Consider the following 121,807-nt stretch of genomic DNA (forward strand, 5'->3'; position numbering starts at 1 on the left):
TAGTATAGAAGTGTTAGAATGGGCCAGGACAAATTGTTGATAGTAGTATAGAAGTGTTAGAATGAGCCAGGACAAATTGCTGATAGTAGTATAGAAGTGTTAGAATGTAGCCAGGACAAATTGCTGATAGTAGTATAGAAGTGTTAGAATGAGCCAGGACAAATTGCTGATAGTAGTATAGAAGTGTTAGAATGAGCCAGGACAAATTGCTGATAGTAGTATAGAAGTGTTAGAATGAGCCAGGACAAATTGCTGATAGTAGTATAGAAGTGTTAGAATGAGCCAGGACAAATTGCTGATAGTAGTATAGAAGTGTTAGAATGAGCCAGGACAAATTGCTGATAGTAGTATAGAAATGTTAGAATGAGCCAGGACAAATTGCTGATAGTAGTATAGAAGTGTTAGAATGAGCCAGGACAAATTGCTGATAGTAGTATAGAAGTGCTATTGTAGGCCAGGACAAGCTGCCAATGGTTCAGAACAGTAGTATAGAAGTGTTAGAATGAGCCAGGACAAATTGCTGATAGTAGTATAGAAGTGTTAGAATGAGCCAGGACAGATTGCTGATAGTAGTATAGAAGTGTTAGAATGGGCCAGGACAAATTGCTGATAGTAGTATAGAAGTGTTAGAATGAGCCAGGACAAATTGCTGATAGTAATATAGAAGTGTTAGAATGAGCCAGGACAAATTGCTGATAGTAGTATAGAAGTGTTAGAATGAGCCAGGACAAATTGCTGATAGTAGTATAGAAGTGTTAGAATGAGCCAGGACAGATTGCTGATAGTAGTACAGAAGTGTTAGAATGGGCCAGGACAAATTGCTGATAGTAGTATAGAAGTGTTAGAATGGGCCAGGACAAATTGCTGATAGTAATATAGAAGTGTTAGAATGAGCCAGGACAAATTGCTGATAGTAGTATAGAAGTGTTAGAATGAGCCAGGACAGATTGCTGATAGTAGTATAGAAGTGTTAGAATGGGCCAGGACAAATTGCTGATAGTAGTATAGAAGTGCTACTGTAGGCCAGGACAAGCTGCCAATGGTTCAGAACAGCTATTCAGTATCAACTGCCAATGATATAGAAATGCTACTGTAGGCCAGACCAAGTTGCCAATGTTACAGAACAGCTACCCTGAGTCAGGACAAACTGCCAATAGTATAGAAATGCCACTGTCAGCCAGGACAAATTGTTTTTAGGCTAGCTACACCACGCCAGATCAAGCTGCCAATGGTATAGAGCAGTTGCTCTATGCCAGGACAATCTGCTGATAGTATGGAAATGCTACTGTAGGCCAGGACAAGCTGTTCTTTAGACCAGCTATTCAAGGCCAGACCAAGCTGCCAATCGTATAGAACAGCTACTCTATGTCAAGACAAGCCTTCAGTGCAGGTATACACCTTCATCTCTAGGCAAGGACAATCTGTTCTCCAGCCTAGATACTCGGGACCTGAACAAACTACCCATTGTATACACCTGTGACAAGTTATTCCAGGTAGCGATCTGTTCAGCATTTGCATAAAATTCTAATCATGAAGAAGGTAAACATTTGGCAAATATTATTAACACAAGTGACTTAAAAAAATCCTGACCATTAATAAAAGCTCCAAAATAGACTAGCATCATTATGCTTCACCAGAAGTATATATAGACCAGGCAGTGAAGTGGAAGTGTCACCTAGGTTGACCTTTGTTGGGAGTTTTATGATCCCAATACCTGCCATAGTAAGGTGCCTGGTATTGTGTGGCACTGGACATCAATAAAACAGTGATCAATCACCTTCGGACACATTGTGATATACAGTAGGAAAGCCAACTGCACACATGCAATACACAGTGGTTTTTTTCCCATGATTCATACCTGCATGACTATTCTGGACAAGGACTGATCGTCAGCTATTTCAATTTCCAAGAATATTTCATAGACTTTGAACAACTTCATTACAAACATTCAAATGAAATATCTAGTAACTTCAAAGCTTAATTTATCTCATAATCAATTACAAAATCAATGACAATATCAGTGATTATAAATGATTGTGACATTGTTCTAATAAATCTAGAGATATATACTAAATGTATGGATATGTCCACTTTAGTAGGAAAAAAAGTCTGGAATGAAATCTGCTCATAAATTTTATAGCATCTGGTGCAAGTCAGGCAGTAGGGTATCATGAGCTCTACAGTCTCCACTATGTAATGGAACCTATAATCAATATACCACCACAAAATAACGACTGTCACCATCATTATTGATAATATACATGGACTGATAGTGTCAAGCTAAAATTTACACTACCTTTGCAAGTCAGAACAAGTAATGTTAAGGATTTATGTTAGAGATAAAGTTATTCAGCTACTGTTCTTTGGTAGGTCTTCAAAAATAGGCTCCTGATTATTAACTCGTTTTAAAATATTTTATAAGTGTACAAAGATGTCAGCAATCATCTTTTCAACACTGTACTCAAGTTTATACCAGTCTTTAACAGTTGAAATTCTGGGAACACATTTCAATATTTTGGCATATATACAATGTAAAAATGTCCAAATGTCAATGAATTTACCCAATGCATCATATATACAACAGGATGCTGGTCAGAAAGAATACAAGGACTTCAAGATTTAAGGTTGGGTGCTCAAAGATTGTACAAAAGAAGTGAATAATACCTTTTAATACAAAATAAAAATAACAATGACATCACAAAAGGATAGGCTCAATAATAAGCTTCACAAAACAAGAAGGTATTAAACTTTTATTATATGCATAACAGTTTCGTCTGTTACAGCTCATCAGGGCAAAGTAACTAACATTTTCAGCCCCTAAAGTGCCCTAAAAGTGGTACCCTTATTACGTGACGGATGTTGTTATAGGGGTGGTAACTTTAAATTTATTATGTACAGCAGAGTATAAAATGTTGCATAAATTATCGTTATCATTGAATTAAAAATGATAAAATTACTGAATGTGTTTGTTATTGTTGTTTTCTAAAAGTCAGATTTCCTCTCATCTTGGAAGAATGTTCCTTCACTCTGGTAGCCCAGTTCCTTATAATCAACATGTTCTACTTCCAATAGATTAGGCATTTGTCATCAACTGTTATCACTTATCTCCAGTTTAGATAAGATACAGTAGAGTCAAACAATGAATCAAACTGCATCATACAGCTGTTTTGTCCTTCTAGGACTCCGCAGTGATGTTACATCAAACGGCTGTTTCTTCCTTCTAGGACTCAGCAGTGATGCTACATCATACAGCTGTTTTGTCCTTCTAGGACTCCGCAGTGATGTTACATCAAACGGCTGTTTCGTCCTTCTATGACTCGGCAGTGATGCTACATCATACAGCTGTTTTGTAATTCTAGGACTTGGCAGTGATGCTACATCAAACGGCTATTTCGTCCTTCTAGGACTCGGCAGTGATGCTACATCATACAGCTGTTTTGTCCTTGAAGGACGAAACAGCAGTGATGCTACATCATACAGCTGTTTCGTCCTTCAAGGACTCGGCAGTGATGCTACATCATACAGCTGTTTTGTCCTTTTAGGACTTGGCAGTGATGAGAACTCGGCAGTGATGCTACATCATACAGCTGTTTCGTCCTTCTAGGACTCGGCAGTGATGAGGACCCGGGAGTGATGCTACATCAAACAGCTGTTTTGTCCTTCTAGGACTCGGCAGTGATGCTACATCATACAGCTGTTTTGTCCTTCTAGGACCTGGCAGTGATGCTACATCATACAACTGTTTTGTCCTTCTAGGACTCAGCAGTGATGCTACATCATACAGCTGTTTTGTCCTAGGACTCGGCAGTGATGAGGACTCGGCAGTGATGCTACATCAAACAGCTGTTTTGTCCTTCTAGGACTCGGCAGTGATGCTACATCATACAGCGCTTCGTCCTTCTAGGACTCGGCAGTGGTGCTACATCATACAGCTGTTTCGTCCTTTTAGGATTCGGCAGTGATGCTACATCATACAGCTGTTTTGTCCTTCTACGTCTCGGCAGTGATGCTAAGGACCTATTTTTAAACCTAGCAGGCAACGGAGGAAAATCTAAAGTGATCGAAAGAAAAGGCAGAATCTAAAGAGGAGGTGAACTTGTCCCTTAATGAAGTAAATTTCGTATATTCAATTAGTTTTAGAATAACGTCAAGTAACTGTGTATATTCTGAACCATGCCACCAATTGTATGAATTAAAACGTGGTGTGTAGGAAACAATAACCTCAGGGACTAATAGTTTACCAACAGTGTCTACCACTTGTAAGAGGGCAGGGCACAATTTAGTTTTTGAAAGTTCTTCCTAGAACACTAGAGATGTATGCTGATCCAAAGGTTCAAGACTTTAATTACCTGTTGTAATTGTACCCGAGTTTTATACAAATACAACTGCACGGTATTAACAGTAACACCATGCATCGATATATTAAATCTTAACACAATACTAAAAAGATATCTCAGAGGATTCTTGGCACCCATCCTTTTTTTCCCTGCAAGTGAAATAGAACTTATATCATCACTACTTGGTTTTTGTAGTTTTGACCAACAAGAGCAGTGATTAAATTTCTCTATGATTATATAGATAACCATTCACCTATCTATACATCTTTACACTTCCTAAAACTTTATTATGCAGGAAAAAGATAGTTTTATCATATTTTTGCGAGTGAAATATTTATATCAATTTGATGAAAAAAAAAAAAAAAAACACTTTGTAGTTTTGACCAATAGTCGTTACATTAAAATTCGACAATTTTCCAGTTCAAATGCAAATATCAAACCAGGGTTACATCAGTGAGTTTTCCATCAAATCTTTCCAATGTACATTTACAGTAATTCTATTTGGGTTTCGCAATTGATTCTTTCCAGATAATAGCATATGTTAGAATATAGAGTAGTCTATTCAAAATGGTGTATTCTTGTTGTCAAGAATAATGTCAAAGTATCTGACATAAAAAAATATGCTAATATTTCCCAAACTATTTTTAACACTGGCTTCACTCAAGTTTGGATCAGCTTTCTTCCATTTGTTTTTCATTTAAAAACATTATTAAAAGAAAATTTAACGATTTCCTGTTAAATATGATACATTTTATCATTATGAAAGAATCAATATTTTTTACTCATAAAAGAAAAGATATTCTGTAATACATCGGATAATTGATTTTAAACAGGAAACCATTAAAAACAGTATCCTCTATACAAATGTATATATATATATATCATTAAATATATGATGTAAATGAGGAATATTTATTTATCAGATAAAAACATAAACAGCTTTTGATTGGTTTTAGGTAGAAAATGAAAAATGCACTAAGATCTCTCTCTAATAAGTTGTCTTACTTCTCCATGGCATTCTATGACCTTGTCATTTACAAAGGTGGCTAGCATATGCTCAACATGTATTGATGGCTCTTGGACAAAAAAGTTTTTTTTGTATCCTGCATTTTTTATAATCATAAATGAAACATGGATATAACATGGATTATTACTGATAGTAAACGAACTTTCTGTCCTAATTTGTCCACTCTTATACACATGACATTTACAAAGAAAGCTAATAAATTTCTTAACTGTTGACATTTGTGAAATTACCCATAATCTTAAAATATTGATTTCTGAAGATATTACCTGTTAATGTAGAAGAGCGTAATCTTGCAGTGATGCACCTAATACAACAAACCAGGAACCTCATGGCAGGAATTAGCATCATTATTAAGGTGATGGAAAGAGACATAGATGATCAAGAAAATGTCAACTGTAAAGGTTGTTTATAATTATTCAGTTTAGTTAGTTTTAAATTTTGCTGTTGTACCAAAAGGTTGCAGCAAAGAGATTGCATTTTTCAGTCAAAAAATTGTTCATTTGCATTCTATGTGACATTTTTTTCCCCACAAAACATATATATTGCTATTTTGTTCCAACCTCAAAACAGAGATCCCAGAGGGATCTTGGCACCCACCATTGTTTGATCTTTATTTGCAATTTGAAAGTTGGATTCTTTCCCCTTCTTTTCTCTTCTCTGTTTTTGCTCTTAAATTTCTCTGCAGAAATAGTAATGATAATCTTTAACTGCCAAATCCAAAATGGTCACCTGGAGGCCGTTTTGTTTCTTCTGACCAATTCCAAAATCAAACAGGCAAAAATAGAGACCAAAGGCAACAAATGTATGAAATTTGAGAGAGATCCATTTGGTGCTTATTAAGAAATGTGGATAACAATCTTTACTCTGCAAAATCCAAGATGGCTGCCTGTTGACCATTTGGTTCATCTGATCAGTACCAAACTCAAACAAGCACAACTAGGGACCAAGATAAACCTATACATGCAGCTTAAGAAAGATCAATCCTGTACTCATGTTCTCATGAATTAACAATAACAACTTGCAAAGTCAAAATCCAAGCTGGCCATTTTGTTTTTCTAACCAGATCCAAAATCAAATGGGCACAACCAGGGACAAAACGAAACCAACAAAGAAATTTGACAGAGATCCATCAAGCACTTCTTTAGAAAAAGCAATAACAAACTGGCAGAGTCAAAATCCAATATGGTCGCATGTCAGCCATTTTGTTTTTCTGATCAGTCCCAAAATTAAATGGCCACAACAAGGGACAAAGGGGGAACCTATATCTGAAATCTGAGAGAGATCCATCCAGTACTTTTCAAGAAATAGTGATAACAAAGTTCAATGAAAAAATCCAAGATGGCCATCTGTCATCCAATTTTTTATCACTCCCAAAACACGGGGCACAACTACGTATCAATGGGAACCATTCATATGAAATTTGAGAAAGATCCATACTGTAATTCTCAAGAAATAGCAATAACAAAAATTGTTTAAAGACAGAGGAACGGATGGACCTCGAATGGTGAATAGCCAACCAACTGATGATGGTTGGCTAAAACACAAGAAATAGAATTTCATGAATGAAACAAGAGACCCAATGGACCTGCATTGTGTACTTGGCATTTAATGTTTTTTTGAAAATCAATTCAGGTTATAATGGATCCTTTTCTGTAGAACTTCATTTTATGAGGTCGTCACACTTTAATGTTGAAAGATATTATAAAAGGTTAAACAATGTTAGGCCTTTTGATTAATCAGAAGTCAATCATTTTATTGTTTCAACACCAGTGAATGCCATTTCTTTTTGTTACATTCAAGTCTTTCAAAGGAATTACATCCTCTGATCTTTGTTACAGAAAGTCATTTCTTAAAATCATTTCACAACTTAGCTACACTCCATCCCTACTACCCATACATGCATGTATAGCATGATTCTTAGCCTAAATAATCAAATGAAATTGTCTGCATGTTTTAACAAATTTGTCCAAAGTGACACTGAATAGAGGTCAAGGTCATTTCTTTTCCCAAATGTAGTACGGGTTTATGCAAGGAATCCTCCAACCAAACATAACTATTCTAGACATTTTGTTTAATCAGCGAAGTTGTTTACATATTTTGACAAATTTGACCCATGTGACTTAGATATGGATCAAGGTCATTTTTTTCACAAACTTCATTGGAAGTCATCCCAGAAACCTACCAATAAAATTTCATTACCATGCCTTAAAGATAAACCGCTATCCTGATTTTACTTAACAATACTGAGGAACTATAGCAATTATCTTCTGCTATTATACCATTATCAAATATTACTGACCTATTATAACAATCATCCTCTGCTACTATAACATTATCTAACATTGCTTATTTACTGTAACAATCCTCCTCTGTTACTATATCATCATCCTTATATTACCTAATTACTAAAACAACCATGCTCTGTTACTATATCATCATCCTTATATTACCTAATTACTAAAACAACCATGCTCTGTTACTACATCATGACACTGTCACTATTTACTAAAACAATCAGTCTCTGTTACTACATCATGACACTGTCACTATTTACTAAAACAACCATGCTCTGTTACTATATCATCATCCTTATATTACCTAATTACTAAAACAACCATGCTCTGTTACTACATCATCATCCTTATATTACCTAATTACTAAAACAACCATGCTCTGTTACTACATCATGACACTGTCACTATTTACTAAAACAATCAGGCTCTGTTACTACATCATGACACTGTCACTATTTACTAAAACAATCAGGCTCTGTTTCTACATCATGACACTGTCACTATTTACTAAAACAATCAGGCTCTGTTACTACATCATGACACTGTCACTATTTACTAAAACAATCAGGCTCTGTTACTACATCATGACACTGTCACTATTTACTAAAACAATCAGGCTCTGTTACTACATCATGACACTGTCACTATTTACTAAAACAATCAGGCTCTGTTTCTACATCATGACACTGTCACTATTTACTAAAACAATCAGGCTCTGTTTCTAGGTCATTGTCCTTTTTCCAGTTTTAAGTCTCTTTTTTTTTTTTTTTGAAAAGGGGGAGGGGATGGGTTGATGAGTTAGGGGTTGGGTTGAATTGCGGGAATTGTTGATGATGTGACCTGTGCAAAAGAAATTACAAAAAAAGTTGGTAAAATGGACCATTTACATTATCATCACTGATTTCCAATTTGACAATACTATATGTTGTATACTTGTCCATGATAATTTATCTAATTCTGTGGTATGTACATATTGTGAACTACCAAACCATCAGCAAACCATGTCTTGTATAATCACAAAACCCATCAATTTCTTCACATTGAGTTAGTACAAACAAAAGAACATATTTTTATGATGTTTAAGCCTATATACCCAGCAGTATTTCACAAATTTTCAACGGGTTTCCCCCACGCATGGCCTTTCCTGGTGTCAACAGATTCATGGTTTTTCATTGGCTTCCTACACAGTAAAGTAAGCGTGATGGCCCCAGTGGGTGACTACTAAACCCTTGTTCACCTTATGTTGGGTCATTTGTAAGGGGGCGACACAGAAGCCTGTATCCAACAGGGAAAACAAGCGTGACATTGTCATGCAAGTAAACTGTCAAAAGTCAACATTAAGTAGATTATATTGTCCCTGCCCTCATACAATACCATCTGATCCACTGTTAACACATGGTTATCTCTACAGTGTTACTGACAATACATGCACCCACCTGTTATTCATTATCACAGCTCAACAATAATGTCTAGTTCATGTTCTCTAAGACAATACTGACCGCTCTTTGTAGTCAATTTACGAGGTTGTCTGTTACATCATTACTACATTAGAAAAGATGTTTTTTAAGTTTCTCATTACACAGAAAACTAAGATTTATTCGAAAATGATAATTTCACAACAACATCACAGTAATATTGACAATAACAACATGACAAAATGTTGAAATTCAAACTTTTGAAAATGCATTTAAAATCATTGTAAAAATGACCTGCACAAGCTCCTGATGATTATAATGTTTTCTTTTTCTTCCTTATTTTAACACGGAAAGTATTATTTGTAGAAGAGATCACACATAGATCTAAGAGCTAAATATATTATTATCTATAATTATTGGCTCTCTTAACTAGGACCTTTTTCTTCTGTGTTCTTTCCTTTCATTTGCTCCATAATACTGTAATTACCTGTAATGATGTTAATGAAAATATTGATTGCTCATGCAATGCTGTAATAACCTCTCAAGAGTTACTGCCCATTACTTTAAAACAACTCTTTGGTTAAAAACAAAACAATATAAATAGACAGAAGTAGTGAATCCTGCTGCCCCAAAATATAAATAGACAGAAGTAGTGAATCCTGCTACCCCAAAATATAAATAGACAGAAGTAGTGTATCCTGCTACCCCAAAATATAAATAGACAGAAGTAGTGTATCCTGCTACCCCAAAATATAAATAGACAGAAGTAGTGTATCCTGCTACCCCAAAATATAAATAGACAGAAGTAGTGTATCCTGCTACCCCAAAATATAAATAGACAGAAGTAGTGAATCCTGCTGCCCCAAAATATAAATAGACAGAAGTAGTGTATCCTGCTACCCCAAAATATAAATAGACAGAAGTAGTGAATCCTGCTGCCCCAAAATATAAATAGACAGAAGTATTGTATCATGTCACCCTAAAAAATCATTAGATAGAAGTAGCAAATATTGCTACCCAACAATGTAACTGGATTATCAGGATAGAAGTAGTGTATCCTTCTACCTCTCAATGTAAATAAACAGAAGTAGTGTATCCTTCTACCTATCAATGTAAATAAACAGAAGTAGTGTATCCTGCTACCTATCAATGTAAATAAACAGAAGAGTAAATAAACAGAAGAGGTGTATCCTGCTACCTCTCTATGTAAATAAACAGAAGTAGTGTATCCTGCTACCTCTCTATGTAAATAAATAGAAGTAGTGTATCCTGCTACCTCTCAATGTAAATAAACAGAAGAGGTGTATCCTGCTACCTCTCTATGTAAATAAACAGAAGTGGTGTATCCTGCTACCTCTCAATGTAAATAAACAGAAGTGGTGTATCCTGCTACCTCTCAATGTAAATAAACAGAAGTAGTGTATCCTTCTACCTCTCAATGTAAATAAACAGAAGTAGTGTATCCTTCTACCTATCAATGTAAATAAACAGAAGTAGTGTATCCTTCTACCTATCAATGTAAATAAACAGAAGTGGTGTATCCTGCTACCACACAGTATGAATTGATAGAACGGGTGTATCCTGATTTGATTCCCCACCATGTAAACAGATGGATATGTGAGGTTACAATGTAAACAGATAGATATGAGGTTACAATGTAAATAGATAGATGTAAGTGTGGTCACAATGTAAACAGATAGATGTAAGTGTGGTTACAATGTAAACAGATAGATGTATATGTGGTTACAATATAAACAGATAGATGTATATGTGGTTACAATGTAAACAGATAGATGTATATGTGGTTACAATGTAAACAGATAGATGTATATGTGGTTATAATGTAAACAGATAGATGTAAGTGTGGTTACAATATAAATAGATAGATGTAAGTGTGGTCACAATGTAAACAGATAGATGTATATGTGGTTACAATATAAACAGACAGATGTATATGTGGTTACAATATAAACAGATAGATGTATATGTGGTTACAATGTAAACAGATAGATGTATATGTGGTTACAATGTAAACAGATAGATGTATATGTGGTTATAATGTAAACAGATAGATGTAAGTGTGGTTACAATATAAATAGATAGATGTAAGTGTGGTCACAATGTAAACAGATAGATGTAAGTGTGGTTACAATGTAAACAGATAGATGTATATGTGGTTACAATATAAACAGACAGATGTATATGTGGTTACAATGTAAACAGATAGATGTATATGTGGTTACAATGTAAACAGATAGATGTAAGTGTGGTTACAATGTAAACAGATATGTAAGTGTGGTTACAATATAAATAGATAGATGTAAGTGTGGTCACAATGTAAACAGATAGATGTAAGTGTGGTTACAATGTAAACAGATAGATGTAAGTGTGGTTACAATGTAAACAGACAGATGTAAGTGTGGTTACAATGTAAATAGATAGATGTAAGTGTGGTCACAATGTAAACAGATAGATGTAAGTGTGGTTACAATGTAAACAGACAGATGTAAGTGTGGTTACAATGTAAATAGATAGATGTAAGTGTGGTTACAATGTAAATAGATAGATGTAAGTGTGGTCACAATGTAAACAGATAGATGTAAGTGTGGTTACAATGTAAACAGACAGATGTAAGTGTGGTTACAATGTAAACAGATAGATGTATATGTGGTCACAATGTAAACAGACAGATGTAAGTGTGGTTACAATGTAAACAGATAGATGTAAGTGTGGTTACAATGTAAACAGATAGATGTATATGTGGTTACAATGTAAACAGACAGATGTAAGTGTGGTTACAATGTAAACAGATTGATGTAAGTGTAGTAACAGTATAAACAGATAGATGTAAGTGTGGTCACAATGTAAACAGATAGATGTATATGTGGTTACAATATAAACAGATAGATGTATATGTGGTTACAATGTAAACAGATAGATGTATATGTGGTTACAATATAAACAGATAGATGTAAACAGATAGATGTATATGTGGTTACAATGTAAACAGATAGATGTATATGTGGTTACAATGTAAACAGATAGATGTAAGTGTGGTTACAATGTAAACAGATAGATGTAAGTGTGGTTACAATGTAAACAGATAGATGTATATGTGGTTACAATGTAAATAGATAGATGTAAGTGTAGTAACAGTATAAACAGATAGATGTAAGTGTGGTCACAATGTAAACAGATAGATGTATATGTGGTTACAATATAAACAGATAGATGTATATGTGGTTACAATGTAAACAGACAGATGTAAGTGTGGTTACAATGTAAACAGATAGATGTAAGTGTGGTTACAATGTAAACAGATAGATGTATATGTGGTTACAATGTAAATAGATAGATGTAAGTGTGGTTACAATGTAAACAGACAGATGTAAGTGTGGTTACAATGTAAATAGATAGATGTAAGTGTGGTTACAATGTAAACAGATAGATGTATATGTGGTTACAATGTAAACAGACAGATGTAAGTGTGGTTACAATGTAAACAGATTGATGTAAGTGTAGTAACAGTATAAACAGATAGATGTAAGTGTGGTCACAATGTAAACAGATAGATGTATATGTGGTTACAATATAAACAGATAGATGTATATGTGGTTACAATGTAAACAGATAGATGTATATGTGGTTACAATATAAACAGATAGATGTATATGTGGTTACAATGTAAACAGATAGATGTATATGTGGTTACAATGTAAACAGATAGATGTAAGTGTGGTTACAATGTAAACAGATAGATGTAAGTGTGGTTACAATGTAAACAGATAGATGTATATGTGGTTACAATGTAAATAGATAGATGTAAGTGTAGTAACAGTATAAACAGATAGATGTAAGTGTGGTCACAATGTAAACAGATAGATGTATATGTGGTTACAATATAAACAGATAGATGTATATGTGGTTACAATGTAAACAGACAGATGTAAGTGTGGTTACAATGTAAACAGATAGATGTAAGTGTGGTTACAATGTAAACAGATAGATGTATATGTGGTTACAATGTAAATAGATAGATGTAAGTGTGGTTACAATGTAAACAGACAGATGTAAGTGTGGTTACAATGTAAATAGATAGATGTAAGTGTGGTTACAATGTAAACAGATAGATGTATATGTGGTTACAATGTAAACAGACAGATGTAAGTGTGGTTACAATGTAAACAGATTGATGTAAGTGTAGTAACAGTATAAACAGATAGATGTATATGTGGTCACAATGTAAACAGACAGATGTAAGTGTGGTTACAATGTAAACAGACAGATGTAAGTGTGGTTACAATGTAAACAGATAGATGTATATGTGGTTACAATGTAAACAGATAGATGTATATGTGGTTACAATGTAAACAGATAGATGTATATGTGGTTACAATGTAAACAGATAGATGTAAGTGTGGTTACAATGTAAACAGATAGATGTAAGTGTGGTTACAATGTAAACAGATAGATGTATATGTGGTTACAATGTAAATAGATAGATGTAAGTGTAGTAACAGTATAAACAGATAGATGTAAGTGTGGTCACAATGTAAACAGATAGATGTATATGTGGTTACAATATAAACAGATAGATGTATATGTGGTTACAATGTAAACAGACAGATGTAAGTGTGGTTACAATGTAAACAGATAGATGTAAGTGTGGTTACAATGTAAACAGATAGATGTAAGTGTGGTTACAATGTAAACAGATAGATGTAAGTGTGGTTACAATGTAAACAGATTGATGTAAGTGTAGTAACAGTATAAACAGATAGATGTAAGTGTGGTTACAATGAAAACAGATAGATGCCATTTTTTCGTGCGACGCCATTATAAAGTTCCTGTCCACTCTAGATACTAGTCTATACTGGATGTCGTTTAGACATGGCATCGAGTGTTTGATCAAAAACGCAGGCAGATTAAGAATGAATACTTTATGTTTACGTTTTCTTGGTCGTAAATGTAATATATTCAAACAAATATTAACAATTATTAGGAATAATTTTGCATTAACAAACCAAACCATGAAGAAAATGTTTTGACTTGAATCACATGCGAAATTACAGGTAGAACATTACGGTTGTTCAATTAAGAATTTTTCAATAGCTTCATTAAAACTTGTACATGCCTTCCTTTCAATTTTGTTCTTTTGTATTTATAGTTGTGTCATAAAATAAAGATTGGTCTGTATTCAAATTACTTGCTAACAAGATAATAAATGATAACAGATGATGTTTTATATCTTATTATTAAACTGCATTCAAATGTCAATGTGAAAATTGCTGCAACTTGGGTTCTAAAATAAGGAACCTCAATTAAGAGGCCACCTCTCTATAAAGGCCACTTTCATAATTTTCCAACAGTGGCCGGCAAATACAGGTTAGACTGTACATGGTCACAATGTAATCAGATACTTTACATTTAGATAAGATATACGTGTGGTATATCATTGATATATGGAATACTGTGTTGTCTGCCTGACTTATTAACATCACTTTCTTTTCAACCATGCCAGCATAAATTGTCACCCTTATAATCAATGTTTGTAATAATAAGCCAACTAAGCAAATCAATTTGAAGAGAGACATTTGATATAGATTTCATTGTTATTTAGTTGTTCAGGGAAGAGGTATAGAATTTCATACCTATACCTAGTAGTACTAGCTGACCATCAGACACAATGCCAAAATAAAACTTCACAGTAACTACATAACAGTGGTTTTTAACTTTAATGGGAAGCTAGTAGATTATTGATTACAGGTTTTAGAAAGACCATGTATAGACTTCAGAGCAGGTATCAGTTAATTCAGCTGGAAACATTCATTTTTGAAACTAAAAAATAATTCATTAGATTTACTGGTTAAAACTTATGCCACAAACAATTCAAGAAATAAATTGAGACTTTCTGAAACAGAAAAAGTCAAGTGCTTGTACTGACTACTGTATCTGATATACATATATGTGAAACACATCACATGTATGCAAGAGTAATAATCAGTAACAAGAATATTTTTAATGTCTGTTCTAAGCTTTTGGCATAGTCAGTCTCAAAATTACCTCAGCAGTCACATTCTTTCAATCAGTATCTTGTGAAATCTATTCCACATCCTCAAAATATGAGAAAAGAAAACCAATTTCTGTCATCAATTTTTAACTGACAGAATAAATGGCATTACTGGTCACTAAGGTCAGGAAATCAGCAGCTTTCATTAGTAAGGGAAACAACTCCAAATTATATCATTTATCAGGCAATATTGAAAATCATGACATATCAAACTCAGTATGAATTCAATAGCACACACAAATTAATACTGTGTGCTACATAGGAACCATGCTGATATGACAATGTACATTTCTGAAAATAACATGGGCTATCTTCATATGAACTTGTGACTCATCAAGTACACCACTATTGTGCATCAATTATAAACTTTTAAACATTCAAAATCCAAAATGGCCACCTATTACTACCAATATTCAATACAATTTTGAATTTACAGAAATCACAAAAATCCAACCATCACAACAAATATTTGCCTGAATCACTCACCCATTCTGCAGCTTGATTATACAAAAGACTTAAAATGAAGAAATTCAAATAACTTCCTAACACATTCTTTTAAACAAAATTGGTAGTCCTTCATCCCAGCATAGTACAGGCCCATTATCATTACCATGGACCTTTTGGTTATTGAGAAGGAGTTGTCTAATGGGAGAAGATGATGACAGATGGAAGCTGGATGGACACCGGACATCCAATGACAGACACTATACCATGCCCTTGAGGTAGGTGAGCTTAAACCCCAAGGGAACCTTGGTATGGAATTGATGAAAGATTTCAAGAAACCATGGCAGCAAATGTAAAAAAACTGGTTGTCGCTGTTCAACAATCTCATCATTTCTTTTGTCTATATATTCATAAAAGGACATTTAAGCCAATCTTCCACCATTATCAGATTTTGAAAACCCACAACATGTTTAAGTAATGGTACTCATGAGAATTTTGAAAACGGTATGAACATCACTGCTTAGAAAAAAAGAGTTTTAGTCTTTCATATATATATTCCACTGTGAAATTATGCCATTTACTTTCGAAATTTAACAGTATATCATATTTACTGTGGCATACAAGATTCAAAGATGAGAACTAACTCATCTACAATCACAACCAAATGTAAATAAATTTGGATATTCCATTCATCCAAGTATATCACTAGAGTTCAATACTTAAGAATTGTTTCTCAACAAACACATGTAACCTATTATTGTATCTAAAAAAAAGTACTCGTCCAACGGACGACTGACAAAGATAAATTTGGTTGTCCAAGACATTTTTACTCGTCCATGACGACCGGACAAGTGCTTTTCCGGACCCCTGACAATTACATAGATTTTTATCTATGAAACTTCTTTGAGGTATTGGTTCAAACACTTACAAAAAAGAGACAGAAAATTCAACAATAAATATCCTTAAGCAATTATATTGTTTAAAACTGATTTTCAAATTCATTGAACAATAATGAGCCAATGTTGTTTATTTCATGTGTCAGTGGGTGTCCAATATCATTCAATTGCTATGAACCAAGGGAGCTAATTCATTATAAGTTTGCTGTAAAGTTGATAATAATATCTTAACTATTTTTCATGTATTTCAGTGGTCAGATAGAAAGTAGATTTCCAAAAGGATATCATATTACTGAAAGGTGAAATAGACCAAAGTGTTAAGAGTACATTATTCAGTATTAGTTATTGGCCAATTCTTCTTGCCAATATATACATTTCACCAGTAGATCATGATAATTCTGCACATAGATTTTCAAAGAAAGTACTTAACTTTAGCCATTTCTGGAAAAAAAAGTTTATAAAACTTCTTGTGATTGTCAACAAATTCATCTCTTGCTTTGGCGAGAACACATTGGCAATAACAGGTCAGTGACCAGCTATGTTTCTTGACATTTTACATTAGGCATTATACAGTACAACATGTCAGAGGTAAACTTTAATCTTTTCTCATGTTAGTACATAAAAGCAAGTACTCTCTACCACATTTCTGTATCCCTCTCTTTCCCATCCCTTCATACTTTTTTTCTCTCTACTCACTTTCCTATCTTTTCTTGTCCTCTGAAAGGCCAAAATAGTGGACATAAAACCTGTTAAATAAATATTTAAATAAAGTTTAAATCGAGAAAAACATAGTTGTTAAAGTCTTCATCAAAATTGGAGAGTGGTTTATGTCACCGAGTCGTTTTGCCCATTAGTCTTTACGTATGATAAAATTATTATTAAAATAGTTTGGTAGGTAACAATACCACTGAGTTAAAATGTCAACATTCTCTTATTGATTCAGTAACAAAAAATCCGCCTGAATACTGAGACAAGCATCTGACAACAGACTACTGAACACAACCGAATACACGTACGTTGTGTATTCAAAACGCGTGTTAAAGAGCCAGTGACATGTGCAAGACCTAATTACATTTCAACGCAAACATCTATATTTAAACATGTTCATACAATTCTACAACCCTCTAAAGTTGCAACCATCGTTCACTCGAGTACTTAAAAGATGAACTGTGACCTGCCCATTCGCCAGTGACGGACGAGGAATCGTACCGCACCGAACGAGCCGGTGCCCTATATTTTTGTGATGGAGAGATCATATAGTAAGCCTAAGTCTTACGCTCCGGCTTTAGACGAAAGGGTTTTACCTTTTCTGGGCACTTGGGGACGAAATAAACAAACTGATTGGTCCCTTCATGCATGTATCTACGACAGAATGACACAAATTTAAGGTAATTAAGTACCAATTATAAGAATTACAAAGGTGATAGTAAAATTTACCTTGCTGAATGAAAAGAAAATGGCAGCCTCTTTCCATAAGTGTGACGTCACAGGATATCTACCTTGGGGTGACATCATTCTAGTTCCGGTTGCAAAAGTGAGGGGGCGGTGAAAAAAGCAAAGTTCATCGCATCGACTTGACAATCTCGGCTGTGTAATAAAACGAGAGACATTACAATCGCGTGAGAAATGATCACGATAGCGGGGGATTTTATAGGCTGTTCTACATTTACCACCTACTATTGAGCCTACCAGTTAACATACTGGTGTTGTTGATGCCGGAACGAAGTATGCTTCTTGGTGCAAAAACAACGGTTGATGTCACATCTATTATTATTTAATTATTTTATCATTATTTTCATTTTCCAGCAGTGATCTACATATTCAAATTTAATTTTTCCAAAAAGGCATTCAAAATCAACAACAACCATGTGTATGTTAAAACAATGATGTCACAATCTTGGCCTAACATTTATACTGTATTGATACGTGTAATACATTTGGAAAGCTTGTAACACCAACGGACTGAGATAGATTTTATAACTAAGTCCGTGACAGTATTACATGGCATTTGTTTTGTCATGTTACAAAAATACTCACCCTTCATATTTACTCTTGTCACATTTTCAACTGCTGAAGATCTGCAATATGGTTCGCATGGAGACTTCGAATTACTGGTACAGGACGCATATGGCCATTTGTCCGTCCATCGTAGTTCTTTGTCTGTCCATCATAGTCATTTGTCCGTCCATCGTAGTTCTTTGTCCGTCCATCATAGTCATTTGTCCATCCATCGTAGTTCTTTGTCCGTCCATCGTAGTCCTTTGTCCGTCCATCATAGTCATTTGTCCATCCATCGTAGTCCTTTGTCCGTCCATCGCAGTTCTTTGTCCGTCCGTCATAGTCCTTTGTCCGTCCATCGTACTTCTTTGTCCGTCCATCGTAGTCCTTTGTCCGGGCATCTTAGTCCCTCTCAGTTCTTTATTTGCACGTTTTATTATCTTAACATACTTTCATTAACTTTCAGAGCGAAATTTCGATTTGAAAGAAAATCGGATTGAGCATTTCATTCACTTTAGTTAAATTATTACTTTAATACACGAACGTATAATACAAAGGGATAAGAAACTACCTGTCTACCATTATGTTAGTTTTATTCAACTCCCATCAATCCAACTGTTATAAATATTATACCACATGTCCTGTAACATATTAACATTTTCATGCTTTCTTGGAAGTTAAAACAGGCGTAATATGCAGTTTGCGATTTTATTTTTGTTTGTTTGCCTTTTGTTTTTAATGATTTGATTTTCATTTGGATTTCTTTTACTTTGAAGATAAAACCAACTGTGATAAGTTACAGGTATGTCTGAAATTTTCAGTATTGCAGCGACATTCAAACAAAAGATCCCTCTAGCTTTTTGAAAAAGAGCAGGCGTGCCAACGCCGGCCCAGAGGTTTAGGGATAGTGTAACACTTTTTATAGGCATTAGACGGACCTCAAAATTACCCTTACCTAAACCAAATCTTTGTAGACTCTTAATCCCTCATCCACTTCTTTATATGTTTCAGACTGCTAGAGTTAGGATAAGACATTAACAGGTCCTAGAGTCATCTCCTAAAACTAGCATAATCAAACGCACACCGCTACAGACGGTTCCACCCCTCAGAGGGGTTGCATGTCGCCCCCTCACGACGCCAGAACACTGATGTTCGTCCATGAGACGAGTACCCGGCAACGGAAGGAATTACGGAGACAGAAAACCTATAACTAAACATGGTTTGAATTGTTTTAGATGAAAATTTAACAATTGTGTCCAAATTCGTATTTTCTTATATAAATCAAAGTAAACTTTACCCTTTCCTCGGGAGAATCGCGAGATCCTGGGGTCACGAAATGCCCAATTTGATAGAGCATGATTTGATTCCAACATAGCTGGATCTCAAGAAGAAAATTTGTTAAATTTCAATCAATATTTTGTAAAAACCTCAAGACCTCTTCATCTATGAAGAATATTTGTTTCGGCTTAAGTTAGTAGGGAGAAGAAAAGTGTTGAATTTTAAGTCAATATGACACCATAATCTGTGGGGGAAAGACAAGGGTCAAAATTATCATAGTACCAAAATGTCATCTCATGGTTACAATACCAGTCAACTCTGAATGACATCAAATTGAAAATGAACAAAATATACCCAAAAGTATCAGTTTCCGATATAACCTGCAGCAAAATTCACAGGGTCAAACGTGGAGCCCGGGAGCCCGGGAAAAATTAACTTGTTTGATACATATCTTAGGACCGTTCCAGCATTTACGAAAATTGTTGGTTTCCAGCATAATTAATTAATTCTTAATTCTTAATTAAAAGAACATTAATGAAATTCAAGCAAGTTTGAGCCGTTTTGTTACGCCTCTCACAGAACCATATAACTAAATGTTTTGATGCGTCTTTGACCAATGAAGTAAGGGTTCCATCCAAAATTCTATTGGTTCGCGTGAGAAGAAGTCTTTGTTTTAATTGTTTACGGACGCATGACGACAGACAAAAGGCGATTATAATTGGTCTCTTGAGACCGCGACCTTAAAACTAACAGCAGGCAATACTTCATAAAATGTTATACGGTGTTGTGCGTACATTGGGGAATCATCGTCTGTTCTGCGGGCTAAATGTTTGTTTGGTGCTTGCTTTCACCAGGATTTCACATCTTGTGTGGTTCTATGTGTTCATACTTAACCGGTTCTTTTGAATGACTTTAAGACTTTCCTCACCTGGTGGCTCAACTAGCGTTAGAGTCCTTTATTAACCTAACTTGTCACATGCGGTGACTTAACTTGTCTGGCGAAAATCGGCGACACTGATGTCCAGGCCTTTGGTAGACTTTTTGTCTGTTTCACCATAAACCATAGCGAACTGGACCAAATCCTTGAAACATTTACCCAGCGCTTGTGTCTACAACAAGATAGGTCTGTGTTACACTCTTTCCGAACCAATTTGTAGTTTTGGGTATGTTTCTTACATTCATTTAGCAAGATTTGTGTCGGCATATATGTATATCTATGAACGGTAGGGCCGATAGTTTCATCAGATAAGAAGGGCCTAGTGAAACTAGCTTATGACAAGGTGTGGCTGCCGTCGTCCGTTCGGGGGCAACTATTTCCTTAAGGGATAGACAACTTCTTCTCAGTAACCAAAATGCCAAGAATCATTATGTTTGGATGGAAACTTTCTAGAATGAAACCAAACGACATTTGCGAAAGGAAATTATTATGACCTTTATTAATGCCTTAGGGGTCAAATTTGTACAAAAACGTCAACGACTTTGGTTTAACTAGTAGATTTCTTTTACGAAGCACAACAAGCCTAGGAATGACCTTGGTTCACATGTAAAGGTAACGTGGGCCAATTTATCAGTGCACTCAAGCAACTTCTTGTGATTAACAAAAAGGTCTAGAATCACTTGTAAGTTAATGTGGGATGAATCCGACAGAGGAAAAACGTAGAAAGAAATGACACTTAATTTGGTCCATTTTGAGGCTTACATGGTCAAATATGTTAAAACATTCAAACGACTTATTATTCCTAATAACCAAAAGCCAGAGAACCATGATACTCTGCAGAGAGGGTTCATTGGATGACGCCAGACAAAAGTTACCGCTGAAATGACCTTGACCCATATAAAAGGTAAGTATTTTCTTTCTTTCATTATTTTACTCAGATTAATAATATCTAACGCTGGATGGTGAGCTTGATTGTTTTTGAAGTTGGTTTAAAATAGTTCCTACTTTGAAAGTCAACGGTATGAGATGTAAATGTATTTGTGATTTTTTTTCACTATGCTGACAATGCAGTCCCATAGGACGATTCATTGTTCTCTAGTTATCGGCATATGTACAAGTTAATTTCGTTTTCTTTTAAGTCATGTTATGAACAGGCAACTTCAGCTCAGTAAAGCGATTCTTATAACCATTAACATCAATACTATACTAAACACATCATAATGAGATCATACATCACAGAGAGCTGGATAAACAGTAAAATATCACTTTTTGTAAGGCCATGCAAACTTAGTGCCCATGCAATATATACATTATACATGAAAGACATTTGCCTCAGGTACATGAATGCCAATACGTCAAAACATGCTAATATAGCTTATGTCTGTAGCCAGGGACGTATTATATGTCCTTGCTGTAGCTTACAATGTGTCAATAGTCAATATTACATGTTTCGTTAACGAAATACAGAAGTAGTTATATTAATTAATGGATGATCACATTGCTAATACACTCGAGTGCTGATTAACATAAGTGGGTTTCACAGTTGTTGTAAACTAAATAAAGTTTGATTGAATATGTATGGCATACCACGATTCACAATAATTAATATTTTGAGAACGTCAGGCAGTTTATATATCTGCTGCCTGTCAGATTTTTAATTTTTTCCTAGATTATCTGAGGTGATGTATTAAGCCTGGTGGAATGTTTATCTTTTTGTAAGAACATTTCTGTTGTCCACTTCTGAATTTAGGCCTCCCCCACATCGACCAATCAAATTCAACGTTCCAAAACAACTTCCGGTTTACGTGTAACCTGCCATTTTACTTCCACGGTGGAGATATTTAGCCGGCGTGCAAGTATCTCATTATTCTGTGTCAAAAACATATGGAAACATGCTAACGAAATTTGAAACGAAGTCTGCCAGGGTAAAAGGTAAACTAGAATGGTTAAAATAAATAGAGTTATTCTATTCTAAATGCTCTTAGATATATTTGACATTAAAGAGGGGAAATCATCAGAAGTTCCAGAACGTCAAATGTGCTGTCTGTAATTCAGAAGAAAAATAACAGTCAGTCCAGGTCATTATTTGACCTGTTGGAATTCTAAAAAGTATGCTCTTGACTAAGATTAACATCATCTAGGTTGAGCAGATGTTATGGATTTCCAGTATAAATTGCTCTCGTGTAGGAGGCTAAACACATGCAAAATGTTCGTTTTGATTAATAACATAAGATGAATATCTGGAGCAACGGTATATTTGGCTATATAGCTAGATTTGCCGATGCTCCTGTACCTGTAGAAAAATTTCGTATTTGTTTCGAAACTTTACCGTAGATCTCTATGTGAAGAATATTTTGATTGATGGATATCAAATGATTGTCACAGAGATCTCAAATTTTGGATTTTACTGCATTTTTGTTCCAGTTTTGATTCTGTCGTTATACATTTTTTCATCTTGGAAAGGTTGAAAACTCACTTGAAACAGCAAGAAAAAGTCTGTACCTCCAAACTCACATACCATTTATTTAGAACAGATTTTACCACACTTAAATACGCCTGTTGTTATACCAAATTGCTACGTGCAAATGTTCCTTTATTAGTCCCCTATAACACTACCACCTAATTTACCTGTGATGTGGTTATCAACTTTGCCAGGTTGTGCACTCCTGTGTATGCTTAACGGTCCTACATTTGAGTGACAATTACTTTTTCAAGTTGTCAATTTGTTACTCAAATGTGGGATTGTTTGGACTAGAAACACTTAAGTTCTTTTTCACATATACAGCTTAATAGGTGTCATAATTTTGGCATAGCCCAATACACATATGAGAAAGGCATTTTCTCTTACACAAAGTTCCTGATTTGGCATTAAACTTTACCCATTTCTTGACCGCATTACATATATATTTGTTTGGATTTAATTATATTAAAATGCTATGAAACGTCTTTAAATACTTGTAATAAATCATAGCCTGATGAATCAGCTACTGGAGAAAGCTGTACCTGGTAATAGGTCTGTTCACATTTGGTTTTTTTGCAATATCAGAAATTCATTTGATGATTTAACTCTCCATAATATTGTTTCAATTTATTTACTTACAGGTTTATCCTTTCACCCTAAAAGGCCATGGGTCCTAGCAAGCTTGTTCAATGGGGTCATCCAGTTATGGGACTATCGAATGTGTACACTCATAGACAAATTTGATGAGCACGATGGTATGTGTGTACATGTATTCAGTAAAACTTTGAAATCTTACATACCTAAAATATTAACATCATTATTTTTTTATCAATACTTAAAATATTAAGGGAAAAATGATACAAATAAACTACACAATCATTGAAAAAAAACCCAATTGATGTGTTTTGTGCAAAATGGCTTTCATTTTTTAATAGGCCATGGAACCTTGAAAAATTGTTGATCATGTATATGTTGGTAAATGCTGGAGAATATATGACTAGTAATATAAAGTACACTGGAAATTGGATAAATGGAATGATCATTATCAGTTACAATAAACTTCACTTGCCTATTCTTAACTGAAGGGAAAATTATGAAACAAAATGTATACGATGGAACAATTAGATATTTGATGTTTTGAATATAAAGTAAGTTAGAATCTACAGATTTTAGCTGATATTTGAGTTTTGTGATATCAGGACCTGTGAGAGGGATCTGTTTCCACCAACAACAACCTCTGTTTGTGTCAGGTGGTGATGACTATAAGATTAAGGTTTGTACAGATTTACCATCTAGTTATGATAGATATGATAGATGATAATATTTAGTGTACCTATTGATTAATTGTCTCAGTATTTTGTCTTTAAATGTGGTACTACCACTATTTTAAAGGGATAGTAATTTGGATTTTATTTTACCTTATTTCTTAGTTCTTTATAAAAAAGAAGTTTGACACTTCTTAAGACTGAATCATTCTGATATAAAGGAAGCCCCAACAATTTTCTTGGCAATTTAAACAAAATTAAAGGTAGATATAATTTTTAGATAAAGTAATGATAGATATTAGGAGTTGAGACTTTTTCGTCTGTTATCTGTTGCTGTAGTGAAGTATTTGAAATATGTTATTAGGTATGGAACTACAAACAGAGACGATGCCTATTTACACTTCTTGGCCACCAGGACTACATCAGAACTACATACTTCCATCATGTAAGTTTTTATGTTGGTATATTCTAGCTATTTTAGCGCAACTACTCCAGACTTGTGTACTTGTGTTTTGTTGAGTTACCTGCCTTACACTTCTTGCCTTTACATTATTACTGAACAAATTCCTTTCAAATTAAGAGAATTTAGATAATTCTTGGATTGAAATACAATATAATACTTCCACTTAATTTTGGCTTTGAAATCAAATAATCTCACTGTTAGTCCCAGACATTCTCTTTCGTCCAACTGTCAAATTCTGCATAATTTGTTTTTTTTTTTTTATTAGATTGAACAACAAAAATTTAACTGGGAATATTTTTATCATACAGAGTTCCATTATATACTTGTAGTGTTATTTACTTTTCTTTATGATATGCAAATTTAAATATGACATGGCTGAATTTAGATGTTTTGGTTTTGACTAAAAATGGTGAAATTTGTGTGTGATAAAATAAACCTGTTTTACACTTAAATACAATTTTAAAGCCTTGGTTGCTTAACTTCCTTCAAAGCAGGTTCTTTTTACTGTACTGACATCAGTTTTCCATTTGAAACTTATGTAACTTTGATGTAACTTAAAACAACAATAAATGTATCCAGTATGAAGAAATAACATGATCTCAGAAATTTAGGAAATTCAGTGTTTTGAGGAAAGTTATCCAAATCATACATGATTAATAGAATCTTCCCCTACCCTGAGGGTGTGATAGAGAAATCTCCAACCCGAGGGATGATTTTTGTGGTTGTCTAACCCGAGGCTCTGCCGAGGGTTAGACTATAAAAAAATCACCCCGAGGGTTGGAGATTTCTCTGTCACATCCTATGAGGGTAGGGGTTGATTATTTTTCTCCCACCCCATTATTTCCGCCATGACGTAAAAAAAAAAAAAATCCCACAGTACAAGTGTCTGAATGTCGCATGAATATCACCATTCACGTTTCCAAAATTCTACATTCTTCCGCGAGAGCAAAATGACAGACTACAAACGCAATATGAATAACCATTAGAAATATTTATTTTATGGAAATTAAATATTTTAATTAGCGATAGATACATGGAAATACTTGTATTGAACAACATTTAACGCTGTACATTTATTAAGTTAGGGTAGGCTTGCCGCGATGTCATGGACAAAAAGGGGATTTCCCAGTTTATAATGACGTCAATTGTTTATGCGCGCGAAAAATTGCAATGGTGTAAGTGTCAAGCGTGTATTCATTCAGAATCAGAGTCATAGATGATCCTCCGACGTTTATTTGTGTTCACTGGACAAGGATTGTTAACTGTGATGTTACAGTCGCACATTACGGAACCTGCAAACGGATAGATTTATCCTCCATGGGTGTTCCACATGGGACATGTCTATCCTACATGGGTAGAGGTGGGAGAAACAGGATGTCTGCAATTGGATAAGTGTTCTGTCAACCTGGATTCAGATGATATAACAAGGGATTAAATTGTTTTCTGGTTAAATATTAAGAACATGTCCTCATCAGGAAGTCTGGTTATCAGGAAATTATCAAGAACATTTGATAATTATGAAATTAAGAACATCATCTCAGAATAGCAATGTAACAATTTGTTTCCTCTAGGAATATCCCTGGATTCTGAGTGCCTCAGATGACCAAACTATCCGGATATGGAACTGGCAGTCACGCAGCTGTGTATGGTATGTATTGTTACAGACACTGGCTTCACTTGTAATTCTTCTGAAACAGTTTCTTCAAGTTGTCAAGTGTTTGTCAATATAGGTTCATGATGTTACAGCACAACTAGTGAAAAATTTGTATGTCGTTTCAATGTCTAGTTAATTATCAAAGCTTGAAGTTTGGTATGAATAATTGAACAGTAAAAGAATGCTATATTTTAATATCTGGGCTGTTTATTTTATTGTTTTTTTTTATACTATATTGCTGTTGAATAGATAACATGTAACAATGCATTTTGTTTATATGACTGGATTTCTTCTCCATCTACATTATTTCTTTGATGTGATAAAATGGCTTTAGCAGTTATTGTGAAATTTTCATTGGATTAATTTTTTTTGCTGTTTTCAAGGATGTAATAAAGTTTAGAAAAATTTATGGTGTAAATATGCATGTATAATATTAAACACAAGTGTTCACAATGGCCGAATATCTACAGTACCTTGATATCAAAGATACAGTGTCATACATAAAATGAAGGTCCATTTCATTACTTTCATGTATTTCCCTCTTATTTCAAGGTTTTAGTAATATCACAGAAATTTGAACCAACTGATACAACAACCTTTAAAATAGAAGTACCTGATAGAAGACATGAGACTTTTACAGCACCAGGGTGTAGAACCTAATAGAAGACATGAGAGCACAATTTTCAGTTACGCTATAAAATGTCTGATTAGATCTTTATGTATAATAATTATCTACTGTGCACAGGGTAGAACTGTACAGACTTACTTTGTTGGTGTTAATGTTATATATCAGTCAAAAATCTTGAAGGCTCATCAGTGTTTTGCTTTTTAATCTGTTGTAGCATCCTGGCCGGTCATAGCCACTTTGTAATGTGTGCAATGTTTCATGCTTCGGAGGATCTGATTGTGTCAGCATCCCTCGACCAGACCGTCCGTGTTTGGGATATTTCTGGTAAATATAGTTTTATTTGTGTCTTCATTTGAAATTCAGATTTAGTCAAAATATATGTTGTGGAAAAATCTGTTTGAGAAAAGGTTCATCTAATAAAAGAAACAGTTGTAACAAATGACAGTTTGTAATAAAATCACTGAACCGTAACAAATTTAGGTCTGACACATGGTTCCAGCCAGCATAGAATAGGTTTTGTCATGTACACTCTCTTATCTCCATTGTTATAGTCCATACTTTGATTTAAATTAAAAATTTTTGAGAGTAACTGAAAGAACGAAATGGCCGCAAGGCAATCATTTAACAATTGAACTTTATTATTACTATTTTACAGAAGAACGGGAGAGTTTTTCTCAAATTCAAATTGCACATTTTCGTTAAGGTTGTTTGGAAATATCATAGATGATGTACTAGTGATGGGAAAACTGTTTTAAATGTAGTATTTAACTCTGGTAAGTTAAACGTAAATGTTAAATTTTGAGACTGACCATCAGATCAGTGACTCAATTCACGAAGCATACCTCAACTTCTTGTTTTTTCTCTTTGAAAGGACATTTTCCAACACAGAAGTACAATTAAGTATGATATAAAAAATTATTTTCTGTCATGACATTACTCAATCCTAGAATGCAGCAGATCCAAATTACACAGAATCAATGTAGGTTTTATCATGATGGATGCCATAATTTATCTGGAATCTCCTGTAGTGGAAACGGGTCTGATGGTTAAAATTACGTCGTGGTTCAACGATTAGCTAGGTTTGAGCCCTAACTTGACAAACCATTGTTTCTCTTGTACAGGATTGAGAAAAAAGAATGTTGCCCCGGGTCCGGGAGGCATAAATGAACGCTCTAGGAGTCCAGGACAGACTGACCTGTTTGGTATGTCAGATGCAGTGGTGAAGCATGTGCTAGAAGGGCATGACCGTGGAGTGAATTGGGCTGCTTTCCATTCTACACTTCCCCTCATTGTATCAGCCGCTGATGACAGACAAGTGAAACTCTGGAGAATGAATGGTACCTGTTGCACATTAATTATTTAACTTAAAAAGTAAAGATTCATTATTTTAAAAAATGTTCCCATTGGAAGTGTTTTTTTAACCTTCATTTCAATTTCCTGTCAATGACAGTATCAGGGGTAGCATTCAACATTGTTTGGTGATAAAACAAGTCACCATGAAAAAGAAACTTCATGGTAGCTGTTAGCAGCAGTTTAATTTCGTGTCTATTTAATTTTTTTTTTATTTTCAGAGTCAAAAGCATGGGAAGTGGACACATGTCGTGGTCATTACAACAATGTGTCAAGCTGTCTGTTTCATCCCCGCCAGGAACTTATCTTAAGTAACTCTGAGGATAAGAGTATCCGTGTATGGGATATGAGTAAAAGGTAGGAAAATGCAAGAAATGTAGTATATCTAATCACTGATACAAAATAAAAATCAAACCAAACCCCCAAACTAGCTTCTTATCATGGCGCCAACTCGCACGTACAGTGTTCTGTACTCTTACGTCATGTCAAGAATTCCGTAAAATATGTTGTTTCAAATTTATCAATAGTTCAACCAGACTGTGCTTCTGTTTTTAAATATATAGTAATTGTATTGTTATTTAGAAACAAAACTAATTTTGGATGCTTTTAAAATAGCGATTTGAAAAATCGCGGCATTATTTACGCAGAAAATTGATGCTAGAGGGCTCTAACTCTTTTCGATATTTCAGCCAATGAGAGGGCCAGGATCAGTAAATTTTGTCTAAAAGGCCGTCGCAATAGGCTATGCGTATTGAGTATGTTTAGCCTAATAAGTATTAGGTGCCTTTTCATTTCTAGTCAGTTTTAAAAAGGTTACTTTCTCTGAGCTAATTACAGCTGTTAGTGAAATAGTGATTTCTAGAAAAACCATGTAAATTGAGCACCATGAAAACATTATTTTACAATATCCTTTACTTGTTCAGACTATTACAAATTAATAATTGTAACACTTGTAACATGGTCATATTCCTAACTGTTTCTAGAACCGGTGTTCAGACCTTCCGACGTGAACATGACCGATTCTGGATTATGGCTGCCCACCCAAACCTCAACATCTTCGCTGCAGGCCATGACAGCGGCATGCTTATCTTCAAACTAGAGCGTGAACGCCCAGCATATGCAGTCCATAACAACATTCTTTACTATGTCAAGGAACGTTATTTGCGTCGCCTTGACTTCACCACAAACAAAGATAACCCAGTGATGCAGCTCCGTGGGTAAGTAATGACTGTCGTATCTCCCATAAGTGGCAAAATGTATGTTTATGTTCTTACATACCACAAAACTTGAAGCCTGTTTTCATCTTGTTGCAAGCATGTTTCACTCATTCTCAGACTGTTTGTTGCTGAAAGCTTTGACAAGATGTTCTAAATTGTGTGATGTTGTTGGTGATTTAGTCACATTTTACATGTTTATTCCTGTCGCTGCACATGTTAGTGTTCATTCATCTCCACAACAAATTGTACCCAGGTTTAGATGGTTTTCATACCTGTTTTTTATGAACAGCAGTTTCATTTCATCTGAGCACAGATTCCATCTCAGAAGATCAAGTTGTGTGTTAGCTAGTAAATGGAATAATCGCCATCTGTCACTTGTCAAAATCTTTAATTTATTGACATAAAATGTTGAAGGAAACGTTTTCTGTTCCAGATTTGATCAAAATCAAAATATTAATTAATCGAACACCTTTGTTCCTGTAAATCAAATAAACATATGGGGTGGGGGAGGGTGGGGGGGAGGAACCTAAAATTGCTTAGAATGATAATGTTGTTGGCGGTGCATTTTTTGGTGACTTTCATATGAAAAGGACAAGAAATTCATTTTTTTTTTCATGTCAAATTTTGGGCTCTCTCAATTATACAAAAAGCTTACAAAAAAACAAGAGATTAACATTAAAATTACTGTAGGTTTTAAAGAAAATTACAGTCACAGTTAGGAGTGTGTTCATTTGGTTGCTTCATGTAGACAAAATTATGTTTTCAAAAGTGTAATAAAAAGTTGCAACATGTTACCTCGAAATTAAAGGGACCACTGAAAACATTTTTACATTGATTACTAGTGAATGAAACACCGACTATCATACATGTCACTCCATTATTTGTCTAAATAACAAAATATGTGGTAACAATAGCAATCAACTACTCATTTGGTGCCATTTCACACATGTACAGTTTTTCCTTATTGACAAAGCACATATAGGGTTTATGTTTAAGGAATGTCAGCAAAACTAAAATTTTGCTTGTGACACACTACTAAAAACAAGTTTCTAGCTAAAAAATCATGTTTATATTTGGATAAACATGTGAAATAAAGAGCATTGAAATATTTTACCTGTTACAGAAGACCTTATAAAGACCTGAGTGACATTATACATACACATTTTACCCATCTTCTCGAGAATTAAGTTATTGCTAGTTATTTATGTTGAAAGCATCGCAACTCCAAGTGTCAACCAATATATGTTACTTTTGTTTTTATCGCTCCTAAAGATGTGCACAATTAAGCTAACCTCACATGATTCTGCTCTCGTGCTGAGCAGCTTTTATGCCATGTGTAATCACTCTACTTGTTTAATGTACAGGTAGGTCACTGCTACAATACAGTGACACTATTTAAGAAGGCGGCTTATTTTGGGTAATTTTACTGGTAATTAATTCCCAGAGATCAACTTTTGTGTGTGCTATGGATTGATACACTGTAATTAGTCATATGTTACGTACAGGTGACTTTTGATTCTGTTTGTATTTATCTATATATTTAGATGTGTCAATGATTTAACAAAAATTAATTTCGAGCCGACAAATGGCTTTTCTCATGCTTGAGGAGATTGAAAAATCATTTCCCCTCAAACAGAAATTTGCCACAAACAAAATTTTACCTCAAGGAAATTTGAGTCATCCGTACGAAGATTACAAAGATTAAGAAGGAAAAAAACTTGATAGCTGGTTATTATTTTGACTTAAACAAAATTTTAACTTAAGCCATTTCGAGACAGTGAATTTCAACCTAATACTGATATTCTGAAGAAATAACAATGATGTGTATTCCATTTTGATAAAAGATTGAAATAATTCAAAAGAGATTGGAGAGAGTAAGAGAGAAATTTGTTGTGTAGTAGACTGATGTTGTCTTTGTTTATCTTCAGTGCTGGCAGGGTTACCAAGTGAGTAGTGTTAACATGACTTTATAGAAGTGTTTAAACAAAGTATATAGGAAAGTGTGTTGCTGTAATACTGCACTTTCAGGAGGCATTCCATACGTGTACAGAATAGGTTTTCGACAACATTTTAGCTGATAGATAGATTTTTGTATCTCTTAATGACCATCATCTTTCATCAGAAATATGCCATGAAATCATTATGTACAGGTGACTTGGAAACACAATGGAGGATTGACTCTCACGAACTCCGGACAGATAATTCAGAAACGCTTCAGACAGGTGACTGTCACAAACACTTCAGACAGGTGACTGTCACAAACACTTCAGACAGATGACTCTCATAAAACCCTAGACAGATAACCCAGAAACATTAAAAACAGGTGACTGACAGAAACTCCACAGAAGGATGACTGACAGAAACACTATAGAAGGGTGACTGACAGAAACTCTACAGAAGGGTGACTGTCACAAACACTTAAGACAGGTGACTGTCACAAACACTTCAGACAGATGACTCTCATAAACCCTAGACAGATAACCCAGAAACATTAAAAACAGGTGACTGACAGAAACACTACAGAAGGGTGACTGACAGAAACTCCACAGAAGGATGACTGACAGAAACACTACAGAAGGGTGACTGACAGAAACTCTACAGAAGGGTGACCGACAGAAACACTACAGAAGGGTGACTGACAGAAACACTACAGAAGGGTGACTGTCAGTGACAGAAACACTACAAATGGATTACTATCGTAAATGCAATGGACAGGTGACTGTCTCAAACATATGCTGTCACTAGTGGAATGCTTTTTTAATTTTAACCTGTATCATCTCACCACCAGTCATGTGTTCCTTTCACATTTCAAAATATTAGACCCATTTAGCAAGCTTACTCATCTGCTATCGCTAAATTAATTTCAGTAATCCACTTGTAAACCAAGTGGATGTCCGAGCTGGAAGTCCTCAGTAATGAAACCTTTTATTTCCACTTGACCATATTTTTCCCTTTTGGTTGTCCTGTCCTCACCTTTCTATGTCACAAATTGTTCTTTACATGGCTTTCTCTGTCACACATTGTCCTGTCCTTTCCTTTATCTATATCACATTGTCTTGTCCTTGCCTTTCTCTGTCACACATTGTCCTGTCCTTGCCTTTCAATGTCACACATTGTCCTGTCCTTTCCTTTATCTATATCACATTGTCCTGTCCTTGCCTTTCTCTGTCACACATTGTCCTGTCCTTTCCTTTATCTATATCACATTGTCTTGTCCTTGCCTTTCTCTGTCACACATTGTCCTGTCCTTTCCTTTATCTATATCACATTGTCCTGTCCTTGCCTTTCTCTGTCGCACATTGTCCTGTCCTTTCCTTTATCTATATCACATTGTCTTGTCCTTGGCTTTCTATGTCACACATTGTCCTGTCCTTTCCTTTATCTATATCACATTGTCCTGTCCTTGCCTTTCTCTGTCACACATTGTCCTGTCCTTTCCTTTATCTATATCACATTGTCTTGTCCTTGCCTTTCTATGTCACACATTGTCCTGTCCTTGCCCATCTCTGTGTGATGTATAAGTCTGGTTTTATGTAACACAGTGTTTTATGTAACACAGTGTGAAGTTAACCTAAATAATGATGTATAATTGTCTATTATATGACATAAGTAAATGTAGTAACATTTTAGAAATAATTACATTTAAATTCTGAATGAAACTCTATCAACTTACCAATACAATACTTACTAATAGTGTAGTATCTGTCCTGTCCTCTGTGTCCCAAACGTTTTTATTGGGTTGGTTGATTAGCTCACCGTTCAAACATTTTGGTGATTTTATACATTGATATATCACTTTAATAATTTCACTTGTGACTGTAGACATGTACTTTATTTCTCCTTTTAGCAAAATTAGCAAAATTTCTGTTTTCACTTTGTTAAAGCGTTGTTGTGTCTCTTTATGTCATATAGTTTCGTGATACTAATTATTTACTTAGATCTTCAGATAAACAAACTCACTTTGGATTGTCAGACATGATAGGTCAGAAATGTCTCTTACATACATAGTTAAGGTAATGAGATACAGTCTAGATGTATCAAATTTTTTGTTTGGTCCCGAATTTTATTCCTTTATGTTACTGCTAACTTTTTATTAATCAAAGTTTTATAAATTGATATATTAAAGTGTTTTTCACGGACTGTAAGCAATAACACCATCATTGACAACTCATGATTCAAACAAATCATTTTACCTGTATTGTACAGGTATTTTCACCCCGTTGCAAAATTTTACACCTTTCAACAAAGATTGCTACCTGGCAATGGGATTATGATAGCTCGCTGTCATTAACTCTGTGTTATGAGGTTAATTAATGACTGGACTGGATTGAAATTTAATAGCTTACTTGCAAGCAATAATATTTTATTCAAAGATAATGGAACGTTGTGTGATGTTCATCGCCGCCATTGTGGTAATGGCATTTACTTAAGTCTAATTTACAGGAATTTTGAAACCAATCAGAGGGTATCCTATCACTTGTATGATGATTTCGCTCATTCCCAAAGTGTCACTTTTTAGTTTTAAGCATAAAAGCCTCAGTGATTTATTTGACAATAATGTGTTCTCCGATTGATGTTGAGATATCACTGATGTTGAGATATCACTGATGTTGAGATATCACTGGTGTTGAGATATCATTGATGTTGAGATATCACTGATGTTGTGATATCACTGATGTTGATGTTGAGATATCATTGATGTTGAGATATCACTGATGTTGAGATATCACTGATGTTGTGATATCACTGATGTTGAGATATCATTGATGTTGAGATATCACTGATGTTGAGATATCACTGATGTTGAGATATCATTGATGTTGAGATATCACTGATGTTGAGATATCACTGATGTTGAGATATCACTGATGTTGAGATATCACTGATGTAGATGTTGAGATATCACTGATGTTGAGATATCACTGATGTTGAGATATCACTGATGTTGAGATATCATTGATGTTGAGATATCACTGATGTTGAGATATCACTGATGTTGAGATATCATTGTTGTTGAGATATCACTGATGTCGAGATATCACTGATGTCGAGATATCACTGATGTCGAGATATCACTGATGTCATGATATCACTGATGTCGAGATATCACTGATGTTGAGATATCACTGATGTTGAGATATCACTGATGTTGAGATGTCACTGGTGTTGAGATATCACTGATGTTGAGATATCATTGGTGTTGAGATATCACTGATGTTGAGATATCACTGATGTTGAGATATCATTGATGTTGAGATATCACTGGTGTTGAGATATCATTTCTGGTGATAATTGATTTTATCTGTACTCATCTGGTTTCTTTCTACAGTGGCACAAGATGTCCTGTTTACAGTATGTCATACAACCCGGCTGAGAACAGTGTCCTTCACTGGGTAAGTATATCACTGATACAACCTGGTGGATATCTGAGATATCAGTGTTGAGATTCTGGTGTTGATATACTGGTTAAGATATATTAACACTATACAACCCGGCTGAGAACAGTGTCCTTCTCTGTACGGTAAGTATTAACACTATACAACCCGGCTGAGAACAGTGTCCTTCTCTGTACAGTAAGTATTAACACTATACAACCCGGCTGAGAACAGTGTCCTTCTCTGTACGGTAAGTATTAACACTATACAACCCGGCTGAGAACAGTGTCCTTCTCTGTACGGTAAGTATTAACACTATACAACCCGGCTGAGAACAGTGTCCTTCTCTGTACGGTAAGTATTAACACTATACAACCCGGCTGAGAACAGTGTCCTTCTCTGTACGGTAAGTATTAACACTATACAACCCGGCTGAGAACAGTGTCCTTCTCTGTACGGTAAGTATTAACACTATACAACCCGGCTGAGAACAGTGTCCTTCTCTGTACTCTAAGTATATTTAGTCTACAGAGAAAATATGGTGCATTTCTAATAAGTAAGCATTGAGGAAACTTTTACACAAGGATCCAGTCCAAGTTTTTAAGCTACATACTAAATTGTACTTATGACAACAGAAGCTGAGGAGTTCAACTTTCAGTGTTTGATAGAGATCCTTAAAGCTTATTTGAATGATTAATCCTGTTGAGTATCTGTGTGTCACCAGCCATAGAGATAATATAAATCTGTACAAATCAAAAGTTTGTATACCTAATGTTAGGATTGATAAAGAAAATCATACTTCATTCTATATTGTACATTTTTTTTCCACAGAGGACAAGTAACCTAGACAACTCTACTTATGACCTGTATGGTATTCCCAAGGACAGCGACTCTTCCAGCCCAGATGGTAGGCAGAATTACATAGTCCATACAAATATTAAAACTTAATTACTTAAATTAAAAATGTGAGCTGTTTCTCAAATCAGGAAAGCAGGGATTGGATATACATCATTATGTAGTCTTTATGTTCAATGTTGTCATGCTGTGCTAGAATTTTACAGAATTTGATGAATCAATAAAATCTCACGTCATGAATGAGAAACCTAATATTCTACTTGTAGTACAAAGAAAAATTGTTGATTGACATGATCCAGCATTTTTAGCTCACATCATCAAATCACCATTTGTCTGTGGTGTAAGGTTTATCTGTCTGTAAACAATTCTTGTAGTTAATATTTCGTGAGAAGTGCTGGATGGATCTTTCTCAAATTTTATATATGGGTTCCCCTTGGTCCCTAGTTGTTTTCTTTTCATATTGAGACTGATCAGAAAAACAAATGACTCACAAGTGGCCATCTTGGATTTTGACCATAATAGTTCTTAAAGCTATTTCCTGAATACTGGATAGATGTTTTATCATATTTCATATGTAGGTTCCATATGGTCACTATTTTAAATAGATTTTAATTTTTTTTTGTATAATTAAGAGCAAAAACAGAGAAAGAAATGGAAAATGGATGGGAAAAGATAGAACTTGTAAAGAACACACAAAGACCAAACAGTGGTGGGAACAAGATTCCTCTGGGATCTCTCATGTTAAGACTAAAAGTGTGACAGACTATCATTTCTTTAGGATTTCCTGAGTAATATTTGGATTCATGCTTCCACGTAAAGATTGCCTCATGTACCATGTTTATGTTGCTTTTCAGCCCCAGAAGGTAAACGGTCTTCTGGTTTGACTGCTGTTTGGGTGGCAAGGAACAGATTTGCTGTACTGGACAGAACTCACAATGTAAGTGCTATCAATGTAGGATGGTCTATATAATCTGTAGGTCTTTTCAGTATAAACATTAAGTGGGCTTGAAAAGGGCCTGTACATTGTGTGGATTTTAGTAGGATTCATACAATGTGCAGGCGTAAGGATGGTCCATACAACGTGTGGGCCTGTGGAGGGATCATACAATGTGTGGGCCTGTGGAGGGATCATACATTGTGTGGGCCTGTGGAGTGGAGGGATCATACAATGTGGATCTTAGTAGGATTCATACAATGTGCAAGCGTAAGGATGGTCCATACAATGTGTGGGCCTGTGGAGGGATCATACATTGTGTGGGCCTGTGGAGTGGAGGGATCATACAATGTGGATCTTAGTAGGATTCATACAATGTGCAGGCGTAAGGAAGGGCCATACAATGTGTGGGCCTGTGGAGGGATCATACAATGTAGATCTTAGTAGGATTCATACAATGTGCAGGCGTAAGGATGGTCCATACAACGTGTGGGCCTGTGGAGGGTTCATACAACTTGTGGGCCTGTGGAGGGATCATACATTGTGTGGGCATGTGGAGGGATCATACATTGTGTGGGCCTGTGGAGGGAATCATACAATGTTGGTTATAGTAGGATTTATACAATGTGCAGGCGTAAGGATGGGCCATACAACGTGTGGGCCTGTGGAGGGATCATACATTGTGTGGGCCTGTGGAGGGATCATACAACTTGTGGGCCTGTGGAGGGATTATACATTGTGTGGGCCTGTGGAGGGATCATACATTGTGTGGGCCTGTAGAGGGATCATACAATGTGTGGGCATACAATGTTCAGACATAAGGGGGTCCATACAATGTGGATCATACAACGTGTGGGCCTGTGGAGGGATCATACATTGTGTGGGCCTGTGGAGGGATCATACATTGTGTGGGCCTGTAGAGGGATCATACAATGTGGATTTTAGTAGGACTCATACAATGTTCAGACATAAGGAGGGTCCATACAACTTGTTGGCCTGTGGAGGGATCATACATTGTGTGGGCATGTGGAGGGATCATACAACGTGTGGGCCTGTGGAGGGATCATACATTGTGTGGGCATGTGGAGGAATTATACAATGTGGGTCTTAGGTAGGATGATATAGTTTAACATGTTAAAGTGGACAGGTTTTCTCTCTTTACAGGTGTTTTACTTGTCACTTGTGGTCAGTATATACACTCACTGTTAACCGACTCAGAGAGCAGTATATAAAATGTTTACCACTCATCTCTTTACTTTCAGATTGTGATCAAAAACTTAAAGAATGAGATCACAAAAAAACTACAGGCTCCCAACTGTGATGATGTCTTCTACGCTGGAACTGGTTGTCTTCTTCTCAAGGATGCTGATGGTGTCACACTTTTTGACGTACAACAAAAAAGGTATGGCTCTCGGTGATCTCTTCATGAGGTAATTTGAATTGTAACCTTGCATATAATATACAATACAAAGTGAAAATGGAATGTGTTGTGTGTGTTGTGAAGTTTGATTTCAACTTGTTACAACCTGTAACTACAATAGTCTAATATTCGGTTCTACAGAGCACTTGCCTCCGTGAAGATTTCCAAAGTGAAGTATGTGGTGTGGTCCTCAGACATGTCACATGTGGCCCTCCTCAGCAAACACAGTATGTATTGTTCTTTTACTATTATAGTATATGTTGACTGTTCCTAGGGATATATTTTACAAACTTAAATGAAATGTCATTACTGTATGCATTAAGCTGTTTTCCTTTCAGATCAAATATTGTTTGAAGTTTTTTAGTCTGACGCAGGGAACCTCTTTTAATGTTAAAGTAATGTACTTCTGACAAAATCTAAGTTTTTTTTTTTTTTTGGTTTTTAAAGTGTGATAGGATAATTCATACTCGGGGGTTGATATATATTTGTGTCATTCCCTGTGATAGGATAATTCATACTTGAGGGTTGATAGAATAATTCATACTCAGGGGTTGATAGAATAATTCATACTCGAAGGTTGACATGTCTTTGTGTCATTCCCTGTGATAGAATAATTCATACTTGAGGGTTGATATATACATGTATTTGTCTTGTTTCCAGTTATTTCCATCTGTAACAGAAAGTTGGAGAACCTATGTACCATCCATGAGAACATCCGTGTAAAAAGTGGAGCCTGGGATGAGAGTGGTGTGTTTGTATACACCACCAGCAACCACATCAAATATGCACTCACCAACGGGTAAGTGTTCTTAATCTCATGTAAAACTCACCAACGGGTAAGTGTTCTTAATCTCATGTAACACTCACCAACGGGTAAGTGTTCTTAATCTCATGTAACACTCACCAACGGGTAAGTGTTCTTAATCTCATGTAACACTCACCAACGGGTAAGTGTTCTTAATCTCATGTAATACTCACCAACAGGTAAGTGTTCTTAATATCATGTAATACTCACCAGATTTCATTTCATGAACCATTTCGTATCGTATCAGATTTCATTTCATGAACCATTTCGTATCGTACCAGATTTCATTTCATGAACCGTTTTGTATCGTAACATTAAGTTCTACACCTGATCAGTTTCTTGTTTACCTAGAAACAGGAGCATACATGTTTTAGACATTTTCTGATCTGTAAAGCTTTAAATTTTGATTTTGTCAGATAATGAAGATATCCTATTATGTTTTGCACCAGTGATCACTAAATATGTGGATTTTCTGTTTTCTTCAGTGACCATGGTATCATCCGAACTCTTGACCTACCAATCTACATCACTCGTATCAAGGGTAACAGTGTGTACTGTCTAAATAGGGAGTGTGTTCCAGGAAGGCTTGTCATTGACCCCACAGAATTCAAATTTAAACTCGCCCTTGTCAACCGCAAGTATGAGGAGGTAAATGCTTAAGAAATAGTATTTATGTTCAATAATATCCTGAAATTTTGAAATTCATTAAAGGAAATTGTTGTAGCTGATGATTGACACAATGGTTGATGAATCTTTAAAGGGATATCCTGCCCTAGTTGAAAAATTAATGGCTGTTCTGTATCTGTACCTTTTAAGAACTCTTTCTGATGACTTTTAAAACTATCGTTAGCATTATATATCTCTCCTATGGTCTGTTAGGAAAGATGAAATTGGTGGGAGTACTCACTGCCACACCGTCTAAATATAATGCATCGGGAAATCTGTAACTGAAAGGACACTATATCATAGATTCTATGCAGAGTATTGACTTAATACACAAATGTGTATGTTGTTTTCTGCTGTGGTTACAATTTTATCACTTCATTAGGCTTATTTACTGTCGGATTGTATGGTGATGTAGTGAAATAATTATGCCCAAAAAAAATTTAATTATGTTGTAGTGAGGCAATAGTGCCCTGTACAATTTCATTATTGTGTTGTAGTGAGGCAATAGTTCCCTGTACAATTACATTGTTATGTTGTAGTGAGGCAATAGTGCCCTGTACAATTTCATTATTGTGTTGTAGTGAGGCAATAGTACCCTGTACAATTACATTGTTATGTTGTAGTGAGGCAATAGTGCCCTGTACAATTTCATTATTGTGTTGTAGTGACTTGTACAATTTCAATGCTGTGTTTTAGGTTTTACACATGGTCAGAAATGCCAAACTGGTTGGTCAGTCCATTATCTCCTACCTGCAGAAGAAGGGCTACCCTGAAGTGGCTCTCCACTTTGTCAAGGACGAGAAGACACGCTTTGGACTTGCATTAGAGTGTGGTAATATTGAAGTAAGTAATCTTGTGAAATGTTGAAATGTTGATTTTTTCATTAAAAATGCTGTGATTATAGTTGCATTTTAGATGTTGTCTCACTGATCATTTGTCATTGTCTCTCTGACACATATTGTGCAGAATTCTCAGGATTATGTGTATGTACAGTCCATGTTGAATTTAGTAATTTATAAGATATATTACTATTTACACAAAATGGTATCTATATTCAGAAATCTTAAAGGCATTGTTTATTTTTCCAGATTGCATTAGAAGCAGCACGCTCCCTGGATGACCAAGCATGCTGGGAGAGGTTAGGTGAGGCTGCCCTGCTTCAGGGTAATCACCAAGTGGTAGAAATGGCATACCAGAGAACAAAGAACTTTGACAAGCTTTCCTTCCTCTACCTCATCACAGGAAACCTAGAGAAACTCCGAAAAATGATGAAAATCGGTACGTTCATCAGGACAGTTTTACTGAGAATCAGATTTCACACATTCATATTGGTGGTATTCAATCTTAGACAAAATGAATGGGTACTCATTTGACAGGAAGTAAATGGTATTCTAAGAATTATAATTAAACATTCTATGTCATGGCTGATTGTTTCTTTTTTTTCTCAGATTAAATTGAATTAAAATTATAAGAGGTATCAACATGAAACTTCATAGGTAGATATATCTCAACAAGAAGTGCAGTGCTCCAGAACCATCACTCTCTTTTACAAAATTTAGAAGTTAATTCCCTTTTGATACTAAAATTTTCATGGGTAGATAAATCTCAACAGGAAGGAGTTCAGTACACACCAATCTTAACTCTCTTATTTCTTAACCTTTTTGATACAGCTGAGATCAGGAAGGATACAAGTGGACATTTCCAGAATGCTCTGTTTCTGGGGGATGTCTCTGAGCGTGTTAGGATTCTCAAAAACTGCGGACAAAGTAAGTTGATGGAAGTTCAATTACATTGCTGTATTTGACATTTTTAGTTTGACTAAATATTTGATCTGTTGTAGAATCACTGGCCCACCTGTTACTTGACTAAATAGTTGATCTGTTGTAGAACCACTGGCCCACCTGTTACTTTACTAAATAGTTGATCCATTGTAGAACCACTGGCCTACCTGTTACTTTACTAAATAGTTGATCCATTGTAGAACCACTGGCCCACCTGTTACTTTACTAAATAGTTGATCTGTTGTGGAAACACTGGCCCACCTGTTACTTTACTAAATAGTTGATCTGTTGTGAAACCACTGGCCTACCTGTTACTTGACTAAATAGTTGATCCATTGTAGAACCACTGGCCCACCTGTTACTTTACTAAATAGTTGATCCATTGTAGAACCACTGGCCTACCTGTTACTTTACTAAATAATTGATCCATTGTAGAACCACTGGCCCACCTGTTACTTTACTAAATAGTTGATCTGTTGTGGAACCACTGGCCCACCTGTTACTTTACTAAATAGTTGATCTGTTGTGGAACCACTGGCCTACCTGTTACTTTACTAAATAGTTGATCTGTTGTAGAACTACTGACCTACCTGTTACTTTACTAAATAGTTGATCTGTTGTAGAACCACTGGCCTACCTGTTACTTTACTAAATATTTGATCTGTTATAGAATTACTTGCTACCTGTTACTTTACTAAATATTTGATCTGTTATAGAATCACTTGCTACCTGTTACTTTACTAAATATTTGATCTGTTGTAGAACTACTGACCTAAATTTTACTTTACTAAATAGTTGATCTGTTGTAGAATCACTGGCCCACCTGTTACTTTACTAAATAGTTGATCTGTTGTAGAACTACTGACCTACCTGTTACTTTACTAAATAGTTGATCTGTTGTAGAACCACTGGCCCACCTGTTACTTTACTAAATAGTTGATCTGTTGTAGAACCACTGGGCTACCCGTTACTTTACTAAATAGTTGATCTGTTGTAGAATCACTGGCCTACCTTACTGCTGCCACCCACGGTATAGAAGATGAGGCCGAACAGTTGAAGTCAACCTTTGGGGAGAAAGATCGTACCCCAGACCTTTACCCTGCTGCCAAGCTTCTTCACCCTCCGGTGCCCATCATGCAACAGGAGAGTAATTGGCCTCTCCTCACAGTGTCCAAGGGCTTCTTTGAGGGGGCCATGACTGCTGGAAGTGGTAGGTGTATTGCCTATTATAGTGAAAGGCCATTGTTACACTTGTATATGAAATTGACTGCATTTGGATACCAGTGTAAAGCCATTTGAGTAATAGAGCCGCTGTAAAAAGGCCCTCTGTCTATAAAGGCCACTTTTCTTAGCACTCTTTAATTGCTTCCATAGACAGGTTTGATTGTATTTGAATGAGTAGATATTGATGTCAGACATTTTGTCGTACAAGGTAATTGTTAGAAAGTATAAATATTCATGTGAAATTTTGTTGTGCAGGTAAAGCCAAGGGTCTTGCTAAGGCAGCTGTAGATATAGAAGATGGTGTTGAAGATGGCTGGGGAGCTGATGTGGACAACATTGACCTTGGTGATGGTACTTACATAATTTATTTGTCCACCTTGATGATATGACTGTTGATATTAGTTATTATGGCTTTGGGTTGGAGAATTAGCTCATTCATCATCATGACCATTGGGTCCTACATGGAGCTACAGAAAGTTTAATAACTAAACTAAACTGATCCATATATAAAACATTGTGAAATCATTAACATCACTTTAAGTATCTGGTGGGTTGTATCTGTTTGGAGATATATGGATCATGTGTTGATTCACTAGTATCTGAAAGCTGCTCAGTATGTGATTTTCTTGAGAAATTTTTTGTAATTATTATGATACTTACATTCCTAGCTGTTTAAAAGTAATGTTGGGACAGTGAGGAGCTATCAGTTTTTGTTCTATGTGAACCAAATCTATGTAAGAGGATTTTCTGTGTGTCACATGTGAACCAAATCTATGTAAGAAGATTTTTGTGAGTGTCAGATGTGAACCAAATCTATGTAAGAGGATTTTCTGTGTGTCAGATGTGAACCAAATCTATGTAAGATGATTTTCTCTGTGTGTCAGATGTGAACCAAATCTATGTAAGAGGATTTTTGTGAGTGTCAGATGTGAACCAAATCTATGTAAGAGGATTTTTGTGAGTGTCAGATGTGAACCAAATCAATGTAAGAGGATTTTTGTGAGTGTCAGATGTGAACCAAATCTAGGTAAGAGGATTTTCTCTGTGTGTCAGATGTGAACCAAATCTATGTAAGAGGATTTTTGTGAGTGTCAGATGTGAACCAAATCTATGTAAGAGGATTTTTGTGAGTGTCAGATGTGAACCAAATCTAGGTAAGAGGATTTTCTCTGTGTGTCAGATGTGAACCAAATCTATGTAAGAAGATTTTCTGTGTGTCAGATGTGAACCAAATCTAGGTAAGAGGATTTTCTCTGTGTGTCAGATGTGAACCAAATCTATGTAAGAGGATTTTCTGTGTGTCAGATGTGAACCAAATCTATGTAAGAAGATTTTTGTGAGTGTCAGATGTGAACCAAATCTATGTAAGAGGATGTTCTGTATGTCAGATGTGAACCAAATCTATGTAAGAAGTTTTTTGTGAGTGTCAGATGTGAACCAAATCTATGTAAGAGGATTTTCTGTGGGTCAGATGTGAACCAAATCTATGTAAGAGGATTTTTGTGAGTGTCAGATGTGAACCAAATCTAGGTAAGAGGATTTTCTCTGTGTGTCAGATGTGAACCAAATCTATGTAAGAGGATTTTTGTGAGTGTCAGATGTGAACCAAATCTATGTAAGAGGATTTTCTGTGTGTCAGATGTGAACCAAATCTATGTAAGAGGATTTTCTGTGTGTCAGATGTGAACCAAATCTATGTAAGAGGATTTTTGTGAGTGTCAGATGTGAACCAAATCTATGTAAGAGGATTTTTGTGTGTCAGATGTGAACCAAATCTATGTAAGAGGATTTTCTGTGTGTCAGATGTGAACCAAATCTATGTAAGAGGATTTTCTCTGTGTGTCAGATGTGAACCAAATCTATGTAAGAAGATTTTCTGTGTGTCAGATGTGAACCAAATCTATGTAAGAGGATTTTCTGTGTGTCAGATGTGAACCAAATCTATGTAAGAGGATTTTTGTGAGTGTCAGATGTGAACCAAATCTATGTAAGAGGATTTTCTGTGTGTCAGATGTGAACCAAATCTATGTAAGAGGATTTTCTGTGTGTCAGATGTGAACCAAATCTATGTAAGAAGATTTTTGTGAGTGTCAGATGTGAACCAAATCTATGTAAGAGGATTTTCTCTGTGTGTTAGATGTGAACCAAATCTATGTAAGAGGATTTTCTCTGTGTGTCAGATATGAACCAAATCTCAGATGTGAACCAAATCTATGTAAGAAGATTTTTGTGAGTGTCAGATGTGAACCAAATCTATGTAAGAGGATTTTCTCTGTGTGTCAGATGTGAACCAAATCTATGTAAGATGATTTTCTTTGTGTGTCAGATGTGAACCAAATCTATGTAAGAGGATTTTTGTGTGTCAGATGTGAACCAAATCTATGTAAGCGGATTTTTGTGTGTCAGATGTGAACCAAATCTATGTAAGATGATTTTCTCTGTGTCAGATGTGAACCAAATCTATGTAAGAGGATTTTTGTGTGTGTCAGATGTGAACCAAATCTATGTAAGAGGATTTTCTGTGTGTCACATGTGGACCAAACCTATGTAAGAGGATTTTTGTGTGTCAGATGTGAACCAAATCTATGTAAGAGGATTTTCTGTGTGTCACATGTGGACCAAATCTATGTAAGAGGATTTTGTGTGTGTTAGATGTGAACCAAATCTATGTAAGAGGATTTTCTCTGTGTGTCAGATGTGAACCAAATCTATGTAAGAGGATTTTTGTGTGTGTCAGATGTGAACCAAATCTATGTAAGAGGATTTTTGTGTGTCAGATGTGAACCAAATCTATGTAAGAAGATTTTTGTGTGTGTCAAATGTGAACCAAATATCTATGTAAGAGGATTTTTGTGTGTCAGATGTGAACCAAATCTATGTAAGAGGATTTTCTGTGTGTCACATGTGGACCAAATCTATGTAAGAGGATTTTGTGTGTGTTAGATGTGAACCAAATCTATGTAAGAGGATTTTCTCTGTGTGTCAGATGTGAACCAAATCTATGTAAGAGGATTTTTGTGTGTGTCAGATGTGAACCAAATCTATGTAAGAGGATTTTTGTGTGTCAGATGTGAACCAAATCTATGTAAGAAGATTTTTGTGTGTGTCAAATGTGAACCAAATATCTATGTAAGAGGATTTTTGTGTGTCAGATGTGAACCAAATCTATGTAAGAGGATTTTTGTGTGTCAGATGTGAACCAAATCTATGTAAGAGGATTTTCTGTGTGTCAGATGTGAACCAAATCTATGTAAGAAGATTTTTGTGTGTGTCAAATGTGAACCAAATCTATGTAAGAGGATTTTAGTGAGTGTCAGATGTGAACCAAATATCTATGTAAGAAGATTTCTCTGTGTGTGTCATATGTAAACCAAGTATATGTTAGAGGACTTTCTGTGTTTGGCAGATGGCTTTGGAGGTGACGATATGGATGAGGATGAGTTAGGAACTGGAGAAGATGGAGGAGGATGGGATGTGGATGATGTTGAGCTTCCTACCGACCTGGACATTGGTACAACACCAACAGCTGGGGAGGAGGGCTACTTTGTACCGCCAACTAAAGGACAGAGTCAGTCACAGGTACCAACACTTTGTAGCAAAATTTTATACATCAAAGATATCTGACAGTGTAATTAGTGGTAGTACAAGCTTACATCAGTCACACAGATACAGTTAAGTTCCTATAGCAATCCAGAAGCTAGGGAGACTTGTCTAGACAGACATCAGTAACCCACATATTAAAGAAGTCTGAATTCTTTATACCAACATATTCAGTTTTCTAATAGTTTTTTTATCATTTGCTAAAATAAATGTTAAATCACAAGTCAGTTTCAATACTAGTCTTTTCCTTTTTACTAGACTCAAGAATGAACAAAACTTAACTCAGGTACAGTTCTGAATTGTTATTTGTGGTCAAATTTAACTTATTATTGTAAGTGACATTCTGTTGTAGGTGTGGTGTAATAACTCCCAGCTGCCTGTCGACCATATTCTGGCAGGATCCTTCGAGACAGCAATGCGGGTAAGTGTGGACATTGTTGTAAGTGTGGTACAGACTGAGTAACATATTTGTAATAAAACCAGGTTTCTGTAGACAAAATCAGACTGGTAAATAGCTAATTTCTCTGGTATTGTTTGTAAAGTCTGTAGAAATCTTACACAGATATGAAAAAGTAAAATCTCGCCTTTCTTCATATATCTTTACATTAATTACATATAAAATTTTGAAAGTCATTTAGGGTTATTAGAGACAATGGTTACTAATTTCAATACATGTTAAAGTTTTCAGTTGAAATTTTCATCAAGGAAATTAGTTTTATACATATCTAACAATACATACAAAAAAGCAGGTGTTTTTTTATGAAGAACAATTGTTATTGATGAATTTTTAGAATGTTTTGCAATTTTTCTTAGAGCTTTGACATAGGCAGTTGCTGGAATAGTCTCAGGTTTTGATATTAATGAAGGTTTTATATGTTTGTAGTTACTACACGACCAGATCGGGGTGGTGAGTTTTGCTACGTATAAACAGCTATTTCTACAGACATACAGCAGAGCAAGGACGTGTTTTCAGGGCGTGCCTACACTGGCTCCAATGTTTGGCTTCCCACATCGTAACTGGTGAGTCCCACAATTCTAAAGCCTTGATATTGAAAGCATTATAACAGGAAGAGAGAACTGATTCCAGATAATGATCTCTAACATGACCTTGTCAGGATCTCATTGTTTCTTTGTTGTGAAGTTTCAATAGTATGAAGGTAGCTCCATCAGTGGAAGATGTAAGGGTTGAATTTATTGTATAACCTTCCTAATCAGCTGGGAGATATACTCAGGTCTTAGTAATGCTATTGTCATGTCATGAATAAAGAATGTCTGTATTTTAGAAAGGATTTTGGAGTTTTAATGTTTGTTATGTGATACTAAAGGACATAGAAATTGAAACAGTTTAAAGACATTGATATCCTATATTATAGGAAGGAATCTGGTGCCAGAAATGGCATGCCTGCTGTTGGACTGAAATTGAACACTCTGGTGCAGCAACTACAGGTAGCCTACCAACTGACCACCTCAGGAAAGTTCCCAGAAGCCATCATCAAGTTCAGAAATATTCTGTTGAGTGTTCCTCTTCTAGTGGTTGACAACAAACAGGAAGTAGCAGAGGTAGGCTTTACCTGTCATTGTGTGGTTGCGAGTCAGCTTTTACTTACTTTTTAATGATTTTTTCAGCACATGATCTCTACTGTTTAATGTGTTTTTATATGGTAATAAGTCCACCATACATGTTGTATACTCAAATTGCTAACAACTGCTACTTCATTGTCCTTTAAAAAAGCCCATTTTCTGATTTTAAATAATGTGTTGATCCTCTGGGCGCATTATGGGATACTTCAGATTTCGTTTATTGAATTCAAATTATTGATTTAAAACAACAGAATTTTTAATGGTAACTAATGTCTTTACATAATAAATTATAGTATTCATCATTTGGTTGTATGCAAGTGAGCTGTATACAACTTGAATATTATCAGATTGTTGGAAATTTTAAAAAAGTATTGCTTTAAATAAAAAAAAGTCAAGCATCAGTGTAGGAAATCAAAAAAAATCTGGCATTTTGTGGTGAATAAAAAAATCTGGTGAAATTGCAATATATAAAAAAAATCTTGCATTTTGTGGTGAATAAAAAAATCTGGTGAAATTGCAATATATAAAAAAAAACTGGCATGATTGCTTTGAGTGTAACAAGATGTCCTGATTGATGCATACAGGCCCAACAATTGATAGAGATTTGTCGGGAATATATAGTTGGACTGTCCATGGAACAGAAACGAAAGGAGCTCCCTAAAGCCACATTGGAGGACCAGAAACGACTTTGTGAGGTAAATCATTCCACTAGATACCAATAGTTTGTTCCTCAAAGATATTTGTTTGTGTTTACACATTTTTTTAACATTGTTAAATGCGATAAGAAATAAAATGATATGATATTTTAAGAAATATCTGGTTTACAGTCAGTAACCAACTTCATTCACTGTGATAAGCATTGTTGTGTTTGTTTTACAGATGGCGGCCTACTTCACTCATTGTAACCTACAGCCTGTCCACATGATCCTCACGCTGCGCACAGCACAAAATCTTTTCTTCAAATTAAAGAATTTTAAAACAGCTGCATCCTTTGCAAGACGACTTCTTGAATGTGGTCCTAAGCCTGAAATAGCTACACAGGTAGATATTGATTAATAAGGTCAAAAAATTGTAAGTAATCTATGTCAGCTATAAAGAGATTTTTGTGCTCCCCAAAGGCAGTGCATATAGTTGCCGCTTTGCTTGTCCATTTGTTTGTCCATCATAATTTTGTGCGGAGCATAACACAAAAACTGTATTAACACAAAACTTCATCTATAGATAGATCTCAGCAAGGAGAAGTACAATGCATAACCATCACTCTCTTTTGCATAAAGTAGGATTTATTACCCTTTGTTATTTTCGTACTTAAATTTTGTATGAAGTATTACACTAAAACTTTAAGTAGTGTAGACCTGAAACTTCATCGGTAGATAGATCTCAATAAGGAGAAGTGCAGTGCACTACAACCATCACACTCTTTTGTATTATGATGTTTTAAACAGCAATATTGGAAAATAATAATTTTGAAAAAAATTAGCCCTTTTGATACTAGCGTGTATTGGAGGAGCAACCATGTGTTCTACTGATTCTCTTGTCTTTTTATAAAGATTATATTTAATGGTGTTGTCCCTATGTTAAAATATGATAGAAAGCAGATTGATTGCACAATAGATTCTGATTAAATATGATACCAACAACAACAACAAAAAATAAATTTCGAATGTTTTAATCATCGGCCATTACCGCTAGTATTACGGTGAATCTTTTTTATTTTTTTCGTTTCCCGTCGGTCGAATAGTGACGGTCTTACTATTGGTCTGGGCTATAATAATGTCTGAATTTCTGCCTCATTTTGATGATGTATCTGTGGAATTCAATGAGTCTTTTTGGGCGATTGTCGTTCTGTTCATAAATCGGACAGCCCATCCCACCGATGCCCAATGTTGGTGACCCCATGACCTCTCTTGATCTGCATGGCCTGCACGTGCAGTTCTGTTGTACTGGCAGTGATGCTGGCATCTTGGCGATCGCATAGAGTTGAACAGCTCTCTCCCACCTGTGTGTTTCGCTGTCGCACCTATGTCAGCCCTTTAGACGGTCTTTTTTTTCTTCCATGCCTTGATATTTCACTCTGGAATGTCGAAGTGGCAATCGGCGGCACAAAACTCAAGTCTCTCGGCGTAGTCAATGGCGTTCGCTGTTTCCCCATGTCGAAGTCGGTGTAAACAATCTATAATTGTACCTTCGGATACCGCGGTAGGTACAGATATGGGGACAAGGTAGGATTGAAACTTTTCAGACAGTTAAAACAACATCGTTTTCTGAGCAATAGTACGCATTCAGCCGAAGCCGGGTGTCCTCAATCTGCTCATACTCAATGTGTTTGTTACCTGTTAAGAACCGTTAATTATCCAATTAACCAAGTCTTTCATGCTTGTTAAGTCAGGCACCGATGTGAATTTGTTTACATACAGTAACCAGTAATCAATTAATCTTTCTGTAGAAAATCTTTTTTTTTTTTTAATCTGACCCCAAAAAAGTACCTGCGCACTATACCCGAGTGCGCACTATACCCGCAAATTTACGGTGTTTGTTGGTTCATTGAAATTAATATATGTAGTTCTCTGTTTAGTTCTGTTTTTTACAATCTATGTGAAATGATGCAGATGGTCATACTTAGATATCTCACAGATTCATGTGAAGGTTAGATCAGTCAGATGACGAGTATTTTCAGTGCAAACCTATACAATTAGAGTTAGCAGGTAATTATCAATATTTGATAGATATAATTAATGATACCCAATTGATAATGAAAGATCAGCAGTTCCCTACACTTATACTCTGGTATTTTAGGTGTTAGATTAACAACATGTTCAGTTAGAGATATTTTATTTCTGCTTGCAGACAAGGAAAATGCTGGCTGCCTGTGAAAAGACCCCAACAGATGCACATGAGTTGAAGTATGACCAACACAATCCATTCGATATCTGTTCTGCAACATTTACGCCTATATACAGGTACGACACTGATAAGACAAGTAGGCATATATTGTATAGACACACTTACATATTACAGGGGTATGTCCATATTAAACCCTTGATTGACATGGAAGGCAACACATCAAAACCCCTGATAGACATGGGGGCTAATATCAAACCCCTGATAGACACAAGAGGCTGCACATCAAACCCCTGATTTTTACTTCTTGTTATCTGAAATGTTCAGTTTAGGCTTGTGCTTCACTCCATCTGGAATTTAAATGAAGCAGTGAAAATATCTGTATTGTTGTAGTTAACTGAAATGTTGTGTTTATTACAGAGGAAAACCTGTTGTGAAGTGTCCACTTAGTGGGGCTTGTTATCATCCGGACTACAAGGGACAGGTGTGTCGTGTAACACAGGTAAGTTTTACTTATCATCCAGACATTAAGGGACAGGTGTGTCGTGTAACACAGGTAAGTTTTACTTTTCATCCAGACATTAAGGGGTAGGTGTGTCGTGTAACAAAGGTAAGTTTTACTTATCATCCGGACATTAAGGGGCAGGTGTGTCGTGTAACACAGGTAAGTTTTACTTATCATCCGGACTACAAGGGACAGGTGTGTCATGTAACACAGGTAAGTTTTATTTATCATCCAGACATTAAGGGGCAGGTGTGTCGTGTAACATAGGTAAGTTTTACATATCATCCAGACATTAAGGGTCAGGTGTGTCGTGTAACACAGGTAAGTTTTACTTATCATCCAGACATTAAGGGGCAGGTGTGTCGTGTAACAAAGGTAAGTTTTACTTATCATCCAGACAATAAGGGGTAGGTGTGTCGTGTAACACAGGTAAGTTTTACATATCATCCAGACAATAAGGGGCAGGTGTGTCGTGTAACATAGGTAAATTTTACATATCATCCAGACATTAAGGGACAGGTGTTTTGGGTAACACAGGTAAGTTTTACATATCATCCAGACAATAAGGGACAGGTGTTTTGGGTAACACAGGTAAGTTTTACATATCATCCAGACAATAAGGGACAGGTGTTTTGGGTAACACAGGTAAGTTTTACATATTATCCAGACATTAAGGGACAGGTGTGTCGTGTAACACAGGTAAGTTTTACATATCATCCGGACAATAAGGGACAGGTGTTTTGGGTAACACAGGTAAGTTTATGTAGAACATTTTGTGAATTTCCTCCTTTTGTGTAAAAGAGCAAAGTGAACAGAACAGAAATAGGGGTAAGGGGTGAGGAAGGAGAGAAATAACAAAAATTGCTGTTGCTAGGATAAACAAGTAGTTCTTCATATATATCTGGATTGTAATTTTGATTGCTATCTACAGTTATGCAGTCATTGGCCTGTTAAATCTACTAATGTTATGTGATCTTAAAATCTGTTATCATTGACGAAAGGTAAGAAAATGTCATTGATTAAATCTTTCTCTGTTAATTCTAGATATTTCATTATAATGTTATACTTTTTCAGGTCACAGAGATTGGAAAGGACTGTATAGGGTTAAGAATTAGTCCGATACAGTTCCGGTAACTGAGTGATTGTTTTACTATTCCATTATACTGATGACAGCAGAACAAGGATACAGACGTAGTGGAAACAGATGTTTTTCTTGAAGGAAGATTTGATTTAATGGAGGAAGGAGGTGAAAGACATGCATCTGCAAACTTAGTTATGATATGAACTAGTAGATATTGAACTGGACATTGAACGGTTAGGACAAATATGATGAGTGAAGACTAAAGGTGGTAAAAAGAGATGTTAAAAGTTATTATATGTTGTGACTGTGATAATAGAGAGGTGATGTGTGGCGACAGATCACAGTGCTGGAAGACAAAAATTTCAGTGTGGCTAATATTCCTATATAATTGAAGTAGTGTTAAAATTAGTACTGTGGGGGAAAAGCCAAAATGTTTCTATCTTTTAAATATACCTGTGTTGATTTAAAGACAGTCTCCTGGATAATTTACATTACAAATGTAGATATATTCTAAATGTTTCCATCTATAGTGAAATCATAAAGAAAAACTGTCATATGTTGTTTTGATTTTCACTACCATATACAGAAGTTAAAATGTGTGTAATATCATTTATAAACACCCAATCATGTGACCTTATAACATTGGAATTATTGCATGACCTTGAATAAAATGTGAATATTCAGTTAGTGATTTAGTTCTCCTTGTGACTTGTTGCAATATCATTACACCTCTTATCAACTTCATGAGGCATACGTTTAAGTGAAGACAAAGACTTCAGATTGTATTCAGTAATTAATTCAGTTATTCTGCTACTGGATAATTTAAACAATAATATAAAATGACTGACCTGTTTTTTACACACCTGATCAAAAGATGGGACGTATTATGTCTGTCGTCGTAACTTTTGTTTAACCAGAGATCATCTCCAATATATTCTAATCAATCACTTTCAAACTTGGTAGGCTTAAAATTATCCAGGCGTACGTCATATTGATGTTTGATATGATTCTATGTTGAAGAGTTACTGCCCCTTGTTTTCATTACATTCATCTTGTCTGGAGAGCTCTGTTGTCAGTCAATTTCTGTTGAAATTGGTAGACTTAATCATGATGACCTGAAGGCGTGATGTCCCGAACAGAAGTTTGATTTGACTGTGGTTGATTACAGCTCCCTGCTTTCTTAATATTGAACTTGTCTGGAGATTTCAGCCAATTTCTTTAAAGATTTTTTAGACTTTAGGATCGTTAAAGGAAATATCCAGCAGTTTTGAATAAGTTATTGCCCTTTGTTTTTTGGTGTTTTTTTTTTAATTTCCATTTGTCTCTTTTAAAACTTGGCATGCTGCAATTTATCTCAAAACATCAAGCAATGGTTTCTCTCTTGGCATTTTGACTCAATATTACAATTTTTGAGATTGTAAATCATGAATATTTCTTTGGCATAGGATGGTCATGTATTGTTCTGTTTCGCACTAAAAAATTGACTCCACACAAAAATTGTTAAAAATGATACAGTTTATTGATCTGTTGACATGTATTAAAAACATCAAAGGAGAATATTGCTCTGACATAACTTAAGGCAACTTTGATCACAGATAATTAGTACAAAAGTTGGATTTCATTTAATATAGACCACCACAATATTCAAAGTGATCCCAGAGAGAAGAATCTCTAGCACCGTTAAACAGTGCGGTATAATTTTTATACTTCTATACATTACATACTGGTAACCAGATAAAACAAAGTAGCACTCTAGTAAGGGAAGGAATTCTGTTCTTGGTGACGTGGATTGTGATACTCTCGGCCAGAGTGTAATGGTGGTCTTCTCCTGTATCCAAAATTATGTTTAGTATAATATTTGCATCATCATTAAAGGGTGTAGTAATGATTGAGTACATTGCACCAAACAAGAATCCATACTTTTCATATTCACAAATTATCTTAGATTTTTAAATCTAGGAATACACTACAGCCTCCATCAATTGTTTCCAGTTGAAGTCATATGTAAATAAAATCAAACGATTCAGTTAATTCCTAAACAAAGAATTGTGTATAATTTGACTGTTCATATTGCTGGATATATGTTACATCTACTGATGACTAACTGGTATCAGTGTGGACTCCATCAGGTTCCATCATCTACTGATGACTAACTGGCACCTGTGTGGAATCCATCAGGTTCCATCATCTACTGATGACTAACTGGCACCTGTGTGGACGCCATCAGGTTCCATCATCTACTGATGACTAACTGGCACCTGTGTGGACTCTGTGCTCCACTATAATTTTATCCACACCTAACAATGGAATCCTGTAGCCTTATTTCGGATGTTATATATAATAATACATAAATGCCATTTTCATGCTATGTGAGGAAGCTAAAAAAATTTAACTAAAAACAAATTGCTGAATAAATGATGAGATTTCTGGTTTTACCAGCTACGAGCCGATACCTTAACAAAAGAAATAGCAGCTGCCAATGGTGCTATCTTAGTATATATTTTGAATGTCTAAGATTATTTCATATTAAGTAGATTATATTCACAGGATCATGAATCAATCTGAAGTTCTTGCAGATGTTTCTTTTTCATGATATTATCCATGATTTGTTCCATCGAAATTAAAGACATTTACAGTACCTTAAAAGAATTTCAGGGACCACAAACGCACATATTAGGTAGAGAAAATTACCTGTAAACATCTCAAACAGAAATGATAATGATATAATAGTTAATGCTAAAGTGATAAGTTTAACACATTCATACAACTTCTGATGTTTACATCACTGCTTATAAATAATTATAACAGAATTAACAACAGTGCTACATCTACAGCAGCAGACAGATCTTATCTGTCCTCAGTAATCATGGTAGTCATTTTACTTACAGAACAAGACTGGTACACGGACAAATACCTTATTTCTCCTTTGTAATAACTACAAATTCATAACTCTGTTACTGAAATTGAAGAAGTTTTGAGGTGTCATTTTCTTTAGTCACTTCATGTCTCCCATCAAATGATTGAAAGACTTTCCTGTTTCCTCTGAACTTAACTTTGACAAGGGTTGTGTGTTCTTCTCTAGGATAAACACACTGCACTTTATATAATTCTTATATCTACATCTCGTATATAAATATCTCTAATCTTATAAATGTTAGACTTTTCTGTTTCCTCTGAACTTAACTTTGACAAGGGTTGTGTGTTCTTCTCTAGGATAAACACACTGCACTTTATATATATGTAATTCTTATATCTACATCTCGTATATAAATATCTCTAATCTTATAAATGTTAGACTTTTCTGTTACCCTCCTTTAAGATATGCTCCAATACAGATACTGAAGCACATCATAAAGAAATTACAAGGCAAAACCTTTGCTCTGCTGACTTAACTTAATAATACATGGTCTTGTCATGTTCCTTTATTTTGTATGGAGGTAGGATTGAAACTATTTAACAGCAACAACAGACTGACCAAAAAATTGTCATGTAAAGAATTATGGAAGTTTGATTCAAACATCGCTCACATCACTGTCAACAGTAAAAAAATACTCTAAAATTTGGTATAAATTGATGCACATTCAGAATGTTTCAAGTAAACATATTCACCTTATTCACTGTACATATTAGACATTCCTTGTTTTCAACCCTTGAAAAAACTTTCATTAAAGCATGCATAAGTATACATAATATGAAATATAGAACTTGATGGCTGGTATGGTACACAACTTATGGACATATTTACAAGTGGCAATGGAATGTTAGAGACAAATGATATGTTATTAACAGATCTATGAAGTTTCTACAGATTCAAATGGATTTAATCACATAGCAATGTGCATGTAGGTCTCTGCAGGCACACTTCTCAGCACTTATTTTTGTAGCAATAATGTCACTATGGCGATACACAGAATAGAAACAAATGATGAGGAATTGATGGATGCTGCAGCTCGGATGTCAGTCAGTGTTGGGTCAACATACACCATACCACCTGTAACAGGAAGAGCCATCAATTACTTCACTGGAAACAATAGATTTATACACCCTTAAAAATCTTACTGGTTAATAGACAATGAAAATATACTCAGGTAAGTTGCTGATTTTTGATGTACATTGAAGGTAAGTATCACATGCATCAATATTAAACTATGGACTATTAAAATACATGTATAGGTCATTAAAAGTATTAAAAGTCAACAAAATTTACCTCTGGCAATATTTATCAATATACATGTCTATAAAAATCAGGTCAATTGGTTGGCCTGGACACTAACAGCTGCATTATTATATGATCTTTAGCTCAAACAACATTTATAACTTCTGAATAATCCTAGACTTTTTGAGCAAACTATTAGCAGTCATTATCTTACTGGCTACCTTATCTTTTAATCATTGAAAGATTAGTATATAGAAATTGTTATACAATATCTTGGATCACGCTTTGTTAGACTATGCCATTTCTTGCATTTCTTTGCTATAATAGTATATATGTGTATTTGGCTAAAGCCATTTAATTGATCAATGTGTATGTATGACAACTTCGGCATTCTGTGATAATCTTAATCCTTGTTATAACTGATATAACTACAGTTTATTGTGTATATATATGTAACTTTTATCTAACACATGAAATTTTACTAACAAGAGGACCAGGTAGAAGATTAGTCTTTGTCTAAACTTGTAATCCTTAGAAAATAAAGATTACTATTCTCATTGGTCAAACCTGTCATATATAAAGACCACTAACAGAATTGGAGATAAGTGACTTTAGATAGACAGGAATTTGTTACATACACATGTGACCTTTATAGACAGATGTTTGTTATATATACATATGGCCTTTATAGACAGGTGTTTGCTATAAACAGGTGACTTTTATAGACAGGTAATTGTTATATATACAGATGGTCTTAATTGACAGATATTTTAAAACACAAATGACCTTTTTGGACAGATATTTGTTATGTACAGATGGGTTTTATAAACAGGTAGTTGTTATATATGGAGGTCTGTATTGACATGAATTTGTAAACAATTTACCTTAATGGACAGGTTAACTACAGATGGCCTTTATAGACAGGTATTTGTTAATGACAGATGACCTTTATCGACAGACATTTGTTAACTACAGATGGACTTTATAGGCGAAACAATATTCCTTACCTAAAGTGAAGTAAACAGTGGGTGATTTTTTCCCAGCACCTCCACCGCTGAAGCCAGCGATTCTCACAGCATACACAATGTTTTTCTTGAGTCCCTGGATGATATATTCTGTAGGTTTGCGGTCTACCTGCACTTCTGTAGCAGTCCTGAAGTTCTCATTGGCTTGCCAGAAGTACACCTATAAACGGTCAAGGAAAGAAGAAAACAATAATTCATTAGCTTCTCCAGTGTATATAATGTTAGTGAGCAGTAACTCCACTGATATATCAGGGTATGGTACACATCCAACAGTAATCTCTCCCATATATCAGGGTATGTTACACATCCAACAGTAATCTCTCCCATTTATCGGTATGGTACGCATCCAACAATAATCTCTCCCATATATCAGGGTATGTTACACATCCAACAGTAATCTCTCCCATATATCAGGGTATGGTACACATCCAACAATAATCTCTCCCATATATCAGGGTATGGTACACATCCAACAGTAATCTCTCCCATATATCAGGGTATGGTACACATCCAACAATAATCTCTCCCATAGCTTGTCACTGAGGTACTGATAACTTACCACATATCCCCTAAGTGTATATTCTGTCACTGAGGTACTGATAACTTACCACATATCTCCTGAGTGTATCTCAGGTCACTGAGGTACAGATAACTTACCACATATCTCCTGAGTGTATATTCTGTCACTGAGGTACTGATAACTTACCACATATCTCCTGAGTGTATATTCTGTCACTGAGGTACTGATAACTTACCACATATCTCTTGAGTGTATATTCTGTCACTGAGGCACTGATAACTTACCACATATCTCCTGAGTGTATATTCTGTCACTGAGGTACTGATAACTTACCACATATCCCCTGAGTGTATATTCTGTCACTGAGGTACAGATAACTTACCACATATCTCCTGAGTGTATATTCTGTCACTGAGGTACTGATAACTTACCACTTATCTCCTGAGTGTATATTCTGTCACTGAGGTACTGATAACTTACCACATATCTCTTGAGTGTATATTCTGTCACTGAGGCACTGATAACTTACCACATATCTCCTGAGTGTATATTCTGTCACTGAGGTACAGATAACTTACCACATATCCCCTGAGTGTATATTCTGTCACTGAGGTACAGATAACTTACCACATATCCCCTGAGTGTATATTTTGACACTGAGGTACTGATAACTTACCACATATCCCCTGAGTGTATATTCTGTCACTGAGGTACTGATAACTTACCACATATCTCCTGAGTGTATCTCAGGTCACTGAGGTACTGACAGGTTACCACATATCTCCTGAGTGTATCTCAGGTCACTGAGGTACAGATAACTTACCACATATCTCCTGAGTGTATATTCTGTCACTGAGGTACTAATAACTTACCACGTATCCCCTAAGAGTATCTTCTGCTACTGAGGTACTGATGCCCCTCCAGGTAATTTTGACTGAATCTGACCCTTGGGAATGGACATGGGTTTCCTGAGGGTAAAGGAATGGAGCTGTGGACAGAAAAGTTAGAGTTCAGATATGTTGATGACTAAACAAATGTTTGCTTCAATGATTTTTTTTTAAATTTAAAATGACAAATTGGTTTTTTTATAAGTTTCTCTACTTTATTCTAAAACCTACAGCAAATACACCAATGCATGAACACCAACGCATGAACACCAAACACATGTACACCAACACATAAACACCAACACATGAACACCAATGCATGAACACCAACGCATGAACACCAAACACATGTACACCAACACATGTACACCAACACATGAACACCAATGCATGAACACCAACACATATACACCAACACATGAGCATCAACACATGAACACCAACACATGAACACCAAGGCATGAACATTAATGCATGAACACCAACACATATACACCAATGCATGAACACCAACACATGAACACCAAGGCATGAACACTAACACATATACACCAACACATAAACACCAACACATATACACCAACACATGAACACCAACACATGAACACCAATGCATGAACACCAACACATGTACACCAACACATGAACACCAACACATGTACACCAACACATGAACACCAACACATATACACCAACACATGAACACCAACGCATGTACACCAAGGCATGAACACCAACGCATGAACACCAACGCATGAATACCAACACATATACACCAACAAATGAACACCAACACATGAACACCAACACATGAACACCAATGCATGAACATCAACGCATGAACACCAATGCATGAACACCAACACATGTACACCAACACATGAACACCAATGCATGAACATCAACACATGAACACCAACACATGTACACCAATGCATGAACACCAATGCATGAACACCAACACATGAACACCAACACATGGCAAGGCTTATTTAAGATTTCTTAAGAAGAAAAATCAAAGAGTAGGAACAAGGTAATGTAAGAAATACACTTGGGTCGATGAAGAGCTGCTTTGGAAATCACTTAAAGAGTAGACTATTTAAACAAAAGAAAAATTGACCTGGATTTTTAGTTTCCTGTGTGTATTTCTCACTGAGGGGGCCCAGGCCTGCGGTATTGTACACTTGTACATCAAACCAAAAGTAACTGTCTGCCTCCAGACCAATCACTAGGCCTGTGTCCCGTTGTCCCTGGTAACGAATGAATTGCTTCAATGGTGGATCTTCAGCATTATTTGGCCAGTAGTTGATCTGTAAATAGATGAAATAATCATCAGCCATGGACAGGAAACCATTTAGATTGAATTGTTGACTTTCTCTAATGGAGCAAGAAAATGGAATCGAGGTGAGACAAAGTCTGTCTAGTTTCTGAGAAAGATTCTACTGACTAACCTGATAACCTCTGACCAGGCCCTTCATTGCTGTCCTGGTGTTAGCTACTGGTGTCCAGAAAACTTCCATAGCTGTCGAGTTAAACCCATCAGCATTGACCTTCTCTGGGGCAGCAGCAGGCACTACAGTGTCAAGGTCACACATAGCGTATACATTTTATAACTTACTGTTTCAATTCATGCAATAAAGGAAATTTAATCAAACATTTTGTCTTTGTAACTTTTCCAAAAAATTCAGATAAAATCATAAATTTTTCTTCATAAAAGAAGGTACTTTTTCTGATGTGTTGAAGCTGCTTTTGGATCACAAACTTCTGATCTGACTATGAATTAGCAGAACAAAAGATGTCCCTTAGATACAATTTGTATTGTAAATAACATTGAATTGTGAAATGAAGTTTTGTTATCCTGTTGGTGGGACCTATTCCAGAGAATGTGCCAGTCTGTGTTATTGATATTTGGGATACCTTATTTCTGTGCTGAAAAATCAGAACAGTCCCCAACAAAAAAAAGAAAGATTGGGGACGTAGTGTGTTTCATCCTTTTCTTATCTGTTTCTTATTTTCACCAACATTTCGACCAGGTTTTTGTTTTTTAAAAATAAAGGTAGAATTCATGAAAATTTTGTATCAATACAAGACAAAATTCAAATGATATTTGTTTTTCATTGGTTGCTTAAGAAACAAAATGTGACCATGTGATGATAGGCACACACCAAATATCATTAAATTTCAATGAAATTTGGTATGTAACACACAATACAAGGGAAGATGGAGATGATGCCAGCTGATTGTCCAGGATATGTCAGTTCTGATTGGAATGACTTTAGGACTAACTTACATCCTTCTGCCGAGTAGATGATGACTTCAGTAGAGTTTGGACCCTTGCCATAATCATTGAAGGCCTGAACTTTCACCTCATACCTCATGTAAAAGTTGGTATCCCCAACTGTGTGTACATATTTGGTAGTATTGACGTTGGAAATCTCTTTCTAGAAAATGAAGAGAATGAAAACCAAACAGTTACAGAGGCTCATTGGCTGAAAGATGAATACATTCCTGCATTCTACATTATTTATACTTCATTGGGAGTCAACCTGTCCTTACTTGGAGGGGAAAATACTGTGTAGCATTCCTCACAAAACGATATCTTTATTGATTTTGAAGGAAAGTTGGTTCAGTTAAAGATAGGTGACAGTAATAGACAGGTGATTGTTATAGACAGGTGATAGTTATAGACAGGTGACAGTAATAGACAGGTGATAGTTATAGACAGGTGATAGTTATAGAAAGGTGATTGTTATAGACAGGTGATTGTTATAGACAGGTGATAGTTATAGACAGGTGATTGTTATAGACAGGTGATTGTTATAGACAGGTGATTGTTATAGACAGGTGATAGTTATAGACAGGTGATTGTTATAGACAGGTGATTGTTATAGACAGGTGATTGTTATAGACAGGTGATTGTTATAGACAGGTGATTGTTATAGACAGGTGATTGTTATAGACAGGTGATTGTTATAGACAGGTGATTGTTATAGACAGGTGATAGTTATAGACAGGTGATAGTTATAGACAGGTGATAGTTATAGACAGGTGATAGTTATAGGCAGGTGATTGTTATAGACAGGTGATAGTTATAGACAGGTGATATTTATAGGCAGGTGATTGTTATAGACAGGTGATAGTTATAGACAGATGATAGTTATAGACAGGTGATAGTTATAGATAGGTGACAGTAATAGACAGGTGATTGTTATAGGCAGGTGATTGTTATAGACAGGTGACAGTAATAGACAGGTGATATTTATAGGCAGGTGATTGTTATAGACAGGTGACAGTAATAGACAGGTGAAATTTATAGGCAGGTGATAGTTATAGACAGGTGACAGTAATAGACAGGTGATTGTTATAGGCAGGTGTATGAACATGGAATTACAGCTTCACTTCTTATTTACAAAATCATAAAATCTGAGAACATCAAATTAACAAACCATATATCATACAGGTAAGGAGATTACTTAAGTCTAATCACTTACCGTACTCCATTGGCGATTTGGATCATTGGAATATGCTCGCCAATATACAATGTATCTGACGTTTGGTCCTCCTCTGTAAACACGGGAGAGTACCTAGAGGGAGATAATTCACACAATTCCTTTAGTCAGAAGGTATATATATGGCACTATAGCTAACAATGACATGGTTAGAAGTTAAAGAAACACATTGGAAAAACTGCCCAAGGAAATACCTTGAGCTAAATACATTATAAAGCTGGATCTTCTTACTTGTCATAAGACCATAGTAAGATTTTTTTATCAATTTACTAAATTATGTTCCTCCATTTAAGATAAAACAAAAAATAACAAGGGGAGGGAAAGTTTTCAGGTTTTGAATTTTTACAGCAATACAAAATCTCATTTTTTATATTCTACATTTTTAAATACATGAGAAATCATATCTTTTAGCATATACTTATACTCTTATACATGTAACTAAAGCAAGGCAGATTCATGATTTCAAGAGTTGAAAAACGTGGTGCCTTGTACAGTTTCTAAAGAGAGAAAGAAAAAGACAGTTGTAGATAAGAAAAGATTGAAGGAAGGACAGAGGAAAGAAAAGGTGCCTGAAGAATAATGAAGGATTCCTTTTTCATAATTATATTTTTTATAAAAACTTTCATACCTGCATTAAATATGGGAAAAACCATCAGGAGCTAGGCAAGGCTAGTTATATGGTTTTTATCTATTAATATGTGGTTTCTAGTAATCTTTCCCAATTTTTTCTATTTTTCTTTCAAGTTCAAGAGATCGTTTTCACCTTTGTCAACAGCTATATAATTTTGAGTGGTTGGGAAATTTAGGGTGGGGCAGGTAGAGTGAAGCATTACACTATTTTCTTACTAATTATCTTTCTTCACAAAATTGTATTTCTGTATTATCCTGATTCATTCATATAAATACATAAAATATGGTTGGGAAGGGGAAATTTAGAGTGGGGCAGGGGTTCACTTTATCATGGCCATAACACTTGTTGTTTTTTTGTTTCATTATCTATAGAGAAGCTTTATTACGTAAAGTCATAAAAGATTCAGTGAACAAACATTAATTGAAAACAAAATATCAAGCGGCTTCACTTTACTATGGGAGTGTTCATTTCACCTTAACGGTCAAGTGAACCACAGTTCACTTTACTATGGGAGTGTTCATTTCATCTTAACGGTCAAGTGAACCACAGTTCACTTTACTATGGGAGTGTTCATTTCATCTTAACGGTCAAGTGAACCACTGTTCACTTTACTATGGGAGTGTTCATTTCATCTTAACGGTCAAGTGAACCACTGTTCACTTTACTATGGGAGTGTTCATTCCATCTTAACGGTCAAGTGAACCACAGTTCACTTTACTATGGGAGTGTTCATTTCATCTTAACGGTCAAGTGAACCACTGTTCACTTTACTATGGGAGTGTTCATTTCATCTTAACGGTCAAGTGAACCACAGTTCACTTTACTATGGGAGTGTTCATTTCATCTTAACGGTCAAGTGAACCACTTACCTCCCAGACCATACTGAGATCCCCCACGCTACCACCTCCTCCACTGACGCCTGTTGGGGCCCTTGATGGGGGTGCAGGTTTTGTCTGGTAAATCTCTGTAACAAGAAAGCAGACAATTATACTTACACCAAAGGCCTAGACTGTTTGAACACACATATTGAGGATAATTTATACCATTTATAGTTTGTAATATAGATATATTGTTATCAGTGAAATCATTCAAGTTATCAGTATATATTTTGGAATAGAAAACAATAATATATATGACTTTATCGTAAGCTTAATCTGCAACAAAATATATCTTACGTGAGGCTTTACTATGGATTCCAATACCATAGGCATTAGCGGCCTGTACCCTGAAGCGATATCCATTTCCAGGGTCCAGACCAGATACCATGATCGACCTCATGTCACGAGAGTTCCCATCAATGATTGCTTCCACGTCCGGCACCCCTACACATAAACATTTGTATTAATTACATATATTTCTCATTCTTTGAGATACTTTATAATTTGAACTGAAAATAAGAAGTGTTTCTGTAAGTAATTGTCCGCTGAAAAGTGGTGATTTGTTGGGACTCCAGGAGAGGGTATTGGTGGTGGTGGTGGTGGTGGTGGTGGTGGTGGTGGTGGTGGTGGTGAGGTGATGATAATGATGATGATGTAAGTTTTAAGGTACTGACCAGCACGAACTGTGACCCAGACATCTGGTAGAATAACAGCTTCAGCCTGTATGATATAGTAGTCAATAGGACGACCATTGTCTTCTCCTGGAAACCAGTACAGCATGATTGTAGTTGTAGTGACAGTGTGGGGGTCAGCAAACACACCTCCACATTCTCCTGGGGGTCCTACAAACAGAAAATGTTCAGGACTACATGACCACATTTACCCAGTGTCTTGACAACGTGAGAGAGCAGCATCATAAATATCATGGTTTTATAGATAATTCTCTAGGGTGTTTAGACAGCTCACCAAACATCAGACATATCTGAAGCAGTGTCATCACACAGTAATGACGTTACTATGGCAACAGCCATACAGGTGTAATAGGAAGGAGAGATGAAAAACACCCTGCCACAGCTGGGGTTCGAACTACCACCCCTTTGGTCTCTAGCTACTAGACACTCTACAGATCGACTAAGGGGAAATTCTCACTAGTCCAGGATAGTAAGGGGACCTGTTCTCTCAATTTCTACACAAGTGCATCCAAATTTTACCATTATACAATGTATTTGATGTTTGGTCCTCCTCGATATACACAGTAGACATGGGTGAGTAGATACAGGGAGATAATCCACACACTTCCTTTCATCAAAAGGCATATATGTATGTCACTATACATCTATCAATTCATGAATACACAGCTCGTAATAAGCCCACCTATATATTGCTTTGTAGATTATAAACCATTTCCTTGTTGTATTTAAGCACACTAACTTTGAGTCAGAGGTAATATACTTTTACACAGAGAATTGTGAATAAATTCTGTGTCTTACCGAGCACAGTGAGTTCCCCGGCAGTAAAAGCTTCATTCAGGGGTGTTCGTGCTACACATTCATACTGGCCTTCATGTTTAAACTGAACATTCTTAATGTATAAACCTCTGGAGTTGGAGTGTGTACCCTGTTAATAAAAAGTTTACTATGTCAACAAATTGGTGGTTACCAAGCCAACACCAAAATATTTTATCTTCAATAAAGTTAACGTGTAAACAAAAACAGTTACCACGTAAACAAATATTCTCTCTTCAATAAAGTTACCAAGTAAGCAAAACAGTCACCATGGAAACAAAACAGTTACCATGTAAACAAATACTTTCTCTTCAACAAAGTTACCATGTTATCCTGTGAATGCTAAGGTTACCATGACAACAGAGAGGTGACATCATTCTCTCCGTGACATCCAACACTGAGTACATATTGCTCTTTCTATGTATATTAATACTTACCAAAGAATAATGTACATCATTTTCAATATCCAACTCTCTTCCATTGAACTTCCAAGCATACATGAGATCGAGAACAGGGTCGTAAGAAGCTTCACACCTGAGGAAAGCTGTTTCATTGAGATTTACATTCATCTTGGGTGTCATTATCCTGTTCATTGTTGTTCCAGCTGTAAGGCATAAAGTTTATTTATGTTCACAGGTGACTCCAGGAACAAGACAATATGGCACTGATGATGGTAACAAATACATCTCAAAATGGCATGAAATTCATACTCACACCTGATGTTGACATCTCACTGATAACTGACACCTGATGTTGACATCTGATTGATGACTCACACCTGATGTTGGCATCTGATTGATGACTCACACCTGATGTTGATATCTGATTGATGACTCACACCTGATGTTGACATGAGATTGATGACTTACACCTGATGTTGACATCTGACTGATAACTCACACCTGATGTTGACATCTGATTGATGACTCACACCTGATGTTGACATCTGACTGATGACTGACACCTGATGTTGACATCTGACTGATGACTCACACCTGATGTTGACATCTGATTGATGACTCACACCTGATGTTGACATGAGATTGATGACTTACACCTGATGTTGACATCTGACTGATAACTCACACCTGATGTTGACATCTGATTGATGACTCACACCTGATGTTGACATGAGATTGATGACTTACACCTGATGTTGACATCTGACTGATGACTCACACCTGATGTTGACATCTGACTGATGACTCACACCTGATGTTGACATCTGACTGATGACTCACACCTGATGTTGACATCTGACTGATGACTCACACCTGATGTTGACATCTGACTGATGACTCACACCTGATGTTGACATCTGACTGATGACTCACACCTGATGTTGACATCTGACTGATGACTCACACCTGATGTTGACATCTGACTGATGACTCACACCTGATGTTGACATCTGACTGATGACTCACACCTGATGTTGACATCTGATTGATGACTCACACCTGATGTTGACATCTGATTGATGACTTACACCTGATGTTGACATGAGATTGATGACTTACACCTGATGTTGACATCTTACTGATGACTTACACCTGATGTTGACATGAGATTAATGACTTACCCTTGATGTTGACATCAGATTGTTGACTCACACCTGATGTTGACATGAGATTGATGACTTACACCTGATGTTGACATCTGACTGATGACTCACACCTGATGTTGACATCTGACTGATGACTCACACCTGATGTTGACATCTGACTGATGACTTACACCTGATGTTGACATCTGACTGATGACTCACACCTGATGTTGACATCTGACTGATGACTCACACCTGATGTTGACATCTGACTGATGACTCACACCTGATGTTGACATCTGGCTGATGACTCACACCTGATGTTGACATCTGACTGATGACTCACACCTGATGTTGACATCTGACTGATGACTCACACCTGATGTTGACATCTGACTGATGACTCACACCTGATGTTGACATCTGATTGATGACTCACACCTGATGTTGACATCTGACTGATGACTCACACCTGATGTTGACATCTGACTGATGACTCACACCTGATGTTGACATCTGATTGATGACTCACACCTGATGTTGACATCTGACTGATGACTCACACCTGATGTTGACATCTTACTAATGACTTACACCTGATGTTGACATGAGATTGATGACTTATGTTGCCATCTGACTGATGACTCACACCTGATGTTGACATCTGACTGATGACTGACACCTGATGTTGACATCTGACTGATGACTCACACCTGATGTTGACATCTGACTCACACCTGATGTTGATGACTCACACCTGATGACTGATCACACCTGATGTTGACATCTGACTGATGACTCACACCTGATGTTGACATCTGACTGATGACTCACACCTGATGTTGACATCTGACTGATGACTCACACCTGATGTTGACATCTGACTGATGACTCACACCTGATGTTGACATCTGACTGATGACTCACACCTGATGTTGACATCTGATTGATGACTCACACCTGATGTTGACATGAGATTGATGACTCACACCTGATGTTGACATCTCACACTGATGACTGACTGATTCACACCTGATGTTGACACCTGATGATGATGACTCACACCTGATGTTGACATCTGACTGATGACTCACACCTGATGTTGACATGTGATGACATCACACCTGATGTTGACATCTGACTGATGACTCACACCTGATGTTGACATCTGACCTGATGTTGATGACTCACACCTGATGTTGACATCTGACTGATGACTCACACCTGATGTTGACACCTCACACCTGATGTTGACACTGATGACACACCTGATGTTGACATCTGACTGATGACTCACACCTGATGTTGACATCTGACTGATGACTCACACCTGATGTTGACATCTGACTGATGACTCACACCTGATGTTGACATCTGACTGATGACTCACACCTGATGTTGACATCTGACTGATGACTCACACCTGATGTTGACATCTGACTGATGACTCACACCTGATGTTGACATCTGATTGATGACTCACACCTGATGTTGACATCTGACTGATGACTGATGACTCACACCTGATGTTGACATCTGATTGATGACTCACACCTGATGTTGACATGAGATTGATGACTCACACCTGATGTTGACATCTGACTGATAACTCACACCTGATGTTGACATCTGATTGATGACTCACACCTGATGTTGACATCTGATTGATGACTCACACCTGATGTTGACATCTGACTCATGACTCACACCTGATGTTGACATCTGACTGATGACTCACACCTGATGTTGACATCTGAGTGATGACTGATGTTGACATCTGACTGATCACACCTGATGTTGACATCTGACTGATGACTCACACCTGATGTTGACATCTGACTGATGACTCACACCTGATGTTGACATCTGACTGATGACTCACACCTGATGTTGACATCTTACTGATGACTCACACCTGATGTTGACATCTGATTGATGACTTACACCTGATGTTGACATGAGATTGATGACTTACACCTGATGTTGACACGAGTTGAATCCTGTGCCTCTCCATGTTGGTTGGTTGCCTTACAGGTGTAGATACCACCATCATTATTGTTGATGTTACTGATATGTAGGTCACCATTGATTAAGATCTCTATATTTCCTCCTGTAGATAAAGGCTGGTTGCCATTTTTAAGCCATGTGATTTCCGGTTTTGGTGCAGCCTCAGGGTTACAGGTCAAGGTCATGTTGCCACGGAGAGCAGCATCCTGACTCTCTTTCATTGGAGATTTTGCAAAGGTTGGTGCAAATGCTATTAAAGAATGAAAATAATTCTGTTGGCAAAATGGTAAATTAAAAGTCCAAGGCATCAAATATTACAATGACTTTGAATTTGTCTATTGGCTCTACCTCAGCTTCAGAAATATAGTACCCACAGGCAAGTTATAGAATAAGTGATATACAGTATTAGTTTTTAAAAAGGAAACAAATTATATTCAATATTCAAAATATTCAAATGTCTTCACCATGCATTTTTGGCTTGAGAAATTGTTGGTTTTCAATAATCAAATGAACATAAACATACCATAGACGCGGAGTTCAGCACCACTGAGGGTGGTTCCGTGGATGTTGGTAGCAGCACACTGGTACATGCCATTGTGAGCTTCTGAGTTGGCATTAGTGATAGTAAGGACATTCTTATTAACAGTCATGCCAGGTGTTGTTGTGGTGATCATCTCTCCATTGCGATACCAGGTGTAGTAAGGTATTGGTCGACCACCTGCCTGACACCGCCAAGTCAAATGGGCACCTTCGTCAATGTGCTGGGGACGCAGAGGAACCAAGAAATATGGCCGAGCTGTGGACATATGAAGGAACTTAATGTTTTAAATCACAAATTATCATTGAAAACCAATGAAAACTTTCCAAGACTAAATGTTTTAATCCTTATTTGACAAATATCTTAAATATGAACTTTCTACTAAACAAAATATAGCTATGAAAAATCTACAGGAAAACATCTGTAATTTTACAGGGATGTGACTTCAATCTTGTGTTGTATTGAAGATGACTAGATTACTTTACTCCTATTTTTACTGACCTTCCAAGTTAATGGTGACTGACTTTGAATCACTAGCAGCATTTCCACGACTGACCAAACACGTGTAGGTCCCCTCATCCTCACGCTGGACGTTCTGGATGGTCAGTACGCGATTAAGGTCCGTGAACTTGGTATGGGATGGCATAGGTTTGCCAGCACGACTCCATGAATACGACCAAGAGTTCTCGTAGTTCTTGGCTCTGATAACAGTAAAGATAACCAGTGTGGTTGGACAGGGAAAATATTCCACAGCCATAATGTTAACTCTTCTAACTAGTGTGAAATACATGTCATTAACAAAGTCTGGGGCTGCATAAAATCTCCATGTCCCATCAACACAAAGGAGAAAATCACAGACATGTTTAATACTTACGTTCCATAAGCAAAGCATTCTAGTCGGAGTTCTTCCCCTCTCATCGGAGGTTTTGGGAAAACAGCGATGAAATCATTGTGAATATCAGGACCCCAGTCAGCTCTGGCAGCTACAAATAAGATCTAAATATTGTCAAGCGAGCCTTTACACACGTACATTACAAGTATAAAATACTGGCTTATTCCACTTATTGTGTGGAGGTTAAGAAGGAACTTCCATTCATACGTGATCTATCAAGTCTGAGAAGTTGTCATCACTGCAGTGAAATGAAAAATTTGAGACAAGTTTCCCCAGTTCATAAGAAATGGAAACAAATATAAGATTCTGTTTATCATATAACTGTTGCAAATTTTTGAAAACAACATTTTTTTAGACTGGTACAAAATCTACAATGGCCTAAATTTTTTATCTCTATTTTGGTGATGTCATAAAGTATATGACCAATGAAGTTCTGAACAATGATGGAAACAGTTAGAACCTTCAGCCATTCACAGCTCCCCTAGGTCATATTATACTTGTGTAATGATATAAAATGATGTATTAGGTAATATTACACAAATAATTGGTTAATTATGTTATAGGTGTAATTACACTGATAAAGGGATAGTTATGTAATGGCTGTAGTAACACTGATAAAGGGATAGTTATGTAATGGCTGTAGTAACACTGATAAAGGGATAGTTATGTAATGTCTGTAGTAACACTGATAAAGGGATAGTTATGTAATGGCTGTAGTAACACTGATAAAGGGATAGTTATGTAATGTCTGTAGTAACACTGATAAAGGGATAGTTATGTAATGGCTGTAGTAACACTGATAAAGGGATAGTTATGTAATGGGTGAGAGTATATTCAGTTCTCAAAAATAGCAAAATGAGAACCCCCTCAAAAATAATAAGCTGATGGGTTTAAGTACATACCTGAATCAGAAACATCAAGGAAGATTGGTAGACTAGTCTTGCTGGGTGGTTGACTTGATCCCACAACCGTCGACGATAGTCCAGACAGGGTCACCTGACAGAAGTAATCTGCCTCATCTACCCTGGTCACTTCTGTGAAGTACAGCTTACCATTGGCAGACAGGAACATGTAAGGCATGAGTTCCGTGTAAATATATTCAAACCCTGAACCACTGTATCCCTGTCGCATCCAGTTATAAACTACATCTGAAAAAAAAGCAGAAAATTCACTGTGAAGAGAGCATATCAGATATTTACTAAAGACACTTCAGGGTGTCAGATATTTACTAAAGACACTTCAGGGTGTTAAATATTTACTAAAGACACTTCAGGGTGTCAGATATTTACTAAAGACACTTCAGGGTGTCAGATATTTACTAAAGACACTTCAGGGTGTTAAATATTTACTAAAGACACTTCAGGGTGTCAGATATTTACTAAAGACACTTCAGGGTGTTAAATATTTACTAAAGACACTTCAGGGTGGTAAAGACACTTCAGGGTGTTAAATATTTACTAAAGACACTTCAGGGTGTTAAATATTTCATAGGTCACATCCTGATGTCAGATATTTACTTACAACACTTCATAATTCCGACAGGGTGTCATATGTCAGGATAAATTTAAAAAAGACAGATATTTACTTGAAATAAGTTAAGAATTTCAGATATTTGTTTATGATACTACACGATGTTAAATATCTACTTATGATACTTCAGGGTGTTAAATATTTACTAAAGACACTTCAGGGTGTCAGATATTTACTAAAGACACTTCAGGGTGTCAGATATTTCATAGGTCACATCCTGATGTCAGATATTTACTTACAACACTTCATAATTCCGACAGGGTGTCATATGTCAGGATAAATTTTAAAAAGACAGATATTTACTTGAAATAAGTTAAGAATTTCAGATATTTGTTTATGATACTACACGATGTTAAATATCTACTTATGATACTACACGATGTTAAATATTTACTTATAAAGATACTTCAGGGTGTCAAATATTTATTTATGGTCACTTCCTGATGTCAATATTTACTTACAACACTTATGATAATTCCACAGGGTGTTAAATATTTACTAGACAGATACTTCTTGAAATGTTAAGAATTTCAGATATACTTATGATACTTAGGGTATACTGATAATTCACAATGTTAAATATTTACTTATGATACTTACAGGGTGTTAAATATTTACTTATGATACTTCACAATGTTAAATATTTACTTATGATACTTCAGGGTGTTAAATATATGATACTTCACAATGTTAAATATATGATACTTCAGGGTGTTAAATATACTTCAGGGTGTTAAATATTTACTTATGATACTTCAGGGTGTTAAATATTTACTTCAGGGTGTTAAATGATACTACACAATGTTAAATATCTACTTATGATACTTCAGGGTGTTAAATATTTACTTATGATACTTCAGGGTGTTAAATATTTACTTATGATACTTCAGGGTGTTAAATATACTTTTACTTATGATACTTCAGGGTGTTAAATATTTACTTATGATACTTCAGGGTGTTAAATATTTACTTATGATACTTCAGGGTGTTAAATATTTACTTATGATACTTCACAATGTTAAATATTTACCTATGATACTTCAGGGTGTTAAATATTTACTTATGATAATTCACAATGTTAAATATTTACTTATGATACTTCAGGGTGTTAAATATTTACTTATGATACTTCAGGGTGTTAAATATTTATTTATGATACTTCACAATGTTAAATATTTACTTATGATACTTCAGGGTGTTAATATTTACCTATGATACTTCAGGGTGTTAAATATTTACTTATGATACTTCAGGGTGTTAAATATTTACTTATGATACTTCAGGGTGTTAATATTTACTTATGATACTTCAGGGTGTTAAATATGTACTTATGATACTTCAGGGTGTTAAATATTTACTTATGATACTTCAGGGTGTTAAATATTTACTTATGATACTTCAGGGTGTTAAATATTTACTTATGATACTCACAATGTTAAATATTTACTTATGATACTTCAGGGTGTTAAATATTTACTTATGATACAATTCACAATGTTAAATATTTACTTATGATACTTCAGGGTGTTAAATATTTACTTATGATACTACACATTGTTAAATATTTACTTATGATACAGGGTGTTAAATATTTACAGGGTGTTAAATATTTACTTATGATACTTCAGGGTGTTAAATATTTACTTATGATACTTCAGGGTGTTAAATATTTACACAATGTTAAATATTTACTTGATACTACACAATGTTAAATATTTACTTATGATACGTCAGGGTGTTAAATATTTACTTATGTTACTTCAGAGTGTTAAATATTTGTTTATGCTACTACACGATGTTAAATATCTACTTATGATACTACACGATGTTAAATATCTACTTATGATACTTCAGGGTGTTAAATATCTACTTATGATACTTCACAATGTTAAATATTTACTTATGATACTTCAGGGTGTTAAATATTTACTTATGATACTTCACAATGTTAAATATTTACTTATGATACTTCAGGGTGTTAAATATTTACTTATGATACTTCACAATGTTAAATATTACTTATGATTATGATACTTATGATACTACACAATGTTAAATATTTACTTATGATACTTCAGGGTGTTAAATATATACTTATGATACTTCACAATGTTAAATATTTACTTATGATATTCACAATGTTAAATATTTACTTATGATACTCAGGGTGTTAAATATTTTTAATACTTTGTTAAATATTTACTTATGATACTTCAGGGTGTTAAATATTTACTTATGATACTTACACAATGTTAAATATTTACTTATGATATCACAATGTTAAATATTTACTTATGATAGGGTGTTAAATATTTACTTATGATACTTGTACTTATGATACTTCAGGGTGTTAAATATTTACTTATGATACTTCAGGGTGTTAAATATTTACTTATGATACAATGTTATATATAGGGTGTTAAATATTTATGATACTATTCACAATGTTAAATATTTACTTATGATAATTGTGTTAAATATTTACTTATGATACTTCAGGGTGTTAAATATTTACTTATGATATTCACAATGTTAAATATTTACTTATGATATGATTCAGGGTGTTAAATATTTACTTATGATACTTCACAGGGTGTTAAATATTTACTTATGATACTTCAGGGTGTTAAATATTTACTTATGATACTTAAGGGTGTTAAATATTTATTTATGATACATCAGGGTGTTAAATATTTACTAATGATACTACACAATGTTAAATATCTACTTATGATACTTCAGGGTGTTAAATATTTACTTATGATACTTCAGGGTGTTAAATATTTACTTATGATACAATGTTAAATATTTACTTATGATACGTCAGGGTGTTAAATATTTACTAATGATACTACACAATGTTAAATATTTACTTATGATACGTCAGGGTGTTAAATATTTACTTATGATACTACACAATGTTAAATATTTACTTATGATACTTCAGGGTGTTAAATATTTACTTCAGGGTGTTAAATATTTACTTATGATATTACACAATGTTAAATATTTACTTATGATACTTCAGGGTGTTAAATATTTACTTATGATTACACAATGTTAAATATTTACTTATGATACTTCAGGGTGTTAAATATTTACTTATGACACTTCAGGGTGTTAAATATTTACTTATGATACTTCAGGGTGTTAAATATTTACTTATGATACTTCAGGGTGTTAAATATTTACTTATGATACTACACAATGTTAAATATTTACTTATGATACTTCAGGGTGTTAAATATTTACTTATGATACTTCAGGGTGTTAATATTTACCTATGATACTTCAGGGTGTTAAATATGTACTTATGATACTTCAGGGTGTTAAATATTTACTTATGATACTTCACAATGTTAAATATTTACACAATGTTAAATGATACTTTCAGGGTGTTAAATATTTACTTATGATACTTCACAATGTTAATATATTCAGGGTGTTAAATATTTACTTATGATACTTCACAATGTTAAATATTTACTTATGATACTTCACAATGTTAAATATTTACTTTACTTCAGGGTGTTAAATATTTACTTATGATACTTCAGGGTGTTAAATATTTACTTATGATACGTCAGGGTGTTAAATATTTACTTATGATACGTCAGGGTGTTAAATATTTACTTATGATACTACACAATGTTAAATATTTACTTATGATACTTCAGGGTGTTAAATATTTACTTATGATACTTCAGGGTGTTAAATATTTAATATTTACTTATGATACTTCAGGGTGTTAAATATTTACTTATGATACTTATGATAATTCACAATGTTAAATATTTACTTATGATAATTCAGGGTGTTAAATATTTACTTATGATAATTCACAATGTTAAATATTTACTTATGATAATTCAGGATGTTAAATATTTACTTATGATATGTCACAATGTTAAATATTTACTTATGATACTTCAGGGTGTTAAATATTTACTTATGATACTTCAGGGTGTTAAATATTTACTTATGATACTTCAGGGTGTTAAATATTTACTTATGATAATTCACAATGTTAAATATTTACTTATGATACTACACAATGTTAAATATTTACTTATGATACTACACGATGTTAAATATTTACTTATGATACGACAGTATGTTAAATATTTACTTATGATACTTCAGGGTGTTAAATATTTACTTATGATACTTCAGGGTGTTAAATATTTACTTATGATACGTCAGGGTGTTAAATATTTACTTATGATACTTCACAATGTTAAATATTTACTTATGATAATTCACAATGTTAAATATTTACTTATGATAATTCACAATGTTAAATATTTACTTATGATAATTCACGATGTTAAATATTTACTTATGATATGTCAGGGTGTTAAATATTTACTTATGATAATTCACAATGTTAAATATTTACTTATGATAATTCACAATGTTAAATATTTACTTATGATACGTCAGGGTGTTAAATATTTACTTATGATAATTCACAATGTTAAATATTTACTTATGATACTACACAATGTTAAATATTTACTTATGATACGTCAGGGTGTTAAATATTTACTTATGATACTTCAGGGTGTTAAATATCTACTTATGATACTTCAGGGTGTTAAATATTTACTTATGATACTTCAGGGTGTTAAATATTTGCTTATGATACTTCAGGGTGTTAAATATTTACTTATGATACTTCAGGGTGTTAAATATTTACTTATGACAATTTAGGATGTCATATCTTTCATTGATATCACTTGAGGTGCTTTTTTAGGTATTCACATGATATCAAGTAATTACATGACTTCACTGAAGAGATTTTTATGTAAAGCAAACAAGTATTAGAACATCCCAGACATACCTGGTTTATATTTGATATCACTACAGGACACGACTGCTCCATCATAGGCTATGGCTGGCACAGGGGCATCCTTTACATTAGAGAAGTCTGCCAGGACTGTAAAGAAATAGTACAGGGTCACTGATGATCAAAGTTACAGTCAAATGACAGTTGTACAGGGTCACTGATTATCAAATTTACAGTCAAATGACAGTTGTACAGGGTCATTGATGATCAAATTTACAGTCAAATGACAGTTGTACAGGGTCATTGATGATCAAATTTACAGTCAAATGACAGTTGTACAGGGTCACTGATTATCAAATTTACAGTCAAATGACAGTTGTACAGGGTCACTTATGATCAAATTTACAGTCAAATGACAGTTGTACAGGGTCATTGATGATCAAATTTACAGTCAAATGACAGTTGTACAGGGTCATTGATGATCAAATTTACAGTCAAATGACAGTTGTACAGGGTCACTGATTATCAAATTTACAGTCAAATGACAGTTGTACAGGGTCACTTATGATCAAATTTACAGTCAAATGACAGTTGTACAGGGTCACTTATGATCAAAGTTACAGTCTAATGACAATTGTACAGGGTCACTGATGATCAAATTTACAGTCAAATGACAGTTGTACAGGGTCACTGATGATCAAATTTACAGTCAAATGACAGTTGTACAGGGTCACTTATGATCAAATTTACAGTCAAATGACAGTTGTACAGGGTCATTGATGATCAAATTTACAGTCAAATGACAGTTGTACAGGGTCATTGATGATCAAATTTACAGTCAAATGACATTTGTACAGGGTCATTGATGATCAAATTTAGTCAAATGACAGTTGTACAGGGTCACTGATGATCTAACTTACAGTCAAATGACAGTTGTACAGGGTCATTGATGATCAAATTTACAGTCAAATGACAGCTGTAAAGGGTCACTAATGATCAAACTTACAGCCAAATGATAGTTGTATGGGGTCACTGATAATTTTTCCAAATCTATTTTCCACCTCACATCTGTAGTATCCTGCATCTTCGTCTTCATTTGGTGCCTGAATGGTTAGTTTTCCATTTGTCAGTGTGTACCTTAGACTTGAGGATGGAGTCACCTGGGAAGCAATCAAGCAGATACTGTTACTGGGCCAACAGGATCAGTGGTTGCTCAATAGAGGGATGATTTGATCAATGGTGACTTTAATGTGGGATAATAACATTAGTGATGACTTGATAGAAAAATGATAGATTAGTAGTGACTGGATAATGAGATTAGTGGTGACTGGACAATGGGATTAGTAGTGACTTGACAATGGGATTAGTGGTGACTGGATAATGGGATTAGTGGTGACTGGATAATGGGATTAGTGGTGACTGGATAATGAGATTAGTGGTGACTGGATAATGGGATTAGTGGTGACTGGATAATGGTATTAGTGGTGACTGGATAATTAGATTAATGATGACTTGATAGTGAGATGATAGGATTAGTGGTGACTGGATAATTAGATTAGTGGTGACTGGATAATTAGATTAATGATGACTTGATAGTGAGATGATAGGATTAGTGGTGACTGGATAATGAGATTAGTGGTGACTGGATAATGGGATTAGTGGTGACTGGATAATTAGATTAATGATGACTTGATAGTGAGATGATAGGATTAGTGGTGACTGGATAATTAGATTAGTGGTGACTGGATAATTAGATTAATGATGACTTGATAGTGAGATGATAGGATTAGTGGTGACTGGATAATGAGATTAGTGGTGACTGGATAATGGGATTAGTGGTGACTGGATAATTAGATTAATGATGACTTGATAGTGAGATGATAGGATTAGTGGTGACTGGATAATGAGATTAGTGGTGACTGGATAATGAGATTAGTGGTGACTGGATAATGAGATTAGTGGTGACTGGATAATGGGATTAGTGGTGACTGGATAATGGTATTAGTGGTGACTGGATAATTAGATTAATGATGACTTGATAGTGAGATGATAGGATTAGTGGTGACTGGATAATTAGATTAGTGGTGACTGGATAATTAGATTAATGATGACTTGATAGTGAGATGATAGGATTAGTGGTGACTGGATAATGAGATTAGTGGTGACTGGATAATGGTATTAGTGGTGACTGGATAATTAGATTAATGATGACTTGATAGTGAGATGATAGGATTAGTGGTGACTGGATAATTAGATTAATGATGACTTGATAGTGAGATGATAGGATTAGTGGTGACTGGATAATGGGATTAGTAGTGACTTGACAGTTGAACATTTGCATTAATGGTGATTGTAAAATGGGACTACCGAAAAATTTGTTGTATAAATGTGAATTACCTCCTCATTAATTTGGCCCTCATCGTCACCACGAAACCAGCGGTATGTAGGAGGTGGATTTCCCATCGCTCGACACTCAACATATGCTTGAGATGATGAAGGAATCATGATAACATCTTCTGGCATCTTTGTAAACTGTGGTCCATACAACATGTCTTTTTCATTTGTGACGTACGTCCCAAAACCTGATACCAATACAGGAAAAAATCAGTGAATTCAACAGGTTAAAAATTCTGACAGGTTGTACACATGTATACTGTAAATAAGTCTAATTGTGGTGTAAGATCAGGAATCGTCAGTGTATAGTGTATAGTGTATAGTCAGTGGATGGTCAGTGGTCTGTGTATAATCAGTGTAGTGTATAGTCAGTGGATGGTCAGTGGTCTGTGTATAATCAGTGTAGTGTATAGTCAGTGGATGGTCAGTGGTCTGTGTATGATCAGTATACTGTTTAGTCAGTGGATGGTCAGTATAGTGTATAGTCAGTGGATGGTCAGTGGTCTGTGTATAATCAGTGTAGTTTATAGTCAGTGGATGGTCAGTATAGTGTATAGCCAGTGTAGCGTATAGTCAGTGGATGGTCAGTGGTCTGTGTATAATCAGTGTAGTGTATAGTCAGTGGATGGTCAGTGGTCTGTGTATGATCAGTATACTGTTTAGTCAGTGGATGGTCAGTATAGTGTATAGTCAGTGGATGGTCAGTGGTCTGTGTATAATCAGTGTAGTGTATAGTCAGTGGATGGTCAGTGGTCTGTGTATAATCAGTGTAGTGTATAGTCAGTGGATGGTCAGTGGTCTGTGTATAATCAGTGTAGTGTATAGTCAGTGGATGGTCAGTGGTCTGTGTATAATCAGTGTAGTGTATAGTCAGTGGATGGTCAGTGGTCTGTGTATAATCAGTATAGTGTATAGTCAGTGGATGGTCAGTGGTCTGTGTATAATCAGTGTAGTGTATAGTCAGTGGATGGTCAGTGGTCTGTGTATAATCAGTGTAGTGTATAGTCAGTGGATGGTCAGTGTTCTGTGTATGATCAGTTTTGTGTAGTGGATGGTCAGTATAGTGTATAGTCAGTGGATGGTCAGTGGTCTGTGTATAATCAGTGTAGTGTATAGTCAGTGGATGGTCAGTGGTCTGTGTATAATCAGTGTAGTTTATAGTCAGTGGATGGTCAGTATAGTGTATAGTCAGTGGATGGTCAGTGGTCTGTGTATAATCAGTGTAGTGTAGTGTAGTATAGTCAGTGGATGGTCAGTGGTCTGTGTATAATCAGTGTAGTGTATAGTCAGTGGATGGTCAGTGGTCTGTGTATAATCAGTGTAGTTTATAGTCAGTGGATGGTCAGTATAGTGTATAGTCAGTGGATGGTCAGTGGTCTGTGTATAATCAGTGTAGTGTATAGTCAGTGGATGGTCAGTGGTCTGTGTATAATCAGTGTAGTGTATAGTCAGTGGATGGTCAGTGGTCTGTGTATAATCAGTGTAGTGTTTAGTCAGTGGATGGTCAGTATAGTGTATAGTCAGTGGATGGTCAGTGGTCTGTGTATAATCAGTGTAGTGTATAGTCAGTGGATGGTCAGTGGTCTGTGTATAATCAGTGTAGTGTATAGTCAGTGGATGGTCAGTGGTCTGTGTATAATCAGTGTAGTGTATAGTCAGTGGATGTAGTGTATAGTCAGTGGATTGTCAGTATAGTGTATAGTCAGTGGATGGTCAGTGGTCTGTGTATAATCAGTGTAGTGTATAGTCAGTGGATGGTCAGTGGTCTGTGTATAATCAGTGTAGTGTATAGTCAGTGGATGGTCAGTGGTCTGTGTATAATCAGTGTAGTGTATAGTAGTGGATGGATGGTGTATAGTCAGTAGTGTATAGTCAGTGGATGGTCAGTGGTCTGTGTATAATCAGTGTAGTGTATAGTCAGTGGATGGTCAGTGGTCTGTGTATAATCAGTGTAGTGTATAGTCAGTGGATGGTCAGTGGTCTGTGTATAATCAGTGTAGTGTATAGTCAGTCAGTATAATAGTCAGTGGATAGTCAGTGGATGGTCAGTATAGTGTATAGTCAGTGGATGGATGTCAGTATAGTCAGTGGATGGTCAGTGGTCTGTGTATAATCAGTGTAGTTTATAGTCAGTGGATGGTCAGTTGTCTGTGTATAATCAGTGTAGTGTATAGTCAGTGGATGGTCAGTGGAATGTAAGGTCCTGTATGGCCAGTAAAGGTTATGATCAATGTGTGGTCAGACTAGTGGGTGGTCATTACTTACGGAAGTCTCGGTCCTGGTTGAGAACCATGTAGGCCTGTTCCATTGCAATCTCACAGATGTAGTTCAGTTTGTCGCTGACTTTTGCGAGCCCCAATTTATACTCCACACCTAGTAACAAAAAACACTATGGTAACATTAACCTAGTAACATACATCACTATGGTAACATATACCTAGTAACATAAAACACCATGGTAACATATATCTAGTAACATACATCACTATGGTAACTTATACCTAGTAACATAAAACACCATGGTAACATATATCTAGTAACATACATCACTATGGTAACTTATACCTAGTAACATACACCACTATGGTAACTAATATCTAGTAACATACATTACCCTGGTAGCTTATACCTAGTAACATAAAACACTATAGTAACTTACACCTAGTAACATACATTACCCTGGTAACTTATATCTAGTAACATACATCACTATGGTAACATATACCTAGTAACATATAACACTATGGTAACATATACCTAGTAACATACATCACTATGGTAACTAATACCTAGTAACATACATCACTATAGTAACTAATACCTAGTAACATACATCACTACGGTAACTTATACCTAGTAACATACATCACTATGGTAACTTATACCTAGTAACATATAACACTATGGTAACTTATACCTAGTAACATAATTCACTATGGTAACTTATACCTAGTAACATACATCACTATGGTAACTTATACCTAGTAACATAAAACACTATTGTAACTTATACCCAGTAACATACATCACTATGGTAACTTATACCTAGTAACATACATCACTATGGTAACTTATACCTAGTAACATAAAACACTATTGTAACTTATACCTAGAAACTTACATCACTTGTAGCTAGTAGCTAGTAACATACATCACAATGGCAACTTATACCTAGTAACATAAAACACTATTGTGACTTATACCTAGAAACTTACATCACTTGTAGCTAGTAGCTAGTAACATACATCACTATGGTAACTTGTAGCTAATAACATACATCACTATGGGAACTTGTTGCTAGTAACATACATCACTATGGTAACCTATACCTAGTAACATACATCACTATGGGAACTTGTATCTAGTAACATACATCAGTATGGGAACTTGTTACTAGTAGAGTAATATACACTCAACAAACTCAAGAAATGCACAATTAAATTATTCAATCAAAAGTTTCTGACTTTAAGGGAAATTTTTACAGAATTTTATATCAATGTGACAGGACAAGTCTACTTGTTACAATACTGTAGAAGAAAAGTTTGTGTGACGTCATTTATGTTGTCAGTAGTTCCTCAAAGTGGGATACCCAAGAAAATCAAATTCACACTTCAGTACTTGATGTGGGCACCACTTACAAGAATCCTTGCACAGATTCTCCTATGCATTGAATTCATGAGAACGTCAATTTGCCAGATGATCAGAAACTAACCTAGTAGCATGGAAATATGTATAGAGATGGTTGATTGTACACTGGGAAACACCAAACTGCCGTACGACAGCAGCAGTAACATGGCAATTACTTCACCCCTCTGAATTTTGGTTAAGGGTGACATTTCGTAATTTGGACTTAAGAAGCTTGCAAAGTCAGACAATGGCATGGTCACACTTGGCTGATTTTAGAGTAGATTATTGAGAAGGGAGATCATTCATGTAATTCCTGACCTAATATTCAATTATTTCCTCACAGCTAAGGTGTACTGCAGGGGGGGGCTTTGCACATTTCCTTTTTTGTTGAACATACATTACTTTGGTAAGTGTTAACATACATTTCATTATAATTTATAACAAATAATATTCATTCTTATCAACCACTCACCTACAAAAGTAAAGACAATGATGGTGCCAGAACCACCAGGACTCATGAACTGGCTAAGGCTGGTGTCCAAAACACTTGAGTCGCCCATCCATCGGAACATTTGTGAAATGGAGAGATCCTGCTCCCCGCTGGTCAGCCATTTACTCCTGTAAACAGAACAAGGTCAACATCCATTCCCATTAACCATCTGAGACCCCTACCTACAGTCTGGTGAACAAGCTTGTCTGAAGACACCTACCTACAGTCTGGTGAACAAGCTTGTCTGAGACCCTTACCTACAGTCTGGTGAACAAGCTTGTCTGAGACCCCTACCTACAGTCTGGTGAACAAGCTTGTCTGAAGACACCTACCTACAGTCTGGTGAACAAGCTTGTCTGAAGACACCTACCTACAGTCTGGTGAACAAGCTTGTCTGAAGACACCTACCTACAGTCTGGTGAACAAGCTTGTCTGAAGACACCTACCTACAGTCTGGTGAACAAGCTTGTCTGAGACCCCTACCTACAGTCTGGTGAACAAGCTTGTCTGAAGACACCTACCTACAGTCTGGTGAACAAGCTTGTCTGAGACCCCTACCTACAGTCTGGTGAACAAGCTTGTCTGAAGACACCTACCTACAGTCTGGTGAACAAGCTTGTCTGAGACCCCTACCTACAGTCTGGTGAACAAGCTTGTCTGAGACCCCTACCTACAGTCTGGTGAACAAGCTTGTCTGAAGACACCTACCTACAGTCTGGTGAACAAGCTTGTCTGAGACCCCTACCTACAGTCTGGTGAACAAGCTTGTCTGAAGACACCTACCTACAGTCTGGTGAACAAGCTTGTCTGAAGACACCTACCTACAGTCTGGTGAACAAGCTTGTCTGAAGACACCTACCTACAGTCTGGTGAACAAGCTTGTCTGAGACCCCTACCTACAGTCTGGTGAACAAGCTTGTCTGAAGACACCTACCTACAGTCTGGTGAACAAGCTTGTCTGAAGACACCTACCTACAGTCTGGTGAACAAGCTTGTCTGAAGACACCTACCTACAGTCTGGTGAACAAGCTTGTCTGAAGACACCTACCTACAGTCTGGTGAACAAGCTTGTCTGAGACCCCTACCTACAGTCTGGTGAACAAGCTTGTCTGAAGACACCTACCTACAGTCTGGTGAACAAGCTTGTCTGAAGACACCTACCTACAGTCTGGTGAACAAGCTTGTCTGAAGACACCTACCTACAGTCTGGTGAACAAGCTTGTCTGAGACCCCTACCGACAGTCTGGTGGACAAGCTTGTCTGAAAACACCTACTTTTAGTCAGGTGAACCAGCTGTGTGTTGACACCTATCTTCAGTTTGAAGAACAGTTATGTGGTGACACCTTTCTACAGCGAACTTGCTGTGTGGTGACACCTATTTTCACTCTGAGGAAACAGTTGAAATACTGACTTGTGGCACAATTACTGACGGGAGACACAATTACTGACGAGAGATAATAAAATCATTGATTGGGGATAAAATCATTGATTGGGACTCAATTACTGACCAGGGATACCGTTACTGACCAAGAACACAGTTACTGACCAAGAACACAGTTACTGACCAGGAATACAGTTACTGACCAGGGACATAGTTACTGACCAGGGACATAGTTACTGACCAGGGACTCAGTTACTGACCAGGGATACAGTTACTGACCAGGGATACCGTTACTGACCAAGAACACAGTTACTGACCAAGAACACAGTTACTGACCAGGAATACAGTTACTGACCAGGGACATAGTTACTGACCAGGGACATAGTTACTGACCAGGGACTCAGTTACTGACCAGGGACTCAATTACTGAGCAGGGATACCATTACTGACCAGGGATACAGTTACTGACCAGGGACATAGTTACTGACCAGGGACTCAGTTACTGACCAGGGATACAGTTACTGACCAGGGACTCAATTACTGAGCAGGGATACCATTACTGACCAGGGATACAGTTACTGACCAGGGACTCAGTTACTGACCAGGGACACTGACCAGGGACACAGTTACTGACCAGGGACATAGTTGCTGACCAGGGATACAGTTACTGACCAGGGACACAGTTACTGACCAGGGACTCAATTACTGAGCAGGGATACCGTTACTGACAAGGGATACAGTTACTGACCAGGGACATAGTTACTGACCAGGGATACAGTTACTGACCAGGGACTCAATTACTGAGCAAGGATACCGTTACTGACCAGGGATACAGTTACTGACCAGGGACTCAGTTACTGACTAGGGATACAGTTACTGACCAGGGACACTGACCAGGGACACAGTTACTGACCAGGGACATAGTTACTGACCAGGGATACAGTTACTGACCAGGGACTCAGTTACTGACCAGGGATACAGTTACTGACCAGAGATACAATTACTGACCAGGGACACAGTTACTGACCAGGGAAACAGTTACTGACCAGGGATACAATTACTGACCAGGGACACTGTTACTGACCAGGGATACAGTTACTGACCAGGGACACTGTTACTGACCAGGGACACAGTTACTGACCAGGGACATAGTTACTGACCAGGGACTCAGTTACTGACCAGGGACACAGTTACTGACCAGGGATAGAATTACTCACCAGGGACACAGTTACTGACCAGGAACTCAGTTACTGACCAGGGATACAGTAACTGACCAGAGATACAGTAACTGACCAGGGACACAGTTACTGACCAGGGATACAGTTACTGACCAGGGATACAATTACTGACCAGGGACACTGTTACTGACCAGGGATACAGTTACTGACCAGGGACACTGTTACTGACCAGGGATACAGTTACTGACCAGGGACTCAATTACTGACCAGGGACTCAGTTACTGACTAGGGATACAGTAACTGAACAGAGATACAGTAACTGACCAGGGACACAGTTACTGACCAGGGATAGAATTACTCACCAGGGACACAGTTACTGACCAGGGATACAGTTACTGACCAGAGATACAATTACTGACCAGGGACACAGTTACTGACCAGGGAAACAGTTATTGACCATGGATACAGTTACTGACCAGGGATACAATTACTGACCAGGGACACTGTTACTGACCAGGGATACAGTTACTGACCAGGGACTCAATTACTGACCAGGGACACTGACCAGGGACACAGTTACTGACCAGGGACACAGTTACTGACCAGGGACACAGTTACTGACCAGGGAGACAGTTACTGACCAGGGACACAGTTACGGTACAGGGAGACAGTTACTGACCAGGGATACAGTAACTGACCAGAGATACAGTAACTGACCAGGGACACAGTTACTGACCAGGGATACAGTTACTGACCAGGGATACAATTACTGACCAGGGACACAGTTACTGACCAGGGACTCAATTACTGACCAGGGATACCGTTACTGACCAGATACAGTTACTGACCAGGGATACAGTTACTGACCAGGGATACAATTACTGACCAGGGACACAGTTACTGACCAGGGACACAATTACTGACCAGGGACACAGTTACTGACCAGGGACTCAGTTACTGACCAGGGATACACTTACTGACCAGGGACACAGTTACTGACTAGGGATACAATTACTGACCAGGGACACAGTTACTGACCAGGGACAGAGTTACTGACCAGGGACACAGTTACTGACCAGGGACACAGTTACTGACCAGGGATACAGTTACTGACCAGGGACACAGTTACTGACCAGGGACTCAATTACTGACCAGGGATACCGTTACTGACCAGGGACTCAATTACTGACCAGGGAAACCGTTACTGACCAGGGATACAGTTACTGACCAGGGACTCAGTTACTGACCAGGGACATAGTTACTGACCAGGGACACAGTTACTGACCAGGGACATAGTTACTGACCAGGGACTCAGTTACTGACCAGGGATACACTTACTGACCAGGGACACAGTTACTGACTAGGGATACAATTACTGACCAGGGACACAGTTACTGACCAGGGACAGAGTTACTGACCAGGGATACAGTTACTGACCAGGGACTCAATTACTGACCAGGGACACTGACCAGGGACACAGTTACTGACCAGGGACATAGTTACTGACCAGGGACTCAGTTACTGACCAGGGACACAGTTACTGACCAGGGACACTGACCAGGGACACAGTTACTGACCAGGGACATAGTTGCTGACCAGGGATACAGTTACTGACCAGGGACACAGTTACTGACCAGGGACTCAGTTACTGACCAGGGACACAGTTACTGACCAGGGATACAGTTACTGACCAGAGATACAATTACTGACCAGAGACAAAGTTACTGACCAGGGACTCAATTACTGACCAGGGACACAGTTACTGACCAGGGATACAGTTACTGACCAGGGATACAGTTACTGACCAGGGACACAGTTACTGACCAGGGACACAGTTACTGACCAGGGACACAGTTAGGGAGTTACTGACCAGGGACACAATTACTGACCAGGGACACAGTTACTGACCAGCGATACAGTTACTGACCAGCGATACAGTTACTGACCAGGGACACAGTTACTGACCAGGGACATAGTTACTGACCAGGGATACAGTTACTGACCAGAGATACAATTACTGACCAGAGACAAAATTACTGACCAGGGACACAGTTACTGACCATCGATACAGTTACTGACCAGGGATACAGTTACTGACCAGGGACACAGTTACTGACCAGGGATACAGTTACTGACCAGGGATACAGTTACTGACCAGCGATACAGTTACTGACCAGGGATACAGTTACTGACCAGCGATACAGTTACTGACCAGGGATACAGTTACTGACCAGGGACACAATAAAGAATAATTTCATCTGTTTGATTATTAGAAGAACCTATAACATATGTTTGTTTACCTGGCTCCATCATTGGTTTGTAGGTAGTTATTGATGAAGGTATATTCGTTGGCGTTGTTGACCGTGACCAGATGTGACCCCATTTCCTGTAACAACGTTGATGTTTTGATGTCTTTATCTATTATTTTACAAGTGCCACATTCAGCTAATTGGATTTTGATAAAAAAAATATTTAAATTTTTAAGTACAATTCTTTTTTCCTCCACATTTATAACCTTCAATATTTAGTTGCTTGAAACTGTTTAAGGAAAGAGCAAGAAAATGCCAAAATCTTAGTCATACTGGTGAAATATAGTAGTATCTGACTTTCTGTTTTGTTGATTTTATATATTGTTTTTTTATTTCTTTGGAGCATATTTGCTTAAGAGACATTTTTCATTGCATGGGTCCTAGTTATTTTCAAAATTCGCAATACCATTTACTGAAGCATTTCAAAATCTTCGCTCTATACTCGTATGTTTATTCCTAATCAAGAGTTAAGTTTGTCTAAGGTATCACATTTCTAAATAATGTCCAAACGTCTGACAAGAAACAACTTACCGCACATAACATGGTGGCCTGCTCATAACTCTGCTGGTCAAACATAAACTTATAGCATCTCTGACCTAGGTCATCTCGTACCCATTCTAAAGGACAATCTACAAACAAAGTTAAGTCATTGTTTACTTACAGGTGAAACAAATTTACTGGAGTGACATTATAAAAAACAAGTATAATGTCATAACATACAGCTGTCACATCATAGCATACAGATGTCACATCATAGCATACAGATGTCACATCATAGCATACAGATGTCACATCATGGCATACAGATGTCACATCATAGCATACAGATGTCACATCATGGCATACAGATGTCACATCATGGCATACAGATGTCACATCATAGCATACAGATGTCACATCATAGCATACAGATGTCATATCATAGCATACAGATGTCACATCATAGCATACAGAGGTCACATCATAGCATACAGATGTCACATCATAGCATACAGATGTCACATCATGATATACAGATGTCACATCATAGCATACAGATGTCACATCATAGCATACAGATGTCACATCATGATATACAGATGTCACATCATAGCATACAGATGTCACATCATAGCATACAGATGTCACATCATAGCATACAGATGTCATATCATAGCATACAGATGTCATATCATGATATACAGATGAAAGATTATAGTGCAAAGGTATGGCATACAAATAATCCTATATATCTGTAAATAGTCCTATATCTCTGTAAATAGTCCTATTTCAGTAAATAGTCCTATATCTCTGTAAATAGTCCTATTTCAGTAAATAGTCCTATATCTCTGTAAATAGTAAATAGTCCTATATATCAGTAAATAGTCCTATATCTCTGTAAATAGTCCTATATCTCAGTAAATAGTCCTATATATCAGTAAATAGTCCTATTTCAGTAAATAGTCCTATATCTCAGTAAATAGTCCTATATATCAGTAAATAGTCCTATATCTCTGTAAATAGTCCTATATCTCAGTAAATAGTCCTATATCTCTGTAAATAGTCCTATATCTCAGTAAATAGTCCTATATCTCTGTAAATAGTCCTGTATATCAGTAAATAGTCCTATATCTCTGTAAATAGTCCTATATCTCTGTAAATAGTCCTATATCTCAGTAAATAGTCCTATATCTCAGTAAATAGTCCTATATCTCTGTAAATAGTCCTATATATCAGTAAATAGTCCTATATCTCAGTAAATAGTCCTATATCTCTGTAAATAGTCCTATATATCAATAAATAGTCCTGTATATATCAGTAAATAGTCCTATATCAGTAAATAGTCCTATATATCTCTGTAAATAGTCCTATATATCAGTAAATAGTCCTATATCAATAAATAGTCCTATATATCTATATAGTAAATAGTCCTATATCAATAAATAGTCCTATATATCAGTAAATAGTCCTATATCAATAAATATATATCAGTAAATAGTCCTATATCAATAAATAGTCCTATATATCAGTAAATAGTCCTATATCAATAAATAGTCCTATATCGTAAATAGTCCTATAATAAATAGTCCTATATATCTATATCAATAAATAGTCCTATATATATATAGTCCTATATATCAGTAAATAGTCCTATATATCAAGTCCTATATAAATAGTCCTATATATCAGTAAATAGTATATCAGTAAATAGTCCTATATCAATAAATAGTCCTATATATCAGTAAATAGTCCTATATATCAGTAAATAGTCCTATATCAATAAATAGTCCTATATATCAGTAAATAGTCCTATATCAATAAATAGTCCTATATATCAGTAAATAGTCCTATATATCAATAAATAGTCCTATATATCAGTAAATAGTCCTATATCAATAAATAGTCCTATATATATCTATATATCAGTAAATAGTCCTATATATATCTATATAAATAGTCCTATATATCAGTAAATAGTCCTATATATCAATAAATAGTCCTATATCTATATAAGTAAATAGTCCTATATCAATAAATAGTCCTATATATCAGTAAATAGTCCTATATCAATAAATAGTCCTATATCAATAAATAGTCCTATATATCAATAAATAGTCCTATATATCAGTAAATAGTCCTATATCAATAAATAGTCCTATATATCCTATATAATAAATAGTCCTATATATCAGTAAATAGTCCTATATCAATAAATAGTCCTATATCAATAAATAGTCCTATATATCAGTAAATAGTCCTATATCAATAAATAGTCCTATATATCTATATAATAAATAGTCCTATATATCAATAAATAGTCCTATATATCAATAAATAGTCCTATATCAATAAATAGTCCTATATATCAGTAAATAGTCCTATATATCAGTAAATAGTCCTATATCAATAAATAGTCCTATATCAATAAATAGTCCTATATATATCTATATCAATAAATAGTCCTATATATCAATAAATAGTCCTATATCAATAAATAGTCCTATATATCAGTAAATAGTCCAATAAATATATATCAATAAATAGTCCTATATATCAGTAAATAGTCCTATATATCAATAAATATATATAATAAATAGTCCTATATCAATAAATAGTCCTATATATCAATAAATAGTCCTATATCAATAAATAGTCCTATATATCAGTAAATAGTCCTATATATCAGTCCTATATCAATAAATAGTCCTATATATCAATAAATAGTCCTATATCAATAAATAGTCCTATATATATAAATAGTCCTATATCAATAAATAGTCCTATATATCAATAAATAGTCCTATATCAATAAATAGTCCTATATATCAATAAATAGTCCTATATCAATAAATAGTCCTATATATCAATAAATAGTCCTATATCAATAAATAGTCCTATATATCAGTAAATAGTTCTATATCAATAAATAGTCCTATATATCAATAAATAGTCCTATATCATATAAATAGTCCTATATATCAGTAAATATATATCAATAAATAGTCCTATATATCAATAAATAGTCCTATATATCAGTAAATAGTCCTATATCAATAAATAGTCCTATATCAATAAATAGTCCTATATATCAATAAATAGTCCTATATATCAGTATAGTCCTATATCAATAAATAGTCCTATATCAATAAATAGTCCTATATATCAGTAAATAGTCCTATATCAATAAATAGTCCTATATCAATAAATAGTCCTATATCAATAAATAGTCCTATATCAATAAATAGTCCTATATCAATAAATAGTCCTATATCTCAGTAAATAGTCCTATATATCAGTAAATAGTCCTATATAATAAATAGTCCTATATCAATAAATAGTCCTATATAATAAATAGTCCTATATATCAGTAAATAGTCCTATATCAATAAATAGTCCTATATCAATAAATAGTCCTATATATCAGTAAATAGTCCTATATATCAGTAAATAGTCCTATATCAATAAATAGTCCTATATATCAGTAAATAGTCCTATATATCAATAAATAGTCCTATATATCAATAAATAGTCCTATATATCAATAAATAGTCCTATATCAATAAATAGTCCTATATATCAGTAAATAGTCCTATATCAATAAATAGTCCTATATCAATAAATAGTCCTATATATCAGTAAATAGTCCAATAAATATATATCAATAAATAGTCCTATATATCAATAAATAGTCCTATATCAATAAATATATATCAATAAATAGTCCTATATATCAGTAAATAGTAAATAGTCCTATATATCAGTAAATAGTCCTATATCAATAAATAGTCCTATATCAATAAATAGTCCTATATATCAGTAAATAGTCCTATATATCAGTAAATAGTCCTATATCAATAACTAGTCCTATATCAATAAATAGTCCTATCAATCACTTAAACTTCAACCTCTATGAAAATTCTCAGTTGACAGTTCAGTATCACAGTAACACAACATTATTACAGCTTACCTAGTATTTGGGCTGTGGCCAGGTAAACACTCAGAGAATAGACCAGCAGTCTCAACATATTGTCATGGCAACCTGGAAAACCAAGTTATCATACATGTATTTATGTACTTATAGTGAGGGGATGAAAGAGTCAACAAGGACATTTGTATTGTGTCTTGTTCTGACTAGATCTGATACAAAGTATATATTTATTATTGAAGTTTACAACGGAAAACAGGTGCATTGTAACAGTATACAGTTTTGTAACATGTGTAAAATGTAGTCTTCTTTCTTTAAATTTATACATTTATAAAAGACATCTGATCAGTACATCGTAATCTCTTTCATATTAAATCTTCCTCAGCTTTATGGTTAGTTTTGCTACCTCAGTAGGCCTACAATGTTGTCTTTGTGGTAACACAATATGACGTCATCAATGATGGTTTGATTGTCTATCAGGATGTTGTAGTAGGAGATGATAGTGCATATGTTGATATAAGTCTATTCATTATACATAATTAACATATATATGTATACTGGCATTTTAAAATTTGTAAATAATGTTTATGTTAGGTAAAGAAAGGGACAATTCATCATCTCACATCAGTATCCTTATTAACACTTTATTCTCTCACATCAGTATCCTTAGTAACACTTCATTCTCTAACATCAGTACCCAGTTAGAAAATTAAGTTAAAAAAATCTGTTTTGATGCACTTTGATGTCGCAGTTGAAAAAATAAATAGTGCTCTCCGGCACGACCGCGTAGATCGGGAAATATCTTATACATGCCTCAATGTGGATTAAGACTATTTCTGAATGTCTGCATTTTTTGTAAACAAATCGTAACTCTAGCGTTGTTGACCTCGTTATCCGAGAAATATAATAGCTGAATAACTAGAGGGACATCTATGAATAAAATTTTGATAAAAAGAGAAATCTGATCCACCTCTTCATCCTTTGGACAACAGGTAGGAGGTAGGTGCGCTGTAACCTGACAAAGGTATGTATGTAGATGTGCTCATTTACATATATGGACATGGCGGTAGATTACACGATGGGGTGACTGTTAATACGCGAACAAGATGACAGAGGCCGATAGTGTCTAACTACAAACGGGGGACTTTTTCTAATCTGGAATATAGTACAAATTACAGCTGACAGCAAACATCTTCATCCCTCTTTGCTGTCGTGATTATGATATGCAGTGTTTAATTAGGTGTTTCTGTACAATGTTGTATGATAGTGAATTATTTGTACAAGTAATTATTAAAACCAATAAGTAGAACCATTTTGTTGTTTGCTGGCAAAAAAATAAACTCTTTTTTTTCTTCTTTTAATTCTAGGCGATTTTACCAAAAGCTCGAAAGGGTGTGTTTTTATGCTAATATAGACAATGTCTCCTGTATTGATTTCGTTTTCAATTAAGATCGTGACTTTATTCCAACCTTGGTGATGATTAAAGATTTTTCATTTACTCAAAATATTGATCAGATACAAGGTCACTATACTTTTTGTCAGAATTTCTGGCCCTTTACAGTACACCTCCGTTGTTCTTTATCTTACCGTAGACAATTTCCATTATTTTATTGCCTCGCATCGGGACGGAGAACGTAAGTCTTATGTGTGATTTGGTTTTGTTTAACACGTGTCACCACGGTAAAAGTATTAGCTTAATTTGGTCCAGGTGAACAACCTGGGAGTGGTAATTAGCTGATAACAACGGGACAACGCAGGTCCATATTTCTTACGTATACCTCATTAAAAGCGCAACATACACGTGTACAAAATCACAGCGATAAATGCACACATAAGATTGTATCTACACACGTCACACACGTACCCCGTGTGCACACATAAGATTGTATCTACACACGTCACACACGTACCCCGTGTGTTCACGGTTAAGGTTTCATCAGACACCTATGTAAGCAATAAAAAAAGGAAAGTCAGGTGGGGATGTGTTTTATTTCCATGGTTACACTGTACATTTTCTAGTTCCGTGGTTTTCTGTAACTTTTTGGTAAATATTGTACAATTTCTAATTCCGTGGTTTGTGTTACTTTTAGTAAATATCGTAGTTTCTAGTTCCGTGGTTTAACTTTTAGTAAACATTGTAGTTTCTAGTTCCGCGGTTTAACATTCAGCAAATACTGTAGTTTCTAGTTCCGTGATTTAACTTTTAGTAAACATTGTAGTTTCTAGTTCCGCGGTTTAACATTCAGCAAATACTGTAGTTTCTAGTTCCGTGATTTAACTTTTAGTAAACATTGTAGTTTCTAGTTCCGCGGTTTAACATTCAGCAAATACTGTAGTTTCTAGTTCCGCGGTTTAACATTCAGCAAATACTGTAGTTTCTAGTTCCGTGGTTTAACTTTTAGTAATCATTGTAGTTTCTAGTTCCGCGGTTTAACATTCAGCAAATACTGTAGTTTCTAGTTCCGTGATTTAACTTTAAGCAAATATTGTAGTTTCTAGTTCCGTGGTTTAACTTTTAGTAAACATTGTAGTTTCTGGTTCCGTGGTTTAACTTTTAGTAAACATTGTAGTTTCTAGTTCCGTGGTTTAGTAAACATTGTAGTTTCTAGTTCCGTGGTTTAACTTTTAGTAAACATGGTAGTTTCTAGTTCCGTGATTTAACTTTTAGTAAACATTGTAGTTTCTAGTTCCGTGGTTTAGTAAACATTGTAGTTTCTAGTTCCGTGGTTTAGTAAACATTGTAGTTTCTAGTTCCGTGGTTTAGTAAACATTGTAGTTTCTAGTTCCGTGGTTTAACTTTTAGTAAACATTGTAGTTTCTAGTTCCGTGGTTTAACTTTTAGTAAACATTGTAGTTTCTGGTTCCGTGATTTAACTTTTAGCAAATATTGTAGTTTCTAGTTCCGTGGTTTAACTTTTAGTAAACATTGTAGTTTCTGGTTCCGTGGTTTAACTTTTAGTAAACATTGTAGTTTCTAGTTCCGTGGTTTAGTAAACATTGTAGTTTCTAGTTCCGTGGTTTAGTAAACATTGTAGTTTCTAGTTCCGTGGTTTAACTTTTAGTAAACATTGTAGTTTCTAGTTCCGTGATTTAACTTTTAGCAAATATTGTAGTTTCTAGTTCCGTGGTTTAACTTTTAGTAAACATTGTAGTTTCTAGTTCCGTGATTTAACTTTTAGCAAATATTGTAGTTTCTAGTTCCGTGGTTTAACTTTTAGTAAACATTGTAGTTTCTGGTTCCGTGGTTTAACTTTTAGTAAACATTGTAGTTTCTAGTTCCGTGGTTTAACTTTTAGTAAACATTGTAGTTTCTAGTTCCGTGGTTTAACTTTTAGTAAACATTGTAGTTTCTAGTTCCGTGGTTTAACTTTCAGCAAATACTGTAGTTTCTAGTTCCGTGGTTTAGTAAACATTGTAGTTTCTAGTTCCGTGGTTTAACTTTTAGTAAATATTGCAGTTTCTAGTTCTGTGGTTTAACTTTCAGCAAATATTGTAGTTTCTAGTTCCGTGGTTTAACTTTTAATAAATATTGTAGTTTCTAGTTCTGTGGTTTAGTAAATATTGTAGTTTCTAGTTCCGTGGTTTAACTTTTAGTAAATATTGTACATTTTCTATTTTCACGGTTTTGTGTTACATTTAAAGTCCGTGAGAGTTTGCATCATCCTTTTTCGCTTTGTGTCATAAAATGAAAAATGTGTCGTTACAATAAATGTGTGGATTGATCTTATGTAGAACCAAAGTAGCAAAGTCTGGTTCCGTGGTATGACTTAAAGTATTAAGCTTAGCAGCCGATCAATTTGATACATATATCTCTTGGTCATCATTGAAGTGAGTTGATGGACAGTGTAGTCAAAGGATTTGTGTAATGATACTTGTGCTACTCTCACAGACATTTCAGTAAGGTACCCGACCAGTTGTACATTTCAACACATACAGTCCTAGGCAATAAGGTGTAAATTCGTGCTGATAGCCGTCCTGATGTAATAGAGCTGGATCCAACGGAGCGGCTAATCTCCTATTGGTCAGTAGATTTAGCGGTCAGATCGGTCAAAAGGTCAAAGTCGAAAACCGTAACGTAATCATGATATAATATTTATGTACCCAAAGGTAGGGTTTCACGATGAGAGTTAAATTTGATAGCACACGCTACGACGTTTTGTATACGAGGACCATTTCATCCGGATTTCCAGGCGATTCTATTGTCACAAGTGTGTACACCTTCAATGAGATTTCCATTCAGAAACTTGGTTTAAACTCTCAAAATATGTCTCCCAAATCACCCCAAATATATGTACTTTCTATAAAATTACTTGTATGAAATGGGAGTTTTTTTCGTTTTTTTTTTTTTTTTTTTGTGTCTAGAAAATAAATAGTATCCAATAAAACATTTGTTTACGACATGAAAATCAATTCTTGAGTATAAATATGATACTCTAAACCCAGCGATTTATACACAAAGTGTAGCGCATTTTATACCACAATTTATTACCAGACCTTTGAAGATTTTATTGGAGTGTTGACGGAGTGAGGAGAGAAGTATTTACAGGTCTCCATTAGCACACCACATACTAACAAGCTACACTATCTCTCGCTTTGTTGACGAACTATAATACTCCGCGTAAGATTTCTTATCGGTTCTCTGCATAATATATGGCTGACAGCTTCGATCGTACACCAACTGTGCATTCTACTGGTATAATATATTTTCATGGGATTTTTTTCACGTCCAAATTTTATTGAAAACGTGTAATTTATCACTTTTTCTCTCAAATATTCTGTGTCAAAAGACAATGTTAAGGTTGTCCGATCGATGTTCTAATGGATACCTGGGCTATACAATGATACTAACTGTTACTGAAATCCCGGACATTAACCGTCACTGAGGTTTATCTTTTTCCGTCTTTATAAGCTATACAGTGATATTAACCGTCACTAAGGTTTATCTTCTTCCGTCTTTATAAGCTATAAAGTGATATTAACCGTCATTGAGGTTTATCATTTTCCGTCTTTATAAGCTATAAAGTGACATTAACCGTCATTGAGGTTTATCATTTTCCATCTTTCTAAGGTATACAGTGATATTAACCGTCACTAAGGTTAATCATTTTCCGTCTTTTTAAGCTATAAAGTGATATTAACCGTCACTAAGGTTTATCTTCTTCCGTCTTTATAAGCTATAAAGTGACATTAACCGTCATTGAGGTTTATCATTTTCCGTCTTTATAAGATATAAAGTGATATTAACCGTCATTGAGGCTTATCCTTTTCTGTCTTTATAAGCTATACAGTGACATTAACCGTCACTGAGGTTTATCTTTTTCCATCTTTATAAGCTATACAGTGACATTAACCGTCACTGAGGTTTGTCATTTTCCGTCTTTATAAGCTATAAAGTGACATTAACCGTCATTGAGGTTTATCATTTTCCGTCTTTATAAGCTATACAGTGACATTAGCCGTCACTGAGGTTTGTCATTTTCCTTCTTTTCAAGCTACAAAGTGATATTGACCGTCACTAAGGTTTATCTTCTTCCGTCCTTATAAGCTATAAGATATTAACCGGCACTGTGGTCTGATTTTTTCGCGGTCTACATGAGGTACACGGTAATATTTACCGTTGTGGAGGTTTATCATTACCACGTCTGTATGAGTTATACTATGATATTAACCGTTAATGGTGTCTATTATTTGCCCCGTCTACATGGATATGTGGTGATATTAACCGTTACTGATGTCTATTATTTGCCCCGTCTACATGGATATGTGGTGATATTAACCGTTACTGATGTTTATTATTTTCTATGTCTGCATGGATATGTGGTGATATTAACCGTTAATGATGTCTATTATTTTCCACGTCTACATGGATATGTGGTGATATTAACCGTTACTGATGTATATTATTTTCCACATCTACACGGATATGCGGTGATATAAACAGTTACTGATGTCTATTATTTTCCTCGTCTACATGGATATGCGGTGATATTAACCGTTGCAGAAGTCTGTCATTTTTCAGGTCAATATGAAGGTAACTTTAGTACAGTGAATTATGCACCGCCAATTTTACGTCGTCTTTTTTCAAAGATGTTGATCCGTTCTACAGAAATCTGCATTACTTGAATTTAGTAGGATTTAACAAGTCTGTGTGTGTTATTCACACCTGTGGTCTATGTATGATACAGCAAACATACACAGATAAAGTCGTCTTTTCCACTGGAAATTTATAGCAAAATCAATGAAAGACCACGTACACCTTTCGACGGAATAACATACCACAAAGGCTACAGACAAACGAAGCATAACGTCAGAAAAGGCAAAACGTGTGTTGTCGTTTATCCGTTTAAATTTCCATACTAAAATGCCAATTTACATGCAAAAAAATGTTATATTCACAAAATATTCTGTTGTATAAATTGCTATTTTCGCCACGTTTCGACATGCGTGATCTAACTTTCCACAAACAATTTAGTTGCTTGTAGGTATACATCGCTTGTAGGTGTTACAATCTAATACATACTCAACATGTTAAGTCGTTTACGTGTGTATTTTCAAATGGCGTTCATTCTTATTGTGATATCCTTTTACCGATCTGCTATTTATAGAAAATGAATCACATTTCAAATCACTGTTGTATAGATATTCTACTCATCAACATAAGATGTTTTTGGCTGGTCGGACACCTAGATTATTGGGTATATGAATTAATAAATAATATGAATGACTTAATTATCTGTCATCATTTATAGAGAGACAAACATGAAGTTACGTCTACGGAGCGTACAGTTCACGGTTCAATATTTACGAACACGTGACCTTCGACGAAGACTATCGGCCATTTTGAAAAAAAAGAGGTTGTCTTTAATGTTTTTAATTCCAATAAACTCTTAATGCCATTATAGAATTTTCAAATGCTTTCCTGGATATTTTTGTCACACCTGTTAATTAGAATATGAGAAAAACGTGAAGACACAATGTTTACCAGTAAGTTGTAAGCGGAGCAGGCGTTCAGAAACAGAATCTTCGCAATTAGTTCCGCGTTGGAAAATCCTGCGTCGGTGTTGATTCATTTAAGCATATCCAACATAATAATATTTGTGTTTGGTGAAGGGGGGAGGGGGGCGAGGGGGGGGGGTGAGACTTAAGTTGATTTGAACCTTTTTATCGGCGACAGGTGAACTATTCTACCTTATTGTCCATACTTTTACATTGATGTCGGTGCTTCTCGTTATGCTTTACCTTGTTGCGCGCCTAAATGTGCGATTTCTGTCGTTAGGACAACTGAAGTGGTTTTAAAGCTGAGAGCTATTTGTGAACTATATAATGACAGTACAAATGTACCAGATAGCTAATCAATATATACATATATAATACATATAGTACTTGTGTACATAATGACTCTGTGTATCGACATTCTCAAGCCAGCACTACAATGCTGCATACGACCAGGTCTTAAGTGAATCATAGCTAGGACCAACCCAAACATCGAGTTTTATACCCGAAACCCACGGTAAGAAATACTGTCGTGTTACAGGGGGATGTTACAATGAGGTTTCTGATTTGAATAAACGTTAGGCGGTGTACAATAACAGTCCCCCATTCCTAAATACTTGGCGTCCCTTTAGAATCTACACAGGGCCCATGAATCATCAAGGATAACGTTTTCCGCCATGTATTTTAACTATAGAAGTGTAATACGTATACATACCTTGATTCTTGGTAATAATTCCAATATATATTTGTGATAAAATCCGAAATCAGCCAGTGAGACCCTGGCGCTGGAGACACACCTGTAATAGCAGAGAATGGACACGCCTCAGTGACCACTCAGTATTCCTATGTAAGACCCGCTTAAAGCTATCCGTGTACACCGGCGTATACAGGTGTGCTATTTACCTGTAACCGCTCAGACAAAGGTCCGTGGACGTGATCGCACATTTGCCGGATGTTATTACCACATTACTCACCATGTACATATACGCCATTAAACTACCCAATTCATTTTTGTTTTCATTTAAAAATGAGTTTTAAATATAACCTTTACCGATGAAATCATTATCCATTACTCTTTCCAGGTATTCGAATCAAACTGATGTAATGTATGTAACTTCCGGGCTTTACCTACATACTTAGTATACGGCCACGTTTAGGTATAAATGTTTTTTCTGTAGTAGGCTGACTTACTCTGTTGACTGTGTTAACTTTGGAATGAGTATGACTTTTTGCATCAACTATTGATGACGTTCATATTTTGAAATATAACTTTGTATCTTTGTGTCTGTTTCGGATTAAAGAAACCGACCTGTGTATATGTTATTGGTATAATATCTTTGACCATAGTTTTATATAAGTACCGGTAGGAGTGTCACTTTCAAGCCGGTATTGACGTATTGTTATTTAAAGATGACTGAATGTCAACTATTTTTCTATTGATTAAAAATTGAGAAATAACAAACAAACTAGTATAACACTAGAGAATTCTATACAATATATCATTTTTTGTTGTTGTTATTAATGGCTTAAACGGCGGAGGACAATACTGCTATAGTCAAACAGCTATTATAACACTTCAACGGTATTGAATCTCCCGACCAAATACAGGTTATAGCTAAGTATGCCTTAGTAAGCCATAGTCTGTCATATATTGGCTATATAATACAGACTAACCAGAATTCAACCGAGCCGAAGACACTGCAAATTTCGCATGCAATTTCGATGAATAGCATGAAATCTGAAGGAAATATCTTTCCGAAAACACCGAAGTATTGTATTGTTTGCTATAGTGAAGGTAGTATCATAATATACTATATTGAACAATATGTAAGTTTCCAATACACACAACCAATGGTGTTCACTGTATCAAACAGCCCTGGTGCAGCACATCATTACATCAGCCATCCAAAGCCATTAGGATTACACAGCTAACAAAAGGTCAGTTGCGTTAAAAATCCATGATGGGAAAATTGAGAGCCGCTCGATTCTTGCCAGATTTATAATAAAGGTTCCACTGTATGGCAGCAACTTTGTTAGAACGGATCCCGAGAACCAAACACAGGTAATCCAAACCAGATTAAGAATCAGAAAAAATGGAATCGAAAATTCAACACACCTTTCTTGCAACATACATCAGGATCAAGGAAAAATAAACTTAGTTCCCGAGATAAAATAGGCATTCTGTTGTATCCGAATATACAAATCAGTGGACGCACAAAGAAAACCTGCAATGGAGAAACAGACATCTTTAGACATCGGACACGCGGTATCAGGATTGTGCCTTCCTCACTCCAAATCTCTAATTGGACTCCAGTCGTATCTTTTGACGAACAGGGCTAGATTTGCGATTTCTATTCAATCAGAATATCAAGACTGATAAACTTTTGAACCACAGTGTAGTAAGAATGTCAAAGTGTTGGAGGTGACTGCTCGTTCGAAGTCCAGACTGAAATTCCCTTGAACGACGGTGTAGCTTGAAAAAAAAATGGTATTTTCAAAATATCTGGTGAAGACGGACTCAATGGGTAGGTGCTTAGTTTCAGCTTCAAAATCTCCGGTTTGTGAATACTATCCTACCAGGACAAGTATCACACCAAAACGTTTCAATATTTGTTGCTGTTTAATTAATAAAAAATTGAGTCCTTCGCAAAGTTAAGCGAACTGGTTTGGCATCGAGCGGAATTTTTCGTGAGTTTTTGCTCATATCAAAATATTTAACAGTGTAATGTTTATGCTAATTGTCAGGGAAACACTCCAATAACATCCGCCTTGACATCAGACTGCTTAAATATTCCGACTTGAGCACAAACTCCTCCGCCATTCATGAAAGAAGATTTACGAAGCTTTGCAGTTTGGATGATCTTAATACTTCATATTTAAAGTTTTCTTCATCACTCAGACACCCTAATTGTGTGTAACAAGAGGTCATTGTACAAAGTATGCAATGAAAGAAATGGCTGTATACTTATTGATAATAACTTGGAAGTTAAGGTGACAAAAGGGATCTGACAGGGAATTTCTCGGCATTGGATCTAGAAACTGAAGGAAAAAAACTTACTTTAATTACATTGTACAGTCCTAATTCCAATAGTATGATTTTTATGATGAAAAGAAGACATTTTGTACGAGTTTAAAAATAACAGCTATATGTGATTTCAATTTAGTGGTCGATCCTTATTTAGAATGTGAAGAAAACTACAAAAATACAATAATCCTAAAGCTCGTGGTAAAGTATTAATAACAATAACAATTTTGATCTAGTGGGTGTTTTTAGAGAACAATGTGCTGATGTTTCCGGGTATACTTTGCGTAGGAATAAAACTATCAAACAAGCTAGGTTAGATTTTAGTTTCTGGAAATCTTTAACAAGATATGGTTGAGACAAGTATTGATCAAGGCTATAGATCAGATCATTCTTTCCCAAGAATTATGTTAAAATTGAATATATTAATAAAACAAAGACAAATGCTTGCGGAAGTGAAATAATTCTTTATGGCATGACCTGGAATATCTTGGCATGATTATTGTTAATATAGAACAGTTAAATAGCAGTATTGCTTCCTGTATGTAGTCTTGTAAATATTAATGATGTACCTGATCCAGATCTACAGGTTATTATAGACGATCAAACAGTTTTAGAAACGCTATCAATGGAAATTAGAGGTAAGTCCATTTCACATTCTTCTTTTAAAAAGAAACAAAATAGTTTTTGAGAACAAAGTTAATTAAGTGAGATTCTGGTACTGGGAAATTAAAATAATGTTGATTTAGAAAAAAATAGTGGAAGGAAAAGAGAGTTGGAAACGATTATGGCATATGGTATAAACCTTATTGATTGATGAGGGTGAAAAATCAACCATTTTATTTATTTAGAAAATAGGCAATTCTTATCCACAATTATTCCAAAGATACAACGAGACAATGGGGAAGTGATAACTAAACAAAGATACAACGAGACAATGGGGAAGTGATAACTAAACAAAGATACAACGAGAAAATGGGGAAGTGATAACTAAACAAAGATACAACGAGACAATGGGCAAGTGATAACTAAACAAAGACACAACGAGACAATGGGGAACAATTAAACAAAGATACAACGAGACAATGGGGAAGTGATAACTAAACAAAGATACAACGAGACAATGGGGAAGTGATAACTAAACAAAGATACAACGAGACAATGGGGAACAACTAAACAAAGATACAACGAGACAATGGGGAAGTGATAACTAAACAAAGATACAACGAGAAAATGGGGAAGTGATAACTAAACAAAGATACAACGAGACAATGGGGAAGTGATAACTAAACAAAGATACAACGAGACAATGGGGAAGTGATAACTAAACAAAGATACAACGAGACAATGGGGAACAACTAAACAAAGATACAACGAGACAATGGGGAAGTGATAACTAAACAAAGATACAACGAGAAAATGGGGAAGTGATAACTAAACAAAGATACAACGAGAAAATGGGGAAGTGATAACTAAACAAAGATACAACGAGACAATGGGGAACAACTAAACAAAGATACAACGAGACAATGGGGAAGTGATAACTAAACAAAGATACAACGAGAAAATGGGGAAGTGATAACTAAACAAAGATACAACGAGACAATGGGGAACAACTAAACAAAGATACAACGAGACAATGGGGAACAACTAAACAAAGATACAACGAGACAATGGGGAAGTGATAACTAAACAAAGATACAACGAGAAAATGGGGAAGTGATAACTAAACAAAGATACAACGAGACAATGGGGAACAACTAAACAAAGATACAACGAGACAATGGGGAAGTGATAACTAAACAAAGATACAACGAGAAAATGGGGAAGTGATAACTAAACAAAGATACAACGAGACAATGGGGAACAACTAAACAAAGATACAACGAGACAATGGGGAAGTGATAACTAAACAAAGATACAACGAGAAAATGGGGAAGTGATAACTAAACAAAGATACAACGAGACAATGGGGAACAACTAAACAAAGATACAACGAGACAATGGGGAAGTGATAACTAAACAAAGATACAACGAGAAAATGGGGAAGTGATAACTAAACAAAGATACAACGAGACAATGGGGAACAACTAAACAAAGATACAACGAGACAATGGGGAAGTGATAACTAAACAAAGATACAACGAGACAATGGGGAAGTGATAACTAAACAAAGATACAACGAGACAATGGGGAACAACTAAACAAAGATACAACGAGACAATGGGGAAGTGATAACTAAACAAAGATACAACGAGACAATGGGGAAGTGATAACTAAACAAAGATACAACGAGACAATGGGGAAGTGATAACTAAACAAAGATACAACGAGACAATGGGGAAGTGATAACTAAACAAAGATACAACGAGACAATGGGGAAGTGATAACTAAACAAAGATACAACGAGACAATGGGGAAGTGATAACTAAACAAAGATACAACGAGACAATGGGGAAGTGATAACTAAACAAAGATACAACGAGACAATGGGGAAGTGATAACTAAACAAAGATACAACGAGACAATGGGGAAGTGATAACTAAACAAAGATACAACGAGACAATGGGGAAGTGATAACTAAACAAAGATACAACGAGACAATGGGGAAGTGATAACTAAACAAAGATACAACGAGACAATGGGGAAGTGATAACTAAACAAAGATACAACGAGACAATGGGGAAGTGATAACTAAACAAAGATACAACGAGACAATGGGGAAGTGATAACTAAACAAAGATACAACGAGACAATGGGGAAGTGATAACTAAACAAAGATACAACGAGACAATGGGGAAGTGATAACTAAACAAAGATACAACGAGACAATGGGGAAGTGATAACTAAACAAAGATACAACGAGACAATGGGGAAGTGATAACTAAACAAAGATACAACGAGACAATGGGGAACAACTAAACAAAGATACAACGAGACAATGGGGAAGTGATAACTAAACAAAGATACAACGAGAAAATGGGGAAGTGATAACTAAACAAAGATACAACGAGACAATGGGGAACAACTAAACAAAGATACAACGAGACAATGGGGAAGTGATAACTAAACAAAGATACAACGAGACAATGGGGAAGTGATAACTAAACAAAGATACAACGAGAAAATGGGGAAGTGATAACTAAACAAAGATACAACGAGACAATGGGGAACAACTAAACAAAGATACAACGAGACAATGGGGAAGTGATAACTAAACAAAGATACAACGAGAAAATGGGGAAGTGATAACTAAACAAAGATACAACGAGACAATGGGGAAGTGATAACTAAACAAAGATACAACGAGACAATGGGGAAGTGATAACTAAACAAAGATACAACGAGACAATGGGCAAGTGATAACTAAACAAAGATACAACGAGACAATGGGGAAGTGATAACTAAACAAAGATACAACGAGACAATGGGCAAGTGATAACTAAACAAAGATACAACGAGACAATGGGGAAGTGATAACTAAACAAAGATACAACGAGACAATGGGCAAGTGATAACTAAACAAAGTGATATATTAAATGAGGTAAATTCTTCTATGAAAAAATATATTCCTTCGAGGATGGTGTTGGTGACATAGATCTGGAGTCAGAAGATTTTGACGCTCCTAAATCAAATGCTGACGAAGCAGCCAGTTTGGAAGGTATAACTTTACTTAAAGAGGTATCCAAAACACTGAAAATTATGAAAAATGGAAAGAGTTCAGGCTCAGACGGATTCACATCTGTGTTGTTTCACTGTTTTTGGAATCGGATAAGGAACTTTGTAGTTAGGGTTACAAATGATGGTTATTCGAATGGTCAGTTGTCTGTTGCTAAGTGTCATGGAATTATCATTTGTATACTTAAAGATAATAACTCTAAATGTTTTATAAAGAACTGACGACCTGTATATCACTCTTTAATATTGTAAACAGAATTGTTTCCGGGTCAATAGCTAGTAGACTCTGAACAGACAGAATTTTCACAGGGCGTTACTTTGGTGTAAACACCCGCCTGATTTATGACATTATACAATATATTGAAGAAAACGATACCACTGAAATAATAGTAATGGTTGATTTTGAAAAGGCCTTCGATTCTGTCTCTTGGAAATTTATAGATGGAGTACTTCGATATTTTGGATTTTGATTTGATATAAGAAACTGAGTCAATGTTCTACATTTTAATTTTAGTTCTGCCATAGACCAGGGGTATCAACACCTTTAAAATTAAATCGCTGTTGTCGTCAAAGTGATCCAATCGCTCCGTATATATTCATATCATATACAGAAGTATTGATAACCCATCTTAAAAGTATTTAAAATATATCCTATAATTGTGTTGATATTTATTTTAACCTCGCAGTATGCAGATAATACTTCCCTGATACAAGACGGTCTGTGAATTTTCTGAAAAAGGCAGTTGTAGAATTAAATATTTTGCAAAAAATATCAGGTCTTAACGTGAATATAGGTAAAACTGATGTAGTGTGGATAGGTATTAAAAAACAGCAATGATGTTTTCCTTCCAGATATGAATCTTACACGGGGGTTAATATTTACTGTTCTTTGGATAGACTTTCATGTGGACCTTTACCTTTATCTAGATTTGATTTAATTTAAAAAAGTTAAAGCTCTTATCAAGGACTGGAGTAGAAGGCTGCTCGTATTATCACGGGACTGCCCTCTTATACGAGCAGAGAATCTTTATATTCCGAATGTGGATTAGAACCCCTGTCTTGCAGAAGAAGTAGGAGAAAATTACAGCTTTTTATAAAATCCATAACAACCTCACTCCAAACTATCTCACCTCTCTTTTACCCACTTTAGTAGCTGAAAACTCACTATATAATCTCCGAAATGCTAACAACTACATTTTACCTAACTTCAGATTACAGCTTATTAAGAAATCATTTTCCCCTTCTTCTATTCGGCTCTGGAACAATTTAGATATTAATACCAGACAGAATGAGTCAGTCACAGCTTTCAAAAAATCTCTTTGTTCACTACAAAATGTTAAAGTTCCCATTTATTATACAATTGGTGATAGAAAAAGTAATGTTTTGCATGCAAGACTAAGAAATGGATCTAGTACATTAAATAATGACTTATTTCATGCAAATTTAATTGATTATTAACACTGCCAATTTGGTCATTCTGTTGAAGACACATACCATTTCTTTTTTGTTTGTAATAAGTACGCAGATCAAAGAATTATTTTAATCGAGAACTAAATGATTTCATCCCATTAGACCTGCAGCTAATCTTACATGAAAGTAATGAATTATCCAAAGACGAAAACAGTAAAATATGTCTTCACACTCGGGAGTTTATTATTAATACAAATAGATTTTGATCCACCTCTCTCTCCTCCCCTCCTTACCTTCTGTCTTTCCATCTCGCTCTCTTTCTACTCTATCCTTTCATTTTAACAGAACTCATTTTCTATAATATATTTAAAAAGCCACCTTGAATATGTATATTTTGTAAATATGTTGTTGGGAAAGGGTTTAATATAAGTTGGATAACTTGTGCCCAATCCCTTGTATATAACTGAAACAATAAAATATGTTTAAATCAAATCAAGGTTGCTCACACCTATTTGTAGAACTGATATATAATTAAACCTTTACCAATTTCTCGGATGATCATCTTGTTATTTTCTTATCTAATCCAACTGAAAGTTTTATAAACCAGCTCAATTCAATCCTTTTCATTATGAAATAGCGAAACTGATATGATTAAACGGGACATAATTATTCATAATTATGTGGACGATGGGTTCACTTAACGTTCCGTTATCGAATCTCTAAAATTAAGTTGGATCAGAAGGAAGTTTAGATCAGAAGGGAGATAGGTAAGTACTTAAAAACAAAAGAAAATCCTGATATCTTGGTAATGCTGGTAATGAGCAACTAAATCATATTCAAAGTTATTGCAGAAACATGTTTTGGAAAGATGTACTCAGGGCATGGTATAAGTCAGAACAAATGAAGAGCAAGATGATCATTTTGTACTTAAGACGCCTTAATTGTAGAATATTAAAGGAAAACCGTGTTTTTATCGTCAGTGGTTAAACAAGGGGATTATGATAATTACTGACTTGTTCAGAAATAACACGGATTATCCTTTCTTGTGTTTTGTGTAATTTTGTGATCTACACAGCACGATGACTAGCTTGAATATCGTGATTTTATGTAAAGAATTACATGAACAATTTTATGTGGTAAATACAATTTTGATTTACGCAATTATACTGCTACGTCTTGAAATAATTATAGAGAATAAAAAGGACCACAAAATAATACAACAATACATTCACTAACACAAAATCCTATTTTACTAGGATCAAGAAACCTGGGAGGAAATATATTCTATTCCTTTCAGGGTAACAGAAAATTACAATGGTAACAATGGAGAGTTAAACATTAAATTTTAACAATCAGTCCTTACATAATCAAGATTGAATTTGCAAATAATCACCTTTGCGTTTATGTCTCATAGAAAGGGAAACAATTCCTCACATTTTATGGGAATGAAGGGAAGTGCAGAATTTTTTATAAATTTTGAAAATCTGTTAAAAGCTTAAACTATTTCCTTCTCAATAAATAAGGAAACTATTATCGTTGCACTTATCAACCAACCCAGAATTTGTACCAGAATTGATAATGAAGTTATTCTGTTTATCAGGCAGTTTTTATACATGTACAAAACCAGATGTTTTATACGGGTTTCTCAATATTACAGCTCTTCTTAATTTGATTCAAGATTACTATAGGGACCAGAAATAAATTGCATATGAAAAATGCGAAAGATATCTTGAAATATTTACTTCCAAATGGGAAACAATTAATATTAGTTAAACTTGATCTTGTCTAACCCTGACAATTGTATTTATGTATGTATGTGTATGTCCATTGGTCAGAATAATTATCCTCACCTTCTGCAACATTACATTTAATGTATGTACACATATAAAAACAGTATAGAGTTAAATCCACAAGTCTACTTATCTTTACTTAACTGTTTACATAGTCTATTACATGATATGATATTTCTCTAAACAAGTTTTTTGATAAAGAAATCTACAATTGTTTAAAATTAAACTTATCGAAAACGGAAAACATTCCCTTCGTTTTATCGATATTCGCAATAATAATATTCGTGCATGTGTTTGTTACAAATGGCATTCGATGGTATTCGTCTCCAATTCCGTTTTGCACCAAATACACACAATCAATCCTGACACGGAATCCCCTTCCATCGTCCTGTTTCCATCGGAAAATTCATCTTCGGAATTTACTTTAAATTTAAGCCACACCTGTATTGTCAAATACAACAGGAAAATAACATGTCAATAGAATCACGATCCAAACTCAAATTCAATTAAATTAGGGTAAAATATGAGTAAAACAAAAACAATCTGTACGGAGGCTCTAGAAAAACCAACAAGGAGGATAAGACAAGGTGTTCCGAAAGAGTACGCGTCTACTGCTTCATCGACACTACACGCCATGTAAATCTTTGTCAATCCAGGAAATAGTAATAGTAAGTAATATTGTGATCATTATCGCGACCCTAAGACCATATTTTCATCAACCTACATCTCTCAAAACTCTGTGTTGTGAGTTTGTCAGTTGCCGATATCTTGAACGAAAATTATGATAATGAGAATAAGCCCTCATGGATAGATTTACATAAGTTATCCAATTGAATTGACAAACTGGGGTTGTTTAGGTAACGGCTTTTTCTTAAATAAAAAAGCACATTTTGCTTTTGCAAGTTAACCTCAAGCTTCTGTGTTTTACAATTATATTCAAAAATATTCAAAGTGAATTGTAGGTCTCTGATTACTGTAAAGTAGTATAAATAATTAAAGGTACGCGTAAATATTTGTCTTACAGAACAAATTCATTTCACCAAGACCTACTTCGTTTTGCTCGCAAAAATCATCAGAATGTGCACTAAAATGGCAATAATTTCCCTTGATCTTAATATCCTGATATTACAGACACACATGAAAATCAAATATTTTTTACCCTTTTCGAAAGCTGTTTAAAAATGGTCAAATGAAACAAATATATTTTTACTTAATTTTTTCATCAATACATGTACAAGAGACAACAAAAATTAACAAGAAAATAACAGCATCTCAATATTAGTAAAATCAAAACTCAAAATCAATCAAATCACGGCAAAATATGAACAAAAGAAAGATTTACTCCTGAATAAAGCCAAGAGTTCCGGAGGGAAAGTGTCGTCTGCTTCATCAACGAGTAAGTAATGCCACGTTCTCAAATGATAACAAGGTTTACAACCACGGAACCAGCTGGCACATTAACGAGCATTTAACACGTCCAGCTTTATATCGAAAACCTGACTATTTCTCAATGAGATCTCATTGAGAAATGCCTGCATCTTTTAAAACGCTGTATTATGAGTTTATCCGTCAGTTGACGACTAGTTATACGTAAATTGTGATAATGAGAGCATGCCTTTGAATCAACTGCGACATGTAAACATCATAGATTGGGAATGCATGAGGATTGCTATCCAGAAATGGAACATACATTCTGGTGGACAACTATCGTTGTAGGAATAGTTCGAGATAAGCGGCTGGTGTAGAAGATTGTGTCGTGTCTTTGATTTCTTATTCAGAAGGGTGTACACGGTAGACGTGGTTGATTAATTTCTTGTTATTTAAAGACAAGACATCATCAATACATCTGAAAATGATCTCAAACGACTTTGCTCTATAATTTGACCTGTTTTGTTAGTTCTTCGATAAATTTAGCCTCATTCGAAAACAAGTCAGCCAACATAGGGGGCGCAATAAGTTCCCATAGGTATGCCAGTAATCTGTTGGAAGATCTTACCACCAAATTAGATGAAGATGTTGTCAATCATTTTTACCAATAACAATGTATAATATTTGAGAATTTGAAGAAAACACTTTTCGGAAGCCTGCTTGAACATCGGATTACAAGTTGTATCGTATCAGATAAGGTTGTAAGGTATGCAATCGACAATTACAGGTAACTCATCATCATCATCATCATCATCATCATCATCATTATCATCATTAGCAGCAGCTGCAGCAGTAGCATCTGTATTATTTTTTTAGAATCACTGTATTCTTCTGTTCGTAACTCAGCCTTGCTTTTATTCTTCTCGTCTAGTGTTTGTTTGTAATGTTGGAAAATTGGTTTAGGATAATATCTAACAACATTTCAGTATGCATTTTTGATGGTTTTTTTTTTTAATCTCTTCATATAGTGTATTCTTGATTTGATTTTCTTGATTTTTTGTACTTGTTTGTTATGTTGTTCCAAAAAAGTGCATTGTCACTCTGAACCGAATCAATAAAGTTGGGTTCCAGATCATCAATCGATGTTACAGTGACAGCCTGTAGTTACTTATCTATTAGACAATCAGATATAAGGCATTTCATGCTACATGTATTCTACAATGTACAACACCTAGATATTACATTCATCTTTGTCAAGACAGAGAAATGATCAGAATACGACATATACGCTCACAATGTAATTGTTGAAAGGTATTTTACCAGTCGACTTGTCACTTAACAATACATAGATAACACAGTACTTCTTCGCTGAAATCCTGTAAGTTGTTTCCATATTTCAAAGTTCCTACCACATTAACTAGTACGTTTCAAAGGAACATCGATGCTATACTTTTCCGAAGTCCTATAAGTAATTATAATGTTCTTTAATATCACTGATTACTTGAATCTAATCCTTTTTTGACGTTGGAATCACCAATTAGAGCAATGCTGTGGGTTTTTTTTACAGCTGGAACATTTCATGTTTTTCCCGCATTAAATGTCGAACATAAATTACCTTAATCGCCCTTGATCGTGTTTGAAGCGGCACTTCTACTTCGATTTTATACCATCTGTGTAAACCATCTCAAAACTCTGAATTGGCGAATGGACACTGTGATATCTCCGAACGAAGGAAGAAGAGCATTTAATAACAGCACAATTTGTTTCACAAATCAGATCTACGAGAGAGAGGCAAGGAATGGTAACTTGAGTGTTGATGCGGCTAATGTTCTGTTTCTACTTCATGATCATCAATGCCAAATTATCTTTATCGGTGTGTAGAAGGGCGAATTCTTTATCGATGTGTGGAAGGGTGAATTCTTTATCTTTTGGTGTGGGAAGGAAACATCTTTATCTATCTTCTACTGTTAGAAGAAAAATTCTTAACGAACTTTTGAAATGTAAAGAAGAGTTTGTCTAATGTGTTATGGATAATTGTTTATAGATACACTAGTGGATCTATAATTTCAGTAGATCTACTAATGTATCGATCCTATGAAGTGGGAAAGAATTTTTCCGATCTTCTAAAATGGGAAGGAGAGTTTGTCCGGTGTGGGAATGAGAATTGTTATCGATCTACTGATGTGGTATGGAGGCTTCTTTGTTTATCTTCTTGGGGTGGAAGAATAATACTTTATCAATCTTCTGATGTGGGGATAAAAATTCTCAATCGCTCTGAAAGAAGGGAAAGTTTTCATAGATCTTATGAACCTGCTCGATAAGTCTTGTGTGTGATTTGTGTAGGTAGGGGTTGCCCTCCTTCGGGAAGATTGCTACCTTGTCGTGGTCCAAATAAACTTTGAGCTTTGCTGGCTCTCACTCGTTTAGCACCAGTTACGTGCCAGAACTAAGTTGGGAAGGCAAATTAAATGTTATCCCACCCAATAGTTTCAACATGGGCCAATCCGTTTGTAGTTGAGCAGAATGTCTGTGGATTGCGTAATACCTGTCTACAACACGTTACATGGAAGATTCCATGTATTTAGTATCACATCTCCAGATGACACTGACGTAGAGACAATCGCCAGGAAAACTGACATATTTCATCATCTATTTCAAGCTTACCAGTCTGTACAACACTATGGCACTGAAAATCCGTGCATCTGGTAGTGCCGTCTTATTCGTGGCAAAATTCATTTTACAGTGATCATGAGTAAAAAGAGAAATTCAGACGAACAGCACTGGGAACATTTACAACCTGAAACCAATACTGAAACAGACACACAAAAAAAAACACACGCAAAAAAGAAACAAAGCAAAACCAAAATTCACCAGAAAACACACACACAAAAAGCTTCGGTCGGTTGTTCTCACAGTCCCTTGATGTATCCTTATGTTCTCCAGTCAGAAGGAGAAATACAACTATACGACCCCTCTCTCCTGTAGAGGAATGGATAGATTTTGTGAACTCGCTGAGGTCTTTCGCGCACAAAAAAGGACAAAACATGCTTGGTTTGATCAGATTTCGCGGTATCGACTTTAAGGTGACGCTCCATGCCTCTCTTATTTCTTCGACAGGTTGATAAGATGTCCAGCTCTGAAGAACGACTCCGATGACAACATCCGGTATTTACATCACATTTTCGTCATCACTTTCACGGTGCCCACCAAAGATGAATCCAACAAAAATGAGAAGATTTGATATTTCACAGCTGTATATTTGTTAATACATGTCAAATCGATATTGTTGAGTGTTAATTTTGCTTTGAACGTTCATGTTTTTCATTGACAACAAATATTTTCCACTTTGTAGTGTCTTCGTTTACATTCCAAATCCGTTGCCAGAAGTACGACTTTGACATGAGGGCCACGCCAAACAATAGGTTAGTTCTTTGTCGGTAAGCGATTTGCTCATTGTCAACAAGGTGAACATCCTTTTACCACTGTCCTGCTTAGAAGGATAAAACAATTTTGTAGGTAAAATATATCAAAAACATTGCTTTCCATAAGCCATAGGAATATTGGATTGAAAGAGTGCCAATATACCAACCTATGCTATAATTACCGAAGCTAGGTCACCAACAAAGGCAATCTCTGTACGAGATGTCTCAGTCCATGTGTTCAATGAAAAAACTGCATGGGTCTAGACGCCCCAGAACCTTCCATACAAGAACCAGGCAAAATTCTCCTCGGCTGAGCCAGTCGACTCCATCATGGAAAACTCACTGTCATAAGTGCAATATGCAACCAAAGAATCCTGCATTGCCCAACATACAACATGGACAACCCAGCCCAACGTCAAAACTCGCTTAAAAACCATTTTCACGTAATAAATAGCAAGCAACGCCATCGATAAAGGCAACAATCAAAATGCTATTCTTCCTTACTGCTTCAATGGATTTCAACCAATTTGGTCTGAAACACCATTGTGGGTGGGGAACTATTTCCTAAATTCAGGAAGTTGGTCTGACTGTTAGGGACCTGGGAGCGGGACCCCAGAAGGGGAAATTAAACAATGTTTTGCATCAAAACGTTATTCATTCTTAATACTAGGGTAGATTGCAACCAAATTTGGTCTGCAACATTATTGAGAGTGTGGAACCATATCTTAATTCAAAAAGTGAACTTGACCGCTAGACGGGACGGGGCTAAGCGGGGCCCCGAAAGGGGAAATTAGACAACGTTTCGCTATAAAAACGTTACTTTCTTGAATGTGAAGACTTCAAACAAATCTGTCCTGAAATATCAATAGGGAATAGTAATTATATCAAACTTGCCATTTTTCCCGCTTTGGTCCAAAATCCATCTTAACTAATCTTGAACAAATAGTCTGAATTACTTCTCAAGTTTCATTTACACAAACGAGTAAAAAATAACTTTGATTTATCAAGGAAAAGAAGGAAAGAAAGAAGATTTGTTATTATATTTTCAGCGTGATCAAAACTTCGACTTGTCACATGATTGTGCAGCCGTTTTTCATGAACAGAACCTACCATTTGTGAGTTTCTGATACTTACAAGGAATGTTTAAAAATTGGATCTGATTTGTCAGACTACCCGCAGCGAATTCTGTGGTTTGTCCATCCATTCGTCGATTGCCAGATGATCACTAAAGGCCATGGCCATTTTGTTTATTGTTGGTTTAAGTCCTATTACCAGCCAAGGTCATTGAAGGACGTGCAGGTTTGGTTGGTGGAGGAAATCCGGAGATTCCTGAGATAAAGCACCGACCTGCGGCCAGTACCTGGCAACTGCCCCACGTAAGCCTCGAACCCACGACCAAGAGGTGGGCACTTGGCCACCACGTCCCCTGTGTACATTCTGTCTTGAGTGGTCCTCCTCACCTTCTAACACTCTCTTCTTGAACTTGTACGTATCACTTCTTAAGTTTAGAAAAAAGAAGTTCCCTACATGTGACTTCGATCAACGTAATTTTATTTGATACTTAGCAGAGTGTCTCGAAATTTAACTCTTAATGGTTATTTTACGTACAAGAATTTTCCTCACTTCTGTTAACAATTAAATGAGCAATGTCGATAAAATACATAATATGCCAATAAGAAAATAACTTGTCCGTGTTATTTTTAGTCAGTTTCCAGTCTTATTAAATCTTTGTTTTAGTGATTTACACCCATTCAATCTTGACAAACTTTGTTTTATACTTAAATATATACTACTATTGTGATGTCTCGACTCCGGCCATTGACGCTATCAGCATGAACGTGTAAACAATGATTACGACAGAGGATAAACATTCTGCTATAAGCACGCATGAGTTATCTTTCTTGTACATAAGTTCCGAATAACTTCACCTCCGATTTTAATAACAACATCTGTGAAATCTGAACTGTTTAGTTAGATTTCAATAATACTATGATACATTCACTTCATACCTTCACTGTAGAAAAACAGTATATCTTCATACAAGAATATGGCGGAAAGTATACAACTGTAACACCATAGTAAGAATAGCAGATATTACCAGAATAAGGAGCAGTAAAACCATGGCTTAAGTGTATTGAAATAACAATGGAAAAATAGTTATAAAGTATATTTTTGCTTGCAAGTTTTATATTTGACGTTCCTTTAGCTGCGCTTCTGTCGACTTCCTAACGTAAGCATTGTCACCTAGGGCCTTTCTAACCAGTCTATTGGAATTATATCATCAGCGACTTTATCATAGATATTTATCGCTGCTAATCTAAAACAATTACATAAAAAGTGATTTTATAACGGGGGCGCTCCAATCCATCCTAGATACTGAAATACACAGTTTGTTTGCGATTTTATAACGGGGGCGCTCCAATCCATCCTAGATACTGAAATACACAGTTTGTTTGAAAATAATGCGAAGCACTAAAGACGATATTCATCTATAAATTGCGATTTTATAACGGGGGCGCTCCAATCCATCCTAGATACTGAAATACACAGTTTGTTTGAAAATAATGCGAAGCACTAAAGACGATATTCATCTATAAATTGCGATTTTATAACGGGGGCGCTCCAATCCATCCTAGATACTGAAATACACAGTTTGTTTGAAAATAATGCGAAGCACTAAAGACGATATTCATCTATAAATTGCGATTTTATAACGGGGGCGCTCCAATCCATCCTAGATACTGAAATACACAGTTTGTTTGAAAATAATGCGAAGCACTAAAGACGATATTCATCTATAAATTGCGATTTTATAACGGGGGCTCCAATCCATCCTAGATACTGAAATACACAGTTTGTTTGAAAATAATGCGAAGCACTAAAGACGATATTCATCTATAAATTGCGATTTTATAACGGGGGCGCTCCAATCCATCCTAGATACTGAAATACACAGTTTGTTTGAAAATAATGCGAAGCACTAAAGACGATATTCATCTATAAATTGCGATTTTATAACGGGGGCGCTCCAATCCATCCTAGATACTGAAATACACAGTTTGTTTGAAAATAATGCGAAGCACTAAAGACGATATTCATCTATAAATTGCGATTTTATAACGGGGGCGCTCCAATCCATCCTAGATACTGAAATACACAGTTTGTTTGAAAATAATGCGAAGCACTAAAGACGATATTCATCTATAAATTGCGATTTTATAACGGGGGCGCTCCAATCCATCCTAGATACTGAAATACACAGTTTGTTTGAAAATAATGCGAAGCACTAAAGACGATATTCATCTATAAATTGCGATTTTATAACGGGGGCGCTCCAATCCATCCTAGATACTGAAATACACAGTTTGTTTGAAAATAATGCGAAGCACTAAAGACGATATTCATCTATAAATTGCGATTTTATAACGGGGGCGCTCCAATCCATCCTAGATACTGAAATACACAGTTTGTTTGAAAATAATGCGAAGCACTAAAGACGATATTCATCTATAAATTGCGATTTTATAACGGGGGCGCTCCAATCCATCCTAGATACTGAAATACACAGTTTGTTTGAAAATAATGCGAAGCACTAAAGACGATATTCATCTATAAATTGCGATTTTATAACGGGGGCGCTCCAATCCATCCTAGATACTGAAATACACAGTTTGTTTGAAAATAATGCGAAGCACTAAAGACGATATTCATCTATAAATTGCGATTTTATAACGGGGGCGCTCCAATCCATCCTAGATACTGAAATACACAGTTTGTTTGAAAATAATGCGAAGCACTAAAGACGATATTCATCTATAAATTGCGATTTTATAACGGGGGCGCTCCAATCCATCCTAGATACTGAAATACACAGTTTGTTTGAAAATAATGCGAAGCACTAAAGACGATATTCATCTATAAATTGCGATTTTATAACGGGGGCGCTCCAATCCATCCTAGATACTGAAATACACAGTTTGTTTGAAAATAATGCGAAGCACTAAAGACGATATTCATCTATAAATTGCGATTTTATAACGGGGGCGCTCCAATCCATCCTAGATACTGAAATACACAGTTTGTTTGAAAATAATGCGAAGCACTAAAGACGATATTCATCTATAAATTGCGATTTTATAACGGGGGCGCTCCAATCCATCCTAGATACTGAAATACACAGTTTGTTTGAAAATAATGCGAAGCACTAAAGACGATATTCATCTATAAATTGCGATTTTATAACGTGGGCGCTCCAATCCATCCTAGATACTGAAATACACAGTTTGTTTGAAAATAATGCGAAGCACTAAAGACGATATTCATCTATAAATTGCGATTTTATAACGGGGGCGCTCCAATCCATCCTAGATACTGAAATACACAGTTTGTTTGAAAATAATGCGAAGCACTAAAGACGATATTCATCTATAAATTGCGATTTTATAACGGGGGCGCTCCAATCCATCCTAGATACTGAAATACACAGTTTGTTTGAAAATAATGCGAAGCACTAAAGACGATATTCATCTATAAATTGCGATTTTATAACGGGGGCGCTCCAATCCATCCTAGATACTGAAATACACAGTTTGTTTGAAAATAATGCGAAGCACTAAAGACGATATTCATCTATAAATTGCGATTTTATAACGGGGGCGCTCCAATCCATCCTAGATACTGAAATACACAGTTTGTTTGAAAATAATGCGAAGCACTAAAGACGATATTCATCTATAAATTGCGATTTTATAACGGGGGCGCTCCAATCCATCCTAGATACTGAAATACACAGTTTGTTTGAAAATAATGCGAAGCACTAAAGACGATATTCATCTATAAATTGCTCCAATCCATCCTAGATACTGAAATACACAGTTTGTTTGAAAATAATGCGAAGCACTAAAGACGATATTCATCTATAAATTGCGATTTTATAACGGGGGCGCTCCAATCCATCCTAGATACTGAAATACACAGTTTGTTGGAAAATAATGCGAAGCACTAAAGACGATATTCATCTATAAATTGCGATTTTATAACGGGGGCGCTCCAAATCCATCCTAGATACTGAAATACACAGTTTGTTTGAAAATAATGCGAAGCACTAAAGACGATATTCATCTATAAATTGCGATTTTATAACGGGGGCGCTCCAATCCATCCTAGATACTGAAATACACAGTTTGTTTGAAAATAATGCGAAGCACTAAAGACGATATTCATCTATAAATTGCGATTTTATAACGGGGGCGCTCCAATCCATCCTAGATACTGAAATACACAGTTTGTTTGAAAATAATGCGAAGCACTAAAGACGATATTCATCTATAAATTGCGATTTTATAACGGGGGCGCTCCAATCCATCCTTGATAATGATATACACAGTTTGTTTGAAATTGTTTGAAGCCCTAAAGACGATATACATCTATTGTTTACATTTCTCTATATGTTCCCATTGTTACTCTACACGTCGGTACCGGTCATGTCTGATGTTTTAGACGTCTTCTATACACACTGAATATAAAAAAATCCGAAAGCTTCGCGAATATTTGCCATAATTGTCATAGATCACTTTTATCACAACGAAATTGGTTCTGGTGCGACCAAGGGATGACAAGCCACAAGAAGGAAAATATAATAAAACTGCCAACATATATATATATATATGTGTGTATTTAAATACACAAAATAAACGAAGGAGATATTTAAATTTAGATAAAGTAAGAGTTGACAATTTGTTCATATGAAATTCAGCTGCTGGCCTTATATGTAGACATTTACTGACTACGACAATGAGAAACTCTCTCCTGTTAGGTATTTGATTAGGACAAGGCGTAGCAGCCTCTACCACAGCTTGTACATCATTGGACATTAATTGTATGTATAACTTGTTTAAGGTTGGAGGTTTGGTTGTATTCATAAAGTGATTTGTTTTCAATGAGGACGAGCAGTACCCACTGATTCACTCTACTAAAGCCCTAACGAATATAGAGGCTGAAGATAATTGTTTTCTCTGACGCAGTCACCCCGTACTTACCCTCCATATCAAATGCTTTCCCTTCCATGTCAATTTAAAACCAATATCTCCATAAGGTGTGAAATTCTCTTGTATTGTTGACATTATTCTGGTATAACTGTCAATGTGCTCATTATAACGAGAGCAAAAATATAGTATAAAATGCCCTGCTTGCTATCTACATCAGATTCCTACTTCCGATCCAGTGCATATACAAGGACTGGGTCTGAATGTCGATACTACGGTGTAGAGTTCTTCGTAGCCACAATCTTGAGATGTCCCCTCCGGACCATACACGACAGTAGTAAAGCAGAACAGCGAACGGGACCATGAAGGAAAAAAGAGGCCGGAGTGGTAGACATGTTAGGAGAGAGATCAGAACAACTAATAACTTGCTTTTACTGATCTCATTGTCAACCTGACTGCGGAAGTATTTGATTAATATTTTTAAAATTTTAAATGACTGTTACTTATGTAAAGGTTGGTAATTTTGCCATTGGATATATTTACACGTGATTATATTTTGTTGTTTATTTCTTAACTTTCTTTTCGATAGGAAGCTATTCGAGGTCATCTAGAATGTAGTAATAGCAAATAAAAGCAGGATATATTTTCTGTGATTTAAGTAGCGGACGTTTAATCTTGAAAATAAATAAATGCATGGATTCACCGGCGCAGTATGTCAGATCGGTGTTGGCTAACTTTATAAACCTCCAGCCGACACCACAAAACCCCTCGTTGCACCCAGGGACACATCTCCGTCTACGTAGTTGCTTTAAAGACTAGCTAGCTTCATGCTAAAAACATGCTCAGTCAAGCGCTAGCTGAAGTTTAGTGAGCCCTGTGGGCCTATGTTCAGAGTTACACTGCAGGGTTTTACTTCGGTTCCAACAGCCATGCTAACACCAATCGAATGAAGATGGACCGACACACTTTGATTTTGTTGTACAACCCCATACGTATATATTATAATGTTGGCTCCCTGGAGATTTCATCTTTCACAAAGAAAAAAATAATAGTTTGAGGCACATACAGGAAACACTCAGCGGAAAATAGTTTTCTTAATTAACAAATTCGAACCGTTTATTTCATTGTGAATGGTACAACTAGAACTCTCTTCAGAAGTGCGGTTTGTCAACAAAACACAACTCCTGGGGTTTCCTGGTAGTCCATTACATGTTAACCAAGATATTCCCCGTCGGGTACCTGCATCAGCCTCATCACTTCCTATATCCCCGGCAATTAACCTAACAATAAACACGATATATCCCTACGCATCCGTAAACCGCCATGAAGAATAGTAGATTTTAGTGCTTAAAAACTAGTGAAATAGCAAAACAGTATGAAAAACACAATAACCGATATTTTTCAAATAAACTACCGTTGATATCACCGCAAAATTGATCTTAAATATTAAAAATCATAAAACGGAAGTAAGGACTACATTTCATTGACCCCATTGTGCGAATCCCAAGATGGCCGGCTTAGCTTGGGAGAAAAATAGAACA

General features: G+C 35.6%; 2 protein-coding genes across 3 annotated transcripts; one reads left to right on the plus strand and one right to left on the minus strand.

Moving 5' to 3' along the window:
• Positions 1-22,514: 22,514 nt before the first annotated feature.
• Positions 22,515-53,090, plus strand: LOC132557577 (coatomer subunit alpha-like). Of its 2 annotated transcripts, none has more exons than XM_060222079.1 (31): positions 22,515-22,628; positions 23,799-23,912; positions 24,357-24,430; positions 24,787-24,867; positions 26,457-26,533; positions 27,382-27,491; positions 28,289-28,504; positions 28,739-28,874; positions 29,501-29,734; positions 35,064-35,093; positions 35,219-35,255; positions 35,941-36,016; positions 36,819-36,901; positions 38,161-38,300; positions 38,460-38,545; positions 38,979-39,117; positions 39,609-39,771; positions 40,486-40,632; positions 40,878-41,067; positions 41,460-41,555; positions 42,568-42,780; positions 43,050-43,145; positions 46,201-46,373; positions 46,747-46,815; positions 47,278-47,414; positions 47,768-47,954; positions 48,560-48,670; positions 48,855-49,016; positions 50,823-50,935; positions 51,237-51,318; positions 52,396-53,090. In XM_060222079.1, the coding sequence occupies exons 1-31, from the start codon at positions 22,589-22,591 to the stop codon at positions 52,453-52,455; spliced, it is 3,672 nt and encodes a 1,223-aa protein (XP_060078062.1). In that variant the 5' UTR covers positions 22,515-22,588; the 3' UTR covers positions 52,456-53,090. The 2 variants fall into 2 exon arrangements, with proteins under 2 accessions (XP_060078062.1, XP_060078061.1); XM_060222078.1 differs by lacking the exon at positions 35,219-35,255 and adding an exon at positions 35,531-35,567.
• Positions 53,091-55,972: 2,882 nt separating this feature from the next.
• On the minus strand, positions 55,973-92,699 carry LOC132557613 (contactin-1-like). Its single transcript, XM_060222120.1, has 25 exons — positions 92,642-92,699; positions 88,726-88,823; positions 88,186-88,271; positions 83,309-83,454; positions 81,475-81,582; positions 79,213-79,397; positions 77,822-77,975; positions 76,870-76,965; positions 71,399-71,644; positions 70,479-70,587; positions 70,106-70,305; positions 69,590-69,862; positions 69,035-69,316; positions 65,951-66,117; positions 65,499-65,625; positions 64,683-64,850; positions 64,306-64,452; positions 64,000-64,094; positions 62,482-62,574; positions 61,281-61,431; positions 60,442-60,563; positions 60,111-60,300; positions 58,976-59,091; positions 57,566-57,743; positions 55,973-56,393 (listed from the first exon to the last, which is right to left on the minus strand). Exons 1-25 carry the CDS (start codon positions 92,697-92,699, stop codon positions 56,275-56,277), a joined length of 3,714 nt encoding a protein of 1,237 aa, XP_060078103.1. The 3' UTR covers positions 55,973-56,274.
• Between the last annotated feature and the right edge of the window lie 29,108 nt (positions 92,700-121,807).

The sequence above is a fragment of the Ylistrum balloti genome, unplaced genomic scaffold (assembly GCF_031769215.1).
Source record: "Ylistrum balloti isolate Yb309-2 unplaced genomic scaffold, AGI_CSIRO_Ybal_v1 Utg370700, whole genome shotgun sequence".
Classification (NCBI taxonomy): Eukaryota; Metazoa; Mollusca; class Bivalvia; order Pectinida; family Pectinidae; genus Ylistrum; species Ylistrum balloti.

Coding starts and splice junctions, on each gene's coding strand:
- LOC132557577 (XM_060222079.1), top strand. CDS start 22,589: ATGCTAACGAAATTTGAAACGAAGTCTGCCAGGGTAAAAG. Junction 49,017..50,822: donor AGCCTGAAATAGCTACACAG/GTAGATATTGAT, acceptor TTCTGCTTGCAG/ACAAGGAAAATGCTGGCTGC. Junction 51,319..52,395: donor AGGTGTGTCGTGTAACACAG/GTAAGTTTTACT, acceptor ATACTTTTTCAG/GTCACAGAGATTGGAAAGGA.
- LOC132557613 (XM_060222120.1), bottom strand. CDS start 92,699: ATGTTGAGACTGCTGGTCTATTCTCTGAGTGTTTACCTGGCCACAGCC. Junction 81,583..83,308: donor CATTGTCTTTACTTTTGTAG/GTGAGTGGTTGA, acceptor TTTTGTTACTAG/GTGTGGAGTATAAATTGGGG. Junction 70,588..71,398: donor CCTTGATGTTTCTGATTCAG/GTATGTACTTAA, acceptor TCTTATTTGTAG/CTGCCAGAGCTGACTGGGGT.